Source organism: Anolis sagrei, chromosome 3 (assembly GCF_037176765.1).
Source record: "Anolis sagrei isolate rAnoSag1 chromosome 3, rAnoSag1.mat, whole genome shotgun sequence".
Lineage (NCBI taxonomy): Eukaryota > Metazoa > Chordata > Lepidosauria > Squamata > Dactyloidae > Anolis > Anolis sagrei.
The window spans coordinates 79,557,290-79,691,103 of record NC_090023.1 but is presented as its reverse complement, the minus strand read 5'-3'; the positions used below and the strand labels follow the sequence as shown (position 1 = coordinate 79,691,103).

The window sequence follows — 133,814 nt, the reverse complement described above, 5'->3', positions numbered from 1 at the left end:
ACAGACGTGGTGGACATGCAGAAAGCAGTGGCTGTTATATCTCCCTAGCTTATCCACATTATTTGTGAATACAGAAGCCCCTCCCCCTTCCAAATTATGACCATGCACTGCAAAACAGCAAAAGAAAAGAGGTCTAGCTAGGAACGTATCTTTTCCCAGCAGCTGTATGTGCGTTGGTACCACAGATTTAAACACTTAAAATTGCTGTTCTTGTGATGGCACAATCTTTTTTTAGTCTTTGTCTACTGACGTCATCCTCAATGTGATTCAGCAATCAAACATCTGAGTCATATAGACAGAGCAAGTTAATCACCAAAGGTCTTATGGAATAAAGTTGTGCAGAGAATTGCTGTCAAAGATGGCACTTCAATCACATGTGGCTGATTGCCTCCAAGGCTTTATGGTGTTGCATGAACTGGGCATCTGTTCCCAGTTCAAAGATGTCAGAAATGGAGGTTGCAACTAATAATGAGAAAATACCAAGTTGACATTGATTGCTGCTGCAGAGCAGTTCTATTTCTGTAGTCTGGATAAAAGATGTTTAAATAGCTTTGGGGTGTTCTGAAGAACTGCTATCAGCATTATAACTAAAAGGCATTTAAAATACTAAGCTGATCAACAGTGCAAATTGGTTGGTTTGGCAAGCTATTTTTTAAAAAATGTGAATGCAATGCTTTATCTTACACGAATAGCTCAGGGACATCTTTATTCATTCATGCAACTCAAACATTCTCATAGTGCCTGCAGCCAATACCACAACACCCAAAACACCAAAGGAATGCAAAGAGTACTCTGGACACATTGACTTTATCAAAGCACAGCATTATATTTTATACTGTGGCCTATGAGGTGGATTCCTTTGGCAGGGGTTAATTTTCTGGCAGCCTGGGGTAATCTGTTTGTGAAGTATAATTTACTTTTTGCTATGTGCTGGAAAAAACCATGACTACATCTATAAACCCTTTCTAATGCAATTTTATCCCAAGAGTTCAATGATTCTTTTAAAATATTTTCTTTATTTCTTTATCAATAAGTAAAACCTGACAACTTCATCTCATATCACAGGAATCAACAAATTATATTTCAGGAATAAGATTCCTTATAAGTATAATCGATAGCAGACATGGGCAAACTAAGGCCTGGGGCCAGATGCGGCCCCTGAATGCTTGTCTCGGGCCCTCCTCATTTTCTCTGCCCTCTTGGCAGAAGGACACAACAGCTCACCATGTCCTTATGCCAAAAAGATGTAGGAGGATGGTACATAGCAACTGAGAGCCCGCTGGAGCACTCCCAGACACCATGTGTCTCACCCTCCTCCTGGCATAAGGAGGTTTGAGTGGTCCCATCCTTATGCCAGGAGGATGGCTTGAGGAAGGCATGCAGCGGCCGAGAGCCCTCCTCATTTTCTCTGTCCTCTTGGCAGAAGGACACAACCGCTCATCATGTCCTTATGCCAAAAGGATGTAGGAGGATGGTTCATAGCAACTGAGAGCCCACTGGAGCACTCTCAGCCACCACCTGTCTCGTCCTCTTCCTGGCATAATGCCAAGAGGACAGCCCGAGGATTAGTGGAAGAGGATCGGGTGGAGGATTGGGACAGTCGCTGTGTGTCCCACCTTCCAGCATAAGGATGGGGCAAGTAGTCCTGTCATTATGCTAGGAGTACAACCTGAAGATGACCCGGGCCCTGCCCTGCCCCCTCTCCTGGGCCAAGGCCCTCCCCACCCAGCATGTCCCCTCTCCCACCTGTCCCAGCCCTCTTGGCCGGGCCGAAATCAGTCCCAGGGCACAAAAGTTTGCCCATGCCTGATTTATAATGTGCAATGGATTCTGCAAGTGTGCGCTCCTCCTGACCAGGACAAACCATTCTTTCTTTTTAGTTGTGTGACCTTACAGAGAAACTACTTTTCCAGGTAGCTGAAAATAGATCAGGTGCAATTTCTTCAGGTTGCGCATTCTACTTTCCACCAAGATAATCTCCACATAATCTCCTCTGTACTTTCTGTCTATTTAACTAGCAAATGTCACCCATTCCCCAATCTCATATATTCTTAAATGTTACTAGAAGTGCTCCAATTGCCAGTAAATTCTCAATGATAACACAAATATTACTGGTTTGTTTGGGAAAAAACAACAAAAGCTATAGTAACAACTATAGCAACCAAAAAGCAATCTCTTCTCTGCGTGTTGATTATGTAAAAAAATTTAACATAAAGAAAACACAACACAAATAGCATTTTCTTTAGCAAGGAACTCTGTGTGCATTTTATAGTTGGAGGGAGATCTGAGAGGTCTTTATAATGGATCATATAGTATGGGAAGAACTGTCTATTATTAAAAATTACATATCAGCTCTTTGTAAGATTGTAAGAACATTGTCTTCCAGAAAATCTGTATGGTGGATTTGCCCACTAAGACTTTTGTGAGGAACAAGCAGTGCAGTCCTCTGTTCATGACTTGTGAAAACCCATAAGATGATTCAGAGACAAAATACATTATTTTGCCTAAAATGGCAAGATAATGGCCCAAAAGACAAAAGAAAAACTCCTTTTGATATATGGGATTTTTGTTATTTGGTGCTGTGCTATTGAAAAGGTATTTCATAGAATCATAGTTTCATTGAGTTGGAAGAGACTTTGTGAGCCATCCAGTCCAACCCCCTGCCAGTGCCAAGAAGCAAGAAAATCACATTCAAAGCACCACCAATAGATGGCCAAAGTTCGGTTTCTCTTTCCCTCCTCAAGACCCGAACCACTTCTTACTGGAGAGACAAAAAAGAGATATAAAAAAGTAAGGTGGAGCCCCATAGGACTCTTTTATGTAATGTCACTTTACCATTCCGTAAACTAGCGGAACTTGTTTTACTAAGCTAATGTAAGTCTGCAAATCTTTAAGTCCTAAATAATGTATACAGTGAAATCTTAATCATATTTACTCAGAACTAAGGCCTACTGGGTGTTCAGTTATACTTTTATCTTGGTAAAAACTCATAGATTGAAGCTTTAATCAGAGAGAAAGGTTACAGTTGTTCAATGAGATCTTGCATATCCCTTGACAAAACTAGGCTGGCTCAATGAAGAATTTGCTGCTTTGCTCTGAACTTTCCCCTGCCTATTGGGATCAATGTGCTCTGTCTTCTATTTCATTTTCATTATTTTAAAAATTAGCTAATTGATAGATGACACAAACTACTCAGATAACACTGGTAACAGTTTAATAAAATTACAATGATTCTCATTCTCATAAAGCGCTTGGCTGATTCTCTGTCTATCAGTTTGGATGTCTCTGGTATGCAATTATATTCATTAAATGAAGGGAAATTAATTTTTTAAATCAAGCTTTGCCTACCAGTAGCTTCCTGAACTTGCAGTGTTAGGATTCAAGGAGCAAAATAGATTGAATCTACACTGCCATATAAAAACCAGATTATCTGCTTTGAACTGGATTATATGGCAGTGTAGACTCATATAATCCAGTTCAAAGCAAATAACGTGGATTATCTGCTTTGATAATTTGGATTATATGACAGTGTAGATCCAGTCATAGAGGTGGGTATAAGAGGGTAATGAAATTCCTCATTAATTTGCTTCTGCTTTTGTCCTCCAAGGCCATAGTTAGAACTGAATGACATCATCATTAATTCTGAATTTCTATGGGTATCCACAAACACAAGTTATATGTATAAAGATTTGTTCCTAGGTCTTATACTCCATGCATCTTGGGATGTAATTTTTTATCTCTCAAAGCCACTTGAGGATCCCTTTGCATACTGATATTCCAGACTAACCTGGCTATGTGTTGTCAAAGGCTTTCATGGCCGGAATCACTGCGTTACTGTGAGTTTTCCGGGCTGTATGGTCATGTTCCAGAAGCATTCTGTCCTGACATTTCACTCACATCTATGGCAAGCATCCTCGGAGGTTGAGAGGTCAATGTCTCAACCTCTGAGGAAGCCTGCCATAAATGTGCACGACACATCAGGAGAGAATGCTTCTGGAACATGGTCATACATCCCGGAAAACTCGTAGCAACCCACTAGCATGGATATGTCTTTTAATTGCTTCTCAAAGAAAACAATGAGTAATTTTACCAGTTATTTTTTTTAAAAACCATAGACTTCAAAACCCATTTGTGATTTAGGGCTGTGCACATTAAATAGTATTTTAGGAACAGAAAGCAAGAGTTCTGTTCAGAAAAAAGGTGTTTCTTGCTCAGAAAATACTTTTCACCATACAAAACACTATGTATGAATTTTATGCAGGATATGCTTCGAAAGCGAGGAGGAGCTGAGGAGCCTTCTAATCAAGGTGAAAGAAGAAAGCGCAAAAGCTGGGTTGCAGCTAAATGTCAAAAAAACCAAGATTATGGCAACAAGAATGATTGACAACTGGAAAATAGAGGGAGAAAATGTGGAGGCCGTGACAGACTTTGTATTTCTAGGGGCAAAGATTACGGCAGATGCAGACTGTGGCCAGGAAATCAGAAGACGCTTACTTCTTGGGAGGAGAGCAATGTCCAATCTCAATAAAATAGTAAAGAGCAAAGACATCACACTGGCAACAAAGATCCGCCTAGTCAAAGCCATGGTATTCCCTGTAGTAACCTACAGATGTGAGAGCTGGACCTTAGGGAAGACTGAGCGAAGGAAGATAGATGCTTTTGAACTGTGGTGTTGGAGGAAAGTTCTGAGAGTGCCTTGGATTGCGAGAAGATCCAACCAGTCCATCCTCCAGGAAATAAAGCCCGACTGCTCATTGGAGGGAAGGATACTAGAGACAAAGTTGAAGTACTTTGGCCACATCATGAGGAGACAGCAAAGCCTAGAGAAGACAATTATGCTGGGGAAAGTAGAAGGTAAAAGGAAGAGGGGCTGACCAAGGGCAAGATGGATGGATGGCATCCTTGAAGTGACTGGACTGACCTTGAAGGAGCTGGGGGTGGTGACGGCCGACAGGGAGCTCTGGCGTGGGCTGGTCCATGAGGTCACGAGGAGTCTGAGACGACTGAACGAATGAACAACAATAACATGCTTCAATCATTGGAGAATTTGAATCAAATCCAAGTCAAATGGACAGAATGGGCCCATTGTATTTGTATTTACTATGAAAATGTTTTCCCTCTACAATCAGCCCCCCCCCCCTCTATTTTTAAAGTGATTGCAAGTAGCAGGCACCCTCAACTTACTATCACCTTAGGGAGGGGAAACATGAATTGGAGCTATTGTGGAAGTTTGTAACATCTCTACAAAAGAACATATGGTTGTACAACAGCAATTGTTCTATAGCAGATAACTCTCTTATGCTCTACAAGTAGTCAACTAGTGCAAGTTGTTTCAAAAGTAAGTGACAAAATATAAGCAAATAAGGGAGTTTGTGACCATGACACATTGGAGTCATAGAGCATCTTCTCCTTGCTTTTCTGTGCTGGTGGGATGCTGCGAGCATGGAGTCCCCCAAAGCCCATCATATGATGCTGGGCTACTTCTGGAGCTCCGTGCCAGCCAGAAAGCCAGAGGAAGCAAAGAGGAAGAGGGGGGCAGCAGGGAAATGTTGTGGGAAGGGATACCATGACCCACAATGACCAACGACAGAGTTGTGACTGGGGTTGGCTTAATTCCCCCCGCTGTTACTCGGCTTTGTAAGGGCCATTTGGTGTGACTTATTTCTGAATCAGTTTGCAAAGGATTGTGCTGGAAAGCACTGAATGAGAGACATTTCTTTGGTCAAAACAAGCATTATTGCTTGTAGAGGAACTACATGAGGAAATCTGTTGTCAAGAGCAAACAGATTGCTGGACCTTTGAGTTCAAAGTCCACTTTAGTCCTGGGGTAACTGAATGTCCTTGGGCAGGTTTAATGTCAACTGTAATTCCTGTTTTGACCAAAGTTTTCTGAAGCATCCTTTAATATACAAAATGTTAACACAGTCTCACAATACACGGGTACTTACTTACTTACTTACTTACTTAGGTGATCCCTCGTTTTCTGAGGAAGATTGTCTTCCAGTATTCTTGTGGGTCCATATGTGGCTGTGGAGCCCTATTCTTGCTCTGCACCTTCTTCTGCAGTGAGGGCATTGGTTTCCAGGTGGAAGGCGGTCTTGGTCGGGGTTGGCTTGATGCGCCTTCCTCTTGGCACGCTTCTCCCTTTCACCCTCCATTCGTGCCTCTTCAAATTCTGCAGCACTGCTGGTCACAGCTGACCTCCAGCTGGAGCAGTCAAGGGCCAGGGCTTCCCAGTCCTCAGTGTCTTTACTGGAGTTTTTAAGGTTGGCTTTGAGCCCATCTTACATGGGTAAACACTATACCCATAGGTTAACTGAACGTCCTTGGGCAGGTTAATGTCACTTAACTGTAATTCCTGTTTTGACCAAACTTTTCTGAAGCACTCTTTAATATACAAACTATTCTACAGTCTCATGATACACGGGTAAAACATTTTGTATTGAAAGGGGTTATATCAAGCATGGGCAAACTGCGGCCCTCCAGGTATTTTGGACTTCAACTACCAGAAATCCCAGCCAGTTTACCAGGTGTTAGAAATCGTGGGAGTTGAAGCCCAAGAGACCTGAAGGGTCAAAGTTTGCCCACGCCTGGGTTATATAGATCAGGGCTTCTTAAACTTTATCCACTAAGGACACTTTTCTGTCCAATATTTTTTTATTTGACTTTTTTTACTTGATATCAGGCTTACTAAACAGGCTCTGATTTTCCTTTTTTGTGGAGTACAGCTGAAGCACCTTCTGCAGAGTCCACAGCAAATACTGCTGTTGTTGCTAACAGATTTGTGTAAATGGGTTGCGTTCAGAAACCTTTCATTATATTTTGTGACCCCAACATTGAGCTAAGGGTCAGGACCCCTTTGGAGTCAGGATCTACAGATTAAGAAGCAGTGATATAGATTGCATATAATGTGGGAGATTCCATTATTTAAATCAGGAGTGGACAACTGCAGTGAGGAAAGGAGCACAAAATTACATCATGAACAATAAAAATAATAACAACAATAGACGACATTTTTCCTCAGGATTGAGACCAAAAGTGCCTAAATTGACTAGACGTCACCTCAGTGTATATGTCCTTGGTTTTTCTGGGCAATCTTTGTTGAAGTTTGTCCCTTCAAGTCATTTCCAGCCAATAGTGACCCTAAGGCTAACCTATCACAGTGTTTTCTGAGGCTGAGAGTATGTGAATCCTCCCCTCTTTTGTTGCTCTTCTCTTTTGTTAACTTTGTAGTCAAGCTCAGGACATTTGGGGCCATGTTAGGTTTTGTAAGAACTCAATAATATTAGATCTTTTTACAGTGATTCAGAGGTTGGAGAGAGGCCTCTGCAAAACAAACAAACAAACAAACAAACAAACAAACAGCTAAACAGCATGTGAATCCACAGGCTGCACTTTCTCTACTCCTTCTTCACAGACTCCTTTGTTAGTCATATTCTTTCAAGACTATTGCAAACCCAAACTCTTGTGTCCACTTTCATTTTCTGTGAAAATTGAAAGAAACATTTTTAGACTTTCATTGCTGTGAGTTAAATCATAATATTGTAGGGCGGAGTGTTGGTTGGGGATGGAGACTGAGTCATTCTTTGACAGAAAAACAAACCCACCTTGCTGATGCTTCAAACAGCAGAACTGTATCCAGCAGCAACCTGATGGTATTCCTCACTGAAATCAAAATGCCCCAGTGGAAAAGATGCGTAGTATCACCATTCTGTTTGAAAAAAATGAGTTTATCTGGGTTGTATAAAAGTAGCAACAAAGCTTTCTCGTCTGAAAAAGAAAACCTGCAACACTTGGTTACTTCAGTGCTGTCATGCTATGCCACCTTTTCCCTGAAACAGATCAGAATTTCATTAAATCTCTGAAAATCATAAGGATTTTCTGTGGCAATTTTTAACCCATCCCTCAAATCATTGGAACAAATATTTCAGATTAGCACCACATGGAATATTTTCCCTTAGTTCTCTGTCACTATCCTCCTTGCCATCTACAAATAGTTTCCCAGATTATTCAGTATCTGAGATATCTTTAAAAGCAATTGTTCAGACAACAGTCACTATGTTTTAAAATAAACCTATATTTCATTACAATCTGTTTAAAAACTTGGAGAGCTCCTAAATAGGAGATAAATTACAGAACCATTACCTCTTTTTAAAATACATTATTTGTTTGTATCACTTGTTGAATCAGACTGGATGTAATTGTGGTTTCCCAAATCACATCAATCAGCTGCTGTTAGCTGGCTGCTTGAGGGATTTCCAGTTATAAGCTAGGCAATATTTTACTGCTACGTACAATGAAAGCACAAAGTATGCAGGAATTCAGACCCATTAAGTTCAAAGTGATGAAGAAGAATAGCTTTTAGAAGCTACCTATAATGTAATGTAGAGAAAGTCTTGATCTCTTCTGTCTTCATTTGTACAGTAGTAGTAAATCCTGTGGTAGGCTATTGCTTCTTCCTGTATGCTGTAAATTTATCAATTTGAGTTATGACTCCCCACCTAACTAGCATGACTAGTAAACAGCTTGCTGAAATTCAGTTGGTAGGAATGAAAAACACAGTTGAAAAAATGCATAGTTTAGGAGCGGTGCCTTCTCAGCAAGTGAGCAATACACTGGCCATACTTGAACAGGGTGCTCTTCTTAGGTCTCCACATTGGTGTGAATGAAGTTATTCAGATTTTGCATATGAAAATGTGCCTATGAACTGAAACTCTGGCTTTGCAGTGCATTGCCATAAGCAGTAATAATTTCACTGGAGATTGTCTAGTCACAGAGAAAGAGAAGGTGAAAGAATAATATAATCAGAAGAGGACAATTGTATAGCAGGAACCTAATACAGGAAGTCCCCGAGTTACAAACATCCAACTTGCAAATGGCTGATATTTAAGAACAGGGTGAGACAACAGGAAGCGAGAGAAATCTATCCCCAGGAAGGGAAATTCACTTCTGAAAAAGTTATCATGGGAAAAGGAGTGTCAACTGAGGCTTTAGCACCAATCCTTGTTTCCACAACAGGCTTTTTTTTTTCAAAATACATTTATCACAGAGAAAGGAAGTGAGGTGAAATATTCTAAACAGGGGCACAGACAACAAAACAAACACCATAGGAGTGTTACCCTTTCCTATGCTATCCAAAACTTTTGTAGTTATCATTTTGTTTGTTTCCTTAATCACCTTTTTCCAAAAAAAATCTTACAGGTCCACCAAACATGGAAGAAGGTGCCTTTCTGTGTCTTGCATCACCAGCATTTCCCTATCTGGGTTTTATCCATTTTAGCTGTCATCTCTGGTGTTATATAACATTGATAACATTCTGTTAGCAAACCCTACTTTAAGATCTTTCTTAAATTAATCAGGCAATTGATGGTAACAGTACAAGTTACTTAGCCTTATCTCAGCACTCTGTTTTATTTTTATTGGTCTTTTTCTTTAGTTAGATATTCCCTGTAAGTTCTTATGTCCTCAATGGATGTTGGCCTAAGTCAGTGGTTCTCATCCTGTGGGTCCCCAGATATTTTGGCCTTCAACTCCCAGAAATCCTAACAGTTGGTAAACTGGCTGGGATTTCTGGGAGTTGTAGGCCAAAGCACCTGGGTACCCACAGGTTGAGAATCTCTAGCCTAAGTACTACTTTCAATGGATGCAGCCATAGAGGGGACCCTGACCCTAAACAATCCAGTACTTACTATGTGTGTTCTCAAAGCTGCTGATGGTTGGAGGGGAGACAGTGAATAGGATGGACTATCATAGAAAAGGGTGAGATGGAAGGCTTCATGGCACCTTGAACAGGACACTCCACTCTACACCATAATATATTATTGTAGACCCCACTTAGGTCCTCCTCTTTCCTGCTCATCTGTCTACTGCTCATACTGTCTATAACATGCAGCTCCTCTGCCATGTTCTAAGAGCATTTAAGGAATCACATATGCTTCTCAGTGAGCTACTCATTCCTTTATTATCTTGTTTTCCTTTGATCCTTCTTGAGGTTGCTAAATACACAGTAAGTAAAAGATTTAGACCACCTTTTTAATTCCCCCTACCATACACATTAATCTCAGTCTAATAGGCTTTCATTTTCAACACTTCACTTCCCTCATGTTGTCTCTTCCCTTCCGATCTGCTTGCTGCTGATAGTCTTACCACTGTGAATCCTGAAAGTTAAATGTATGGCATCTTGTATGGAGGGTAGGATTTTTCTAGGAATCATAGATATTGGATAGAAGTCATATTTTGCAGCAAAGACCAAATGCTTCCATTGCCATGTATTGAAGTCTACCTTCTATTTTGACCCATCCCTGTAAATGAAAACAACTTTTAGAAGTTGTACTTGAAGTGTTATGGACCTCTCAGCCAAGAATACAATAAATGGATTATGTCAAATCTAAACTGAGGAAGTAGACACCTTGTTCACTATCAAAAAATCCTGTGCCTCCCACGATCAGATGTTATGACATAAGTTGATGTAGTGGTGTTTTAATGAATGAAATTATGAGATATAATTGCTCTTTCATGTCAGCACAATCTCATATTGAAGCATCTTTTTTATTACTGTCAACTATACTGTAATTTGTGTTTCATTGAACATCTAAATAAAATTGTCTGGAGCTGTTCCAAAACCACTGGTGAGTTCTTGGTACTGTTCCAAACAATATGCTGAGATTTTCCCCTAAACACTCAACAGTTCAATTTGAATTTGCTTTGTAAAATGTTTTTTGAGATTTTCAAATACAGTATAAAAGGTTTCAAAATCAATATCCAATTCTCTGCAGCATTATTTCCATCCCAATAACTCTATAACAGCTGTTAGCTTCACTGTCTACTGGTTTGTTTTCAGGGACAAGTTAACAACGGTGGTTGTGACTTGTATAAAGTCCTATATGGCTTAGGCCCAGCCTGTCTGAAAGGCTGTCTCTTAATATGCTCCAGCCTGAAATTTAAGATCGCAGAGAGGGTTTTATCTTGGTCCCACTACCAATACAGGTTTGGCTGGTGAGGCCGTAGGGGAGAGTCTTCTCAGTTGTTGCCCTCAGACTATGGAATACAAAGGGCTACATTGGCCCATCTTTGCTATTAGCAGGGAAAGCAATTTTTTTTACGTACTTAGGACTTTTACTGTTGACTGGCCATTGCATAAGATAGTTTAATTACCATAGATGTGCTGTATTTTTGTCCTTATTATGTTTAGATATCTTTTAAATGTTTTCAATTAATGCAGTTAATATGGTTGCTAATTCAATTGCTTTTTAACATTGTAGTATCCATAATTTTGATTGTGATTGGTGTTAACATATATTGTGAGTTGCCTTCAGTCGCCTACTGGGAGACAGACATAATGTAAAGTAAATAAATGAGAGAAATGAGGCTGAGAATTCATGGCTTGTCCAAGGACTCCTAATGAAATTTGTAGCTCATCAGCAACCGAACCTGGACTTCCCAGTCTATAGGATTCGGCTTTTATAACTTGTGTTATTTTTATCGTATTTAACCCCAAAGTGTTTACCTCCACCACTGTCACATTATAGAACACCCCATTTTCTGTTCTCCTACCAGAGATTGCATTCATATTAGAAAGTTGGTGATTTGAACCAGATTTTTGTCTAAATTTTAAATGTGCTGTCTGTGGTGCTGAACCTATCAACAAAATAGATTCACCATTTCAGTTAGTTCCTTTGGTTGTGCTACTTGAAAAACACAGAACAAACTCACCAATCCACTGAGAGCACTTCCAGACTACGCTTAAACCTGCTCCAGAGCAGGTTTAAATCCTCACCCCCCAAAACAGGCTTTGCCTGTTGCCTGTCCCCATGCCATCATGAAAACTCTCTGACCCCTAATGGCAACCTGGTAAGTTTTCTTTTATTTTTAAGGCTTGGGGAGGGGAGGTTGGGAGTAGGATGCCTTCCTCCATTCTCTGGGTTTTTGGAAGCCTGAAGAACCAAGGTGGGCTGTGGAGATGGACCCCTGGGTAGTTCCAGGGCTACCTAGGAGTGAGTTCCCACAGGCCCATACTGTATTAGAACCAAGCCTTTCAGGAAGGCCCGGATCTAATGGAGTATCTAAAAAATCCAGGACAAAGCAGGGGTTGCCTGTTTGTCTAGAATTACTTTGCTTTTACCTGAGGCATCGTTTGGATACCTCAGGTAAAAAATCCGACAGGGCCTGGAATATGGGCCCTGTCTAGAAGGTCCCTGACATGGCAGTCAAAAGCCCCCCTTGTTCAAACTACTCTTTTCCACCTTCTCTTTTGCCACAACATCTATTCTATTACTATCACAATTCTCTTGGAACTTTCCAGTTTGCTGATGGTTCATCTGAAGCTTTGTATACTTCAGTAATATGAATTATACAGGGTTAGTCAAAATGCATAGGCCAATAAGCCATGTACATTTCCTAGAGACTAATAGGATTCTTTCACATTTTCCAGTGACATTTTAGGAATCTTCTGTAGTTGAATTTCTCCTAGTTGTGGGGAATTGTATACATATACAGTTATCTCTAGCTTTTGACTTCTTGCTTTCCCTTCGATTTCTCAGTTGAACATATCACAGTAAATCTTCTCTAAGTACGCCTAAACTATTCATATACATTCTCCCATACTCCTCTTTTTGAATGTATTATTTGCCAGCAGAAAGGGTAGTATGTGTGATGGAGTAGGCATTGATTTTCTTTTTGGCAGATTCAAAGCTGGAAATTATCACAGACATGAATCTCATTTTCCAATAAGCATGAAACTAGAACCCTAACTCATCCCCTATTATCTCTATGTCATTCAAATTTCATTCTAGACTACATGTTTTCCATCTGAAAAAAACCCTCATTTTAACTAAGGGACAAGTGATACAAAAATATTTTTAAAACTATATATCTTCACTACTAATGTATATTTAGCTTCTTACAGCTTCCCATTGAATTCTGGTAAATGTAGCTGATAGGAGATGTTGACATTTCCATTCAAAATGTTGGTTCTTTTGTCCATCACAACATTTTCTAGAGTTCCTTGGGAAGAGGCTCCTAAGGCTTTGTGTTGATTTGGGTCATAGTTTGTGAAATATAAGAGTTATATATGTAAATGGTGTGTTTATAAAGCATAAAATGCAAAGCAGAAAGTATTAGGACAGTAATGTTTATCTATGTATACATGTATAGCAGGCCCGTAGCCAGGATTTCGTTTCGGGGGTGTGTGAATTTTGGGGGGGGGGGTTCGGGGGGGCTGAGTTTCGGGGGGGGGGCTGGGTCTGAGTGAAAGAGGGTCTAGCCTAGCAAACCTTTTGTATCATTACCCCAATACCCCCATGCATATGGGATATATTGAGTATGGTGATCAGATCATGATATGAATAAACATAACAGTTTAAATAATGCACCAGTAAGGCCTTTTCGCGAGCCACCATGAGAATTTCGGGGGGGGGGGGGCTGAAGCCCCCCGAGCCCCCCCCCCCCCCCCCCGGCTACATGCCTGATGTATAGAGAGAAACCTGCTAAGGAGATACAGAAGATATACAAGATTCAAACAAATACAGATTAGGACAAATGGTGGAAGTATTTGGAAATAATGAATATTATGTGGAGTTGGCTTTGAAGATGGCCCAGGAGCTTCAATTAGTCCAATGAGCAGCAGCCAGATTCCTAACTGGTGCAGTGTACAAAGAGAGGACAAGCTCCACTGGCTACTGATTTGCTACTGAGCCCAATTCAAAGTGCTGATCTTGGCCTATAAAGCCTTAAATCGTTCTGGTCCAACTTACCAGTCTGAACGCATCTCATCCTATGAGCCAACAAGAACTTTAAGATCAACTGGGAAAGCCCTGCTCTCAGTCCCACCACCTTCATAAGCACGATTGGTGGGGTTGAAAAACAGGGCCTTCTCAGTGGTGGCCCTCCGGCTGTGGAACTCCTTTCCCGGCAATATCAGACAGGCACCTTCTCTTCTGGTTTTCAGAAAAAAACTTTAATGACATGGCTCTGCACACAAGTGTTGAAGAATAAGCTATTACAGATTTCGACATGGTCTGAATAAAGATTATGAGCAAGGATTATGGATGAATGGTATCATGCACTTTAAATGTTTTTGATTGGTAATTATTCTATGTGTTTTATTTGTTCAACTGTTTTAATTATTTAATTGATGGGATATGTTTTGTAGTTGTGTTTTAAATGGCATTGAGTATTGCCGGAGTTGTAAGCCACCTTGAGTCCCCCTGCGAGAGTGAGAAAGGTGGGGCATAAATGAAGCAAATAAAATAATAAAGTGAGACATGAAGATTTATCCTAAATCTTTATTAATAAGCTGTTCAATAGTAGCTTCATACATGCCTCCTGCTCAAAGATTGCTACCAAAACATCTAGCCATTACTTTTGAGCATCTGGGTTTGCTGAGAATTGACACAAATTAAAGTCTTGCTACAGTTTATTTCCTCCCTAGTTACTCATAATTTTGTCCTTACAATTCATGTTGCGGGACAATCACACTGTTGAAAACAGAAGGGTTGAAAATTCCATTTTGTCATGCCTCTTGTGCCCTTAACTGACTGACCTACAGGGATTTTGCATGTAAAGTATTTCTCATCTGCATATGAAGACTTTAATCTGCTAAATGTATGCACATTAGATAGCAGTGAAAGACACAGATGACCTGCCAACAATCATATGTGCCTTAGAACTTTGAAAGAATGGAGGAATTCCATCTCAAAATACAAAAACCTCCAACAACAACAACAACAACAACACAGTTGCTCAGATGATCCATTGGAACTTGTGCCACAAATACCATCTGCCTGCGACAAAGAACTGGTGGGATCACAAGCCTGGAAAAGTTACAGAAAATGAACACATTAAACCAGGCCCGTAGCCAGGATTTCGTTTCGGGGGGGGCTAAAAAATTTTTCAGGGGGGGTTTCGGGGGGGGGCTGAGTTTCGGGGGGGGCTGAGTCTGAGTGAAAGAGGGTCTAGCCTAGCAAACCTTTTGTATCATTACCCCAATACCCCCATGCATATGGGATATATTGAGTATGGTGATCAGATCATGATATGAATAAACATAACAGTTTAAATAATGCACCAATAAGGCCTTTTCGCGAACCACCATGAAAATTTCGGGGGGGGCTGAAGCCCCCCGAGCCCCCCCCCCCCCCCCTGGCTACATGCCTGCATTAAACTACTCTGGGACTTCCGGATTCAGACTGACAGAGTTTTGGAACACAATACTCCTGACCTCACAATCGTGTTAAAAAACCAATGTTGCGATCCCAGGCAATAGCAGGATTGAAGAGAAACAACTGGAAAAGCTGACACGATACGAAGATTTAAATATCGAACTGCAAAGACTCCAGCACAAGCCAGTAAAGGTGGTACCAATGGGGATCGGCACACTGGGTGCAGTGCCTAAAGACCTTGGCCTGCACTTAAACACAATTGGCACTGACAAAATTACCACCTCTCAGCTGCAAAAGGCCACCCTACTGGGTTCTGCATGCATTATTTGCCAATACATCACACAGTCCTAGATACTTGGAAAGTGTCAGACATGTGATCCAATACAACAGCCAGCAGAGTGACCTTATTTGTGGTGTAGTAATCTTGTTATGTTTCTAATAATCATCATCATCATCATCATCATTATCATCATCATCATCTTTATTTATACTCCACTAGATGCACCCTCCCCATGTGGCCATTCAGTGCCAAGAGGAAGATGGAGGGATAAGGAGGAATAGCCATACAAACAGCCAGTTTCATTCCTGCAGCCGACAGCAGCAGGAAGAAATCATCTCCCTGGACTTCCAGATGATACAGAGGAGGTCGAGGGGTATGCTTTTCACTTCTTGCAGTAGTTTATATTTTATTTTTATTTATTTATTAAATGTCTATCTCATCTTTCTCCCAAGATGGGAGGAACAGAACTACAAGGATGTTTAGCTGACTCTCATCCTCCCCTTTTTTTCCCAACCACTTGGCTAACAGAAAAGGGGCACTCAAATAGAAAAACAAGGAAGGAATGATGCAGGGAGAGTTGCAGAACTCCATTTATTTATTTATTTATTTATTTGCAGTATTTAAATACTGTAAATATTCTCATCCCAAAGGGAACTCAGAGTGGATCACAGAACACATGTACGGCAAACATTCAATGCTGTAATACACTGACAAGATAGAGAACTGTACATAGATAGAGGTATATATAGCTTTCCCCATTTTTGGCATCTTGGAGGCTGTCCTCGGTTCTGGCCACGGGGGGGGGGGGGGTGCTGTCGCTCTATCTTCCCTGCCAAAGAGCATTGTTTGTAAACTTCTCCTTGATCGAATTGTCCATATTTTTCTGGCATTTCCTTATGGGTGCCTTAAATACCTCCCTGCCTTAAAGTGGTACCTATTTATCTACTCACATTTGGTGAGTAGGTAGGCAGAAGCTGGACTAAAGGCCAAGAGCTCATCCTGACCCGGGCTTTGAACTGTCAACCTTTCAATTAGCAAGATTTACTCAGCTGGTGGTTAACCCGCTGTGCTAAATCCCAGCCTCGTTATGTATGCATCTAGCCACAAACACTGTAGTGAAAAGTCTGCATTGCTGCTATAAGGATTCAGTAATACCACTTTTTATTTGACAATGCTGTACATTTGGTACTTCAAAATATTGTGAATGTCACTATAGGTTTGCCTGGATCCTCAGCTCAGTAGTTGGTGTCACCCAGTGTTAATGCATGGACCTCCTTCCAAAAGCAGCCGATGCAACCCTCTCGGCCAAATCCCTCCCATAGTCCAGCCCCTTCCTCTCCTAATTCACCCCATTGCACTCACCCAGATGGGTATGCATCATAGCCTCATACCATTGCTTTTGTAGCCACCTCACCTCCAACCCTTTTCACCCTTTTCTCTGCCAGCAGCACTTCGGTCACCACTGCATTGCCAAGGATCCCCTGGCAGCTGGAAGAGCCACAGCAATTGCCTCTATTTCTGGTCACCTCTGAGAGGAAGCTGAAGGACAAACATTTTATGCACAGTCATTTTGGTGTCACTTCCTCTGATGGTGTTATCTGATGTGCTTTGCACACACACAAACACTGCAGCCCCCTACTGATGCCACTGCCCCAGCTTTCCATATACTGTGCCTTTGCTACTGATGGGAACAATTTGATGAAACCTCCTTGGGTGTGCTTGCATACCCTGAGAAAATTCTGAATATTTATCATTTACAAACCCTTTCTTACCTAATTGTAAGAGCATGTGAGCACCCACTCCTTCAATCTACATTAGTGTAGCAACCTCCTAAATTTCCAAACTAACAGAAGAGACTTCAGGCCAAATCTGAAGAGGCTGGGTCAGCATAGTCATAGTAACTATGCTGACCCAGCATGATAAAGCAGAAATTAGGACCATCAGTAGCATGATCGAACTTTTCAGATAATCTTTCTCAAAAGAAGAATCCAAGTGTTCAGAGATTTGATGCTACCAGAATAATGCAAGGAGAGTTTAAAGTCTTACAATTGCTCATAAAAAGTAGGAATGTGAATGGGATAATTTACTAGAATTTACTATGTATGTGGGACAAAGTTTATAATAATACTGGTGCTATCAGAGGAGTATTGGATCTATATTGTTAATTAATTTACCCAGACTTTTGCACATTCTACAAGTCTAGGACACTTCCTATCGGAGACGTATGAGTGATAAGTAGCATTTATACCCATAGATTGTTTTTAGAAGATAACATTACAGCAATATTTGTTTTGTGATGAGAAAACACAGTAGTACCCAGCCACGGCAACTCAAACTTTTCTACAAGGGCTTTCCTCCATTTCCTATTTAATTATACTGTTGATAGAAAAAACAGCTATCAGTACATGGCCATTGTTGTTGTTATCAATACATGTTCATTGTTGCTGTTAAGTCAGCTTTGGCTCTTGGTCGCCCTATGAACAACCGAGCTCAATCAGTTCTGGACATCTACAGCCCTACAAACTCAGGGTCATGGCTTTCTTGATTGACTTAATCCATCTGTTATGAGGTTTTCTTCTTTGTGTGCTGCCTTCTACTTTTTACTATTGTGCATTGTAGTCTTTTTCAATGAGTCATCTCATGCGGGATCCTAAACATGATAGCTTCAATTTAGTCATTTTCAATTCTAGTAAGAGTTCAGGTTTGATTTGCTCTTGGACCTGATTCTTTTGGGCGGTCCATGGTAGCCATACAGCTTTCAAAGGAGTTCATTTTCTTTCTTTAAAATAAATTTTTATTGTTTATAATGTATAGGAATCAAAATAAATGAACAAAAGAAAAAATATATATGCAAAAGATTTATAAAAGGGGTATACATTCAGTGCTTGTTAAACATATGAAAAATCAGACTTGGCTGTACAGTTAATTATACCTTACCATTTCTTAACCCTCTATCCCCCCACCCATGACCCCCATGACCTCCGAAGCCCCTCAAAAAAGGATTACACAGCTAACCAACGACTACCCATATACTTTCTTTCACTGAATCTCCTTTATGGAAATCTTCAAGTTTACCTTTGTCTTCTTTTCCAGATACCCAAGTGCCAGCCTAAAGGAGTTCATTTTCTTCACTGTCCCACTAAAATAACCAAAGAATTTGGAAATACTATTTAATGATATATCTTTATACCTGAGCATCTTCTCTATTCTTTTTATTTCTTGACTGAGCCATGATACAGAATTTATTGAACTGTTTCAGTGTCTTATATACTTTAAAATTATGTAACTCCTCCGTAGCCATTACTTTTGTTTTCTTAATATTCAACTAAAACCCATTTTTGCACCATCTTCCTTAATTGCCATGCATAGTGCTCTTCAAAAATTCATTGTGAATATTAGGTACAAGGTATTTGTAAAACTCAAAACATGAAAAGGTTAAACACATTTTATATCACTCCATGAATTAGATTCAGACACTGTATCTTGTATTGGATTTTGCATTTTGATGTAATTCTCTTAATCATGTAATTTGGTTATGTTTTTCACACTTATTTCTTCTCAAATGCCCATCATGATGTATTCAGACTTATAAAATTTAAGGATCTATCTCCGCCCCCCCCCCCCCGCCCCCCGAAAGTAGACATCTCTGAGTTATGCCTGAACTGATGCAGAAGTGCACCTTTATCTAGAATAATGTTACAGTCTCCTTTATTTTTGCCCAAAGTAAAAGATTTTAGATTCCAGTTTTACTTTGATTTACATTTGCACTGGACCACAGTGACAGCAAGTAGTGAAATCATTAATTGATCCATGTGGTGATTAACTAGTTCATTAACCACCAATCAATAATGTTGATTTTAGCTAGGTTTTACCTGAACTTTGTAGTGATTTTCAGACTATTCATCTGGAATTGTCCTGCTGGGGTCAACTGACCTAAACTGAAATAAGTAGCTTGGAAAGTGCAGTTCAAATGCTTGGATTTGTTCTGAGCACATCCCAAATTCATTGTGGCATTTCACCAAATGCACATGTTTCTCTGGATTGCATTTTGTTTTTAAGACGGCGATATGATGGTAAGCCCATATTCTCTCTCTTATCACTACAGCATTCCCGTACATCTTAAGCTGTTTTTTTCACCAGGGCTAGCAAGTATCCCTTTCTCCTGTCATCTCCCTCACCCCTAAGCAACCACATTACACATTACACTCCACAGGAGAAGATAAAGGGTCACAGAAGGCGTGACTTGCAAGCAGACACAAGCCTTTTGCTCCTCATCCACCCAGTTTAGAACTGTAACCACTGTCATGGTTATTTTACCTCACCCTACCAGGCCCTAATCACACAGCTATTTCAACAAAAAGTAGATGGAGAAGTTGGTTGGTCCAAGTATCTTAAATGTTTCATAGCAACACCACATGCCCATGGGTTGTTTGAACAAGTCTTATATATTAATTAATGGATACCCAAGGACATGCTTATCATCCTGTGCCCTATTTGTCTTTTTTCCTGGATGGGTTCTGCTGCTTCTGCTAGAAAACAGCTATCATTCTCTCCTTGACAGGCACCAAATTGATTCCTCACACTATCTCAAGGGCTCCTCAGTAGCAGATTAAATGTCCATTATCTGAAATGCCCAGGAATAGAGTATTTTGAATTTTGTAATATCCATATTTGCATATACATATATAAAGAGATATGGATTGTTGTGAGTGTTTCGGACACTATGGCCATGTTACAGCAGTCCCCCTTGATGGACTGTCACCTTGTCGTGGTGAGGGGGCTTGCGTGTTCCAATGAACCTGCGGGCACAAACACTGGAGTTGTGCACTCTCAGGAGTGGCTGTGGGGGAGGTTCCAGACCAAGCACAGTCTGAAGACACAAAGACCTCAACGCCGGAGTAGGCGGAGGATAACATGCTACATGTTACAAGAGCTATGAAGGAGGAGGAAGGCTGCAGCGGATTGAGATGCCATGGTCATCTTGGTAAACTATGCCACCCGTGGACTGCGGAAACTATCGAGGTATCTCCCTTCTAACCTCCGCTGGGAAAATCCTCACAAGAATCCTTGCAAACCGCCTTCTACCCTGCTCAGAAGACACCCTACCAGAATCCCAGAACAGCTTCCGCCCCTCCAGAGGAACAGTGGACATGGTCTTCACTGCACGATAGCTCCCAGAAAAATGCACGGATCAAAATCAACCTCTGTACATGGCATTCATTGACCTTGCAAAGGCATTCGATACAGTGAATCACAGCACTCTCTGGACCATCCTCCAAAAAATCGGATGCCCTAACAAATTTGTGAACATCCTGCAGCTCCTCCATGATGACATGATGATAACAGTCCTGGACAGCAGTGGCTCCCAAAGTGACCCATTTAAGGTGGAATCAGGTGTCAAACAGGGATGTGTTACTGCCCCAACCTTATTTTCCATCTTCATCACTATGATACTTCACCTTGTTGATGAGAAGCTTCCAACCGGAGTGGAAATCATCTATCAGACAGATGGCAAGCTATTTAACCTCAGCAGACTGAAAGCCAAAACCAAGGTTACAACAACATCCGTTATAGAACTCCAGTATGCTGATGACAACGTCGTCCATGCTCATTCAGAAGAAGACCTACAATCCACTCTAAACACCTTTGCAGAAGCTCGGCCTGTCATTAAACATCAAAAAACCAAAGTGCTCTTCCAGCAGTCACCAGCCAATCCCTCTCCAATGCCAGAAAAATAACTTAATGGTGTAACATTAGAAACATTCGACCATTTCCACTACCTTGGCAGCCACCTCTCCACAAAAGTCAACATTGACACCGAAATACAACACTGCCTGAGCTCTTTGAGTGCAGCTTTTTCCCAAATGAAGCAGAGAGTGTTTGAGGACCAGGACATCCGTAGGGATATCAAGGTGCTTGTTTATAAAGCTATTGTCCTCCCAACCCTGCTATACACCTGCGAGACGTGGACAGTCTACAGACGTCACATGCAACTCCTGGAACGATTCCATCAGCACTGCCTCCGAAAAATCCTGCAAATCTCTTGGGAAGACAAGCAGACAAATATTAGCGTGCTGGAAGAAGCAAAGACCACCAGCATTGAAGCGATGGTCCTTCGCTATCAACTCAGCTGGACCTGGCCATGTTGTCCGGATGCGCGCCCACCATCTCCCAAAGCAGTTGCTCTACTCCGAACTCAAGAACGGAAAACAGAATGTTGGAGGACAGGAAAAGAGATTTAAAGATGGGCTCAAAGCCAACCTTAAAAACTCTGGCATAGACATGGAGAACTGGGAAGCCCTGGCCCTTGAGCACTCCAGCTGGAGGTCATCTGTGACCAGCAGTGCTGTAGAATTTGAAGAGGCACAAATGGAGGGTGAAAGAGAGAAATGTGCCAAGAGGAAGGCGTGTCAAGCCAACCCCGACCGGGACCGCCTTCCACCTGGTAACTGATGCCCTCACTGTGGGAGAAGATGCAGATCAAGAATAGGGCTCCACAGTCACCTACGAACCCATCGCCAGGACACTACACTTGGAGGACCAGCATCCTCGGACTATGAGGGATCGCCTAAGTAAGTAAGTATAAGTAAGTAAGTAAGTTCCAGCAGCATTCTCTCCTAACATTTTGCTGCATCTGTGTCTGGTATCTTCAGAGTTTTTGTTAGCAGTGAGGCAAGTGGAATGTCTAGGGTGGGAGAAAGAACCTGTGTCTATTTAAAGTAAGTGTGAATGTTGCAATTAGCAAACTTGAGTTATAAGAGGTATAAGTGAATGAAATAAATAATAAATAAATTGAATTAGCATTTGAGTAGCCATGAAGTTTGCCAAGTCAGTCAGTGAGGACATCTGCATAGAGGTAGCCTGGCCTTTGGTGCCTGGAGGCATCCTCCATTTGGGAGGTGTTAACTGGCCCTTGATTGCTTGTTGACTGGAGTTCTCCTGTTTCTGAGTCGTCTTCATTATTTAACAACTGCAGGAGTCAACTGTACACCGTGCAGCTGTGGACAAGTCTACCAAACCCAAACACAGCACCCAGACACAAACCAAAAAACACGAAAGGCACTGTAGACTAATTCAACCAAAGAAGTCAGCTATAACAGAGCACATGCTAAACTTGGACACAGAATTTTATCTGAGAACACAGAAATTATGGACCACTTTGACAACCATTATGTCAGACTACACAGAGAAGCCACTGAAATAAAAAAAGCACATGGACTATTTCAACAGAAAGGAGGAAACCATGAAAATGATTAAAATCTGGTTACCAGTTTAAAAAAAACACCAAAATCAAGACAGTAAATAAAGTTTATGTACACTGAACCACTAAAAAACAAAGATGCCACTATGTCAACCACCTATGTAAACTACCATATATACTCATGTATATAAGTTGAGGGTAGTTTTTTAACCAGCATTTGGATTTTGATATGATCTGTTGATAACTGAATGTTATTCTGTGGAGAAAGGAAGGCTGAGTGAAGGACGATAGATGCTTTTGAACTGTGGTGTTGGAGGAAAATTCTGAGAGTGCCTTGGGTCACAAGAAGATCCAACCAGTCCATACTTCAGGAAATAAAGCCCAACTGCTTATTGGAGGGAAGGATATTAGAGGCAAAGATGAAGTACTTTGGCCACATCGTGAGGAGACAGGAAAGCTTAGAGAAGACAATGATGCTGGGAAAATGGAAGGAAAAAGGAAGAGGGGCCAACCAAGGGCAAGATGGATGGATGGTATCCCTGAAGTGACTGGCTTGGCTCTGATGGAGCTGGGGGTGGTGACAGCTGGCAGGGAGCTCTGGCGTGGGCTGGTCCATGAGGTCACGAAGTCGGAAGCGACTGAACAAATAAACAACAGAAAACAACAAAACTTTCTGTGGAGAAGGGAAAGCACCAATGCTGCCTCAGAGGACTAGCTGACCCTGGCCCCCCATTTCCCCAGCTAGGCATTCAAAAGGGCCAGAAGCGGCACCATGGTGCAGAGCATGGAGGACTATCAGTGTTTCTTTTACGTTCTTTTAGGTTCTTTTAGAATGAAATAATAATAATAATAATAATAATAATAATAATAATAATAATAATAATGTTTATTTATATCCCACCTCCTCTCCCTGGGGGACTCTGGGTGGCTTACAATGTTGATACAATAGCTACTATACAATAAAATACATAAAATGGAATAAACAATTAATACACATTCAAATGATATAAAACACAAGCACTTGATTGTGCTAAACAAGTAACAAAAATTAACAATAATATTATAAAAATTAGATTAAAAACAGTAATTCCTATGAACTAAAAGAGAGCTTGCTACCTTAAATCCACATCCCAGAGACTGACTAAGCCTGTTTAAATAATCAGGTCTTCAAATCCCTCTTAAATGCCTTGACGGTGAACGCCTGTCTAATCTCCATGGGGAGGGTGTTCCAGAGTCGAGGGCCCACCACTGAGAAGGCCCTCTTGCCTTTCTCTATCTACCATAGAGCAGTGGTTCCCAACCTGTGGTCCATGGATCACCAGGGGTCTGCAAGAACTAAAATATGGTCCGTGGCCTCACCGCTACTGCACCGTTGCAACGAGAGCAACTGATCTCACAAAACCTTCTTATCGTGCCAAGGCTTATTAAATATGATTTATTTGTGGGTGAGCAGATGGTGACTACTGGATGGAATATGTTCTGTATCAGAAACTAGAGCTGGTGTAGTCTATCCAATACAATTTTCTGAATCAGCACCTCAAATAACCAAACTAAATCTAAAGTTGACCCTTTTGGTACTAATGTTGGAGAGTGGTCCCTGGTCAAAGTGGCCCCTGGTCAATAAAAGGTAGGGAACCACTGATTTACAGTATATAGCATTTAATAATCATCATCATCATCATAATCATCATAATCATTATCTTTATTTATACCCTGCCACCATCTCCCCAAAGGGGACTCGGAGCGGCTAACATGAGGCCAAGCCCAAAATTACAATACAACAAAACAAATACAAAGAAGCAAAATACCATCAAAATAAACACGTGAAATGACAAAATAAAATAAACAGTTTCAAAATAACATGATAGCTAGAACACAGGGCGGGCCAAATGTGCTAAAATAAAATTGATAAAATTGATAAAAACCCTGGATGAGATAAGTAGAATGTGTTTCTGAGGGAGGAGCTCAAAAGGGAAGAGTAATTTGGGGGGGGGGGGAGTCCGTCATGAGGACAGAATTGTAGTTGGGACAAACAAAGTATGGATATATATTCACTTGCCAAAGGCACATCAGAAGAGCCAAGCTTTTAGGTCTTTCTTAAAAGCTGCCAGGGTAGGGGCTTGCCTAATCTCACTAGGCAGCAAGTTCCAAAGCCAAGGGGTCACAGTGGAGAAGGCTCTCTCCCTCCTCCCCACAAGATGTACTTGTGATGGAGGGGTGTGTGAGAGGAGGGCCTCCCAAGAAGATCAAAGAGATTGTGCAGGTTTATGGAGGGAGATGTGGTCACGAAGGTAGGCAGGTCCCGAACTATTCAGGGCTTTATGATAACCTGTACCTTGAATTGGAACTGGAAAAGGAGCTCCTTGAACAGGGACCCTTTTGTGAATTTTGGGTCACCCTGTGCATAAGTGTATAGACTATTCTTCATATAGGAAATCAAGATTTTATTTATTTATTTATCGTGTCAGGAGCGAACCAAAACAATTGTATTGCATTAAAAACAAACAAACAAACAAAACACAAAGTTTTAAAACTTGGCATTCTATTAAATGTCCTTTGACCAGTATCTGGCCACTTGGAGTGCCTCTGGTGTTGCTGCAAGAAGGTCCTCCATTGTGCATGTGGCAGGGTTCAGGTTGCATTGCAGTAGGTGGTCTGTGGTTTGCTCTTCTCCACACTCGCATACAGTGGATTCCACTTTGTAGCCCCATTTCTTAAGGTTGGCTCTGCACTTCGTGGTGCCAGAGCGCAGTCTGTTCAGCGCCTTCCAAGTTGCTCAGTTTTCTGTGTGCCCAGGGGGAAGTCTCTCATTTGGTATCAGCCATTGATTGAGGTTCTGGGTTTGAGCCTGCCACTTTTGGACTCTCGCTTGCTGAGGTGTTCCAGCAAGTGTCTCTGTAGATCTTAGAAAACTATTTCTTGATTTAAGTCGTTGGTGTGCTGGCTGATTTTGCCATAGTCACTGCTGAATGTTTTTATGTTGAATGTTTTATGTTGAATGTTTTTATGTTGAATGTTTTTATATTGAATGTTTTTATATTGAATATTTTATATTGTGTATAAACTGTTTTAAATTTTAAGTCACTCGGAGCACCTTGGTGGAGAGTGACTAATTAAGAAATAAAGTGATGACGATGATGATGATGATACCCAAACAGGGGGTGGGCCAGAGATGTCACTGCCTTGGTCCTTTAGCTAGTATTGCAGGTGGTGCAATACTAGCTAAACAGTGTAATTTCTCCAGTGGTGCAGGGCGCAGACACCCCATGATAATGCTGCATGTCTCATTAAGAGCCACATCTACTGTTTTAGCGTGGTGAGATGTGTTCCACACTGGGCATGCATACCCAGCAGCACAAGGACAGGTGTCTTCACTGTATCTAGAGAAGGGCAGGATGCTCAACCTGTAGAGAAGAGATGCCATCATGGCCGGGCATTCTGCATTAGTGAATGCACCCCTCTCCCCATCCCTTCTCCTTCAGTGCCTTCCTGCCCCGCTTGCCCCTTTCTCCTGAAGGAGGTGGGGAAGGGGAAAGTGGGGAAGGTGTCTCCATTGCCTCGCCTTCTATGGCAGGCCAGGTAGCACCGTGGACGAAGGCGACCATCCCCTACCGCCTTCTTCTCTGCTGTTCCCACACAATGGGGTTGTCTTCATGGTGGGCTGGTAGCTTTCTATGAGCAGCCCGCCTTCCCAACCGTGGGCGACAGAGCCCAGGGAGCTGCGTGGAGGAGGCAAGGACCGAGCTCGGCTCCCTTCCTCCTCCTCCTCCTCCTCCTCCTCCTCCTCCTCCTTCCCTCCTCCTCCTCCTCCTCCTCCCCTCTTTTCTCCTCCCTCCCTCCCTCCCTCCCTCCTTTGCCCAGCGCCCGCAGCCGGGATTTCAGTATTATGGCATCGAGGAGAATGGAGACCAAACCCGTGATAACGTGTCTGAAAACCCTCCTCATCATCTACTCCTTCGTTTTTTGGGTGAGTGGCCCCAACCGGCCCTCGGAGCAAGGGCAAAGCTTGGGACCTGCCTGGGGATGTGTCTTGGTGTGTCTTTGTGGCATTTAATCCGGTGTTTTTAGGGCGCGCGTGGGCAAGGGGGGAGGAGGAGGAGGAGGAGGAGAAGCACGCCTTGCCAAGGGGGAATCTGCGGCAGCGGCGCCAAAGGCTGCGGGGATGGCTCGCATTCTCAGCCCCAGGATCTGGCAGCTCCTGCTCCTAGTTTATCATTCACTGGCTGGGGAATGGCGGTGTCTATGTGTGTGTGTGTGTGTGCCTGTGGTTTATGTGCCTGATTTGTGCCGCCTTCCTATTTAAAAATAGCCCTCCAAAGAGGCTATTAGAGGGAAGAAAGTTGCAGCCTTGGGCAAGCATTTGACACCCCCCTCTCCGTTTCTTTCTCCTCTTTTTAAAGGGGATTCACTAGCTACGCCACTTGCAGGGTTGCAATCGTCCTCCGTAATCAGATAGTCTCTTCTCAGAGGGGTGGGTTGGCTGGCACCGCCATGCCTTTGCGGTGGGGAATCATTTCTGTGGATGTTCTTCCTTGTGGATTTTCCAGAAGGGGGTTTGTGCATCTCCTGTACCCCTTGCCAAACGTTATCTGTGCATCTACATACATATCTGTTGTGAACCTAAAATTACATTGGAACCATAATCTCAAATAGATAGGCATTAGCAATACATGTACATATTTTTAATGAAGCTAAAATTACATTATAACCATACTCTCAAATAGACATTATCTATCTATCTATCTTGTATGAACCTAAAATTACATTGTAGCCTTCGTCGCAGATAGATGAGACTCTCTCTAAGGACTGGACCAATAAAGAGATCTGTCGTGTTTGGTGCATCATGCATGAACAGCACAGAATCCTGTACATTAAGCTCTTGCCCAGTTTTATGTCATCCCCGCATTCTCTCTCCCATCATTACTGGTAGGAAATGAGGCTGACAGCTCCCTAAATCCACTGAGAATAGCAAATAGAAATAGAAATCCTAAACAGCAGTCTAGAGATGCTTCTTTTCCAAAGATGCTCGTTCCCGCCATGGCTCCTGCTTTGTACTCGCTGCAGCCTGCTCTCCTCGCCCCCCAAGCACTGCCCACTCCCAGGATTATATTTGGATCAACGCCATCTGCATTTGGTGAGGTCAACTGTTATCGCCCTGCTGTTCAGCCACCGTACCTGCTGTTAGTGCAGTTGTTGGCATCAGAAGGTTATGCCACATCGAGAATGAATGTCATATGCTTTAGGAAGTGGGAGCTTTTCTCAGCAAAACGTGATGCTTGGGAGTGTCATATTTTTTCTCCCTGACTTGGATTTTATCCTCCCACTTTGAAACGTTGCTTCTAATTAACAGCACTGAAAATATACACTTTTTCATTGTTTACAGATCACAGTAATAAAAACAGACACTCCGATTCACAATACAGTGAAGCCGAAGCACAAGATGAATTCCAAGTAGGGGAACTTAAGGATTCAGTGCTCTTTGCTTCCATCTTACATATGGAAGCAGGTTCCTCTGAAGCCAGTAGGACTTGTTTGCAGTCGGATAAATGCATCAATTTGCTTTAAGTGGTTGAATATTTGACTCTACAGCATTGGCATTACTGAATACTGATTTCAAGAGCCTGTCTGGTCTCTGACTCTCCAAACCAAATGCTGCCTTTGTAAATGTAGTATCCATTTTATTATTTGGAGCACTGGTGATCCTGGTACCCTATTTTCCTCCCTTTCAAGCTGATGTCAAGCCTTGAATGGATAAGCAAAGGGGAGGCATCTTCCACTGTTTTTTGCTTGTGTATCCTCACAACTGTGACATGATTATGATTTGTGACCCAGATACATTTAAAAAAGGACTTGGTTAACATGAGCCCTGGTTCTCAAACGGCCCCAGGGGAGTGACATTTCTTTTGCAAACAGCCTCTTGTCAGATTACAAATATAAATAGCACATCATAGCTTGAGTGTCATTGGCTGGTCAAAGATCATTTGAATTACAATGCAATATAATCGTACCTCTGTGTTTCCTAGAGGCCTTATCTGAACATTAGCCATACAATATACTGAAACATACTAGGGGTTTCATGTGGAAATGGGCTGAGGGAAGCTTACTGAGCATTATCATGTTAATGATTCTGTCATGTGAAAGGAAGCGAGAAGCTCTGTCCAGTGAACAATTTTTCTAATGCAGCAATGTGATTTGACCTGGAGAATAGCAGCAAATGTGCATACATTGTTTTTTAATGCTCCTTTGTTTCTTTCATTTTTTAAAAAACTCAATTTTCTAGAATAGTTTTCTTAGCATTTTTATTTGTAAGTATGGCACAGCAGGTTAAACCACTGAGCTGCTGAACTTGCTGACCAAAAGTTTGGCAGTTCAAATCCAGGGAGTGAGGTGAGCTCTTGCTGTTAGGCCCAGATTCTGCCGACCTAGCAGTTCAAAAACATGCAAATGTGGGTAGATGAATAGGTACCGCTTGTGCAGGAAATTAACCGTGCTCCATGCAGTCATGCTGACCACATAACCTTGCAAGTGTCTATGGACAATGCCGCTCTTCACTTTAGAAATGGAGATGAGCACCATCCCCCAGAGTCAGGTATGAGTAGACTTCATGTCAGGGGAAACCTTTACCTATGCTTTAAGTAAGACTGTAAAGGAAGTTGGAAGTGTGTTCTATTGAATTCATTTACATAAGATTAGATATTATGTTCTTCTCATCCCTCCCTCCATGAACCTTTGTTTGTATTCCTTCTGGACTGCATTGCATGATAAACAAGGCATGATTATCCTCTTCTTATGCCTGCAAATGGTTTGTCTTGGGTCAGGCTGAGCAGAAGTGAGGGTCTTTGCACTGTTTGCCATGATTTGAATGCCAATAACCAACAAACTTCTGTTATGGTTTCTTACTTTAATATTGTTGGGGCATAGCATTATCTTTGCAAGTGTTGACTTCCTGTGAGTGATTGAAGAATCCTGTTTCCTGACTAAAAGGAAGATCTTCATCTGGAATTTTGTCTAACCAGTTCCTTTTTATTTTATTTATTTTATTAATAAATTAATAAATTGCATTAATTTTATTTATCGTGTCAGAAGCAAATTGGGAATATGGTTATAATTCATAAAACACACAAAGTTAAAAACTTGGCATTATGCTAAATTTCCTTTGACTAGAAGCTGGCCACTTGGAGTGCCTCTGGTGTCGCTATAAGAAGGTTCTCCATTGCATGTGGCAGAGCTCAGGCTGCACTGTAGTAAGTGGTCTGTGGTTTGCTCTTCTCCACACTCACATGTCGTGCACTCCACTTTGTAGCCCTGTTTTTTCAGATTGGCTCTGCATCTCATGGTGCCAGAGCACAGTCTGTTCAGTGCCTTCCAAGTTGCCCAGCCTTCTGAGTGCCCCAGAAAGTGTTTCTCATGCAGTATCACCCACTGATTGAGGTTCCAGTTTTTACCTGCCACTTCTGGACTCTCACTTGCTGGGGTGTTCCTGGGAGTATCTCTGTAGATATTAGAAAGCTATTTCATTATTTAAGTCATTGGCATGCAGACTGATAGCAGAGGATGGGATGGAGATGTCAAATCTAAAACAATTAAAATCAGTGCAAATCAGCCCATTAATCAGGATAATACTGATGTACTTTGCACAAGGCAAGCCCTGTGCTGCATTTCATATTTGATGATATATATGTTTTCTCCTTTACAGAAATATACATTACAAAGTAGTTTTGAATAACTGAAATTGGGAGGGATCTGGGCGGATCAGACAATAGAGTTAAGACAGTTTTCAATACTCTGTGCCCAGATTCTGGGCACGAAATTTGTTCATGAATCATAACTACTTTAGTATGGACTGATATATTACAGGTGTGGTGTAGTTACAGCTTCTCTATGTCTTGTGGTATAGTTTGATAGATGGGTGAATATGAAATGACCAGAACATCTGGAAAACATGTAAGCTCCACTGATTTACAGGATTCTTTATTTTAATTATTTCTCATGAGATAAAGCAGGGGTCCTCAAACTAAGGCCCAGGGGCTGGATACGGCCCTCCAAGGTCATTTACCCGGCCCTCGCTCAGGGTCAACCTAAGTCTGAAATGACTTGAAAGCACACAACAATTCTATCTCATCAGCCAAAAACAGGCCCACACTTCCCATTGAAATACTAATAAGCTATATTTATTAAAATTGTTCTTCATTTTAATTATTGTATTGTTTTAAAGTGTTGTTTGCACTAAAAATAAGATATGTGCAGTGTGCATAGGAATTCATTCATTTTTTTTTTTCAAATTATAATCCCGCCCTCCAACAGTTTGAGGGACTGTGACCTGGCCCTCTGTTTAAAAAGTTTGTGGACTCCTGAGATAAAGTGTCTACAAAGAAGTAACAATCATAACACTAATTCATAATCAGTGATTAGGTATATAGTATTACTTATCGAGGGACTTGACAAACACAGCTTCACTTATGCATGTCTCAAAAAATACCCTACCCCACCAGACGTGGACAACTCTACATCCTGTCGTGCTATTTTGCCTTATGGTATAGTCAAATTATAGAGCCCGTTTCAGATATGCACAGGTGTGTGTGTCTTGAAAAATATACCCAGGAGATAAGGGGGTTGTGTTGTAAAAACATTTGATTCAAATTTGAAATAACGTTTATCTATATAAATAAAAATGTAATGTTCATTTGTGGGATTAGCATAACTCAAAAACCACTGGACGAATTGACACCAAATTTGGACACAATACATGCATCAGGCCAACGAGTGACCATCACTCATAAAAACACTGAAAAACACAGCAAAAGAGACGTAAAAAGCCAAAAAATAAAAAATACATTACAACGCATGCACAAAACCACATATATGTATGCAAACACACACATATACACACATATATATATATACACAGACTGGGCCACGGCAACGCATGGCAGGGGATGGCTAGTTTGAAATAAAATAGATTTTATTTTTTTTTAAAAAGATCATGTCAGGATTGACTTGAGAAACTGCAAATGTCCCAAATTTTAAATGTCTCATTTTTTTCAGTTGCTGTAATGGTACTCGTAGTTGCATACAGTTTAACTCACACAGCCACCTGTTGTTCTTCCACTGTCCCCCTGATACTTGCTTTATTCAGTGGCAATAAAGATTGTACTATAGGTGAAGTGCCAGGTATGTTCGGTGCAGTGAAGAGTGATGAGAGCATAAGGGAAGACGTCTTTCCATCTTGAGGCCTGGATACTCTAGATTAGGAACATGGACGATTGTAAGAATAGAGACTACATAAACATTAGAATACGTGTGAATTGGGTGAATCAAGTGGTCTTTCCTGGCCAGTTGGCATTCAGCTAAGAATGGAAGATATTATTATACCCACCAATATGATTCTGGCATATTAGCATTTTGCAGTTGTATTGGGAGTGTTTTACAGTTGCACTGGAGTCAGTTGTATTGCCAATACTTGCTATGGGGAAGTGGTCTCCAGTCACTGGTGGTGTTCTAGATGCAATCACTGATACATCAGAACTGAACTGGATGCTCCAAGGTGATTGATTGGTCTTAGTCATTAAACAGTAATAACAATTAAAGGCAGGTGTATGGCATGGGGGATAATGTTTTGATTGAGGATATTGGAGTGTTTAGAGATCTTCTTTTTTTCTGCAGTTCTTCCGATTGCTGTTTACCCTGTTGGAAAAAATATTGCTGCCTTGGTCATGTTTCGGTTTTTGTGTGCGTATGTGTGTGTGTGCATGATGGGAGATGGTAATCTGAAACTCATATGTAGATAATCAGATCAGATCTTGGGTGTAATGTGTAGCATATATATGCATACTCACTGAAAATCACCCTGCAATGCTTTCATTACTACAGCTCTTTCAATGCGTACACAAACTGGAACATGAAAACAACAGTGTGTGGGGGGAGAAATATAAGTAAAGGTAAAGGTTTCCCCCGATATTAAGTCTAGTTGTGTCTGTAGATGCCTCCAAGGTCATATGGCCAGTATGACTGCATGGAGTGCCGTTACCTTAATGCAGAAGTGGTACCTATTAATCTACTCACATTTCCATGCTTTTGAACTGCTAGGTTAGCAGAAGCTGGGCCTAACAGCAGGAGCTCACCCCATTCCCCAGATATGAACAGACAACCTTTTGGTCAGCAAGTGCAGCAGCTCAGCGGTTTAATGCTCTGCACCACCAGGGGCCCCCTAGGAAGAAATATATAGTCTCTATTTATTAGCATATTCACTATTTCAACCGAAACAATGTGCTAGTTTTGCTTTGAAAATAGTTTTTAGTTGCCAACATGAATACCTCTCATCAGGAACCTCAGAACAGTGATTCCATGTGTTTGTATGTAGCTGATATTCCAACATCCTTCAAACAATGTCTAGATTAAAAAAAACCTGGGACCATTTTATTATATTACTTGCAAATACTGTGATCATTGTATTACACTGCTTGGAATTGTTGACCCCGTTATTTTCACAAAGGTGCAAGCTGTCTTGGAACAGTGATTTTACTCTGTTCTAATAATAGTGTCAGTCTTTGAATTATTGATATCGTTAATAGTTGCTGTAGCAAATGTCTAATTTGGTTATTGAAATCAACACTTTGCCCCACAAAACATATTTTCATTGGCTGACGTGGAGTTTATGGCTCACCAAGTCATCTCAGATTTTATGCTGTTAGCAGATTATTTTGAAGAGATCCGTTAGCTGTGCTATGCTGTTTTCTTTCTTAAAATAGGTTATTTTGCACCTTTTGACTCTACAGAATGAATTATCCTATACCACTCTTCAAAGCAAAATCTTGATGCAGGTTTTCTGGGTTGTACATATATGATCAATGTAATAGGTGTAATAAAAGACATATTGAAAGGCAAGAATGATGTTACTGTCCCTTCATTATTTTTATTTCTTTTATTTATATTTCCCCTTTCTTCCAATATAGGACCCAAGGTATTTTCCCTCATCATCTCTGTTCTTGTTCATAAAAAAGTCTACATTTTAGTTTGCACAATGTCAAAGCCAACTAATGACTAATTCCTTTTCATAGAGATACAACTACATTATAAAATTCTGACATAGGAATACGAATCTCAGGCATCCAAAAGGAAATTGCACCCAGTTTAGGATTGTACATGTTTCCATCCAGAATTGCTGATTCTGGGTTCATCACACTTTTATTTCCTGACACATGAGAGATTTCATGGATCATTTGTCATCTAATTTGCTATACAAATTGGCAGTCACTTAGCAAGTTAGCAGAGAATGGCTGGCCTGGGAATACATTAATAGTTGAGAATTTTTGTTCCTTGGGCCAAAAAGTAAAGTTCTCCAAAGTCCCAATCTCAATTTTTATAGATGACTTGTTTTATACTCAAATGACAAAAACAGAACAGTACCACTACAAAACATGGTGGTTTCCCCCTGGCTCCCCAAGTAGCTGTATAACTTAAACCCAGCAGCTTCCCTGTCTGAGCTAGCGGAGGTGGTCTCTAACTCGGCCTTGGTTTCCCAGCGCCTGGTGGTGCTGGGAGATTTTAACATCCACGCTGAGACCACCCTATCTGGTGCAGCTCAGGACTTTATGGCCACCATGACATCCATAGGACTGTCACAAATAATATCTGGTCCCACTCATCAAGCTGGACATACTCTTGACCTTGTTTTCGTGGCGGACAACGAAATGATTAGAGTGGAAGATCAAAACATCCTTCCGGTGTCATGGTCTGATCATTATCTGATCAGTTTTAGACTTGCTGCGACTCTTAACCTCCGCAGGGGTGGAGGACAGATTAAAATGGTCCGCCCTAGGAGACTGATGGATCCGGATGGATTCCTGAGGAATCTTGGGGTTCTTCCTGCCTTGGAGCCTGGCGATTCTATCGACGCCTTGGTGACTCTCTATAATGGGGAGATGTCCAGGGCGATAGATACGATCGCACCCGAACGCCCCATCTCGTTGCGTCGTGACAGGCCATCTCCCTGGTTCACCGGGGAGCTGACTGTGATGAAGCATATGAGAAGGGGGCTAGAGCGCAAATGGAGGAAATCTCAGGACGTGTCTGATCGAGCACGGGCTAAAGCCTCTTTTAAGGCATACTCCGTGGCTATACGGGTGGCCAGGAAATCATTCACGACCACCCGTATAGCGTCTGCAGCAAATAGATCATCGGAGCTGTTTCGGGTCGTGGGAGAACTCCTCCACCCATCTGTGGTGGAGGAGGTCACTGATGACCCAGCAGCTCGGTGTCGCGATTTCGCACACCATTTTGCAGGTTAAGTCGCCCAGATACGCCTTGAGCTCGACTCCAATTTCATCGCAGTGCCAGAAGAGGTGACAGAGGCATCTGCTTGTCCAACCTTGTGGGATTCTTTTAGGCTTGTTCTTCCTGAAACCGTGGAGGAGATTCTTGGGGCTGTGAGGGCGACCACCTCATCTCTAGACCCGTGCCCATCTTGGCTCATTAAATCAGCCAGGGAAGGGCTGGTTGATTGGTTTGTATTGATTATCAACGCATCGTTGGAGCAAGGGATTTTTCCATCTAATTTGAAACAGGCTGTGGTTCGTCCACTTCTCAAAAAGGCTTCCCTTGACTCCACGGTGCTGAGCAATTACAGGCCAATCTCCAACCTCCCTTTTTTGGGTAAGGTGCTGGAGCGGGTGGTCGCCTCCCAGCTCCAGAGCTTCTTAGATGATACCAACTACCTAGATCAGTCACAGTCTGGTTTCAGGCCTGGCTATGGCACCGAGACAGCCTTGGTCGCCTTGGTGGATGACCTCCGCAGAGAGCTGGACAGGGGGAGTGTGACCCTGTTGGTTCTCTTGGACATCTCAGCGGCCTTCGATACCATCGATCATGGTATCCTTCTGGGTCGTCTCTCTGGGATGGGCCTCGGGGGCGCGGTTCTGTCGTGGCTCCGGTCCTTCCTGGAGGGACGAACCCAGATGGTGAAGCTGGGGGACGCCTGCTCAGACTCCCCACAGGCCTTTGACCTGTGGGGTCCCGCAGGGCTCTATTTTGTCGCCCATGCTTTTCAACATCTACATGAAACCGCTGGGAGAGGTCATCCGGAGCTTTGGAGTTGGGTGCCATCTTTATGCGGATGACACACAACTCTACTACTCCTTTCCACCTAATTCCAAGGAGGCCTCTCGGGTGCTGGACGAGTGCCTGGCTGCTGTGTCGATCTGGATGAGGAGGAACAAGCTGAAGATCAATCCTGACAAGACAGAGGTCCTCCTGGTCGATCGTAAACTGGATCGGGGTATAGGGTGGCTACCTGTGTTGGACGGGGTTACACTCCCCCTGAAGCCACAGGTCCGCAGTTTGGGTGTCCTCTTGGATTCTTCGCTCACACTTGAGGCTCAGGTGTCGGCGGTATCCGGGAGGGCCTTTGCACAATTGAGACTTGTGCGCCAGCTGCGACCGTACCTCGCGAAGGCTGATCTGGCCGGGGTGGTCCATGCCTTGGTCACCTCTAGAATGGATTACTGCAATGCGCTCTACGTGGGGCTGCCCTCGAAGACGGCTCGGAAACTTCAATTGGTCCAGCGGGCAGCAGCCAGGATGCTAACCGGGGCTCATTATCAAGAGAGGTCTACCCCTCTGTTTAAGGAGCTCCACTGGCTGCCATTTATTTTCCGAGCCCAATTCAAGGTGCAGGTGCTCACCTACAAAGCCCTGAACGGTTTGGGACCACCCTACCTGCGTGACCGCATCTCCATCTACGAACCCACACGCTCGCTCCGGTCATCTGGGGAGGCCCTGCTCGTGATCCCACCCACGTCGCAAGCGCACTTGGTGGGGACACGGGACAGGGCCTTTTCTTTGGCGGCCCCCCGACTTTGGAATGCCCTTCCAAAAGATCTTCGACAGGCCCCTACTTTAGCAGCTTTCAGAAAGAACCTAAAAACTTGGCTGTTCCGATGTGCCTTCTCAGATTAGGAATCCCCCATCCCAAGTCCTAGAAGCACTTTAGTATAATTAATATTACTGCACACCGCACTATTTTAATCCTACGTTCCTCCTGCCATTCCAGCACTTTTAACCCTGTACCCCATTGCGCTGGCCGGCCCAGTTTTAAAGTGCCTTGATGTATTGTTACTGTTGTTGTTATTTTGCTTAACTATTTGATTTGCTTTGTTTACTGTTGTGTTATGTTTTTACTGTATTGTGTTCTGAGGCTTCGGCCTGTGTAAGCCGCATTGAATTCTCCGGGAGATGCTAGCGGGGTACAAATAAAGTTAATAATAATAATAATAATAATAATAATAATAATAATAATAATAATAAACCTCCTTTCTATTCACTGAAAGTTAGCTGAAATTGAAATCGGAAGTAGGATCACTTGACCTTGAAGGAGCTGGGGTTGGCCACAGGTGACAGGGAGCTCTGGCGTGGGCTGGTCCATGAAGTCACAAAGAGTCACAAAGAGTAGGAAATGACTGAATGAATGAACAACAAACAGTAGGATCTTCCAGTTACATCACTGCTGCAGATTTTGGAGGAGGGCCATTGGTTCCTACTCCCTTTGTAGCTGCCCATCCTGTCTCAGCAATTAGAACTATAGAAACATTAATACCTCATAGTTTTAGGGAAAACAAAACACAAGATGTGAATGGAAACTTAATGAAATGCCATGCAATTTTTTTTCTGTATTGTCATATTCCATATTCCATGTATCAGTTCTCTGTGTAAGGACCACAGATGTCTAATAGCCTGGTACTATAGTACCACTACATTTGTAGTTGTAGAACTAACACAATGTTTTGTCAGCTACAGTCCTAAACATATATACTGGGGAGTTAGAGAGATTAAACACAGTAGCACCTACCTTTGAATAGACATAGGTTTGTGTTGTTAGTATAGTGAAATTACAGAGCAAAATGCTTTGTGCTTAGGAGCAACTTTGTCAGTATAGGAGGAGTACCATTTATGACTGCTACGCCCTTTGTCCTGATGAGCTTTTTTTTTTACATGGGACTGGAGGTAAGGAGGCAAGACAGTATGCCAGCAAGTTGTGAAGAGCTGGATTGGATGCATCAGTGCTCATAAACAAAGTGTTTTTGCTTAATGGAGAGTGTCTGTATTTATCTGAGTATTTTTGTGTGACAAAACTATTCTAGCACTGAGTGTGATTTGTGAAGATCAAGTTGTAGAAAGAAATTTTTACTTAAAGAAGATTATGTATATTTGAATTCAGCCAATGTGTCTGGAACCATAGATTTCACTCCGTTTCAGTATGCTGCTTCTTTTATTGTTACTGACATGTCTCAAATGAATCTTTGAAATGTAAATCACTTTTGAGAGGTGCCACTCTAATTCCAAATACTTTTCAATGCACCAACAAGGGCTGTGTACACTTCGAATCCATTAACATTATTAAAAGGCTAGCAGAAGAGGAAATTGGACTTGGCAACCAGATTTTCTTATTACAGTATTGATCATCTTTTCAGCACAGGATCAATATGCTCTCAACCTTGAGAAGCAGCAGCAGAGTGCATTTTGCATTCTGAAAATACAATTGCTTTGGACTTTGACATATGTTTAGAAATATAGGTGAATAAGCTGACAACATGGAATATAACTCCTAAAAGGCTAAGTGTGCTTAGGCTTGAGAAATGAATCCTCATGTCTAAGACTCAAGTAGACATAGACACAGCTTTTCCCTCTTGACACCATGACAGGAGGTGCGAGACTTCTGTTCTGCACTGTAACTAAGAGACCATTTGAACAAAACACATTTTTAGAAGCAATAATAGCTGTTCTAATCTTGACATTTCATCTGTAACTGCCTCCAGTAATCATGAAGTATTTCCTTTAATTTTTCTAAACATATGTGTTCATCTGCAAGATTTATTCCTCCTTTCACAGGAGCAGCAAAAGACATTGTGGGATGAACTGAAGAGGTTAAATGCCTACCTCCTAATATCTTTTTCTTGAGACACCTCAATCTCCGTGATTAAGAAGGTCTTCAGGAAAACTAAACTTGTTGCCACGGTGGGAGAAGATTCTATGGAGGTTTGACCATTTCTAATGTCCTTCCAAGGGACTGGCCCGAGGGACCCACCTCACCACATTACTCACATAGCTATTTTTGGTGGATTAAAATAGCCCCAAGAGATTATCCAATTTATTTATTGAGGGCCATGTCCAATTCAGTAGATGTAAAGGGTTCATGAAGGTTGTTGTTCTCAATCTCTGGTTGTCTGGCTATTGGTTTCTTTTCTACTTTGGTGGCAAAGTTGGGTTTCCCATTCTTCAAGAGTTGGTGTGCTATCTGATCTGCCTTTATGTTGGCATGGGTATTAGTTTGTGAGGGGTCGTTGTTCAACCGTCTCAGCAGCCTCCACGCCTTCTGGCTGCTCCTGCCCATGTCGACCTCTGTGATCAGCTTGATCCACTGTTCTTTCTTGGCTTCAGAGATGGAGGACACAATGCTCTGCGCTGCCTGAAGGGTTTGCTCACTAAATGGGTCTTCATTGTGGAGCCTGTAATAGTTTTCCAACAAGGCAGCTGTTTCAGGGTAATGCCCTGAAGGTAGTTGATTCTGCAGCCTCCTCGGTATGGAGGCCCATGAGCAGGTTTTCACAATTTCAATAAAATGCTCGTATTCCTCAGGGATTGGCGCGGCCAAAGTGATCATGTCATCTAACATGTCTGAGAATTTAGTCCAATCTGCCTTTCTGAAGTTGAATCTTCGTTTAAATTAAACTTCCTGAGGCTTTATAGTTGGGAACAGTTGGCATACTATTGGTCAGTGCTGTGTGTTTGGGATTGGTGGTCCCACTGATTTGGTGCATTGCTGTACAATGCTGTCGCTCACAAATAGGAGATCTGGGTTATAACCTCGATGCCATCTCCCGCTGTTGTAGGATGGTGGGTGCTTGCTATCATGGATGAGTGATAGTTTGTGCAGTTCAGACCAGGAGAGGATGGCCTCTCCATTTTTATCCTCTTGAGCATATCCCCATACGTGGCTATGGCTGTTGAAGTCACCAATTACTACCGCCCTTTGGTGCCTATCAAAATTCTCAGGGGAGGAGAAGCATAACTTCATTTGGGGGCTTGTACACAGAGGTGATGGTGATGTTATTAAGCTCTACTATTATAACCTCGAAATTGTTTTCTTCAGTGTTGTGGGCACTGCTGACTTGGAGGCCTGGTTTGACAAAGAGCGCTTCCATACTGCGCATGTGGTCTTTCCGCTACTAAGACCATTCCTGGAACTTTGTGTTGTTTCTGTTGTTCATCCCTGTGTGTTTCTCGGACACACAACACATCGCATTTCTTATCTCGGCACAGTTCATAGAGCAGTTGCTCTTTGGCAGCTGACATGCCTTCGATGTTGATTGAGATTATTGTCAATAAATGTAAAAATGGCAAAGCAGCTGGCCTGGATGATCTACGGATGGAACAAATCAAGAACTTTGGTCCAAAAGCAAAGCGCTGGCTGCTGGAGCTGATGAACAACTGTACTGCATCCTGTCAGATCCCCAAAATCTGGAGGAAAGCAAGAGTCATTGCCATCTTGAAGCCAGGCAAAGACCGTAATGACCCAAAAAGCTACAGACCAATCTCCCTGTTGTGCCACCTCTACAAAGTTCTGGAGAGACTTATTTTGCATAGAATTACGAAAAAAATAGACCCATGTCTGATCCCACAGCAAGCTGACTTCAGGAAAGGCAAAAGCTGCACATCGCAAGTGTTGAACCTGACTCAGCACATAGAAGATGGCTTTGAAAGGCAGCAGATCACAGGAGCTGTCTTCATAGACCTGTCAGCAGCCTATGATACTGGGAACCCCCTACTCCTCCTGAGAAAAATGTATAATATCACAAAGGACTACCACCTCACCCGCCTCATAGGAAACCTGCTACAAAACAGGAGCTTTTTTGTTGAGTTTCAGGGCCAGAGAAGCAGATGGCGGAAAAAGAAGAATGGCCTGCCTCAGGGGAACGTGCTTGCTCCATCCATGTTCAACATCTACACAAATGACCAGCCACTGCCAGAAGGGACAGAGAGTTTCATCTATGCTGATGATCGTGCCATTACTGCTCAACAGGGAGCTTTGAGATGGTAGAACAGAAGCTTTCCAAAGCTCTAGGTGCTCTTACTGCCTATTACAGGGAAAACCAGCTGATCCCCAACCCATCCAAAACACAGACATGTACCTTTCATCTCAAGAACAGAGAAGCATCCCGAGCTCTGAATATCACCTGGGAAGAAATCCCACTGGAGCATTGCAGCGCACCCAAATACCTGGGAGTCACTCTGGACCGTGCTCTTACCTACAAGAAGCACTGCCTGAACATCAAGCAAAAAGTGGGTGCTAGAAACAATATCATACGAAAGCTGACTGGCACAACCTGGGGATCACAACCAGATACAGTAAAGACATCTGCCCTTGTGCTGTGCTACTCTGCTGCTGAGTATGCATGCCCAGTGTGGAACACATCTCACCACACGAAAACAGTGGATGTGGCTCTTAATGAGACATGCCGCATTATCACGGGGTGTTTGCACCCTACACCACTGGAGAAATTACACTGCTTAGCCGGTATTGCACCACCTGACATCCACCGGGAAGTAGCAGCCAATAGTGAAAGGACCAAGGCAGAGACATCTCCAGCTCATCCCCTGTTTGGGTATCAGCCAGCACGTCAACGACTTAAATCTAGAAATAGTTTTCTAAGATCTACAGAGACACTTGCTGGAACACCTCAGCAAGTGAGAGTCCAAAAGTGGCAGGCTCAAACCCAGAACCTCAACCAATGGCTGATACCAGATGAGAGATTCCCCCCTGGGCACACAGAGGACTAGGTGACTTGGAAGGCGCTGAACAGACTGCGCTCTGGCACCACGAGATGCAGAGCCAACCTTCAGAAATGGGGCTACAAAGTGGAATCCTCGACATGCGAGTGTGGAGAGGAGCAAACCACTGACCACCTGCTGCAATGCAACCTGAGCCCTGCCACATGCACAATGGAGGACCTTCTTGCAGCAACACCAGAGGCACTCCAAGTGGCCAGATACTGGTCAAAGGACATTTAATCAACTACCAAACTCACAAATTGTGTATTCTGTCTGTTTGTTTGCTTTGTTCTGTTAGAAATGTAGTATAATATGACTGGTTGTCCTGACACGACAAATAAAAATCCAATTCATGCAGATTTTTGGTGCAGTTTTGTGAGCTGCAGTTTGACTTGGTAATAGAGATCCAGGGTCCCTCAGTTGGGTTGGTCAGTTCTTACACTTTGTCTCCTAAATCATTTCCTCTTAAAAATAAATATTCTCAAAAAGCCAAGACGCAGTAAAGCAGAAATGACATCCTCTAGGTCTGGGTAGCTTGATAACCATTTAGAAGAATTATAGATTTTGACTTTAGTAGAAGGCGAGCTGGAATTCTATATGGAGTTAGGAAAGACTCTGTACTACAAGATTACATTGCATTCTAACCCTCACTCTCCCTATGTTGTGATTGTTAACGGGCATCAAGTTGGCTTTACCTTAATGGCAACCCTTTGAACTAGAGACTTTCAAAGGAGCCTGTGATCAATAGCACTAGTCAAGTCATGCAAATTCAAGCCCATGGCTTCCTTGATTTTGTCTGTCTACCTGTAATGAATTCTTCCTCTTTTTTTTTACTGCCTCCCACTTTACCATAATGAGTCATGCTGTCTCATGCTGGCCATATGTCGGGGGTGGTTTGATTGCGGTTTTCCTGCTTCTTGGCAGGGGGTTGGACTAGATGGCCCATGAGGTCTCTTCCAACTATGATTCTATGATTCTATTATCTATGATTTTATGATGTGGCCCAAGTTTAATACTTTTCACTTAGTCATTTTGAAGGGAGAGGTAAAGCTTGATTTTTTTTTTCTAGGATGCATTTGTTGGTGTCTATAGAATTGTCCTCCAGCACCACATTTCAGTTGAGTTGATTTTCTTCCTCTCAGCCTTTCTCACATTTTTGGGTTTGTGTGTGAGGTTTTGTGCCTTATAATTTCACAAATGTTAAAAAATCTTAGTCCAATTTCTGCTTGTGATCCCTTAATACAACTACTCATTCATCTGATCTGGGTTCTCAATTGCGAATGGCTTCCTGATAGAGAAATGTGTATGCTCACTCTGCTTTTGCCTACTTCCTGCCTTGCACTGGAATTATGATCCTGCAAAACAAATAAGGCTCTAAGAAACTTAAATAAAATAATTTCTCACTCAGATTCATAGTATTGCACATATAAGCATGAATTTAAGTTTTACTTAATTTGCATGGTTTACTTTTTTAATGAACCAGAGCTTTACCTTTAATTGCTTTATTGAATTTGTGTGAAGAGGACTAAAGCTAAGTTAGAGCTAAATTCCTTAAACATAAAAAGTAATCAAATTACACAAAATCAATGTTGTTTGGTTCTTCCTTTACTACATTTTGCAGACAAGACAGCAATAAAACCATTCATGCTGCATTTTCTCATAACTTTGCTATATAAGAACTCTTTCCTGACTATTAGCTAAAATTGTTTGGATAGGATTGATTCTCCCTGATTTGCTTATCAAATGAATCTCTACTTTTGCTAATAAAATGTTTGTTTTCCTAATAACCCTTATTTGCCAAAACAGATGAATGTGAAATTTGAATGGAACTGGAGATGTACAAATGACCTGCTCTTTGCCTATGTGTATTTTTATTTGCAGCTGTGCATTATTCACTTGAAACATTGTCTGAGAAGCATTAATCCTCCCATCTGTTTCTTCACACAAGGTCTAACATATTCAACATGACCTCTTTACCATCTTTGTTTTAAATACAGAAGACTTGTGTCCAGTTCAGCTGTTTTCTTAGCCACAAGATTGTTGCCCCAGATTTTCAGTATTTAGATTTCAATGCGGCTATGATCAAGATTACCTCCCTACAAAAGTTGAAGGGAAAGGACTCCCAGAAGTGTGTCTGGTCTCAAGAGAGGTGGTGTGCTTTCCATACATACTTTAACATTTATAAGGAAGAGGATTCAGAAATACTTATCTCTATTTAAACATTCTACAAAGAGATTTAGAGCAGCAACACACCAGTAACAGTATAATATATTTGTGATATAGGCTCCTCTTTATCCTCTTGGTTTTTTAATTTTAATTCTATCATGATGAACAATCATGGGCAATCTTTACTATATACTATATATAGAATCAAGATTTTTTTTTTTAAAAAAAAGCATATTCAGTTTCTTTTGAATACTTATTTTAGATTTGGAGTCATTTGATAGTGTTTATAAACAATAACTTATGGCACAAAGGTTGTGAGACCTCATGGCCATACAGCCCGGAAAACTCACAACAAACCAGTGATTCCAAGCCTTCAACAATGCAATGATTTTAGTAGTCTTAGAATATGTATGTCTCACTGTTACAGCTCGCTTGATGATGGAACAGTTTGGATGTAACTGTGGTTTAGCAGTCTAGGCTCAAAGAACTGAAAGATGCATTGAAGTTTCATTTAGTTCAACCTGATCCTGCTATTCCAGGTACATGTACAGCATCCTTGAGAAATATTTACCCGATCTCTGCTTCAGTACTTCCAGTGGTGAAGGAAACTCTGAGCCTCTTGAGGCTAGCAATTCAGTGCTGGATATTAAAGGTCTGTCACTGTTACTATCTTTCTCCTAAGGAATGGTTATAGAGCTCCAAAAAGTAGACTTGGCAAGAGACACTTTTCCTTTCCCCCTCACCCCCACATGCCTAACCACCCACTCATTCGCCCCTTGATTTTTCTCTTCTGCCCACTTCCCAAACTGCCATACTGCCTAAGGCAAGTGTGGAAGAAAGGTTTCCAAATGTATGCTGCTGTGGATGTTTAGCCCGAAGAAGCGAGGTTGGGGGGCGATATGACTGCTACCTTCAGATATCTGAATGGTTGCCATGTAGAAGATGAAGTAAGCTCTTCTTTTGGAGCTCCAAAGAATGGAAGCCAAACAATAGATTCAAGAAAGATAATTGAGGGGAACTGTATATAAAAGAGTTGCACAAAGGATTTCCAACCTTTACAATTTAATGATTTCGTGAGTAATAATAGCACTCAAACTTTTACTACTGATATTGCCAGACAATGCTTTTAGGTAGTAATTAAAATAATTAATAGTAGAGACATAACACTGGCAATGAAGTTCTGCATAGTTAAAGCAATGATATTCCCCATAGTAACCTATGGATGCAAGAACTGGACCATAAGGAAGGCTGAGCGAATGAAGATAGATGCTTTTGAACTGTGGTGTTGAAGGAAAATTCTGAGAGTGCCCTAGACCACAAGGATATCAACCCAGTCCATACTCCAGGAAATAAAACCTGACTGCTCATTGGAGGGAAGGATATTAGAGGCAAAGATGAAGTACTTTGGCTACATAAAGAGAAGACAGGAAAGCTTGGGGAAGATAACTGTGCTGGGGAAAATGGAAAGAGAAAGGAAGAGGAGCTGACTAAGGGCAAGATGGATGGATGTTATCCTTGAAGTGACTGGCTTGACCCTGAAGGAGCTGGGGGTGGCAACAGCCAACAGGAAGCTCTGGGGTGGGCTGGTCCATGAGGTCACAAAGAGTTAGAAACAACTAAATGAATAAACAACAAAACCAGCTCTGCGAAATACAATAATGCTAATGACAAAATTATTAATGTATATAATTTTGATGACAACATGCATGACCTATAAGAGAGCCATTCACTTTAGTAGACAAAATTTTCATATGGATTGGACCAGAAAAATATTTTTTGCTTATATTTGGTACCATGGGATGATTTAGAAGTGAAAGTTTAAAAGATTAGGTAGGAACATATTTTATGTTGCAAACATTTTATATTTCAGTGATATCAAGAACAACATTTGCAGTACAATATGTGCAGTATTACTGCTCTAAGCTGTTATTGCGAAACACTTAGATATACATTCTTAAACTCAAAGTCTCAACATATTGCTATCCAGTAAAATGATACTGATTGTACGTGTGGTTTATGTTAGCTTTAATAATGTTCAGATTATAGCCCCTTTGGTTAAAAGTGCTGAATCTGCTGCATTTTATCCTGTTTTCTCTATCCTTTAATCACAGTTGTATTTATGGCACACACTGCTTGGTGCAGCTCAGCCAAATCCTTCTTCCAATACCACAAAATAATCTTAAGAAAGTATAATAAATGGAAAGACTGGAAGGGGAGATGTGAATCCAACATTAAAAATATGGATCAGATTTTCCCATATGAATTAGCAATTGGAGACTTATGACTAATTTAATGTGGCATTAAATGTGTCATTGCATTTAATGTACAGGCTTTTAATAATGAAAATAGCAGCAGCCAGAGAGATTTCTATTCAGAGGATGGTTTTTCTGTGGACCACAGTATGGAGGACTAGAGTTAAATATCTTTTCTATCTCTCCCTTCCTCTCTCCCCTAATCTCTGCCCTTCAAAGTGCAAAAATAGAGAACGCAAAATAACAGAATTTGGAGAATAGATTTGAACAAGGAGGAGGTTTCTGCATATAAATGCAGTGGCTCCCGTTTTTTCATGAAATGGAAAATTAATTGGAAAACAATTATGAATAATTACTTGGTGTGTATCTAATTTCTAAGGAAACTTATCAGGATGCTTGAGTTCACATAAAGCCTTCTGATTGTATGTTGACATTGTTGGATGCCTCATGATCCCAATCCCTGACATGGGACTTTTACTCAGTTCCTGTATAAGGGAAAGCCCACTCCTAGGGGTTTTAGCTGTAGTTGAAGGTGTAGCCAACCAATGAGTTGATCTACTTCTGACTTGCTGTTCCCAAGGGACATACCTGTAATATGAAGCTCTGAAGATATGCAGTAACCTTTCTTGGGGGTAGTGAACATCATGAGCTCATTAGGCCTTGGTTTGGACAAAAATTCAGAGTTGTAAAAATCATACACAGTGGAGAAGTATTACAACTCTCCTCTCCTGCCTTCCCCTCATTTCAGCAGTAAATTCCTGCTTCCTAATAAACTGAAGTTCCCCAATGTTTCAAAAGTAGTGAAATCTGGCATAATGTCCCATAACAAATTAAGCAAACTAGGATGTGATCTGCAGACCTCTTCCTCTCTCATGATGCTACTCTGTTTCTTGAAAGTACTCAGAGAAAAAAAATATTTGATTACTGTTTTGACAAATGATTCAGATGAACTCTGGACAAAAGTCCTAGGCTGCATACAGAATTGGTAGCTGTCATATTTATAGTGGCGTGTTTCATTGTCTTTGTCTTTGATTGCATATGCTTGATGGTCTCCTCTTTGCTGAAAAAAGTATTACAACAACAACAACATCATCATCAACAACAACAGCTCTTTGGGGACTTCACTCTAGAGGACATGCAGATAAATAATAGAATTGCTTTAAATTCATGTAATTGGTACAAAACCTCTAATTGATATCTTTGATCTCCAATGTGCCTGGGCCTCTTTTCCTACTGCCAGAGATCCAACAGGCAACATCCACATCACTATTAGATAGAACATCTCTTTTTAAAATCAACCCTGTACAGGTGGATCATTTTTCAATCTTTCCCCCCATTATCTATATTAATGCTGCTCCCTAATGTTTGTCTTCTTCAGATGACTAACTACAATATTCGAGATTGTCGAGCATTTCCATGAAAGCTAGATAAAAACATGTACCTTTCTTGTCATGGCAACATTGTCTGTGATTCAAAGTGCCATTCAAAATCAATTCCACTGATTTTCTTTCTTAAAGAGCGGATTTGGGGGAACGATGCTGATTAATTTTTGCAGGTCCCTTTACATCCTTTTCACCCTTTCCCTTTCTCTTGGTTCCTATCTTTTTATTACATTCTGTTAACGGAACTGTAATATTGCTGCATTAACCACTTACTCATCCTTCTGCCACAGGAACAACCAAGATAGGCTTCCATTTCTGTTTTGCATTTTTCTTTGCCTCCTGGTGTCCTTTTGTTGTAAACATTTCTGATCAGGGACTGTGTTCTTCTCATTTTTGCACCATTTCACTAACATGATCGAGAAGCAAAGTCCAGTTTGTGTTTGTCAGGTTTAATATGTAACAATTTATTGCATTTGAAAATTATTATGTGTCAGGGAGACACATAAAAACAGCCCTGATTGGAAGTACTTAGATTGCCTTCTGGATGACTTGTTCAAAAGCCAATTATAGCAACATCTTCACTTGTCAGTCAAAAGGAAAACAGGTCACACTGCTGTTTACATAAACATTTAAAGCCCAACGCATACCGTGCTACTTACTAGGATGGAGTGTGGAGTGGACTGTTCCCTCAGCTGCTCGACAAGTTCAGAGAAAGTGGGGACTTTTTTGTAATATCAAAACTGGCAAAGCTAAACCTTCTAGTTCAATGAGGCTACTTTGATCTCAGTGATGTTGATTTTTTTTCTCACCTAAATCGGTTTTGTTATTTCTGGTGTTTCTTCTTCTTGAATTACAAATCGGAAGAGACAATCTTGTTATTTAAAAACATTTAATTATTTATTTATGGCCATCTGTCAGGGGTGCTTTGAATGTGATCTTCCTGATTCTTAACAGGGGGTTTGGACTGGATGGTATCTTCCAACTCTATGATTCTATGATTCTATTTACAAATTTATACTCTGCCTTTCTCAATCCTGAAGGGGACTCAAGGCAGCTTTACACATAGGCAACTATTCATATATTTACAACATATTCTTCCTAATGTCGGAAACGATGACCTTTTGATGTTTGTAAGTGGAAATCATTATGAATTTTTTTCTAGGTCTACATCAATTAATTCCTGAGTTTGGCTGGGGTGTGTGTGGATCTTGATTTTGAATATGACAACAATTGCAAGATCCCTATGTATCACAACATAGGTAGTTCTTCTAGGGCCTCATTGCTGCCTTTGTGTTTTGACTATTTAGTTCCCATCTTTATAGTTGTAGGCTTGCTCTCATCTTAGTTCCTTAAATAAAGAGGGACTGCTGGACAGTTTCCCATCAACATGGATGCTCATCTCTTTTTCCCCAGATAACGTTTCTATTTTTAAAATGTGTTAACTGTGTCACGTGAAGAGAAGAGAAATCGACTGCTGAGGAGTCATTGCTTTCCAATGCATTATTCAAAATCCCTTTTAGACTCTGGCATGTAAAGGGGGTTTCATTAATATTGCAGAAGAAGCTATGATTCTCACCAAAAGGAACTCCTTTCCTTTCATCATTTGATACCTCTGTGTTTCCGTGTAAAGCAAAGATATTTGGATTCTTAACTTTTGAAATAGCAAACTCATCACTTTCCAAATGAACTGATTGTTCAACTATATCCTGACCTTGAACCTGATTCCAAGTAGAGGTCTAGTAGGTCTGACATCTAATAATAGGGATTAAATGACATATTAAAAGGGTTGAGTTTTAGTACAGCTGGTCTTTGATTTAGAAGGGTTTTGTTTTGTTTTCTTAAGGCCAGTAGTTAAATTGATTGTTCATTGTAACATCCTCTAGATGGTGATTTAAAGTTGCTAGTTGTAGATTCATTTTAAATTCAAAATCAAGGTAATTAGAGAAAATATAGAATACAATATTGTCATTGAAATACTGCCTTTTAATGAAGTTGACATTATAATTTCAGTTCCAATTATTTATTTACTTATTTATTTTATTTCTAGCATTTCTGCCCTGTCCTTCTCAACCCCCAAAGGGGGACTCAAGGCAGCTTACACTTGGCAACAATTAGATGCCATTACATATAACAAGCACAATAAAACAACAATTAAAACAACAGAGCATTAATTAAAACTATAAAAATAGTAATGCCAGTCGTACCACCATTCCAGTCGAATTCCATGTCCAAAGTGCATCCATTTCTGCTGTCCAAAAGCCTGGTCCCAAAAGACAGGAGGGATGAGGCTGATCTTATCTTATCTCATTGGGAAGTGAGTTCCACAGATGGGGGGGCACAGCTGAGAAGGCCCTGTCTCTCGTCCCCGCCAGATGTAATTTCAATGCTGGCGGGAGCAAAAGCATGGCCTCCCCAGATGATCTTAAGTCCTGCGAGGCAGGACTTAGAGGGAGATGTGTTCGGACAAGTAAGCTGGTCTAGTCCAAATTGCAGATCTGAAAAATACATAATAGATTTGGGGGGGTTTGACCTGCCACATCAAGTGATAGATAAGGTACTCTGGTGTTAACTGAATGGAGGTTTAACAGAGGAAGTTCAAACCAAATATAGCAAGAGGTTTCCTGGACCAACAACTCCCAGCTGACATAATAACTTTGAATTTAATGACAGACAAATATCTTGGTGTCATGTAATCCACTCCTTTTCCTTTTTAAAAATAATTTTTATTGAGTGAAATGAATGGGATAGATAATATAAAAAGGAGAAACATCTGTAAACAAATACATCTAATACAGGTATGTGTTCTGTCAAACAAATACATTGCAATATTCTATCCAATCTTTCCCCTCCTACCCCCCCCCCCCCCATTAACCCACCGCCAATTACCTTTTCTCCCCCTTTTTAAGGATGCACATTGCAATGTTTGTATATGTGAACCATTATTTTGTAAACAGTTGTTACATTGTTTGACGCTAAACTAAAAGTGAATGTGTTTTCCCACATTGCTTCTAGTTCTTTATCAATTTGTGTCACAGCCTATTGATTCCTTCCTATCTTCTGTTGTCATCATGGAGTGAATAGAACATATAAAAAAATTATTTTTGCCTGTACACCCTAGATGCCCTAAAGCATCTTAAACAGCTGAGGGGGAAAAGGAAGGGGCTTGAGGCTGTTGGGAAAGATGGAAGTTGAAGTCCAAAACCCCTGGACGGCCCAAGTTTGCCCAGGCCTGCCCTAAAGGCACCAGACTTATCAGATCTTGGAAGTTAAGCAGGTCAACTCTGGTTCATATTTGACCAGTAGACCAGATGCTGTAGGCTACATTTCAGAGGAAGGAATTGGCAAAACCAACTCAGAGTATTCCTTGTCTTAGAATACTCTATGAAACACATAGAGTTGGTATATGATAGATAACTTGAAGGTACACACAATGACAACAAAAAAGCAGCCCTGCATTGTCTTATGCCTTGCTGAAACGTGGTGGTTCAGTTGCAGCTGTTCCATTGCCTTTTCTGTTGTACTTTTTATTTCTATCTCCCTATTTTGATGCCATGGATAAAGGCATAAGATGATAGCATGTCCTACTGGAAACCTTCATTATATTCCAATTCCTCTCTCCAGTTCCTAAGGATGCCCTTGGCTTTTGCTTGCTTAGAAAAGGAAAGATGTGTTAATGTTAGGTTAAAAAAATAGTGCCATGGGCTTCAGGAGTCAGTGTTTGCTGCAGTAGAATTTCCACTGAGCAAATGGAAACAGTGGTAAAACAGACACCAAGGAGAAAGAGATCTAAAGGGAATTAAATAATAAGCCAGCTGAGTATAAACAGAGCAATCACATTAGAAATGGAAAATGCACACCCTCTTCTTCCAGCAAGAGTACCCATATTGGAAGAGGCTAAGTGAATTTTTGTCTTTTGTGTTACTGCTACTTGGAAATGCTGTTTATACAGGCTTCCAAAGCACATAGAGCCAAGACTTTGAGTTTTCAATGAGTCGTTTTTGTGAATAGAGGTAGTTAGGATGAAAGGAAAGAAGGCAAGGAGGAATACTTTTACATACTCAATGGAAAATATCGTTCTTCCTGAGGTTTCTACATGTTATATGCTCATGAAATTCCAGATAGTTAATGGGATTTTCCTTTCATTGCTTGTGTGGCTTTCCTACTTCGTTGACATATTAGATGCTGGGACACTTAGCGGCAAGCATGTTTGTGTATTAGGACATTGTCCTTTTCACTTCTAGCATTTTATTGATATAGAGTGTATGGCTCATGGGGTTTGTGTTTTAAGACATTCTGTAGCTTCATTTTCTGAAAAGTGTGTTGGGAATTGGAGCTGTTAGGCTCAAAACAACCCTCCCTTGGGGTGATTCCACAAAAAATATAGCAAAGTGCCAGAAGCACAGTTCATAACCAGCAGAAACTTATGTGTGGTGGCATAGGATTAGCTTTCATTCAACAGAATGGATCAGGATTGCAGAGTCACTTCTTTAGGTTCAAAAATATATTTATTGAAGTAAAAAATAATCCATTCTAGATAGAAAAGGTATTGGAGCTGGCTAGCTTATTAAGCTATCTTCTAAGGAAGGTAAAAGGGTAAAATATCAAAAGTATACATGCAGCTACATTTTGTCTGGAGAATGACAAAATGCATCCTCACTGGAGAGAAGACAAAGGCAGAAGAGAAGGGCCAAAATAGAGAATGACCACATGGCAAATAAGCCAGGGCAATAAAAATACATTTAAAGAGGAAATTATCTCATCCCTCACAGAGATTACATTACAACATCTTCAAAGGGGGGAGGAGATAGTGGCAAACAGAGAAATGTAAAGACAGATAAGCATGCATAAGAATGTGGGGAAGGAATCCCTCACTCTAATCCTATCTAGTCTAGCTACTCATTGAGGACTGGAGACTTGTGCAGTTGGATGAAACCCAACAAAGTGACATAACTATAGTTTATGTCTCACAGCAACCCAATAACCAGAGTTGTCAATAATTGCTTTTCTGTCAGCTTTGACTTATGACCCTATGAATGAGAGATATTCAAGATACCCCATTATCAACAGCACTTTTAACATTTTAAACTGGAAAGCTCCTGGCCATCACCTGGCACTTTTCTTGACCTGGGGAAAGGAGTAAGTTCTCCTCCCTTTCCTTCATGCCACAGCCCTAGTGAAAAACAATAGCCCAGGTAAGAGTGACCGTCTAATGGGCCTGATCCAGATTTAGCACAACTGGGAGAGCTCTACTCAATTCCTGTTGCTACCACTGTTCGGGATTGGAGCATGTAAATAACCCCACTGAATCCTGGGCCAGCTTGAAACCGCAATACTCCAGCCTGGCCCTAGACTTAAATTACAGTGTAGATGAACCCTAAGAAGTTTTTCTGAATCTTCAAAGTCTGTATTGGAACTCATTTTGTGTCAGAAGAGAGAAAACTCTAGAGATTACTTAAAGATATTATCGCTCAATCTCTCTATCTCAACACTATATCCACCGGTTGTTTTTGAAAGTTTAAAGCCTACTTGAGAGTGTGTAAAGTTGGCTGTTTAATTAAATGCTCTATCATTTGGTTGTTAGTGCCAGCTGTCTGTTACTTTGTCACAGCTGCCATTCTTCAATCAACCCATACCTCTTATTTTGCAGCTGTCAGATAGATTCCCAACTCTTGTACACATCCATCATATTACACATACAGTGAGTGAGTGTAATATGAAATGCACCTAGTATCCACTCTTAGTGTTTCAAACTTTGTGTAATTTATCAATCACTTCAGTCTGGAGATATTATAGGCACATGTTCGTGATTTTGGGGGGTTAAATAAGAATCCCACACATAAATCTGCTTCACTTTCCCTATAATGAACATTACAAGGAATATAATAAAAGGCACACTAAGAAAGTATCAAACAAAAAGCCTTTTACTGAGCTAGAAGGTAGATGATCTTTAATTAAGGAGCTGCCAACCATCTTTTCTTACAGGATTGTGTAATACTATACAGAACTGCTTATTAAACTGTGGGTCTTGATCCCAAATGAGGTCCTCTTATCTCAACGTTGGAGTCACAAAAATTTGGCTACAGTTATAGGTTTTTGAATGCTACCCATTTACAAAAATGTGCTAACAACACATGCAGTGTTTACAGTGGATTCTGCAGAAAATGCTTCATATATATTGCACAAAAAGGGAAATCAGCCATTTTAGCAAGTCTTGCAAATGCTTGTTTACTTTATAAGTAGTGTTTGTTTTTTATACATATTTGTATACCTATATAGTTGGGCTCACATAAAAATTTATCAGATGGAAAGGGGTCATGAGTGAAAAAATTTAAGAAGCTCTGCTATATAGTACTTATGACTTGATCCTAAAGGGCTAGAAATGCTGCTTAAATTCTCCTGAACCAAGTTCAGAAATTGACTTCTGTACAAAGCTCCATATTCTCCTACATCTTGGCATTTGTAGAAATCAACAGAAATTCTGGAAACCCCACCTCTAATCTTCTATGTTGTACTTTTCCATTCCCCAGCACCATTCCTAACAGCTGTACCCTCTTTTAGCATAGTTCACTTCTATTCAGTAGCGGAATATTCTAATCCCTTCTATTCAGTAGTATGGACCCCCCCCCCCCCCCCACCAGTGGTGCAATGGGTTAAACCCTTGTTCCGGTAGGACTGAAGACCCACAAGTCTGAGGTTCGAATCTGGGGAGAGCAGTATGAGCTCCCTCTGTCAGTTCTAGCTCCCCTTGCGGGGACATTAGAATAATCTTCTACAAGGATGGTAAAACATCAAAACATTTGGGTGTCCCCCCTGGCAATATCCTTTCCGGCGGCCAATTCTCTCACACCAGAAGTGACTTGCAGTTTCTCAAGTCGCTCCTGACACGAAAAAAGTAGCTGATGAAGCAGCAGCAAAGGCATACAGGTCTCCACACCTCTTTCCCTTGTGATTGCTGACAGTGTGATAGGTCATACTGTGCCATGGAACACAGAGCTCTTCTAAAAGCTCCAGGTGGCAACCATGAAATGATCTCCTTACAGGAAAACATCACCAGCATCAGCCTTAAATGGCATTCTAGCAGCCAATGAAAAGCTTTAATTTTTTCTACATTTTTATACTGGACATGTTCAGGATAGTTAACTAGTGAAGCCACACAGTCATCTGATAGGTTCATGCATCATCCAACTTGTGTTGAGAATCTAAATATCACTTCATTTTCAGAACTGTATGGATTCTCCTCTCTCTTCTCCAAAGCAGGGCATTCATTTGTTGTTACCAGTACCAAGATGGCTGAGTTATCTTGGGAGTTGTGGTGCAAAAAGTAACCTTTTCTAGCTTTCTAATAATCTACAATAACGATGAACCCATCATTATTGTAGATTATTAGAAAGCTAGAAAAGGTTACTTTTCTGAGAGCACTTTTGCCCACCATTCTTTGCTTTTACTCACTCAGAGGCTTCCATTTTTATCAGTCCCTTCAGTCTCCAGAGATTTGCTCTCTTCCAAAATATAGAATTAACTATCACCATAATAACCCTCGAACCCTTTCTAATTTCCTACAATTGGCTATGCTGAGGCTGATGGGAGTTGAGGTCTAAACATCTGGAGACCAAAAGATTGTCCCTACCGATTCAGTAAAATGAGTCTTGAATGCTGCAGTTGTTTCCCCTTAAGGAAGGCTCTTAATTAGGAGCAGGAACAATTTTCAAGCAGTACCTTTTATTTATTTGCATATATAGGCTAGGTAGGATTTTGTTTAATGACTTAGTTCATTGGATGTTTTTTAAGTGCCCTGCAGCACAATTCTATTCTTGTGTACTTTAAAGGAATTCCCTCCTTATTCAGTATTGCAGCCTGCATGCACTTACTTGAGAGTGCGCCTCACTCAAAATAATGTTAAGCAAGCAAAGAATTGCACTAAGTTCTTGTGGGTTTTTTCGGGCTATATGGCCATGTTCTAGAGACATTTCTCCTGACGTTTCGCCTGCATCTATGGCAAGCATCCTCAGAGGTGAGGTCTGTTGGAACTGGGGATTGCACTGTTAGTTTTTCCTATTCATAGGAACTTTAGCTATTTTACATTAGCATATGGCTAAAAACCACGGATGGGTCTGAGAGGGGAAACATTGTCTTAACTAGAGGCTAAATCTCCCTCCAAGGTATGTTGTGTGCCTTCAAATAATTTCTGACCTATGCCCTTGCTTTCCTCTGAGGTTAAGAGAATGTGACTTGTCCAAGATGCATCTCCATGGCTAAGTGGGGATTCAAACTCTGGTCTCTGGAGTCCCAATCCAACATGAAAGCCTATACCACATTGACTCTCTTATTGGTGAATTGCAGTTATATATTGTATACTGTTTGGGGAATTTTATATTGAACTAATAATAATAATAATAATAATAATAATAATAATTCTTACCTGCCTCTCCTCGTGGCTCAAGTGATTTGCTTGCTTCTAGAACACAGTGTTAACTATCACCATAATAACTCCCCAACCCTTTCACAGTGTTACAGCATAGTTAAAACACACATATTAAATGTATTTCTATGAAATGCATATTATAATACATAGAATAGAGATGAAAACACAGGACATAGTGCTTACAATTTGTGGTTAAAACCAGCTGGGTTGTTTTATTGAAAGGCTTATCAAAACTTGTAAATAAAATGAAAAAAAATCCACAAATGTTAAATGAAGCAGCCTTGTCTGATACAGCAAGTGCTTTACAGAGAAATATTTATTCTGCATTTGGCTTTCCTGTCTCCTCAAAATCTGGGGAGAGATCTTTGACATTGATCTCTCAGCAGTGAGAGTTACACTGAACAATAGGGGAGAAAGAAGGGAATATATATTTAGTTATTTGCAGTAGTCAAGAATTGAGGGACAGCAGGCAGGATTTATTTATACTGTGAATCAAAATTCCTATCTCAAACCTGAAATATTTTGCATTTCAGGTTTAGTATCCAACCTCTGCTAGCATCTGGCAGAAGTAAGGATTAAGAACAGCCAGAAGCTTATAGTGTATACACCTGACATTGGCAGATGACAGGAGCGCTGGCCCAGGTCCAGGGGAGAAGAGATCCAGTGAGCTGTTCAGTTTTGCTTTGCATGAGCACAGGAACATGAGCAGGAGCAGCACCGGATATGGATGAACAGTGTTTTCTTAACTACCTTCAATGGAAACTTTTCCTACCTAGCATATAATCATTGTGACCACTTCAGCTGTCCTGACTTCCATCAGGAGAGAGCCGCCTGCCACACATAACTCTTTTACAAGGGCAATTTCTCAAATTACACCCTTGGACTGACTTGACTCTCACAATTTGACACTTCATGTATGTGTTTTCTCCGTTTCTTAAGGTTGAATGGTGTTAAGCTCCACTTGAAAGGTTGGGCAAGAAATGACCCGCTTTGAAGCAGAGTGTAATTTGCAATATTTTAAAATAGTGATTGTAGAATAATAGAAAAGGATAGAAGAAAAAAGTATCTGCTCAGTCTGCATCATCAGAAGTACACTGAGTTTTTATTTAGTGGGACTGGAAAAAATGTAGGAGGTGAATAAATATTCAGTCTTGGGCTTTAATGGATTCATAATTGTCCACCCACTCCTTGCCCCTGCCATTTCCAATGCAGGCATTCTTCTGTGAATCACCATCTCTATTGCTATAATTAAAGGTGAAGCTGGTCTGATCCAGAAATCTAGCATATATCCAGATATACACTGAACCTCGAAATTGACACATACATCAGCAAAGATGAATAATTCCAAATGTTTTGTTACTGCATAGGAAAAAAAACCTACCAGTCTATCATTTTGAATGATGAAACTAGAAAGTGTTAAGTACCTCATTCCTCTGTGTACCAAATTTCTGCTTCTTATTGCCCCTTCCATAACGGTGTTTTGGACAACACTTACATGTGATGCATTTGTATGCATGTTATATTTTGGTTCAAAGTTGGGAGTGTTGTTGAATGGCCAATATTCCACTCTTATTATTGGCCAAATGCAAAAAAGCATGTGAATGAGATTCTGTCGTCTAGAATTCGGCTATTGAATCATCCCATAATACAGTTAAGAGTGTGGCCGTGTTTCATTGGTGCTTCTACTCATTGAATTTCTAGGCTGTATGTTTCTTTATTTCAAACAATGGTGGTGCTGTGTATATGCTGCCAAGAAACTGGGTAATAATGAAAGGGAATGAACAGACTGAGTCACTGAGCTGGATTGAAAACAGCAATCCACATTTGTATGCACATCAGGTAATAAATTTTTTGTAGAAAAGCTGATGGCAGGCTATAATTTTGAGAAAACAACTTTTCCTACCTCTGCATTATCCGTGTGACCGGACTGTGTCAGAGGATAACTTAGTAATCCTGTTTTGTGACTTAATATGGCATGTCTATTTTGATTCTGGTGCAAAAAGATAGAATTCTGATATCTAGCTTCTGGTACCATCATAGATATAGATAACACACAGAAATAAGTGTGTGTATTAAAATATGAAGTTTTTGATTCTCTGTTACGCTATATAAATCTATATATCTGTTCACAGAGCTTTGTTCACAAACCAAGCTTCATTTGCTATGTAATGATAGAAAATAAAAGCCACTATAAACCTCAGCACCCAATCTGTCATTTATTTCTGGAGCTTCTGGGACAGCCTCAGTAGGTTTAATTGCTTGCTCTACAAAGCACAATTACGAACCAGTTTTAACCAGATTTAATGTATAGATGTATAGCTACTGATATCCTGAACATTTTAATTGGAGTCTGGGAAATGTTCACATTTGCATGTGGTACTTTGGTTTCATTTTGCATGGAGTTTTGAGTACAAATTATCACAAAAGTGCATGAAAGAATGTCCTTAATAGGCATCCTGTGGTTTGTGCCATAAACTTTTGGGCCTCAGACTCATTCCAGGATCTTGTATGTAATCACCTGTACAGCGAAACCACTTTCAGCTGGGCTGTAGCACAGCTGGTGAATCACCAGCAGCAATAGATCATTGCTGACCAAAAGGTTACCAGTTCAAAGCCCGGATCGGAGTGAGCACCCAACTGTCAGCTCAGCTCAGCTCACTGTTTACCTAAGCAGTTCAAAAACAACTTGAGATAAATTAGGTACAGCTTAAAGCAGGGGAAGTATTTTACAGCACCATAAAAAAAGGAAATACCAGAAATGCTGGTGACCAAAAGGAAGAAGGATGTCTGTGATGGCTTTTTTGTTTGTCCCTAAAAACATGACAGTAAATAAAGAGCAACAGGCAGAAAACAGGGGAATTCAAGACAAGAATCAAGCAGGGCCAGCTAACATCACAAAACAAAGGATTCCCCCAGGCAGCAACCAGCCAGGCTTTGAAGCTGCAAGGCCATTAAATGCTAATCAAGGTGGCCAGTTGCAACATTCACACTTGTTTCAAACAGGCAAGAGTTCTTTCTCTCATCTTGGACATTCCACAGATATATAAACCTCCCTTGCCTAGTTTCCAACAGACCTCACAACCTCTGAGGATGCCTGCCATAGATGTGGGTGAAACGTCAAGAGAGAATGCTTCTGGACCATGGCCATACCGGCCGGAAAACTCACAGCAACCCAGTGATTCTGGCCATGAAAGCCTTCAACAACACATTGTTACTGTACCTTCCTCCAATTTTCATACCTCCTTCCTCTAAATCTAGTGTTGCTTTATATGATATACTCAGTGTGCAAATTAGAGAAGATGATAAAATGAAGCCTTGCCTGATCCCTTGCCAATTGGAAACTGTTCAGTTTCTTCATATTCTGTCTTGATTGTAGCCTCTTCTCCGGAGTACAGGTTAAGACACACCCATTTCTTTAAGTATAATCCATCATTTTCCATGATATATAGGTAGTAAAATATATCCTGCATGATAGGAGGGAGCCAAGAGAGAAAGACTGGTGATATTGATCAATATGCCTTTAAACTGTTGATGACCATCTAGTGAAAAGCTTTTACTGAATTTTTGTTTTCCATGGGGAATTTAATAAAGAATAATTGTGGGAATGCCTATCTCCTATGTGCTTTGAATACAAATCATGTTAATACATAGTTTGTCTTGTATGACAGACAGGCCTGCATTAAGGAGTGCTTAGTGAGCGTTGCTAAAATGGGAAGTACTCCCATAGTTCATTTGGTAAAAGGAAGAATGCAGGTTTTTGAAGTCTAAGCAGATATTTGATGTCAATGGGTTGCTTAGAGATCTGGAAGATGACATCTACTCGTTTGCTGTATGCCCCTTAAGTATTTATACTTTGATAAAATGTAAGTAACATGCATTTGAAAGTAGAATGGGTTTATGCTAGAGACAGAATATTGAGTTTACATTTTTCTCTGTATGCATGTCTTTGTGGGAGAGAGAAATATACCTTTTAATATTGTTACTCCTTTTACCCCACACCCAAGAAAAAGTGAGAGAGAAAGAAGGAAGGAAGAGGAGGGATAAAATATCAAGTGCAAGTACTCAAGCAGAAGGTCACAATCTTGAAATGGATATCCGTGGCACATGAAGTTGGCTTTGCAGACACTGAATGCTCTAAACTTAACACTGAATAGCACTTGAGTATGTGATACACATGTTTATAGTAAATTAACTAAGATGCTTTAATTCTTGCAGGATCTCAAGCAGAAAGGCCTGGCAAATCTTTGAAGAGTAATTTGAGTAAAAGCTCATTTTTGATACATTATAAAGCAGGTTTTGATCCTAAGCAAGCTAATGTCAAAGTTGCCATGTATTATATGAGCCCAATGCATGGTAGATTGGGTTTAGTAAATAATTAAGGTTGCAGTGCCAAATACACTTACTGGGAAGACACACTGATGTTCTTAGTATTTATACCTGAGTAAGTACAGTTGTGTTCAGTTATAAGCACAATTGCATGCCCTTGTGTTCAGAAGGAGCTCTAATTGACTTCAATGATTCTCTGCCTTGAAGCTCTCTGTCTCGAAGTGTGATGGAAGCTCCTTCTTTGGAGACTTTTAAGTAGGGACTGAAGACCCCACTAAAAATGTGGGGCCTTTAGTGCTTTTACTGGAGGAGCCCAAATGATGCCTCTGGTGAAAGAAAATTAATTTGCTACCTGGTAAGAACCAGATCTTAGGTAAGATATGGGCCTTACCAGGTGTGGGCCCTGTGTGGATTGGGCCTGGGGACCTCAGTATGCAATCTCCATCCCAATACACACAGCCATACCAGTTTTCCACACTCCAGGAGCCTGAAAAACTGAGAGGGTACCCACCCCTCCTTCAAATCCCCAAAAGAAGCCCATAAAATTTAAAACGACTTACCCAGATGCCATTATTATTATTATATTACTATTAGTATTATTAGTATTATTATTTGGGGGGCCCTTCTGGGTGTCTGGGTGCCATCCCGGTAGTTACCAGCTTCACTGTGGGTTTTACCCCTGTCTGGAAGTACCCTTAATGGCAATCTGTTGGGCGTACTTTGATTATGCCTTTCCTGCATTATAAGGGATTGGCTTAATTGCCTATGTGGTGTCTTCTAACCCTATGATTCTATGACTCTTATTTCCAAGTAGGACTGTACAGAAAATAAGCTGAAATCAAATTAAAATTGTCAAATCAAATTAGATATGTCTAATCAACACCCGTTATTTCAGTGGGACTTGGTCAGGATGGATAAAGCCCTGGATGGATGCATTCATTTAGATTATGAACTGGTATACTTTGGGCATGTATATGCATTCCTTCCAGTATTTTGAGAAGCCCTTGTCTTTTCCTCTATAGCAGGGCTTCTTAAACAGCGCTCCTCCAGATGTTTTGGTCTTCAGCTCCCACAATTCCTAACAGCTGGTAAACTGGCTGGGATTTCTGGGAGCTGAAGTCCAAAACACCTGGAGGAGCACAGTTTAAGAAACAAGATTCCACTTAAACAATTGAAGAAACTGTTATGTATCTTCAAGTCAGCTCCAGATTATGGCAACTCTATGACAGAGTTTTCTTAACAGGATTTGTTCTGAGAAGGTTTATTCTTCTAAGGGCCCTTCTACACTTATCTAAAGCCTAGTAGAAAGTGGGATTTAGCTACACTCCCCCATGCACCATTTTTGTGCGACAGAAGTACTGTGCAGAGAGGCATGCACTGCCAGCAGGCCCCTCTTGTAAGTTTTTTTTTGGGGGGGGGATGGGGGACTGGAGAGGATTTGGTAGGTGCCCTCCTGCTCCTTTGGACTCCAGGAGCCCAAAGAACTGGGATGGCTATGGGGATTGACTGGACTACAAAAGCAGTCCTGTGAGTCAATCCCCACAGGGCTCACACCTGGAAAGATCTGAACCCTAGCTTAAGTTCTGGATCTTTCTAGGTATGTAATCAATGCGGAGTAAACTTGGAAAACTCAGTTTTAGCCACATTAATTCACTTTTACCTGAGGCATCAGTAGGATACTTCAGGTAAAAGCAGGACACATCCTGCATTTTGGGCCTATCTGGAAGGGATCTAAGAATTCTCTAAGACTCATAGAAAGGCATTTGCTCAAGGTCATCCAGTAGGTTTCCTTGGCTGAATAGGAATTCAAGTCCTGATTTCCTAGAGCTCCAGCCCAGTTCTTTAACCACTAATTAAATGGTGTTATCATCTGGTTAGTACTTCAATGCAATACCAATTAAAGAATCTTAGGGACAGTGCTTTGAATTTTGCAGTAGAAAAAAAAAGGTGGGATATGAGGAAAAATCCTTTTCTGAACCTTGTCACTTCATAGAACTTCAAAGAAGAAATAATTCCTATTAACTTTTTTTCTAGAAAATTTGATCTGGAAAAATTCATTGCTTTCTACACTAAATCAGGGAGCAGTTAAACTGTTTCTTTTGTCCCCTTGTTGCAAAAGGCAAATGCTGTGATAATCTTATATAAGATCAGTTTTGTCAGGAATGCTGAAGCTATTATTAGTTTGCCCTCTGTTTGCCATACGGAGAGAAATGAAGAAAAGATTTCAAGTGTATTTTTGCATGCTCCTTGTGTACGTATGAAGAACCACTAACAATTGCAATGTGACCCACATTTTCCTCCTTTTAAAAGAGTGCATTGCGAAATGATGCAACAGCAATTAGGACCAGGTGTGATTCACACACATTTCTCTAGGTATCAAATGGGGTGTATAGGCATTTCTCCTTTGGAGGTTAAATAACAGTGTGAAGGCACATCCACACAATGTGAAAAATGCACAACCTCCTGTGCTTTGCTTTGAGCTGTCCAAATGATGCCTCAGATAAAAGCAAATTGATTTGAGAGCAAGCAGGAAAACCCTGCTTTGTCCCCAATTAATTTAACACCTGGAAAAACCTGGGTCTTTCAGAAGGCCCAGTTCTTTCTAGCTGTGGGCCCTGTGAGGATTGGGCCTGGGGATCACACTTCATGACTTCCAGGCCCAATACACACAGCTGTCTCAGGATTTCTGGGCTCCCGGTGCCCGGAAAACCCAAGACAGCCCCCTACCAACCCCACTCTTTAAAAGGGCAAATAATTTACTTTCCTGGCCACCATTAAAGTGCTGCTGGCCCTCTCCTGGTGCAAAGAAATGATGCACCAGGAGAAATGGGGAGGAGGATAATTGCTCCTTGCCCCCTCCTTTCCTTGGCGCATCATTTCTATGTTCTAGGAAAAGGCCACCACTTTAATGGTGGTCATGTAAGTAATTTTCACTTTTTTGCCCTTTTTTGGAGGGGGGGGGATCTTTTGTGTCTGGGTGACCTGCTAGAAGGACTGATAAGGCATCTAGATATCTCCCTCCCCCCCAGATGCAGATTTGGGGGAGGTGTGTGGTCTTTAACCCTCACCCAATCTGGTTTCTTAAACCTGATTGTGTGCGGGTTAAAGGGCTGTGTGGAACTGGCCCGAGTCACACTCACCGATTCTCCCTTCCCTACAGCCCAAACACACTTTTGTTCTTTTGTGTGAAATTGACTTTAGTGCGCCATTATAAGTCCATTTTCTAAGACTTCTGAAGGTTCAATTCATTTGGAAAGCATCAGAAGGCAATGTACAAGCGCCCTGTTATTCCATCTATTCATTTCTTTTAAGAATGTTTTTTGGCTGTCTCCAGTATTAATATTTCCAGGTGAGTTAATACATTCAAATACAATACATATAGAGGACAATAAATCAGAAGAGTAGTGGAGAAAATCCATATAAAATGGAGGTCTGATTGAATGCCATATGCACATGGTGAATTTCAGGGAGCAGGCAAATCTAAAGAATATTTGGTTGGGAGCAGGCCTAAGTTAACCACAAACGTAGCAGTGAAAGAGCTTTGATGTCACCCTGAGAGGTGACTCAAGAGTTGTCAGCAGAAGATAATTTGGACAGAGAGTCTTATAGTAACAAGACAAGGTCATGGCACAGTATTTTTCCAATAGTGCATTCCAAGTCCAATTTTAAAAAGAAGACCATTGAGCTGCTGAAAGCAACCAAAATAACAGTATTGCTGCTTTGTTCTTTTCCTGCTCACCTTTTTTTGGGGCGGGGGTGGGGTGGGGTCTCCTAAACCATTGACTACTTTGACTTTACAGTAAGTCCATCCACAAATCTGAAACTTGTGATTTTGTCCATCCTGCTCTGTTGTTGTTGTTTGCCCATAAGTCATTGCTGACTCATGGAAATCCTGGAGTAAACCTATCATAAGGTTCTCTTGACAAATTTTTTTTAGAGGAGGTTTGCCACTGCTTTATTCTAAAGTTAAGTGTAGTTTGCTTGAGGTCATCTAGTGAATTTTCATGTCAGAGTGAGAATTTGAACTCTGAACTGCCAAACCGCTCAAACTACTTTGCCACATTGACTCTTTCTACCAATTTACAGGAAGCATTTTCATTCCCCCGGCCCACTAGTAGAATATGGGATAAATACCATACTTCTTTTCAAAGTTATACAAAAATATCTAATGAATAATAATCTCTTGTTTTTGGTAACGTTCATACTTTGGAGAATGTTCAAGAATTAGGCAGGAATTTTCACTCTCTGCCAGAATGCATTTAAAACATCATATAAATCATAGCTGTAGAATTCTTCCTCTTTTATGCCACGTGCTTCCATGCGGCAGTCTTTAGAATAATGAATATTTAAAACAAATGTAATAGAAATTGTTTTAAAAATAGAACAGAAAAGTAAGCATAAATAATAAAACAAAAATATGCTCATTCTGGAAAGCAGCAAATTTTAGAATAAACTGAAATATTAGCATTCAACATTGGTGAAGGCAAATCTATCAATCAACTTACATTGTGTGTTTTGCAAAGAGTCTAATGCCATACTAAAAAACAAGGAGCTAGTAATAGGCTCCTAAAACCCCCAGAAGTATCATTTAAAAAATAATCTTGGGGAACAAAAACCACAAAAATGACTGCTCATTCCCATTAGTTGTATGTTGAAGAAAGGAAATGGAGAATTAAAAGGAATGATAGGAAAGGAAAGTGAAGTGTTCTTTTTAGAGGAAATGTCTCCTGGAAGGCTGAAAATGAGCACTTATTTTAAAAGAGACAATATACTGCAAAATTTTGTTGTAGGCTCCACTTTTTAGTATTTATTTTGAAATTTAATATAGAAATTCTTTCCAAAGTCCAAATAGTGGGCCTGCCTAAAAATCTCAATGCAGTAAGACCTTTATTCCAAAGAGAAAAAAATAATGTATAATCTAGGCATTATTAACTCACTTCCACTTGGGTTTTAGCTAAGTGTAGAAAAGCTCATAGTCCCACTCTATTCTTCTTTAGCCAGATCTCATCTGGAATACTGTGTCCTGTCCTGTGCACCACAATTCAAGAAACATTTTGACAAGCTGGAATGTTTCCAGAGAAGGGCGACCAAAATAATGAATGGTTTGGAGCGGCTGAGGGAGCTGGGTGTATTTCACTTGGAGGAACATGGCTATCGATGGGACACAATAGCCATGTTTAAATATTTGAAAGACTGTCACATTGGGGAGGGGGTAGACTTCTTTTCTGCTGCTCTGAAGACCATGGAGCAATGGATTCAAATTGCAGGAAAAGAGATTCCACCTAAACATTAGGAAGAACTTTCTGATGGTAAGAACTGTTCAACAGTAGAATCTACTGCCTTGAAGCGTGGTGAAGTCTCCTTCTCTGGAGGTTTGTAAGCAGAGGCTGGATGACCATCTGTTGGGAATGCTTTGATTTTGAATTCCTGTATGGCAGGGGGTTAGACTGGATGACCCTGATGCTCTTTTCCAACCCTGTGATTTTATGTAATACAAAACTAATATTACAATATGCCCTTCTTAACGGTAAAGGTTTCCCCTGACATTAAGTCTAGTTGTATATGACTCTAGGGGGTGGTGCTCATCTCCCTTTCTAAGCTGAAGAGCCGCTGTTGTCCATAGATACCTCCAAGGTCATGTGGCTGGCATGATTGCATGGAGTACTGTTACCTTCCCACATAAGCGGTACCTATTGATCTACTTACATTTGCATGTTTTTGAACTGCTAGGTTGGCAGAAGCTGGGCCTAACAGAGGGATCTCATCCTGCTTCATTCGAACCACCAACCTTTCGGTCAGCAAGTTCAGCAGCTCAGCAGTTTAACCCACTGCATCACCAGGGATCCTTCTTACTCAGAGCTAAAATTCCCATCCTCCAATTTCCCAGAAAAGTCCTCTTTTTCAGTGCTAATTTTTTTTCCAGATGGATTTTCAAAATGTTCAGGTTCTCTTACAAGGTCTGGAATGGAAGAGATTGGAAACCATGTAGTTTGGGAGGAAGAAGGGAGTGACAGGCCAGGTTAATCCAGAGTGAAAGAATCAGCCTTAGCTGTTTAAAGGTTATTGCTGGTTACAGCTTGGTTGGAGTTCTGGCTGTCATTACTATTACTGAAACCACAATCCTCCTGAAAAAAGGGCCTGTCAGGGAGCAAGATGGCAGAGAGGAGAAAGACCCCCTGTCACTATTCCTGGGATGGTGCCTGGTAGCAAGGGCATTCTGCCTTTGTTTGTAGGACTCACTCAATACAGGGACAATGGCTCCTCTTACAGTTGCCCAGAACTTATAGGATTTTAAAAGTCATAACAATCAGTGGTTTAACATCAGCATGTAAATGTGTTGTTTTTTTTAACTTTCTAATATATAGTAACACTTTGCAAACCCCCTCATAAATTGTAAATACGTTATAAAAGAGTGCAGGGTGTAGACTCATACCAGTGAAATGAAACGGTCTGTAACATTCCATGCAAACGTCAAAGTCATTTGAATTTCCTGACATGTTCTTCAATATTTTTCCTTCTAGCAACAGAGCATAACACAAAATTAATTTAATATAAAGTGAGAACATCCATATCTTATTGGATTGGAACGTCTTTCAGACCTATCCAGGAGTCAACAACATCCGGAGGGCAGCAGTTTGCCCATATCTGATTTATGCTGTTTAATTCTAGATGTGTAACCAATATCAGTCTCTTGCAGCTAAGACTCTGATTCTGCAGATTATGACAGAATTTAGGTTAATTTAAACAGAGACTTCAGACCATATGCTATTAGCATACTGATAACTGAAACCATGAATATGGAACTGGTGATAATTTGTATGCTGAGTGTTGGCACTGAGATAGCTATTGTAATAAAATGGTACTTTGTACTTATCTCTTAAGATGACCCCAAAGCAAAATGCTAATTGAAGCTACATATTCAGAGTGCTATCCTTAAAGTGGTCTGTCAGTCCAAATCCAAATGATATGAGTGCAAGCTTATCCTACCAAAAAGCTGCTAAAATTTTGCCAAATTTGATAGAAAGCTGTTATGGCTGTATTTAAGGCTGGCATAACACTCTGAAAGGATTCCAGCCATGGGCTGAGTGTAAGGCTTACAAACCTTTTAAATGTTTTTTTAATTAAAAAAACCAAAACAGTCCTCAAGGTGACTCTACTAGATTTCATATTTATTTATTATTTATTTTATTTACAGTATTTCTATTTTGCCTATATCAGCCTGAAGATGACTCAAGGCGGCTTACAAAATGGCAGCAACTTGATGCCATAACAATCTAAAATATATACGATTACGAACATTTAAAACAATATTATAAAATCCATACACAAAACCATTAAAACCTATAATAGCCAATGTCTTCCTGTTAACCACATTTTCCAATAGCATTGTCTGAGCCGTTCCATGTTTCAGTCCTACATAATTCCATGTTTATCTATTGCACTGCATTCCTGAAGGCTTGTTCGAAGTGGCAGGTTTTTACTTTTTTCCGGAAAGTGAGGAGGGAGGGGGTCAATCTAATATACCTAGGGAGGGAGTTCCACAGCTGAGGGGCCACCACTGGGAAGGCCCTGTCTCTCGTTCCCGCCAATGGCGCCTGCAAAGAAGGCGGGATTGGGAACAGGGCCTTCCCAGATAATTATAAGTTCCTAGATGGTTCAGAAGGAGAGATACAGGTAAGCTGGGCAGGAACCGTTTAGGGCTTTATAGGCTAAAGCCAGTACTTTGAATTGTGCCCGGTAGCAAACTGGCAGCCAGTGGAGCTGGCACAAGGAGTTGTGTGCTCCCTGAGTGCTGCTCCTGTTAGCAACCTGGCTGCCGCCCGTTGGACCATTTAAAGCTTCTGCACAGTCTTCAAAGGCAACCCCACGTAGAGCGGGTTGCAGTAGTCATTGAATTGTGTTGTGAAATTGAGAATACACACAAACTTGTAAATGTTTGTCTTTAAATGTGTCTTTGACAATGTTAGACACTGCCATATCAGATTGTACAACAATGGGGCAAATGTTTCTGGAGGCTGTAGTATCTGTTTCTGTAGTTCATGAATTTCTTTACAAATGTGTAAATTGTATTTTTGCTTTCCTAGCATCAGCAGCAACATTGTATCCCCAACCTAAAGTGGATTCATCCTAATTCCAAGATATATTGGAACATAAACAATCCTTAACTCCTTTCTTGTTTCTCTTTTTAAAGAAGTGTGGTGCACCACTGCATCACTGAAACTGGATTTTTTCCACTATAACATTGCAAGTGTCAAAAGGTTTTGTTTAAAAATGTTGTGTAGAAAATTTCCTCTTCAGACTGTGTCTCAATTTTTTTTTAAAGTGTTGGAAGAGCCCTAGTACAGATGCAAGAAATCACTATAAACAAATTCCCAAAAGGATGGAAACAGTGGATGTAGGCCTAATAACTGTCAAAACCCAAGGAATTATGTCACAAGAAGTCATATATCTTTAGTCTAATCTAGAATTGCTCTATGGCTCTTAGAAGACACTCTGGGCATTTCCACTGGTTCAGAATCTTGTGGCTTTGCTTATCATGTTAGATGTTTGGTTGATATTCTTTACTTTCTTCATAACTGTTTCAGATTTAATGTAGATATGTTAGGATCAACATAGTAGCGAGAGAAAAGGATTTCCTTATCTGGAGATTTAATTTGGAGATAGTATTTTGCTCTGTCTACACAGACAAAAAAACATACCTCATATTGGTTGCTGTCTTGACACACATTTGTGATTATTCAGATCCCAAATAATTCCATGGCCCTTAAACAATTTGAAAAAGAATTGCCTTTCATCCCACATTCTGGCAAGAAATCTGAATGAGTAATTTTTTTCTTCATCAGGTGTCCCTAACAAGCATCTTTGCATTGAAGATGGTGGAAGAATTAGGAGTGTCTTGAACTGGTTGGTGGGAGGCGACTAGGGCCAGTCACTAACAGAATATCAATCAATCAATCAATCAGGAATGAGTATGTAGATCAGTGCAGATCATTATATTCATATGTCAGTATTAGCACACCCCCTACCTTAGGTGCTAAAGGCACCTAAGGTAGAAATTGATATATTTGCATGTATGTCGGAAGAAAAAAACAACAACCCCAAAGCATCCACTACCATGTGGCCACGAATAATACATATCAAGGAGGGTTTTGGGGGTTTTTTTTGCAAGTAAGCTCAGATCAAAGTGAGTTCACCCAGGCCACTTAAGACAAATTCATCACAGGTGCTAACCCAGCAAATTTTGGGCCTATGTGGAACTGTTAAATATATGGCAAATAGGGAGTTGTCTCCTCCCTGCCTGCCCCCCAGGTTTAGTTAGGCCTTTACTTTCTGGATAATTTACACCGATATCCATGGGATTTTCTTGTTGTTCCAGTTTTTCCCCAAACTAGAATGCATGCTGGCAAGGGCATATGAAACAGTCCTATTTCAAGGATAAACAACTTGTACAACAACTTGATTCTTCTGGGAAGAATGTGAAGATGTAGTATCAAATGTCTATTGACAGAGAAGCATTGGTTGCCACTTTAGAATTGCATGTTGTATATGGGAAAGGATATAGGTTGTCTCTTTGATTTATTTGCTCTGCAGCACTAAGTAATTAAGTGGCAGTTGTGAAATTGAAGCAGATAAAAGTCATTTGGTATTGGAAGCCTGTTGGTGAATGTGTGGTTTAGTTGTCTGTCTTCAGACAGGCCTTTTAAAAGTTTCAATTCAGGCTCTTTGTAATCAACTATTTGGAGCTTGATAGAATGGAGGACTGGCACTTTTAATGACATTGAAGCCAAGAATGTTCTCTAGGTTTTATACTGACCGTTAAAGGAGCTAACCAAGGTGCTGAACCAATTCCAGGCATAGGATTCTGTCCCTTGGAAAGCTCATTTAATTTTTAGACTAATACTGTTTATTTGCACTGTAAAAAACCATTTAAATGCAGAACCCAATGTTAAAAGCCCAATACTGTATTATGAGTATAGGATCACCCTGGAGGACTTAGGCCCTTCCACAGTGCCCATATCCCAGGATCTGATCCCAGATTATCTGCTTATCCCAGATTATCTGGCAGTAGAGACTCATATAATCCAGTTTAAATCAGATAATCTAGGATTATATTCTGGGATATAGAGGCAGTGTGGAAGGGGATTCCTAGAGATATCTTTTCAGGAAAAATAATGGGGTAGCATAATATAGAAACATTTTGTGAAAAGTATCTTAGCATAAAACCCTACCTTAAATCCAATTGTTGGTCCCACCTAGAATAAACTCATTGGATTAGCAGAACTCAAATAAGTATAGATTTACTAATTTCCCATTGATTCTAATGGTAAGTGTTAATTGAGACTAATGATGAAATGTTAGATTGTTGGTAAATATGTTGATAGTAGAGCTTGGAAAGGTTTATGGCAACTAATCATATCTTTGAATCAGGAAAGAGAACTTGGAAACACTGGAGGTTTATACTCTACGATACAGCTAGTACACATTTCTGGGCAGCTCAAAGAATACTGCATTTGTGGTTAATCTGGAGAATATGAATTGGCTGTCCGCTTTCTTTCTTAAAAGGAATTATTTGCCTTTGATATTAACAATGGTTTATCATCCATTCCAGCCCTCTTCTTGCCTATCTTATCCCTGTTTGAATAAAATGAGGGAACAGAAGACATAAAACAGTCATTGAAATCACCTGTTCTTGTCACAGCTGTACTATTGCAAGCAAGGCTGCCATTATAGCTTGAGGGGTCTGGCATTGTGTGCGGCTACAGCAGCTAGTAAAGAAAAAAGTCCTATTAATATTCAAGACAGCTTACTCGTTGCTCTGCTTCCCACAAACAAGTGTGTTCTGTCCTCTCTGAGCAATAACAGGAATAGATCTCTTCTAGGCTACTAAAGACAAGACCAATAAACCCTGAAGGTTGAATAATTTTCCTGTCCCTTAACATGGCATTGTTAATGGCAATGAAAAGCAGAATTAATTACATTTGACAGTGATTGTTTTGATACAATTATACAAAATACATTAACCATCCTTGTTTACTGCCTCATGAACAAATATGATTCAGCAGTTTTAAGTTCCTAGAACTGCCAGAGCAAATGGGAATATTGTAAAAACAATGTGTGAGTTACTTCCTTAGGCATAGGTAATGGAGTGAAATAATGTAACTTTCCCAACTTGGCAAACACCAGATGTTAGACTACAATGCCCAATATCGCCAGTTAGCACGTTTCACTGAGTGCTCCCTTGGCTAATGACTCACAGCTACAAGGGCTGACTTTATTGAATAATACTGTATTTTATGTAGGTATACATGGTATGAAATTTCATTATTTACCAAGGTCTGTGCTGTAATGGGGGTCCACTGCCAGTCCCTACAGCCCACTGGCCCTGCTCCTCTCTGCTGTGATCTAAGTAAGTGCGCAGTTGGTGCTATTAAGGAGATTTTTTCCTACATTATGATCACACATAAAGCTGGATTAGACCTCAAGAAAGAATACCTCAACAATTTAAGATATGCAGATGACACCATACTAATAGGAAATATAATAAAATAATAATAAAAGATGATGATGATGATGATGATGATGATGCCAGTCAGGCTATTCCATGCCATTTTATTTCCCATTCCTATGTATGGTTGTGAAAGCGGAACAGTGAAGAATGCTGATAGGAATTAAATGAATTAATTTGAAATATGGTGCTACAATCTCAGTTCATGAAATGACTAGTTGATTGAAACTCCATTCAAATAAGTTTCAAATAAGGCTGAGGCAACGGTCCTGGCCACTAGGTTCTATACCATAAACTGGGTGTGATAAACATGCACTCTGCATTGTATTCACATCAAGTTAGCCACATTGCCAATGATGCACAATAATGGCAGTCTCCGTTAAATGGCATCACACATCATTCCTTTTTTCAATATAGGGAGAGAGTAAATGCTGATGTAAGCATTGAGGCATGTAAAAAAACATTATACCATCTATGTATCCAGTGTCTCATTTTACTCAGTGTGTTTGTGAGTACAGTGTTAGTGCTTTTATTGCTTTTATTGTTTTTAGGGTTGTTTTTGCCATTTATAATCATTGTTTCCTGTTAATTGTTACTGCTAAAACTGTTGTTTGTTAATTGTTGTTATTGTCCTTTGCTGTTATGTAATGCGGGCATCGAATTGTGCCTTGCTTTTGTAAGCCGCCCTGAGTCCCCCCCCCCCCCCCCCCGGGGTGAGAAGGGCGGGGTAGAAGCAACCGAAATAAATAAATAAATAAATAGTGTGCCATGGATCTGTTGCCAAGAAAGGTCTTTCTCAGTCAAGATAATGCTGCACATGTGACAGCAGATTCCCTGAAAAGGACAGAATAGGAAGAGAACTGACAGCCAGGAGGGAAGAGAATACAACAGATTTGGACATGGGGAACATGGTCCCCTATATGCATATGCAAAGAACAGATAGAAAATGTGATCTAATTCTTGGGTCACACTAAGAATATATTATCTAGTGCCCCCAGGGATTCAAAAGAAAACTGTCCATAGAATCTGAAGTAGCTGGGGACTGGAAACAAGTGTGTCCACATATCCCCTCCCTCCCAAGATAGCAACAAAGGGAATAGCTGGAAACAAGTGAACTTGACCTGGTTTTTCTGGTGCTTCCTTTGTCATGGTGATAGTCCCACACACTAAACTGTAGCCTAAACTGAGCACATTATTTTCCATATGCACAAAGGCTTATGTCTGACATTTCATCTCCTGTTTAAATCCAGCAGTTTTGGTTTATATAGTTATGGGTTTAATACAGAACACTTTCTGTTCTTGGATCAGCATTTAGCCCACAATTCGACTTGATCTGGACCTATGGCCTCTTAAAATTACAAGATGCTATTGGTAACATAACATGTCCATTTGTTTGGAAGCATGATGCACCAATGAACAACCATGAAAAAAGAATGTGGTTTCCTTCAGTAAGCCAGTTCAAAGAAACCTCTGTGGCTGCAAACAATTACCAAATGCTGTCCTCGTCACACACCACAGTAGATTGATTAGAACATGACGCCCAGAATGAGAAAACAAGGTGCCCAAGCAAGATTCCAAAAATTATGTCCAAGCTCAACAGGAAAAAGCAAACCCAAATATCTGCCAAGAATTCATAAAAATGCTTCTGAACTCAAGGAGAGAGGTCTCTTAACCTAGTAAGATGAATTAATAGTGCAGATGCTGTTATCCCCCCTAATCCTGATTCTCTTGCCATCTCTTCCTGAGAATTAAACACTGTCCCACTTCCCTGACAGTATCGTGCATTAAGCCTCTGTTTTCCAAACCAGGGTTAAAAAGGTTAGTATGACCAAATGAACTAGGGCATTTGAGGTACCCAAGATGTGCAGAGGGAAAGTAGGGATATGGGTGCTACCCCACTCCACCCTTATCACTGTCACCTTCCATGAACTAAGGGGCATTTTTCTTCTGATAGTGTGATTTTTCTGCTTATCTGAACTTTCTATGCAATTAGAGCCTTGCCTTCCTATGTGTGTGTGTTAGTGTATGAGAGTATTGTGCATACACACACACACACACATTTTTGTTTCAGCTATTTTGATTTTGGTGTGTTAATGAAATAAAGAATATTTATTATTTATTTATTTATTATTTATTTGCCACACTTTTATCCTGCTCTTTTCAGCCCGAAGGCGACTCAGGGCAGCCAATAGGATAGAATATTTAAGATATAAATTGATAGTATTTGCACAGCAAATTTTGCTATCCTTCCTTCAGTGTCCCAAAATGATCTCTGTATATATATAGCACACATCCTGATGATCATGCCAAGGTTTGGGACAGGACTAGCAGGTTTGATCATGCTCTATTTTCTATGCATTCAATGAATCCACTTGCTTTATTGAATATGTACCCTACATCTGAGCCTATTTTCATTTTTAATGCATATATACCTGTATATACTGGAGTATAAGCCAGCCTGAATATAAGCCGAGGTATCTAATTTTACCACAAAAAAACTGGGGAAAACTTATTGATTCTAGTATAAGCCGAGGGTGGGAAATGCAGCAGATACTGGTAAATTTCAAAATAAAAACGGATACCAATAAAATTACATTAATTGAGGCATACAGCTTCTCTCCTCTTGGCACAGCAACCTAGCACCTTCCTCTCCTCTCTCGGCACAGAGATCCAGCTGGGTTGCTGTGCCAAAAGGAGAGGAGGCACGCAGCTGGTAGAAGCCCTGCAAAGGGCTTCTTTTAGCCCCATACCTTCCTGCCAGGACCCTCACTCAAGTATAAGCTTAGGGGGCCCTTTTCAGCATTAAAAATGTGCTGAAAAGCTCAAGTATATACAGTAAGTGTACTATCCCCTGATCTGGATTGAGATTACTTCTAATGGTTAGGTTTCACACGAAAGACTCTGGAAATATGGTACATTTTGTCTGTCACCCATAAAGCAGACATAGTCAAGAATAAATATTCATTTGCAGTGCACCTTAAAACATCAACTATAAATAATGTGTACAGTCTGAAAACTCAGTATTACATCGCAAATTTGTTTATCTTGAGCGCCGTGCTTTTTAAGGCATAGCTATTATCAGGTATAGGCTCAGCATATAGCAGCATTTCTAGCAAATGCAGTTAGAAAATAAATGATAAATACTGTAGGGGAAAGTATATAATGATCAGAGATATTCGTGTTAAGGATAAAAATGTTTTTAAAACATTTGGATGGGTTCCAGATTGTTAGGAGGACACATGGAGCTTTTACATCTGGACCTTGTTTTACTGCCATACTAAACAAGTAAACAAAAATGTAATAAATTGTGAACTGTATTTAAACTACACATAAATGTTATGGCCTTACAAAGTACATCCAGTAGCATTAAACATACATACATAATTGGCACTGTGTTCAGTCACCATTAACTAGAGCAGTTAAAATCAGCCATGCACAGGACTAATTGAAGAACTTATAGAAACTATACAGTGGGATCCGTGCTGGAAGGAACGATTGGCAGGAGAGATTAAAGCTTTCTGCAGGCAGTTAAGCTATCCAGGAAAGAGAGCTGTCTAATCTAATTAATTCAAAGCATAAATTACTTGAGTTTTCATTTTTGTGTAGGATTTGCTGCATTGCTTACAAATACCATCCAGTAACAGATCCATTTACATTTTATATTAATATGTAGAATACATTTATCTACTAAGTGAAATTTAACTTAACAGATCACATTAAATTAAAGGTGAATGATGAAACTAAGCACTGAGTAATAAAGGGATTTAAAAAATAAGGGCAGGGATGAAGGTAGTAAACAAAAGACAGTACAATATGAAGTATATTTTAAAAAATAAAATCAAAAGATGTTGTGAAGGTTTTTCAAAGAGAAAATGGTAATAAATACTGTTCCTTTTAAACTGCCACCTGCTGGTAATTGTTAGCTTAATGCACATGACAAACCGGAGTTATTCTCTTGATTGATTTTCACCGGGCATGGGCAAACTTCGGCCCTCCTGGTGTTTTGGACTTCAGGAGTTGTGGGAGTTGAAGTCCAAAACACCTGGAGGATCGAAGTTTGCCCGTGCCCAATTTACACCTTTAATAGGGCTTTGAATTAGATATTTGGGAATGAAGGAAAATGCAGTTGTTTTGTGCAAAGAAAACAATGTAAGTTTTTTAACATCACTTAACTAAAAATAAAGAAGCTGCTTGTATTTGGGCATTCTCTTTTTCCCCATCCCTCCAGTTTATTGACTGGGCCTATTTGGTTTTCATTGTGTGTAGTTAGCACTGTCTCTTGTAGCCTTCATCTGCACATTTTTGTTTCATGCACTTCTGCCACAAGAGCAGACCAGTGACTAAACAGTTAATGCTGTCAAACAGTTGTCATTGACACCCAAAAACGGCATGTCACTAACATGCCAATACCATTTTGCATGATTATATATGTCTTCAATCTCAACAGATACATTCAATTAAACTTGAAGGTAGGTCACTACCTTTCCACTGCCAAAGAGAAGATGCTTCAACCCATTTTTATCCTCTCCTGTGTGCTGCTCCATTTACCATTTGTTCATAGCTTCAATTCAGTCATTCATTGTGTTCATTGAATCCTGAAAGCTTTGAAGCTTCCTCGATTTGGTCACACAAGCACTCGCTATACTCTTTTCATCTCTTTTGGCAGCAAAACTTCAGTCTGTGGCTATGTATCAGATAATTATAGCAGAACAGGCCTCACATTTCTCCGGCATTACTCTCTGGGTTTGGAGCTGTTGTTAGACCCCTGCTGATATAATTCTAGAGAAGTAGGTCACTGAATTTGTGGTTATGGGAGGGATTAGCATTAAAGGAGCTGCAGCTACATCAGTGCAAATCTGCATTTGAGAAAGAGGTCAATGGATGTCTAATAGCTTGCTAAAATTATAAGGAACACACGGCTCATCTTTTGGCACCCGTTGATGAATGGAAACAATTCAGGTTAATGTGTCCTTTGTGGTAATATTACTTAATCAGGCCCGATTAGCTACTTATTGTCATGATGTCATCTCATCTTTTCATGTTTCCCAGTTGGCTGGGATCACCAATGTGACCATCTCCAGGGAGACAGGATGGTTATGTCAGGAGAAGGGAGACAGAATCAGCGACGGATCAAGGCTACAGATCGTAATGGGAAAATCTGTGCAAATGAGGAACACTTGAACACAGAATCAGGCTTGAGAGGAAAATATTTCTGTCCCACGTCTAAGAATTGCTTTCAGACTAAAACCCAAAAAACCTTACTGTGTCATGGCATATTGCATTTTTATAAACGTTTCTATACAAATTGTATAATTAAGCAGCTTGCATAAATGTGTATAATTTGCACTAACATCTTGAATTCCGTGCCAAAAACATAGATTGGCTGAGAGGAGGAAAACGTGTTTCCTACAAATATTTACATACACAATATTTTTACACAGGAACCAGTGCATTTGGCTCAAAGTATACTATCCCTCATAAGAAATATTGCTTACAGAAAGGTTTTTTCTTCATGAAAATATGGTTTCTACCCAGAAAAACCAATCATATTTTTTTTCCACACAGTCCAGAAGAAAAAAGAAAACATGGAAGTTGTGCAGATTCTTTGAATTCTCATGTAGTGAGGGAGGAAAATGTTGGATTTTTTTTTGTCTCTGCATGTAGAGAACCTAATAAACAGATCTACATCTCTAAGTTGAGCACATGTGGATTCACACAGAATTGTTTTCAGACCTAAACAATTCAAGCTGGCTAAAATTTGGGTTTAGAAAAGGCAGAGGAACGAGATACCAGATTGCCAATATCCTCTGGAAAATGGAGAAAGGCAGGGAGTTTCAGAAAAACGTCTATTTCTGCTTCATTGACTATTCTAAAGCCTTTGACGGTGTGGATCATAATAAATTGCGGCAAGTTCTTGGTGGGATGGGCATACCAAGCCACCTTGTCTCTCTCCTAAGGAATCTGTACAAGGACCAAGTAGCAACAGTCAGAACTGACCACGGAACAACAGACTGGTTCAAGATTGGGAAAGGCGTACGGCAAGGCTGCATCCTCTCACCCAACCTTTTTAACTTGTATGCAGAACACATAATGCGATGTGCGGGGCTTGATGAATGCAAGGCTGGGGTGAAAATTGCTGGAAGAAACATTAACAACCTCAGATATGCAGATGACACCACTTTGATGGCCGAAAGCGAGGAGGAGGAGCCGAAAAGTGAGGAGCCTTCTAATCAAGGTGAAAGAAGAAAGCGCAAAAGCTGTGTTGCAGCTAAACATAAAAAAAACCAAGATCATGGCAACAAGAACGATTGACAACTGGAAAATAGAGGGAGAAAATGTGGAGGCCGTGACAGACTTTGTATTTCTAGGTGCAAAGATTACTGCAGATGCAGACTGTGGCCAGGAAATCAGAAGACGCTTACTTCTTGGGAGGAGAGCAATGTCCAATCTCGATAAAATAGTAAAGAGTAGAGACATCACACTGGCAACAAAGATCCGCATAGTCAAAGCCATGGTATTCCCTGTAGTAACCTACGGATGTGAGAGCTCGACCTTAGGGAAGGCTGAGAGAAGGAAGATCGATGTTTTTGAGCTGTGGTGTTGGAGGAAAGTTCTGAGAGTGCCTTGGACTGCGAGAAGATCCAACCAGTCCATCCTCCAGGAAATAAAGCCCGACTGCTCATTGGAGGGAAGGATACTAGAGACAAAGTTGAAGTACTTTGGCCACATCATGAGGAGACAGCAAAGCCTAGAAAAAACAATTATGCTGGGGAAAGTAGAAGGTAAAAGGAAGAGGGGCCGACCAAGGGCAAGATGGATGGATGGCATCCTTGAAGTGACTGGACTGACCTTGAAGGAGCTGGGGGTGGTGACGGTCGACAGGGAGCTCTGGCGTGGGCTTGTCCATGAGGTCCCGAAGAGTCGGAGACGACTGAATGAATGAACAACAAACAAATTTGTTAAATTTTTTTTCTCTCTTATCATTTTATGTTTTTCTCCCAAACAATCTTTCTGTCACTCTTATGAAGAAACTGTCGAATTTTGGTAAGCTTATCCAATATTATTTCTTTTCTATCCCAAGGTACATTGTTGTTATGGACTGATTATAAAATATCATCATACCAATATCCCAACCACACTAAAAAAAACACAATTCAGAGAATAGGATAAATTCATGGGGCTTTCTCTTAAGGGAACATTCTGGTAGAAGGAAATACCTTTTCTTTATACAGAAAAGGACAAGTTTGCAGAAAATACCCTTTCCACCAAGGCAGCATACAGAAATCTGAGCACGTTTCTAATCCTTCTCTGCCTAGAATCCTAATAGGTACCCACCTTGGTACTCCTGATCCAGACACACAACAGCACCCAAGACAGAGCACCCCACACAAGTAAGTAATGGGAATTGTCAAGTGTGCTAAAAAGTTTGTGTGTGTGTGTGTGTGTATGTGCACGTAGACCTTCAAGTCACCTGTCAAATTATGGTGACCCCATGAATTTCAGGATTTCCTTCAGCAAGTTGTCCTCAAATGCAGTTCTGCAACTTCCTCCTGCAGAAGTACAAACTATGGTATTTATTGGTGGACCCTAACCCCTAATCAGTCGTTGTTAAGCTTCCAAGATCAGATGGGATCTGATGCCCTTAGAATAGTGGTTCTCAACCTGTAGGTCCCCAGGTATTTTGGCCTACAACTCCCAGAAACCCAGTTAGTTTACCAGCTGTTAACATTGGGAGTTGAAAGCCAAAACATCTGGGGACCCACTGGTTGAAAACCACTGCTATAGGATATTTAGGCTGCAGGGAATACCTGCTGAAAATGTCCCCTTTTTCTCAAATCCCCTTTGGCACTTATGGATATTGCCATAGGAAAATTTCCAAGCCACCTTTCCTATAAGAGCCTTGGCTTGTCACTGACTTGCAGGAGCCAGACATTGATAAAGCAGACTGTGGTATAATAGTGGTGTGATTGTAATGGCAGGGCATTTCATTTTGCTGAAACTCTAAGAAGTTGATCCTACATACAGGAGGCAGCTGAAACAGGCTGGTTAGTTAGTTATTACATTCCCTTTCTGCCTGTCCTTCAAGGTTGCCATACTGGTGTGTATGATTTTTACCCCCATCCCCATAATGTGTTCACAACATCCATGTGGGGTACATGGCTCTGAGAGATAGTTACAGACCCAGGCGCCATTCTTTTCTCTCGTCTACTCAAAAATCCCTAATACACACCCAAGACCAGGGATTGTGTGTTTGAGCTGCTGACTGTAACTAGTTGTCCTCTCTATTATCTTGTACTTTCCAGGCTGCACTTCTAAAGATACACAATCCAGCCTACAGACCAGGCGCATCACACATGTTGTTCCATGAAGTTGTTCACCTGCTGTATCCTGTGCAACAGCTGATGATGTCTTTTTACTGGAAGCTGATGCCATATGAAACACTGTAATTGCTATCCAGCTATCTGTTGAACTACTGTCCAAGGAACAGGAATCTTGTTTAAATATCTTGTTGGACACCCCACATATGTTGTTCCCCTTTGAGATCTCTTTTGCGGATTCAGATCAATAAAAGCTATGATTTTTGCTACGTGTGTTGTTTATTTTATTGCTGGCATGTAGTAAGTAAAGATGCCTTATCAACACAGTGATATGAAGTGGATTCAGCTGACCTAAAATGAAGCTCTGAAGGGAATGGACAATGGGCTCAGATCCAATGGGTTCCCCCTTTCTCTTCTTGCTCAGGTTATTCTCTGCTTGCAGTAAGGAGAAGGCTTCTAAGAGTGCATAGGTATTGTGGATACTGCTCCTAATAGAAGATATAAATTGGTGAGAGGAAGAAATAAGGAGCGCAGAGTTGATGAGGGGATTAGGGTTGGGATTCTACCCTCTAGGGCTGTCTTCTTGGTAAAAAAATAGATGGAGAAAAGCGGCAGAATGGATTGGCAGGCAAGGAAAGGGGGCAAGATGAATGACAGGATTGGAACTGCAAGACCACCCTGGAGAAGGATGTATCACAAAGAGAGATGAGCTAAATGGGCTGGTTGTTATGAATAAACCCAAGTTCTGTTCCTAATTGACATAGGAGTTGACTGGTTGTCTGTGGGGAAAGTGATAGTCTCTGTATTTGTAATGAGGTTAAAATTTTGGAGTCCTTTACATTCAACATAATGCTGTTCTGCCAAACATCTGTGGCAGAATCTTAAAGCAGGAGAAGGACAAATGCTGCACAATGTGTTTTGTTATGGAGCTTCTCTGTCGTGTTGACACCATGAATTCTAGGCTTGGGAATACTCCCCCTCTTGTCCCAACTTACGTTTTGCCAAGGCATGCAAAAGATACATGGGGAGATCCCCCCTCATTCTTCTCCTTTCTCTTGCTTCCCAAACTTCTGTTCTCTGTAGTGAGGCATTTTGAGGTTGTTGATCTTTCTGTTTTATGTTTCTTATTGGTTCTGCCCTCTTCTTTTTCCTTCTTGACAAAATTCTCCCCCTCCCTGCATGGACTCTCTGTAGGCCATCTTGCCTAAAGAATGATGTGCATGTGTGGTGGTGTGGGCTGCCCATCCTTCCTTTCAATGCTAAGTTTTTGAGTAACACAAGTAAAGGGATTGGACATGCTTTTGGTCATGTTAACACTGGAACTGTTTTTGGATGTGGCATTGAAGCCATCAAATTGGGAGTGCTGGGACTTGATGTGTTGTGATGGAAAGGAGGGGTTGGGAGAGAGTTCTTGTTTTGACTTCACTGGTTCTGTGTGGGAACTCTGACCCAATTCTATTGTTAGTGGGGTTCAGAATGCTCTTTGAATGTAGGTGAACTATAAATCCCAGCAACTACAACTCCCAAGTGTCAAGCTCTATTTTCCTCAAACTTCACCAGTGTTCACATTTGGGCATATTGAATATTCGTTCCAAGTTTGGTCCAGATCTATCATTGTTGGAGTTCACAGTGCTCTCTGGAGAAAGGTGAACTACAACTCAAAAACTCAAGGTAAATACCCACCAAACCCTTACAGTATTTTCTCTTGGTCATGGGAGTTCTGTGTGCCAATTTTAGTTCAATTCCATTGTTGGTGGAGTTCAGAATGCTCTTTGATTGTAGGTTAACTATAAATCCCAGCAACTACAACTCCCAAATGACAAAATCAATCCCCCCCCCCCACCCCATGAGTATTCAAATTTGGGCATATTGGGTATTTGTGGCAAATTTGATATACATCCTGCATATCGGATATTTACATTACAATTCATAACAGTAGCAAAATTATAGCTATGAAGTAGCAACAAAGATAATTTTATGATTGGGAATCACCACAACATAAGGAACTGTATTAAGGGGTCGTGGTGTTAGGAAGGCTGAGAAACACAGATCTATGCTATAGAATGAATTGGCTTCAACTGCCCTGGCTCAATGTTATGAAATAATGTAGTTTCACAGTCTTCAGCCTGTTTTGCCAAAGAATGCTGGTGGCTTACCACACTACAAATCCCAGGATTACATAACAATGAGCTGAGGCAATTTGTAGTAACCTCTCTGAAATAGGGGCTCCTAAGAAAAACTTACCCTTTTGCTTTGGTTTAGAACTAAGATTACCGTATGACGCAAATCTGATGCGCACCTTGATTTAGCCAAAAAAGGTGAGCATGAGGTTTGAGTAAATACGGTAGTTCCTGCTTTGAGGAAAAGGAATTTTGCTAATAGGAAGGTTGAAATGGTCACCTCAAGCTGCAGATGTTGGGTATCAAAAGGTCAGCAAATACATTTGTTTGGCTTTGAATATCTGCCAACATGGCTTGACTGCAGCTGGAGAACATAATTTGTTGCTCTGTCTCAGTCAGCAAAATGTTTTCAGTAAGTTCTGATGGAAAGGAATTATTGCATGGAAAGGAATGGGGGAAGTGGAAGAAACTTCTTCAGTTTAGAGCTCTAATAACATATACCTTTATGTTGGGAGTCCATTTCACAGGCACAGCCAGCCCTGAGAAAAACGATAAAGAAGAAATTGGTTGCCATTAAATTTCTCAAGATAAAATCTAGTCAATTTTGCCAAATGCAAGGTTTTTGTGTGTTTTCAGGTGGCATACCAAAATAACCAATAGCTTCAGTCTTACAGTTTATTGAATTCTGTGCAAGGTGCTCCTAATGATTTTCTCTATCGTGGTGTAACAAAAGTGATGTGATAATGCTTTATAATTCCTTTGGCAAATGCTCATCACACCAGGAAGCAAATAAAGAATACTTTGTACTTTGTAACCATGATAGAAGATTTGAATTAATCTTTCCAATGAATTTGGGGGGGGGGGGCAAAATAAGCTGCTGATGGGACTGGAGGACAGAAAGAAACAAAGAAGAGGTGGTTGTATTGCAGTGCATTCAGAAAAGTCAAAACAGTGACAAATGGAGGGTGGGAGAGAAGGAAGAAGGATTGCACCAGCAAGCTACTCTTGATCTCCATGCATTTGTCAGCTCATTTCCCTGGGACTATTAATGTTTGTTTTCCACCAGTTCCACATTTGCTTGTATAAACAGTTAGGACCATAGCACCATATTTTGAATGGTAGTGTAGAGGAGACACCTCCTGTGCAGATGCTCACGTTCTTGGGTGTTGGCACATGCTTAGCCTTCACACTTAATGTTGTCACAAATTTGATAGTATCCTAGCAGAGCTGCTGAGAGAAGATTTAGGGCCCAATGAAATTGAGTGGAGGTGTGGGGGGTGCTGCAATTCCCCCAGCTATTTGTAAATATCACATGTGCATGAGGGATGGAGGCCAGCAGGGGATATCTGGGAGTTGACCAGCTGGTGGATAACTACAGGTTGCTTGGGTGGGTAAGGATGGTGTCTTTAGCCAAGTAAGAAAGGAACTCCCTTCAATGAGAGAAATTGAGGAAGAGTCCCTTCTTCCACTTGGTTGTCTGATTGGACTTGTGGACTGGGAAGAGACTCCAGAGATTGGATGTGAAGGAAATCTTCTACTGTTCAGGCCTCACAGCATTCCTCAGTGTGAAGGAAGGTAGGGAGGGTATTATTTATTTATTATTTATTTATTTACTTTACTTGTATACCGCAGTTTCTCAGCCCAGCCGGCAACTCAACGCGGTTTACAACAAGGGTAAAAAGTCAATCAACGATATACAATTTAAAACCATAAAAACATAGTACAAATATTAACACCACAATAACAACACAATACATCTCATAACTAGAGTCGTGATCCAATTCGTCGTCCATATTTCCATTCCTGTAATCATCATATTCATTGCACTGTTAACCGAATGCCCGTTCAAACATCCAAGTTTTTAATCTTCTTCGAAACACCATTAGCGAGGGGGCTGATCTAACCTCCATGGGAAGGGCGTTCCACAGCCGAGGGGCCACCACAGAAAAGGCCCTGGGTATGAGTATGAGTGGAGAGTGTATGAGGTATGAGAGTGTAGCAGCCATATAGTGAGCTAGATGAAGAGAAAGAGGGTGAAGTCTTTAGTCCAGAAGGGTGGCTCAGTGGGAGGATTTTATTTTCCGCTTGTGTCACTCTGCTTCCCTTGGCAGATGAGGGAGAAACTGATGAAGAGTCATCTTCTTTTCCAGCTTTGCCCAAAAGCAGTCCTGACCCACTGGCTGAAAATCTTTACATGTGCTTACATACTTTGTATATCATTGCTCATTGGCCAACATATGTTGCATATGTTTCATTACTATGTTCAATAATCTCATTCAACCATATGCAATTGCATAGTTTTGATATACCTTGATGCTCGTTGTATTATGATTTAGGCTGCTGCAAAGTACATGCTGATGCTCAGAAACAGGTCTTGGACACACGTTACTGTCCCCAGTTTAGCCCAGTGCATGAGATTCCCCCCACCCTTTTTTTTCTTCTTCTTCCTGCACTCATTGAAGATGAGGCAGAACTTCTGCCTGCTTATTCACTGGTTCAGGGAATGATTTTTAACACATTCAGGATCGGTCCAATATGTTCTTCAAGTGGACTTGGTTTAAGCCCTAGTACAACCAAAAGTGGCACAGAAATCACATTTTGTTTGCTTCCTTATAAAATTCAGTCTTGAGCCTAAAGTACTCAAAGGCCTTCGATTTTGCAGTGAAAATGCACTCTGCCCAAAACTGAGCTATTTTTGTCAAATTGAAACAACAACAACAACAACAACAACAACAACAACAACATTTTTAAGCCTTGAGGGACCACAAAATGGTCACCAGAGCTGGAAGCAGCCCGTGGGTTTATTTAGAGTTGCTTACATTATTTTGGGAGCACTAGGGCATAAAGTTAATTGGCCATTCTACTGTGACTTTTTTTTTATTAAATGGCTTACTTTTAAAGTTATTTCTAAATGTATGTGGTGAGGAATGGAAGAAGACAAACAAGAATACATTATAGACCTTCTGCTGGAAAGAATGACCAGTATTTGCAGAAATTGTAGATCAATTCTATGTATATTTTCTTGTTTTCCTTGTCATCAATAAATATCTGAAAGGTTTGAGAAAACATAGATATTTCAGAAGCTGCCAGAAGAGGGCAGAAGCTGAATGCAACCTGTAGTTCAGCTAATGTATCATACCGCTTTAAAAAACAGACAAGGATTCAGAAGAACTCTGCAGACTTCCAAGCAGATCCCTGATTCAGTAATAAATCTTTTCTATCTTTTCCTATACGCTAACAGCTAAAGAGGCCCATGTTGAAGTGAAAATTTTCATGATATATTTTCAAAGGCTTTGTATTGTCGAAGGCTTTCATGGCCAAAATCACTGGGATGTTATAGGTTTTTTCGGGATACATGGTCATGTTCTAGATAGTTTTCATGATAGTTTGATTAAGAATGGTCTCATTTACTGTGATATTGCTAGTGCTATAATATTTGGGTTTTTTGTTTTGTTTTTTAGATTAATTTGATCAGAGAATGCTGGGTGATCCTTTATGTCCAACACAGAAGCATTGGCTGTTTGGGCTTCCTTATATTTCACAATGCACACCGCTTTCTGTCTTGAGGTTCTCAAGACACTTATTTCTATTGCCATCTTGTACGTGATTACCTATGCTGGCAAAAGTATGATAGCAGGGACCCTACGCTGGTTGCACAACACGGGTCTGAATTAATATGGGGAACATGTGCGCGGGACAACTCAGCGAGTGGGAGACGCAGCTGCGTCAGAGTCGTGGCAACATTATTCGCTAGAAAGGGGGAGAGGGAACATTTCTATCCCATTTACCGTCTTTGTAAGCGATTGTTTATCATTTAACATTAAATAAGTCTTACATTACTTTACCCTTATCCAGGCCTGTAGCGGGGGGGTTAGGGGTTCAACCCCCCAAAAAAATGTTTCAGATTTTTTTTAATAAACCTGGTTTACTCATGAATTTTAACTGGTTAACCAAATCCCCATGCTAAGTCTATGAGATGCAAAAAATTAAGAGTCCCTCCAGAACTGTAAGCACTATCTCAAGCAAATATTGACAATTTATTCACACTGTCATTACTTGCAGAAATAACCAATGTAGCTAAGCAACCAAGTTGGGTGTGTGTGTGTTGAATGCTCTCATTAAGGAGGTCAGACTTGTTGGAGGTGGTTGACAGGGGCAGAGCTGCAGGCTATTGAAGGCTGCTCTGCCCCCTGCTATGCTCTTTGCTTCAGCATGAGCTAGGAGGCAGGTTTCAACACACACACCCCGGGTGAAATTTTCACCCCCCCCCCCCCGAAAATGTCAACCTCTCCCAATTTTTTTCTGGCTACGGCCCTGCCTTATCCTCTCCCATCTGAATTAAATTATTTCACTGCTATCCTGTCGCAGCTGCGTCTTTCACTTACTCCGCTGTCTCGCGCACGTCTTCCCTTCATTAATTCTGAGCCGCATTGCGCAACTACTATAGCGTAGGGTCCCAGCTATCATACTTTTGCCCAATTGAGAAGGAGTACCTGGAATGTTATTATCTTGGCAAGCTTCTAGATATTACAAAGATAGAATGGATTTGTTTAAAATTATTGTTGAATTTTATGGGGGATATTTTGCCTTTTTGGAATTATTTGTATGAAAGGATATACAATTGTTAATCCTTTAAGCAGTAAACCACCTTCTATAAAATACCAACAAATCGCTTTTCTTTTTCAATTGGACAAATGCACATACACACACGTGTGTGTGTGTGTGTGTGTGCAGATATATATGATCCTCCCATACTCCTTACTTTACATTCCCAAGAGTTCCACAGTGGAGAGCATCAGAATGGTTTTATGCTAACAATGTCTTGGGTTTTGCTTCTCTTGTAATGGCTGGAAACAGCAGTTTCCATTTGGTGCAATGCACCCAGTCACTTTCCATCCCTCAGATGCACAAAGCACTCTGGCAAGAAAGAATTTGCCTTTCCTTGCTCATCTCTGTCCTCTCTAAGCTAAATCCTGGCACTCAATGTAGTATTTCCATATTTGAAAGTCTGTTTGGCAGTGTAGTTGATACAACTGGAATGTGAAGAGGTTTGAATGTTGGACCAGGAGATCAGGGTTTGAATCTCTCCTCACTGATGGAAATTACTGGGTCAACTTGGGTAAGGTCCCATCTACAATGACCATTTAATGTAGTTTCAAAAAGTTATTGAAGAAAGGGTTTTTTTCTGTGATGATTCCATAGGAAATCCTGGAACCAATTTGTGGCCCGGCGTTGGTGACACAAAGTATTGATGCACATTAAGGACATTCTTTCATGTGCTTTTGTATGAGTTTGTTGTCTGTCTGCTGCAGTTTGGAGCTAGCTTTAAACTCATTAAATGGTCATTGTAAATGGGGCCTTTCAGCCTTAGTAGTAGTTAAATGTAATTCTGCCAAGAAGACCATTTGATAAGTTCATTGTAGAGATGCCACAAGTCAGGAATGACGTGGCTTTCTGGTTCTGACTTTCTGGTTCTGCATTTAATAAATGATCTCCTACATCTGGTCATCTACATTGCTTTAATTTTATACCAAATTCATTTGTAACAATTCAAACTGATAAAATGTAGTGTGTTGCAAGAGGCATTTGAAATGCGGCAGCAGAATATGTTTGGAACAGAAAATCACATGTTAGAATGCCTCTCATTATGTTGTTAGAAACAAATTGCATACCATGAAATACCTGATTTTTTCAATTCAAACCCAAATAAACATCCTGAAACACTTTTTAAAGATATAATAATGGACTAACTATAATTACTTCAGTGCCCATTTACATAGTTGTTACCATTATTAATTACAAGAAAAGGCTATTGACATCACAGAGGTTTTAGAATTTAAAAGCATGATGTCAAGGTCAAATAGCTATAATCAGAAATAGAGATTAATTGATAAATGTAAATGCTTGTAGCATTTTGATTCATAAATATTCTGAATACCAACCTACCAACTGATGAACCAGCAAAATTCTTTGCAGTACTATGCAGTACCAGAAGAGGACAACTAAAATGATAAATGGTCTGGAGACCATTCCCTATGAGGAGCGTCTAAAAGAGCTGGGTATGTTTAGCCTTCAGAAGAGAAGGTTGTGAGGAGACATGATGGCCATGTATAAAATATGTGAAATAGTGTCATAAGACAGAGGAAGCAGGCTTGTTTTCTGCTGCTCTGGAAACTAGGACTCAGAGCAACAGTTTCAAATTACAGGAAAGGAGATTCCACCAGAACATTAGGAAGAACTTCCTGACCGTAAGGGCTGTTCAACAGTGAAACTCATTGTCTCTGGGTGTGGCAGAAGCGTTTACCTTGGAAGCTTTTAAAGAGAGACTGGATGGCTATCTCTCAGGGGTACTTTGTGCATTTCCTGCATGGTAGGGGGTTGGACTAGATGGCCCATGTAGTCTCTTCAAACTCTATTATTCTATGATTCTATGACTGTGCAAAGAAATGCGATTAAAATCGAAAAATTATGACAAAACCTCTTTAAACAGAGCAATTATGATGATGTTAAAATAAACTGTAGTGTGAACTCTTACTCTACTACAAGACCACATAAGGTTGAACCAGATTTATTTGGTTGCTTCTCAGCAGCAACCAGACAATCAGTCTGTTTTAACACAGTCATAACCCCTTTTTGATTTATGTCCTCTCTGTACATACTGGTGGAGATACTGGACAATAGTTAGCCCCACAGCTGCTCCTTTTTTGTAGCCAGCATGACATGACTGCCCAAGGCTGCTGTCTTTTCAGTCAGTGACTTCTTGTTGGTCTGATTCCACTCTCTTGATGCTGGGCCCAGTTGTTCAGTTACTTTGTTCTCATTCTCAGCTCTGTGCTTTCCTTTACCCGATGCAAGGGATCTGTGAGAAACCTCCTCCTGCCCGGACTATGCAAAGCCTCATTAAAATTCCTTCCAGCTCACTGACATACCATTAAAGCATATGCACACTGCATAAAATTTCATTTGAATCACATGGATTCTGCTTGAATAAGTGGAAAGATTTTATTGGTCCTTGTGAAGTCATTATCAATAATGCTGTTTTAACAGGAAGGTGATAGATGCTTCACTCCAGCCCAGTCCCAGGAAGACTGCTGCTGTATTGGCTATGCCGCCCTGTGTTGATCACACAGCAGCATTAAATCAACATGATTCATCTCTTGATTGCAGATGATCACGGCTTCATTCCAGAGCACTGAATTTTAAAAGACTAACTAGGCTTGGAAACGCTGGATACAGCCTACACTATATGCCTTGTTTGGAGGAACGTAGTTTCGTTTCTGTTCCTCTCCTTTGAATTTTTCATGATCATCAATAGTTAATACAAGTAGCTAAACAGAATGTTGGAATGTGAAGTGCTCCTATTCAGGGTTCTAGCCAGCCAATTATGCCCACCGAGGCATACTCTATTCCTCTCGTATTCCTCTCGTATTCCCCTTTCACATACACACACTGGACAACCATTATTCAATGACCACTGAGAATAATTAGTCTTTAATTAGTCTTCTTTGAGTTGTTCCCTCATTAGTAATCCTCCCTTTTATTCATCTGAGAGTTCCTCTGAGCCTACTGGTGCCTCCTCCTTCTGTATAGGTTCTGTTTGCCTGCATAAGAATCCATGGTTGGAGAATGGGACTTGCTGTTCGTATATATTATTTTAATTGGCAATTTCCATGTTTTTCTCTCCCCAGTGATGCATGTTATATATGTTTCAGAGCCAGAATAAACAGAGAACTGGGGAAAGTGCTGTCTGACTTAGAGCAGGTGGTAAAAGTGCATTGTACTAAGGAGACGTTGGGTATTTAGTTGCTCTATTTTGCTCTTGAAATTTGCACCCGGTATTAGTGATTATAGCAATGTTCTCTTGTAAACATCTTATACAGGATATAATTTTGTGCTTACATAAAGCAGAAACATTTTGCAAAATATGCTGTATATGTCAGATATGGTCAATTGTTTTCCACCTCTTATAGATGTGTTTCTTGTGCAACAGTGAATAATGTGTGGAGAACAGCTGAAAATAAAATTTAGTCACTTTCGGCAATGGTGGGTAGTTGGATTGGTCACATTCACCAACTATCTACTTCACCAGAGACTAGAACATAAATCAATGAATTCAAATGATATGAAAAGACATGTGACCTAAGCATTAGGAAGATGTCTTTTTTTTACCATTGTTTGAAAATAGAAGACATTTTCTTGGATGATGGTGGACCCTTATTATATGAAGGTCTTTAGACAGTTTAGATGGGCATCTCTCTCTCTCTCTCCCTCCCCAAGTAAACTAAATACAAAGGTGGTACATGAGAGAAGGAGAGAGAAACTATGGTATTTTAAAAGCTGAAAAAGTTGGACTATGTCTACTTATTTGGAACTATGCCTGTCAAACTAAGGATATATAATGGGCAGAACTCTGAAAAAGAAGAAAGGATAAGAAGATAGACATACAGTATTATTTTAAAAATGAAATGGTGTTTTTTTTTTAAGTAAAAGCTTGAACAATTTGTATTGTTGAAGGCTTTCATGGCCGGAATCACTGGGTTGTTGTAGGTTTTTCAGGCTGTATGACCATTTTCTAGAAGCATTCTCTCCTGACATTTGCCTACATCTATGGCAAGCATCCTCAGAGGTTGTGAGGTTTGTTGGAAACTAGGGAAATTAGGTTTATATATCTGTGGAAGGTCCAGGGCGGGAGAAAGAATTCTTGACTGCTGGAGCTAGGTGTGAATGTTTCAATTGGCGACCTTGATTAGTATTTGATGGCCTGACAGTTATTAGGTGTGACTTGTTACTGCCTGGGAGAATCCTTTAATGAGAGGTGATTGGGTGTTCTTGGTTGTTTCTTGTCTGGAGTTCCCCTGTGTTTGAGTTTTGTTCTTTATTTACTGTTATAATTTTAGATTTTTTAAATAATGGTAGCCAGATTTTTTTCATTTTCACTGTCTCTTCCTTTCTGTTGAAATTGTCCACATGCTTATGGATTTCAATGGCTTCTCTATGTAGTCTGACATGGTAGGTGTTAGAGTGGTCCAGCATTTCTGTGTTCTCAAATAATATGCTGTGTCCAGGTGGGTTCATCGGGTGCTCTGCTATGGCTGAAGTAGTCTGCAGTGCCTTTTATGTTCCTTGATTCTTGTTTGGGCAATGCTGCATTTGGTGGTCCCTATGTAGACTTGTCCACACTGCATGCTATACGGCAGACTCCTGCAGAGGTGAGAAGATCCCTCTTGTCCTTTGCTGAATGTAGCATTTGTTGGATTTCCTTAGTGGGTCTGCAGATAATTTGTAGGTTGTGTTTCCTCATAAGCTTCCCTATGCGGTCAGTGGTTCCCTTGATGTATGGCAAGAACACTTTTCCTCTGGGTAGATCTTTGTCTTTACTCTTGTGGCTTGTTTTCGGTCTTGCAGCTCTTCTGATGTCTGAGGTAGAGTCTTTATTGACCTGTAAAGCCTAGTTTAGGAGGAGGTGGGGTTTGCAGATTCTTGAACAATCTACTGATCCTTTATGTTCCATTGACCCATACAACCAAAACCCCTTTTTTCTGGTTTAGGAGCTACAGATTTTCCTCTTTCATATTCCAGAATCTCAAAACAGTTTGGCATCCACTGAATTTATGTGCACACTTATGTGCACACTTAGAATTTTTATGACTTTTAGGGAGTTGCTTGCCATTTCCAAACATTCCCATTTGCTTTGAAACAGGGTTTGTGTGGGTTTAAAGAACATATTATGGTTTAACTTGAGGTATGAGTGTTTGGGAAAAGCTTAGAAAGCCTGGGTGAACATATGAGCTTCTGGTGTTGGAGAGATGTGTTTTAAAGATTTAACTCAGGCATCCGGCTTGTTTTAGTTACTAGCTCAGTAAAAGGAGACCCTCAATTTCCCTCCCACTTATTTGTAAGGCCTGGGTTGTCAGTCAATCCTCTTGAGAATTTCCAAAGCACAAACAAAATTCAAATTAGGGAATGTTGTTTATTTAAAGATCAAATTGAACAGAGAACAGAACAGGGATCAAAGATTCAATATTCAAACCAGGAAAGAACAAAACATTTACAAGATGGAGTTAACAGAATACAGCTGTACATCAGTGATCTTCCTTCCAGAGTGAAAGAGGGAGTTCAAAACTGAAGACAAAACCGTAGGGCTTCCTGGCCCGTTACATTTAATATCTAACTCCACCTCTTATGACTTGACTTAATTATGACTTATTATGCTAAGGTCTATCTCATGACTGGCTGTTATTGCTGCGTATTCCAGTAAGAGGGGCAGTGGGGGAAGATTGTCTTCTTGTGGCTCAGGGTTTGTTCTGATGTACGTTCAGTTCCAAAAGTAACTCAAAATTTCCACTCCATTAGTGACATCTGTGGTTAAATATCCAAATAGAGACTATTTGAATCATCAGTTTTTATTCTTTTGTGGCCTCGCATGAGCATTAACCCCATTCTGCTGATCTGTGTAATATTTCAACTGGATAGCAAGCTTAGCCCATTTCTTGTCCTCTGCGTAAGGCATTTACTGGAGCTTGGTGGGTCATATAACCTGATTATGTCCTTGTCCTTATGCGCACTGAGCATTTCTATATTTGTGACTGTAGCTTAGCCTACACTCATAATCTTGAACACAAACCAAAATGGAAGTCCAAAAGTGTTTGACTTTCACTGTATCTTAGTATATAAGAGGTACTGAAGGAAAATGAGGGCCATTAGCATTAGTAATTTGAAACTACAATTATCAGTTTACTTTCTATTACTATGAGTTTCTATCTGTTATAGTGCTTTTCTCAATATATTGTACTTGTTGTTGTTGTTTGCCTTCACGTCACATCCATAATACCAATAATAACAGAATATCAAAAGTTTCTTTCTATCAATTTAAAAGCTGATATTGCTGGAATCAATGGACTTTATTCTATTAGGAATGAAGATCAGAATTATCCCAGTATAAAACAAACATGGTAGACCTAATAACATGGTAAAATAGAATTCCCACAGCATTATCTGAGCAGAATTGGATGAAAGGTTGCAATTAATGCTGCATTTAAAATGACATAAAGATTTGTCACATTAACTCTTGAGATGTGTGTATTGTTTTTTAACTAGGGCCCCTTCCACAGAGCTGAATAAGATCCAACTTTTTCTGCTTTGAACTGGACTATATGGCAGTGTGGACCCGGTTCAAAGCAGATTATCTGGGATTTTCTGTCTTGATATTCCGGGTTATATGGCTGTGTGGAAGGGCCCTTAATCCTGTACTTTCCTCATTGAATTTATGGTGATTTACTAATTCAAGTTCTCCTTTCTCAGAGTTTGAAAATGTCTAGTTCAAGTCTAAGTAAGTAAAGGTTTATTAACTAACTAGCTAACTAACAAGGTTGTTGGAAAAAGTATCTTGATTGTGGTGACCTCCAGTGTTGGCTAGTGTTATTTATTAGCTAGCATTACTGAGTCACCTCTGGGCTGAGAGGGGCGGTATATAAATATAGTAAATAAATAAATAATAAATACTTACTGCTTTAATATATTTATTCCTCCATTAAACCAAAGTAGCAATCAGATCATGCTTTATAAAACTGACAGTGATAATTGTAAGTAGTGCTACTTGAATGTAAAGCAACTCAGCATTTACCTATGAAATATATATTAATTATATTAATTAATTATTAATTTACTTTCTCCCTAAATTCATACTTACTGGAGGAGACATCAAAGGACCATAGTCCAAAAACTGCAGGCTTGGGATTCAGAATGCTTTCGTAGAATAGCCTGCATGGTTTTTTAAACGAAAACCTGCCTACATAAAATAAGTCATTTCCCACATCCTCTGCCTGTTTAAAAGTACCCTTAAATAAATGGGAAGGTATAGTCCAGGGGTCCTCAAACTAAGGCCTGAGGGCCAAATACGGCCCTCCAAGGTCATTACCCGGCCCTTGCTCAGGGTCAACCTAAATCTGAAACTATTTGAATACAACAACAACAATCCTATCTCATCAGCCAAAAGCAGGCCCACGCTTCCCATTTAAATACTAATAAGTTTATATTTGTTAAAATTGTTCTTCATTTTAATTGTTGTATTGTTTTATGTGTTTTTTGCACTACAAATGAAATATGTGCAGTGTGCATAGGAATTAATTCATGTATATATATTTTTCAAATTATAATCCGGCCCTCCAACAGTTTGAGGGACTGTGACCTGGCCCTCTGTTTAAAAAGTTTGAGGACCCCTGGTATAGTCTGTTTGCACTATGTACGTTGTTTAACCTACATATCCACTAGATGTCAGCAAAGAACACAAATGTGCTGCTTGATTTCCCCAGCTATCCCTATACCTAGTATTCCAGCCACATGATGTAATGGTTGACAGGAACAATGGAGTGTGTTCAGGCTGTTTGCTGACAGTGCTAGCTATAGAGGCAAATCTTTCTAGAATGAATTAACACTATAGATTCCCCCAAAGCTTGATGAATGAGCTTCTTATATTCAAGGTCAAGCAAGCAAAACATTTTTCACAATTCAACTAAACCAGCATTGTTTAATATTGGCTCCCACCGGAGATGTAAAACTTGCATTAAATAATGATGATGATGATGATGATTATTATTATTATTATTATTATTATTTATACCCCACTACTATCTCCTCAAAGGAGACTTGGTGGCTAACCTGAGGCCATGCCCAAAATTACAATACAACAAAATACAAAAAAGCAAAATATCATCAAAATAAACACATGCAATAATAAAATAAAATAAAATAAAATAAGCATTAGGTGGGAAGTCTCTTCTGAACTGATCTCAGTGAGATTTATGGAAAGGTGCCTCAGAAAGAATGAGGAAAGAGATGCCAATAGGAATGTTAGAACAATTTAGCATGTGCATATTAGACATGAGGTTTTCTAAAAGGGCCAGTTTGCTTTGCATGATCAGAGAACAGCAGAGGAGCTTGAGGACGACCACAAGACTGTACTGGAAGGTTTGAACCCCACTTCCCCACACCTCACAAATAACCAGGTAGATGAAACCACCCAAACATCTATAGCAGTGGTTCTTAACCTGTGAGTCCCCAGATGTTTTGGCCTTCAACTCCCAGAAATCCTAACAGCTGGTAAATTGGCTTGAATTTCTGGGAGTTGTAGGCCAAAACATTTGGGGACCCACAGGTTGAGAACCACTGCATAGATTCGATTATCCTTAGGATTAATGAGACCTGTACTAAACTATCAAGCACATATATATTCCCCCTCATTATGAAGATAGCGCTTGTAGCTAACTTACTTACTTAGGCGATCCCTCCTTGTCCGAGTAGGATAATCCTCCAGGGTGGATATGTAGGTGACTGTGGAGCCCTATTTTTGATCTGCATCTTCTCTCACAGTGAGGGCATTGCTTTCCAGGTGGAAGGCGGTTCCGATCGGGGTTGGCTTGATGCGCCTTCCTCTTGGTACGTTTCTCTCTTTCACCCTTCATTTATGCCTCTTCAAATTCTACAGCACTGCTGGTCACAGCTGACCTCCAGCTAGAGTGCTCAAGGGCCAGGGCTTCCCAGTTCTCATTGTCTATGCCAGAGTTTTTAAGGTTGGCTTTGAGCCCATCTTTAAATCTCTTTTCCTGTCCACCAACATTCTGTTTTCCATTGTTGAGTTCGGAGTAGAGCAACTGCTTTGGGATACAGTGGTCGGGTGCCCAGACAACGTGACCGGTCCAGCGGAGTTGATGGCGGAGGACCATTGCTTCAATGCTGGTGGTCTTTACTTCTTCCAGCACACTGACATTTGTCCGCTTGTCTTCCCAAGAGATTTGTAGGATTTTCTGGAGGCAGCGCTGATGGAATAATTCTTGTAGCTAAACCTCCCCATGAGTAACAGAGGCTGTATACAATGTATCCTATGCACACTTACTTGGGATTAAACTTCATTGAAGACATTGAGAGGATTTATACGTATGCCATGTTCATTTGTGAGCTTTTATATTTGAGGATGATTGAATAATAAGTAGGATCAGTATTTTTTCCTTTCAACTATTCCTGACATCTGATTTTCAACACGTGAAGCTTGTTAGTTACACATGTTTGGCATTTTCCCCATTTTGCTTGATAAATATTATTTTTAATTCAATAATCTTTCATTTCAATTCTTTTGCCTTTGCTTTCCTGGTATCCAAACTGCATCCAGCTTCGGCTGGTTGTATTTCTTAATTAAATGCAATGTGGCCAATGTTTTAATAGTTTAGTGAAGATACTCATGCTAGTAGACAAAATTAATAATGGCCTGCCTGCCAGTGCTGCTCTCATGGAGTTTCCTTGGCAAGGTTGGTTCAGAAGGCCTTTGTCACTTACGTCCTCTGAGGTTAAGAGAATCCTCATCTTAAAACCCTTCCAAGACTGCTGGTGGATTGCTGATTATTTACTATGAAGTACTCCAAAACATCAAAGTAGTATTTGTTCTGTTAACCAATCTTCGTTTTATTTTAAATTTTTTGGCACAGTGGCAATTTCAGTTTTTAAAGACTTTATATCACCATACGTTGACCTGTATATGCTTTCTGACCATGCCTTCACCTCCTATTTCTTCTTTTCCAGATAACCGGTGTTATCCTTCTGGCTGTTGGTGTCTGGGGGAAGCTGACCTTAGGCACATACATCTCTCTTATTGCTGAAAACTCCACTAATGCCCCTTATGTTCTCATTGGGACGGGCACCACGATTATTGTCTTCGGATTATTTGGATGTTTTGCCACATGTCGCGGGAGCCCATGGATGCTGAAACTGGTGAGTAGAATGCTGTGTAATAAGGCTGTCATTTTCTTCGTTAACCTTAAACAGATGTTAATTAGGTTTCATTTATATATATGGTCATACACCCAAACATCGAGTCAGAGAATGTAATTACCACCTTAATATTCACTAAGGAAAAGTTCATATGGGAAGAGTTTTGTACTTTCCCCAAGGTTCTGAGAGTGATTTGTAATATATATATATATATATATATATATATATATATATCCATAATCTAGGGTTGGGTTTATGTATCCAAACTCACTTGCACACATCAGTTCTTTGGGATTTCAGAATGCCAAAATAACCTATCTATAGAAAAGGGTTGTTTCAGAAACAAGTATTCTAATTTGTTTTTTCTAAAATTGTTTATAGGCAATGTGATATTTATTTTAATTTTGTATTATATTGAATGTATCGAAGTATCCATATTTCTGTTTTTCATAACACGTTTTCCTTCTGAATATATATATATGTATATAGATAGATGATAGATAGACAGATATAGGTATATTCAGAATATATTCTTAAAACATTTTTAAGAAGCACATGGTGCATTCCAAGATTTCCATATGTTTTAAATGTGGGAACTAGTTTCCTGCCACTATAACATGGAAGTATTTTATTTTATTTTCTTAGAAACAAGTTTTTTTAATCATGTCAGAATCAAATTGAGAATATACTGCAAGTCACTTCTGATGTGAGAGAATTGGCCATCTGCAAAGACATTGCCCAGGGGATGCCCTGACGTTGCCTAGGAGATGCCCTGATGTGTTACCATCATGTGGGAGTCTTCTCTCATGTGCCTGCATGGGAAGCTGGGGCTGACAGATGGGAATTCATCCCATCTGGCGGATTTGAACCGCTGACCTTCAAGTGGTGGTACAAGGATTTAACCCATTGTACCACTGTAGCTCCTCTAGAAACAAGTTAGAATTTGCCTTTGTACAACTGGAGAAGCAGAAAAAATGGGAAGAATTCCAAAGAACTGTAATGGCTCTTCAATTAGTAAAGTGTTTCAAAGTAATTATGAATTTTAAATTATAGAATTGAATGAATTTTAAATCATAAAGTTGTGAGCCACCCAGTCCAAACCCCTGCCAAGAAGAAGGAAAATCACATTCACATCACCCCCGACAGATGGCTATCCAGCCTCTGTTTAAAAGCCTCCAAAGAAGGAGACCCCACTACACTCCAGGGTAGAGAGTTCCACTGCTGAACAGCTCTCACAGTCAGGAAGTTCTTCCTAATGTTCAAGTGGAATCTCCTTTCCTGTAGTTTCTGTGTCCTAGTCTCCAGAACAGCAGAAAACACGCCTTCTACCTCTTCCTTATGACATGTATACTTTATTTATAAATTAATATTTATAAATTATCTATAAGTATGGGATGGGGCGAGAAACAACTGTATTGTACAAGCAACATAGGGGAGTAACTTGGAGTAAGCAATATTGAAGAAAATAGCATTTACTTCGGAATAAATAGGCATAGGATTTAACTGTAAATGGTTCTCAAACTTTAAAATAGTGATATTTGTTTAACTTCTAAATGAAGCTAGAGGAAATAGAAGGCGGATTTTGAAATCAAAGGTTGAGTTTTTCCTAAGTGTTGGGTTGCAAATTTTATAGGGATTTACTCTTATTCTTTTTGTGTGTGGTGTAGGAACCTACATCTATTTGTGTGTGTTGTGTGTAGTATAGGAACTGACAACTGTTCATGCCATATTATCTCTACCTTTGATACCAGCCTTTCTCTTCAAAGAAGGAAGATGGTGCCAGTGTCAATGGGTGGCTTTGTTCTCAGGAGAAGGGAGGAGGCACTGAGGGAGCACATGACAACTCTCAGTAGTCATTTGCAGTTGCAAACCAGCCTTCCTCTTCATTTTAAACCTTTTTGATGGATTTAAAACTGATATTTTTAGTACTGTTTGTGTTTAATTCCATTTTAATTTTTGCATATTGATATATTTTAAATTGTTTACTAATGCTTTTATGTCAAACGGTTTAAAGTCTGCTTTGGGGAGATAAAGTGGGGTAATAATAATAATAGTAATAATAATAATAATTCCCCAGATATAAGGCATGAAGTTCAGACTTTGGGATTGCCCCAAAATCCTGTCAAAGATAGCTGGGTTTTAATACCTGGCTCACATAAAGGATGTAGCCAGTCCAAGGGAAACTTCCTTCATGAACCAAATTAACTTCATTAACACATTTTCTTCATTAACTGAGGTATATCTTTATTTATACCTATAAACTCATAACATGCCATTTCCCAGAGCACAGAACCAACTGGCAGTAAAATAAATGTATCTAGCTTTCCTGAGATCGATCGTTGCAACCTCCAGGGCCACATGAAAGCAATCTATGCCCCACGCAGGGCTTTCAGCAGAGCTTTCTCTGCCAGCTGGCTCGCAGGTGCCTTGTTTGACTATCAGTGTGCCCAAGCAAGCTAGCTGGAAGTTGCTGCCAGGGAAAGTCTGCCAGGATGTGCATGCTGCTCTCTTCTTTTTGAATTTCAGGACTGAAGCCAAAATATTTTTGAATTAGGAAACTCCATTAAACCAAGGATACAAATTTAAGCATGAGCTAGCTTCCCATTTTCCCCATCACACTTATCCTACTGTCACCTTCACATGTAAGTGTATTTCAGCCTTTTGCTCCAATATCTGCAACAGGTTCCAGCAAATTTCAAAACTAACATTACACATTACATGTGAAATGAAGCAACCAGGCCTGGTAAGCCTTGCACAATGAAAAAAACAACAACACCACTTTGAATATTTTAGAAAGCACTTTACAGTTTCTTCTAAAGTATATCCCAATATTACTTTTTTTTCTTTCACCAGCCTCCATTTTTATTTTGATGAATGTAACGGATTGGCCTATCTTAAAGGGTTGGTGTACAATGAAGTAAACAGCCGTGGCTTGGAAGCTAAGGAGAGCAGGGGGGTTGGAGCATTAAGGCAGCTTCATAGCAGGAAGAGCAGTCTGATTGGTTGATGAAATTGGAGGGAAATGCTTATCAACTGGAGATGGGGAGCCAAAGGGAAAAGGAAGGTGATAAGGCAGCCATTATGATTAGTTGGGAGTTTAAAATTAGAAGAGTTGGTTAGGAGTTTTGAAGGAGACGGAATTAAGGAATAGTTTTGGGAACTGTTAAAATATATTTCTTTGAGGAAAATAGGCCTCTATAGTGATAGAAGGCTGGTGTGGAGGAAGGATTCAAAAGGTTCAGAATAACCTGTTTGTATTCCTGTGTGTGGAACATTGCTTTTAAGGAACTCAAGTTAAAAGGCCATTCTTTATATAATGAAAGTCTCTCAGATTATTGAAACCATCACCCATCTTTCCTGTTTAAGAACAAAATAAACAACATATTCTTGTTTCATTTCACCTGAAGAGTTGGTGTGTCTTCTTAAATATTCTGGCAAGGAGGTGGACTATGAAACAATAGAAGGTGGCAGCAAAAGAAAACCTTATTATATATTTGGTGGCAGCAAAGGAAAATATAACATACAGTGGTAGCATTTTACTGTCATGCCTTATGTGTGAGGGTGTGTGTGCCTCTTGTCTGTCACAGCCTCGCCAGGCTATTATCTGTTGCTACTAGTAGTTAGTAGTAGCAGTAAAGAAGTTACACTTTATTGCAATTGGTGGCAGCGCTGTCCTGTCATTGTTTATTTCAATTTCCATTTTGGGAGCAAAATATTTGATAGCTTTAGTATACTTGGGAATTGAAGTTTAGTTTCTTTTGTAGGAAGTTTACATTTTTTGTGCATTCTCTTATTTCCTTTTTTGGATAAACCACATTTTTCCAACCTGTCAAGGTAGTTAATTGAGGTAGGCTAATCTGCTTTCGTGTTGTTGGTTTTTTTCCCTTCAGCTTTGCTGTTTTAGTTTTCAGGGGTTGTTTCTTGAAGTTATACTAGGTCTGTTGGCACACTTCTGTTAAACAAAATACTCAGCCTATATAATGATGAGAGCAGTGCCTTTAACCAAATCGTACCCTGTTTAAATCCTTCTTGCTGCAAAAGAGAAATATGTAGACAATAACTGTGCTAGTGTGTTGATGGGCAGTGCATGAATTAATTCACATAGAATAGATATTTCAGCTGAGTAAGTCCACCTGCCGTGAAATCACCCTGTGGTTTTGATTTAGCGCTCTCTATATCTCAGATCATTTATTTATTTTATACTATTTGCATCCTGCCTTACAATGTCAGAGATATTTACAGGGTGGGTTCCCAAAAATCCCACCATAAAACGTAATCTAAAATCCAATAAAATACCAAATCAATAAAACAGGAAAACATGGCATAAGACAATAAAGTCTATAAAAATAACACAGCAATAAAATTTCATATCGGCAGTATGTCTGACGCTCAGAGCAACTGACTGTAATATTTTACTTTGTGTAAAGTTCATAGTAATATTAAGAAATATTAAGAACAGGTATTCTCTATTTCCTCTTTCTTCCAAATGGATCTGAACCTGTGTTTTCTACCTTTTGTTAGTGGTCGTTGTTCTGTGCCGTTAAGTAATTTCCAATTTATAGTGACCTTATGGTAAACCTATGATGGGGTTTTCCTGCCAAAATATGTTCAGAGCTTTTCACTGAGGCTGAGAGAGTGTGACTTGTCCAAAGTCACCCAATGGATTTCCATGGCTGAGCAGGAATGCAGACTCTCATCTCCAGAGTAATACTTCAACACTGAAACCACTACACCGATTAGGTCTCTACCTTTCAGAACTACTTTCATTAATTCCCAAGTGTGGTTGTATAACATTATAACTTGCTGGCACAGATTAAGATTTCCTTCAGACAACACTACCTTTGCTAGTGCTGACTAGGATAATAAAAATAAACACAAACTGTGGAGAACTGATTAAAATCCCAGAACATATTTGCCTGCCCAACGTATGGGTTTATTGTTGTGTGTCTTCAAGCTCAGACTTACAGTGATCCAAAGGTGAGCCTATCACAGGGTTTTCTGGGGCTAAGAGTGTGTGACTTGCCCAGGGTCATCCAATGGGTTTTCATGGCTGAGTGGGGCTTCAAACCCTGGTCTCCAGAGTTGTAGTTCAGCATTCAAACCTCTACGCCATGCTAGCTCTCATAGATCCTGTTCTATGGTGCCCAAATTTTAGCATGAAGAAACCCTACCCAGGTAAGGTTTTGTGCATAAAATCAGATATCTTCCTAGTGCAAATTTCTATTCAAATAAAAGTGGACATTATTTCGGTAGCTTATATAGCTAAAGGGACCCTAAGAATAAGAGTCACTATTAGACAGGAAGTCTACGTACTGACCATGTAGTTAGGACAGGGGTCCAGATACGGTGCTCATATCTGGAAGAGCACTTGCAGAAATCACTGGCTCTCTCATTTTCTCTGCATTTTCTAGATCATCCAGTATGATTCTCTGGTATGCTTTCACCAGTCACTGATCATAGATTTCTGCTGGAAGACCTAAAATGCTAGAGAGGAGCTCTTTGTAAACATTTAGAGAAGGCCAACTGAAATTATCATGGGTCTGGAGAATGAGCCCTATGAGGAGTGGCTTAAAGAGCTGGGCTTGTTCAGGTTGCAGAAGAGATGAGACATGATGGCCATGTATAAATATGTGAGGGGAAGTCTTAGGGAGGAGGGAGCAAGCTTGTTTTCTGTTGCCATGGAGACTAAAATGCAGAACAATGGCATCAAATTGCAGGTCAGGATATTCCACCTGAACATGAGGAAGAACTTCCTGTGAGAGCTGTTCAGCAGTGGAACTCTCTGCCCCAGAGTGTGGTGGTGGTTCCTTCTTTGGAGGCTTTTAAACAGAGGCTGGATGGCCATCTATCAGGTGTGCTTTCAATGCCATTTTCCTGCTTCTTAGCAGGGGTTGGACTGGATGGCCCACAAGGTTTCTTCCAACTCTATGATTCTATGATATCTTAGGTCCTTTCACTTGATTCCATGATATGCTTCTGCCAGACGTTGACCTTTGAGTTGTACTGGAGGACTAGAAATGTTACAGAGGCATTCTCTCTATGCATTTTCTAGATACTCAGTACGATTCTATTATATGCTTCTGATAGTAATTGTTCATTTCAATAGGGCTCACTATTATATGCACTTTTGCATTTCCACCTAGTCCAGAAACATATCCTTCCCAGATATGGGGTTTGTACTGTATTGTTTTATTTGTAGTTTGATAAATGACCAGAACTTGGAAAATGTAGTTTTTAGGAATGTGGCTTCCAGAGTACTCTACTCCAACTGTTCCAAGCTGTGAAAACAGTAGCCTGCAGTTCCTGTGAGTATGATGTTGGTCCCATTCCCATGCAGAGACCACTCAAATTATAATGTGAGATTCGAAATGAAGAATTGGAGCTTCTACTAGAGTCTTGATGGTGATAGTGGCTGTTATAAATGTAAAAACCCAGAGGGAGTGAACAGGAAAAATCTGTACTAAACCCCTGGACATCTCTCCTTTCCCACTTGTCTTTCAGTATGCCATGTTCTTGTCCCTGGTCTTCCTGGCTGAGTTAGTGGCTGGCATTTCGGGATTTGTGTTTCGCCATGAGGTGAGTGTAAATTACTTGTGGATAAAGGTGGTCACATTCTGGCTTTGAGCAGTTTTTGCTGAAGCCTCTTAGGGCACTGGGTATTATTATCTAGGTTGCCGAGTTCAGCAATTTCATATGCACTCTCGGTGATGCAGCTGTTTTATTTGGCAGCAAAATGTGCAGTCCCAAAACCTGTTATCATTCCAAATGAAAGGATTTAGCTAAAGCTCCAGGCTTTTGCTCTTCAGTATTTACTTTTGAGCCCAGTTTCTTTACATGTTCATCATGTAAGATCCTTTTTACCCAGTTATGTATGCTGAGGACTGCAATATAGCTTAAATTCTTTGCATAAATGATATTACCTCTACTGGACAAGCATCTGAGTGTATAATGCGGAGAGGATTTCCAAGAATGCAGAGCCAAACTAAACCAGTTGCTTTACTGTCCTGCAAATCGTATTTAGTCGTATGCTAAAAAGTGTCAGCAAAGCTAGAAGAAGCAAGGGAGAGTATGAATTGAGTTACGAAGACACAATAAAATAATAGAACAGCTTGTGTCTATAACGCAGGGGTCCTCGAACTTTTTAAACCGAGGGCCAGGTCACAGTCCCTCAAACTTTTGGAGGGCCGGATTATTATTTGAAAAAAACATGAATGAATTCCTATGCACACTGCACATATCTTATTTGTAGTGCAAAAAACACTTTAAAACAACACAATAATTAAAATGAAGAACAGTTTTAACAAATATAAAATTATTAGTATTTCAATGGAAAGTGTGGGCCTACTTTTGGCTGATGAGATAGGATTGTTGTTGTGCACTTTCAAATAGTTTCAGACTTAGGTTAACCCTGAGTGAGGGCCGGGTAAATGAGCTTGGAGGGCCGTATCCGGGCCCCGGGCTTTAGTTTGAGGACCCCTGCTATAACGCAAGTGTCTCTTGGCTCATTTCATACATATTGTGATTTTTTTTAATGTAAGAATAGCTGAAAATTGTCTGATAGAAACATTAACTGAAAATAAGCTGGGAGGGGGAAAAGCCCAGGTTTAAATATATCCATCAAAGTATGCATTTTATTAATTATTTTAAAAGCAGTCAGATGCTTCCTGCAAACTGCTATTGAAATATAGTTGAGTCTCGCTTATCCAACCTTCGCTCATCCAACGTTCTGTATTATCCAGTGCAGTCTGCCTCCCACCTGGATCCACAACTGTTTTGATACATTGCGATATTTTGGCGCTAAATTCATAAATACAGTAATTACTACATAACATTATTGTGTATTGAACTGCTTTTTCTGTTGATTTGTTGTAAAACATGATATTTTTGTGCTTAATTTGTAAAATTGTAATGTAATTTGACATTTAATAGGCTTAGGTAAAGGTAAAAGTAGTCCCCTGACATTAAGTCCAGTCATGTCTGATCTGGGATGGTGGTGCTCATCTCCATTTCTAAGCCGAAGAGCCAGCGTTGTCCGTAGATACCTCCAAGGTCATGTGGCCGGCATGACTGCATGGAGCGCCGTTACTAGGCTTAATCCCTCCTTATTATCCAACATTTCGCTTATCCAACATTCTGCCGGCCCATGTATGTTGGATAAGTGACACTCCACTGTACTCTTAAATGTTGTTTATTATGTGCCAAGGAAGAAGATGGGATTGAGGAACACAAAACTTCTACTGGGAGTTGTTGCTGTGTTTTTTTTGTTTTTTTTGTTTGTTTTTTTTTAAAAAAATTCTAACTAAAGAGATGTGCTGAAATTTCAAAGTTAATAGATTTCTCTTTGATTTGCATCCAAGGTGGAAGGAATGTGGTCTGTGAATCACATACAAAGGGATGTCATAGGACCTTTGAAACAAAGTTAGGAGCATAAACTTTTGTAATCTTAGGCTGTGTCTATACAACCCAAAATACTCTGCAATACTCTGCTCTGGAGCTGCCCCAGGTCCAACATCGACCCCCTCCCCCCCCCCCCCAAAAGCCATTCTGCTGTCCAGCTGGTTGACTGGGCAATTGACTCATCAGCACCACTTCCCTGTCCTTGGAGCAACTTTTTACTGGGTTAAACTTTCTTTTTGGGGGGAGAGGGGATTTGAATCTGGAAGAAGGATTTGGATTATCTCTAGAATTAGTATGTGTCAAGACACCTGGGCCGGGGACATGGGATGGCAATTCCCTACTGTCCCTTCTTCTTGTGTTGTAGCTGTTGCCAGCTGTGATACCCACACCTACTTCCTCTAGAGTGGTCTGGCAGTCATCTGCCAGACTGTGGCCTTGCTACAATGGTTGGACTGGGTCCGGGATGCTGGAACAAGCTCACTTCATTGGTCAACACAGAAGGGCCCTTTCTCTATGAAAACATACGCTACCAATTTCTTCCTCTCTGTCTCAAAAATGCTGCAAGATCCCTTTGCAGACCAACACAGCTATGTCATTGAGTTCTATGTATCGTATGTGATCCCAAAGTAGTTTTGTGGGCCATGGACCCTCCCAGTGCACCCCATCCCCAAATGTTGTTCTTTGCAAAAATGTGGTTTGTTCACCCTTGAGGTTTCCAGGAACACTGAGTTTGTCTTTGGGGCAGGCAGCCAAACCGAAATCCCCTAATTACCCTAAGATAAATGAAAACTGGAAGTAGACCAGAAGCCATTTATTGGGTTTATAGCTGTTGCATTTGGGGGTTCTCTGTCATTTGCAGGTGATCTCAAACATTCAAAATGAAGGCGTCCAAAAGTGCCACCTCTGTTTTTCATGGAAAGGCACAGATTTAAATATATATCTATTTTAGAATTTTAAAACGCTTTTGCTGCTAGTGTTTTTTAAAAATGATATCTGAGTGATGGAAATATGTGTAGGAATTTTCTGTAGATTGACATTTTGGGGCTTCACTTCTCAGAATCCTGTAGCTGGTATTGCTACTGGTCATGCTAACCAGGGGGAATTCAGAGAGCTGTAATCCAAAGTAAATGAATAAAAATACTCTACTAACCTCTAGCACTGACATCCTCAAACTGCTGCCCTCCAGCTGTTTGGGCCTCCAAATCTCAGAAGCCCAGCTTGTTCAAAGGTCAGGAATTCTAGGAGTTGGAGGCCCAAACAGCTGGAGGGCTGCAGTTAGAGGATGCCTGCACTAGCATTATAATTGTGTGATATTGTGGGACATGTATTTCATAACATTGCTTTTTTAAAGCCGCTTCCACAGCTTGGAAGCCCATTATTTCAGAGAATAAAACAAAAAGCTTCCATTGGGAAGGTTGAATAGCCAGTCCCGGATCTTCATTCCTTTATTCTGTTGCCATATTTTGCTTTTGTTTTTTTTTACCTGGTGCCTCTGATTTCTTGACACTTCCTTTGCATACTGAATGGAGGATTTAACACACAGGTTCACCACAGTAAGTGCTCACATAAAGGACTACAGAATTTTCTGTGATAACTTTTTTCATTGCTGAATGAACTTTTCAAGAGGAATGGCAGGGGCAACACACTTAGTGCTTTTGCACCTATTTTTGTCTAAAAGTATACATACCTTTTAAATCATTTCCCTGTGGTTGGTAGCGAGTATAATTCATGTGGAGAACTTGAGCCCTGGAAATGTTTGCATGCCAACTCAGTAAGAGCATACCACATTGTCTGAATTCCCCTTTTAGATCAAGGACACTTTCCTTAGGACATACACTGAAGCCATCCAGAATTACAATGGAAACGATGAGAAGAGCCGTGCAGTGGATGATGTACAACAGAGTGTAAGTTTTGGAGTACTCTACTAATCCAGTAATGTGGATTCAACACGATTGTCCATAATCCAAAATGTTGATTCTTGATTCAGTTTTGAACCAAATGACTGAAATCATGTGTGCTACTCAGTTTATTTCCCCACTTACCACTCAGCATTGAGAAATCTTGTATAGAGAAAATATTGTTTTCACTACAATGATTTTTATTGTCCCTAACCTTTGACTGGGATAGTCATCTGCTTTGGGCAATTGAATAATAAAAGAGAACTTCTAAATATCTATACTTTGAAGAACATTTACTTTCAATCAGTGTTGTGTGCTCTCAAGTCTTTGTTGACTTGTGAAGACCTAAGACAAATTAGTAGTGCTAAATAAATAAGTAGTAATAATAACAATAACAATGAGTATTCAACCACCATGAGATACTCTTTTCACCTTGGAAGTTTTTGCAAAAATGAATGTTGTGCTTAAAACCCCTGATTTTACACAAAATCTGTTTTGTGTGGAGAACAGTGTTTCGCTGAAAATGCATTGTTTTCTGTGCAAAAATTAAGTTTTTCCAAAGCTTTAGTACAAATAAAGAGAGGGGTTACATAAAACTACAAAGGAATTATAATCTTTATGGGATGTAAATGGGAGAACATGTTTGAAAATATTTGTTCTTACATGAGAAAGAAGTAAGCAAGATGGACTAAAAGATTGACTCAACACTGGGCAACTTCCTGTATTATTTTTGCCATATATATTTGATGAATAAAACTATATTTGCATAATCTGGCAGTCGTTACAACACCAGAAAATAGCTTTTAATGTACACAGCAGGAAGCCTGCAGAAAACAGAACTAAGGTAGATGAATGCCAGCGGCAGAAAAAAAAAGTACTCGGCCACCCCCCTTCTTTCTCTCCTTTAGGAAATACGCATGCAAATAACCATTCAGAGACAGAGTTAAAAATCAAAAGTATTTACTTACTTAGAAAAGCTTGCATGATGTAAATTCATACAGGTAAACAGATCTTGTGGTTACATTCACAGCAATGAGTAGAAAGGCCTTGAATGGATAGCAACAGGCCTCATCTTCCCAAAGCAGTTATATCCCAAAAAGTAGCAAAACAAAATAGATGAACTGGGCAAATGGGGAGAACAAAAGGATGCATCCCCCTTTTATACCCTTCCAAATATGTGGTCAGACATATGTGACCCAAACACCTTCAGAAATGGTGGACAACTCATTAGCTTACATGCATATTTAAATCAGGGGCAATAAACTTTGGAATTTCAGTAGATCGCATTACAGCATGGCACAAAACATAGGAATGTGTGTGAGATTGCATTTACCCATAAATATTTGCTTCCATATTTTTGCCTTTATTACTGCTTCTATTACTTAGAGGATATCATGAATCCAGAATTGCCTAGGATACCACTTAATTTCTTTAAAATTAGATATATGCCTGTTTCTTGTTCTGTCCTCCAGCCAGAGCTTAGTAAAGCTCCTTTTTTGAGTAGTGCTCTCACAAAGGATTCTGGGAGCTGAACTGTTGTAAAGGTAATTTCTTCAGGCTTTGCCTACAGCTCAGAGACTTTTGGAGGAAAAGGAATTCCTGGATCCACATTATTAAGAAGTGGTTGTTCCAGTGAAGTTTCTGCAGTTTTCTTGTAAAATTTAGTCTTTCATAATAGAATCATAGAACCAATAGCGGCAATCCTGATTCTGGGAGGCAGAATTCACACATTGAAGTTTAAAAGTGGGATACCCACATTTATAGGCTATTATTTATTATTTATTTACATCACTTATATCCCGCCCATATCAGCCCGCATGCGACTCAGGGCGGTCTACATATCGGCACAATTCGATGCCATCAATACAATACAAAAGCAAAAACAAGTGCATTTAGACAAAAAAGACAATTTAAAAAGAGCTATATCCTCTCAATCCAATCCTCATCCGTTTCATCGTCTTGGCCGTTCCTGGGTCATTCTCCATCTCAAGCTTGACTATTCAAGGGTTCCGAATGCCTGCTCGAAGAGCCAGGTTTTCACTCTCTTACGAAAGGTCAGGAGGGAGGGGGCTGATCTAATATCCCTAGGCAGGGAGTTCCACAGCCAAGGGGCCACCACAGAGAAGGCCCTGTCTCTCGTCCCCGCCAATCATGCTTGCGAAACAGACAGGATTGAGAGCAGGGCCTCCTCAGATGATCTTAACTTCCTGGAGGGTTCATAGAAAGAGATGCGTTCAGATAGGTAGGCTGGGCCAGAACTGTTTAGGGCTTTATAGGCTAAAGCCAGCACTTTGAATTGGGCCCGGTAGCAAACTGGCAGCCAGTGGAGCTGGTGCAGCAGAGGAGTTGTGTGCTCCCTGCTCTGTTTCCTGCTCTGTTATGTGTTGCACATATTAATAATGCTATAGTAATCATGACACTATATTCAGGGGGAAAAAAAGGTTTTTTCCTCTCCATTTGTGGTTGTTTTGATATTTTTTTAAAAAAATGTACTCAGTATTTTTTGAGTTGAAGTCTATCTCGATAGCAATGCCTTTTTAGCTTATAGGAATGACTATGTTTTAATCTATTGGTTATAATTTCATTGCTGATTTTGTTTTTTGATTATACTGTATTTCATGTGTTATGTTGATTTGATGTATTGTGAATTGTTTATTTCATTTTATGTATTTTATTTTACTGTGCTGAACTTTATTGTATTATCTATGTTGTAAGCCACCTCAAGTCCCCTGGAAAGAGGGGTGGGATAGAAATAAACCTTTATTACTATTATTAAGTGCATGGAACAGCTCTTACTTTTAACATTGTGATTTCTCCCTGTGATCCCTTTTCATTGTTTTTAGCTGAGTTGCTGTGGAGTCCAGAATTACACTAACTGGAACACTAGCCCATATTTCAATGAACATGGCATCCCACCAAGCTGTTGCATGAACTCCAGTGACTGTAATCCCGGGGACCTCCGTAACATGACCATTGCTCCTACTAAAATCAACCAGAAGGTATGAGCTGGGGATGGGTGCGTTTCTCATGCAGGTTGTGTTTTCATCTGAAATGTGCAATTGTTTTCATAAATACACATTTAAAATAAAACCAAACTAAAATATGAGGGTTGGGGGAAGCCACATTGGCAGGTTTTAAATTGTTTAATTGCTTTAAGTACTTTTCATAATTGCTGTTGTTTGGGCATGGAATAATGCCAATTATGTAAGCCACCCCGAGTCCCCTTTGGGGTGAGAAGGGAGACATATAAATGTCATAAATAAATAAATGATAAATAAATACCCAGGGACAGGTTTTGACAGCCTAGGTTTAAAAGTCAGAGTTTGAATCCCTCTGTAGTGGGATGCAATCAACCCTATTTTTGGAGCTGAATTAATGTTGTCATCTCCTTTTCTTCTAACAGTCTTCTGCTCTTTAGTAGTCATACTATCCACTGACATAACCTGGTTCTCATGATGGATGAATACATTTGCTTTTGAATTTAACCAGTGCAAAGGGTTGAAAATGTAGTTCCTTTTCTTTCTTTTTTTTAATAAGCATTTATCAAAACAATTCCCATAGGTCTTCATGACAGGGATAGAAATATTTTGTGATTAAGCTGTTTGAAAGTGGAATAAAGAAAAAAAACAGGTATATAAATCCACGGAAAGTGGAATAAAGAAAAAAAAACAGGTATATAAATCCACTTTGGGTACTCCTGTATGGTTTGTCTTTAAACAAAATGAGAAATGTATTGGAAAGTAGACATTGACAAAGGCTGCATTTACAAGTAACAAAACAATATGGAGTACTGCGTTTTGGAGCTGCCCCAGATACAGTGTCACCTCAGCCCTTTTGGTGTCCAGATGACTGGTCAGGTTAAGGTTGGGGTCACCACTGCTGCTGTGTCACCAGCTACATGCAGTTCCCAGGTAGGGTGTCCAGCCATGTGACCAGCAGAAGTGATGGCACCAACAAGGCTCTGCCAGGGAGCTGCATCTAGCTGATAACACAGGGGTATGTCTATGTGATTTGGGGTCACGGGACAGGCCTGGATCCAACCCAATCCAGCTTTCACAGCTCAAAAACACTGGGATCACTGTTGAGGTTCCTTTAAATAGTAGTTCCCCCTTGCACCAGATTAGTGTCTGGAAGCCGCACTTCAGTTGCAAAACCAGTTGTGTATCATGTGGGATTCTCAGCTGTTGTAAGATGAGTCCACTTTATTTGGCCTGTGTAGGCATGGCCAGAGTTGGCAGCAATCATTCCTTTTCAGTGTAGTTACTGGCACCATTTGAGAGATAACATTAACCCAGTATCATCACCAAAAAGTTGTTTCCTATAAGCCACAATTATCAGGCTCGGCCATTAATTTTTGAGGTATCTTCCTATACTTGTGATTCTCATTCTAATGGAAGATTTCTACCTGAGAGACAGATCTGACAAGGCAGCAAGTATATTCAGATTACCTCAGTATTTATGTCAGTCATCACATCTGTCCTCATCACCCTCCCCCCATTTCTATTTTTCAACTTGTCTTGCGAAAGATGTGTCATGTGCCGGATGTTAACAGCCTTCCTAGACTGGGAAAATAGGGGTGATTGACATAAGCACTATGCTTCATTAGGTATGTTTACTGCACCTGTTATAGCGTTACTGAAGCTGTAGTGCTGCAGGCAGAACACAGCAAAAATTGACCCTGAACCAAAAAGGGTTTGTGCTGCCATGGTGTTTTAGCGACTGTGAGTGAAAGCAAACCAGATGAATAAATGTGTGGAAAATATGATTTCATGGTTTTGTGCCACTTGTGGTTTATGCAATGTATGAGCCCACCTACCCCCTACTATGTCTTCCTTAAATGAACGAAAGTTCTTTTCTGTTTATTTGTCCTTGCCAAGGTTTGCAGGAGAAGAAATATTATCTCAGCAAGAACAGACTCTTGAGCATTTTGCAAGCCATCATCTAAGAGTGATGTGTTATGGCCAGTGCTACTTTTTGTCAGTTCATTTTGGTATACATGTTAGACTCAGGTGGGAACTGAATGGTGACCTATTCAATGTTAGTGAACTCTAATTTCTATCATTCCTTTGTTTTGGTGGTGCTAGCTAAAGCTGCTGGTACTTTCAGTCCCACAACATCCCTCACATTTTGCACCTTCTACAGATTATTGGTACAAATTTGAAAACTTGTTCTTTGGTTTAAAAGGGATCCTTTTTAACCAGAAGTAAATATATATATAATGGTATAAAGATATATGGGCAACATATTAAATAATATAAATTGAGCCAACTTTTTCAAACTGGATGAAGGCAGATCATTAGCAGGTGAGATGCCAAGACACAGAAGTTCCTTGGAAGTGATGCAGCATTATTACTTAAAAGTAATGGTTTAACCAGGGGAATCTGGTTAAAAGATCCATCTCTTTCACAATTTGCTGCCTGTCTCACCAACGAATAATCCTGGTGACTAATCCTAGAGGAAGCAGATATCCCTCTCATTTCAGAACTGAAACTCACTCTAGAGTTCTCCAAATGGTCACACCTTTTTCTGTTTGATGTTGTTATTTGGTGTGGTGGTATCCCAGCTAAAAGTTTAAAATGCTTTCCTAAATGCTTAGGTATTAATACTAAGAGATGTAAACTGAATCATTCTGATGTTTCGGGTCTCACACTTTTATTTTTGGCCCCAACCTCCACCCAAATATACTTCTCCCCAGTTTTCCAGAGCTTGGATTTGGCCCTCTGACTGTGAGTAGCTTCTCACCATTGCTGTATTGGTGATGACCATCACTCTTATGGATGTAGAACAGATCTATACAACCTGTTTTGGACTTCAGTTCCCATGATTCCTGAACATTGGATAAGCTGTCTAGGGCTTCTTTGTGTTGGAGGCCTAAACACCATGAGGACCCAGTTTGTGCAGGCCTGATGTGTAGAGCCTATGATGTTGTAGAAGTCCCTGTGGTTTTCATGAGAAAAAGCATTTAGTTCCTAAAGAAGTACAGTGTGACCTGGCCAGAGGCATTAGTCGGGAAATTAATGGCTAAAAACGGGAGGCAAGGTGCTGCTTCTCCCCTGGGAGAAATCAAGCAAGAAACCAAGCAGGATATCAGATGTACCAGATTAGCATTAACCTCTTAAAAACTCAGGATAGTGTGTAGAGCAGTGGTTCCCAACCCCCTTTTGACCAAGGACCACTTTGACCAGGGACCTCTCTCCAATATTAGCACCAAAAGGGCTAATGAATCAGTTTTTCATCAACTTTAGATTTGGTTTGGTTATTTGGGGTGCTGATTCAGAAAATTGCCTTGGATAGACCACATCAGCTCTACTTTCTGATACAGAACATATGCCATCCTGCAGTCGCCATTTGCTCGCCCACAAAAAACCATGTTTAATAATCTAGACTTGTTGTGGTCTATCAAATGCAATTTTCTGAATCAAAACCCCAAATAACCTCAGGGACAGGCCTAAACATGAAGACACCAAGGTGCTCCCCTTTCCAGGTACCACATGGAACAGCTCTGCTGAGCGGGGAGGGGGAGGGGGAGAAGCAGCAATTAGGAGGCTTGTTGTCTCACCTTTCACGGATAGCCAGCCTCTCCCCTTCCGACATCCACATTGCTTCAGCAGGGTTTTGCGAGACTAGTCGCCCTCGTTGCAATGGTGTAGTAATGGTGAGGTGACAGACCATATTTTAGTTTTTGGGGACCACTGGTGGTTCATGGAACAGAGGTTGGGAACCACTGGTATAGAGAGACAGATAGAGAAAATGAAAACAGGGCCAGTTACCATTCCTACTATAATCCATCAGGAAAAAATAAGATTAAATCATTGCACCATACCTTATTGCTTACGTTCAGGATTTGGGTATGAGTTAATCTAGAAAGCCTCAACTTCTCTTGTACTGAAAGCACTGCTAGAAACATAAGTCAGTTCCTATATCATGTATGACCAAAGTGCATAGGCCAAGTGCAGGCATGTAGCCGGGGGGGGGGGGGGGGCTTAGGGGCTTCACCCCCCCCCCCCCGAAATTCTCATGGTGGTTCGAGAAAAGGCCTTCCTGGTGCATTATTTAAACTGTTATGTCTATTCATATCATGATCTGATCACCATACTCAATATATCCCATATGCATGGGGGTATTGGGGTAATGATACAAAAGGTTTGCTAGGCTAGACCCTCTTTCACTCAGACTCAGCCCCCCCCCCGAAACTCAGCCCCCCCAAAAGCCCCCCTGAAAAAAAATTCAGCCCCCCCCCCCCCCGAAATGAAATCCTGGCTACGGGCCTGGCCAAGTGAATATCACTCATAATTGGATTTGGCCTCTAGACTGCTAGTTGTATAATACCAAGTTACAGCCTCTTTCAGAGACTGTCAGCTGTCCTAACTGGAGAATTTCTTTGGTTTCTCTATCCCCGCCTTTAACTCTTGTCAGATCCCTACATCTGTGATTATTTATATCAAACAAAAGCCTGAGGTTGTCGTCACAAGAAGTTGACCTCCTGTGCATATCTTGAAAATTAAACCAAAGACCACACAAGAACACTGATCCAAAAGAAGGAGGCTGATGTGTCAAGAGGGATAAAGATGGATTAAGTACATATAAAATGTGGGTCATGGATTGCCCAGGCAGATTTTTGCTGTCACTCAACTGTTGTTATAAATTTAGACACACATTTTACTACAAAACAAACAAGGAACATTACCTTATAAAGTATTGCGGCTCTCAATTTAAGAATACATGACAAGTGATAATAAAACAGCTTTCCTTTTTAAAATATTAATATTGGAACAATTACGTAGCATGAAGAAAAGTGTTAGTGCATTCTCGCTTATCCAACCTTTGCTCATCCAACATTTTGTATTATCCAACACAGTCTGCCTCCCGCCCCAATCCACAGCTGTTTCAATACATTGCAATGTTTTAGTGCTAAATTTGTAAATACAGTAATTACTACATATGTTACCATGTATTGAACTGCTTTTTTCTTTTGATTTGTTGTAAAACAGGATGTTTTAGTGCTTAATTTGTAACATCATAACATAATTTGATATTTAATAGGCTTTTTCTTAAACTCTCCTTATTATCCAACATTTTCGCTTATCCAACGTTCTGCCTGTCTATGTTGGATAACTGAGACTCGACTGTATGTATACACACAGAGAGAGAAACATACAATCTTCAAAATTCAACAATCAAAATACAAGTATTTTTCCCCAATCCCACCACCATAGATGACGTCTGGTGAAGATTTGTTCCAAACTGATACTGAAACTTCAACCTTTTGGCAGTCCCAAGGTAACCATTGGTTACAAGCATTGCTCCTGGCCTCATTCTGTCCATGATTGCTGTTGCTATGTGCCTTCAAATCATTTTAGTCCTAAGGTAACCATATTATTAGGTTGTCTTGGCAAGATTTGTTCACAGGAAGTTGGCCTGAGGCTGAGAGAGTGTGACTTGCCCAAAGTCACCCGATTGATTTAATAATAATAAATACTTTATACCCCACCACCATCTCCCTTAGGGACTTGGGGAGGCTTACAAAATAGCACACAAAGATGTCATAAATAATAAAATACATAATACATAAAATAAAATACATCAGCATGAAAACAATACTATATTACATAAACCAGGTATATAAATTGGATAAAACCACCTCTATTAAAAATAGAATCAGTTAAAAGATCCATGTAATCAATATAGCAGCCTAGCTGAATGCACAGAATGAAGAAATAAAGTGCTTAGTGATCGGCAATCAGTTCTGGTTACTGTCTAAACATTATAAAATACCTGCTGGAGAAAAAGTTTTTAAAACTCTTTCCTAAAGTGTTGTAGTGTAGGGGCTTGTCTAAGTTCATTTCCATGGTGGAGGGGAAATTAAAACCATACTTGTAGTCCATTACTCAACCCATTACTAAACTTTGTTGGCTCTCAGGTGTGATTATAGTACAATCTAAATACTCAACCATCGCTTTGCCTACTTCTGGGTACTTTATGCTTGCATTTTTTTTCTGTGCTTGGATACTTTCAGGTTTAAAATTGTAAACCAATCCCTAAAATGTAAACTTTTAAAATTATAAAGCTTTAAATGGTATCAAATTTACTTATTACAGCATCATTCTCTTACTTATTAGTTACTTTGTGTTGTTGAATATGAATGGTAAACCTAGCCGAATAAGTGTTAAGTCCCAGGCAAATGAATACACCTTCAAAGAGTAACTAGGTGCTTTTTTTCTCCCCAGGGCTGTTACGATCTAGTGACCAGTTTTATGGAGACAAATATGGGAATCATTGCTGGAGTGGCTTTTGGAATTGCATTCTCACAGGTATGCTGTTTTTGTACTTTTGAAGGCATGGTGTTTGCTTATTCTTCGCCTTTGGGGAATATTAAACTAAGGGACAGGTCTCAATCTGTGCATTGGTTCTTAGGTCATCTGTTCATTGATTTTTCTTTTTCCAACTTAAATGGAGTTTCTCTTTGGGAATATCAGTTACAACTCAACTAATGACTGCCTCCAGGAAAGAAAAGAAAACACCCGACCTTTGGGTCAAATAAAGGTTAACCTAATAAAACACTGGATTAAATGGACTGTAAACAACTCACATGCGAAATAGTTGATCCATGGTGTGCATAGGTTTTTCACGTCCCAGAGCTGTCTTTTGCTGAAAGGAAATATCGAATTGAGAGAAACATTAAAACAAAAGCATATGCCCGAGTGTGTCTCATTTGTAGGTTCATATGCTTGAAATCTTAAGAACTTAAATGCTTTAGGTGGAACCCAAATAATTAAAATTTACTCTAAATAAAAATGTGTTTTATTTAAAATCTGTGCCTAAATGTTAGCAGGAAAGGAATATGTTGCTGATGCCATTTTCCTTGAGAATTTTTACAAGAAAGTATTTCTGTTACTTAATTTAATTTCTCTAGTTATAAACAAAGAGGAATTAACTCCAGTTTGTTGCTATGATTAGGTCAGAAGCATGTGTGTAGCTCCAAATTATGTTAAATTGATACTGTCATCACTGTAACATAATGTGTAGAGCTGGAAGATTGAAAAGGCAGAGCTTGAGAGTGATTAGATACATGTAATAACATGTAATAAAAAGATGATGCTGTCAAGGTGATGCATGCCATTTGCCAGCAAATATGGAAAACACAAGAATGGCCATCAGACTGGAAAAAATCAACTTATATCCCCATACCAAAAAAGGGAAATGCGAAAGACTGCTCAAACTTCCGTACAGTGGCCCTTATTTCTCATGCCAGTAAGGTAATGCTCAAGATCCTGCAAGGAAGACTCCAGCAATACATGGAGAGAGAGTTGCCAGATGTTCAAGCTGGGTTTAGAAAAGGCAGAGGAACGAGAGACCAGATTGCCAATATCCGCTGGATAATGGAGAAAGGCAGGGAGTTTCAGAAAAGCATCTACTTCTGCTTCATTGACTATTCTAAAGCCTTTGACTGTGTGGATCATAATAAATTGTGGCAAGTTCTTGGTGGGATGGGCATACCAAGCCACCTTGTCTCTCTCCTGAGGAATCTGTACAAGGACCAAGTAGCAACAGTAAGAACTGACCAAGGAACAACAGACTGGTTCAAGATTGGGAAAGGCGTACGGCAAGGCTGCATCCTCTCACCCAACCTTTTTAACTTGTATGCAGAACACATCATGCGATGTGCGGGGCTGGATGAATGCAAAGCTGGGGTGAAAATTGCTGGAAGAAACCTTAACAACCTCAGATATGCAGATGACACCACTCTGATGGCCGAAAGCGAGGAGGAGCTGAGGAGCCTTCTAATCAAGGTGAAAGAAGAAAGCGCAAAAGCCGGGTTGCAGCTAAACGTCAAAAAAACCAAGATTATGGCAACAAGAATGATTGACAACTGGAAAATAGAGGGAGAAACCGTGGAGGCCGTGACAGACTTTGTATTTCTAGGTGCAAAGATTACTGCAGATGCAGACTGTAGCCAGGAAATCAGAAGACGCTTACTTCTTGGGAGGAGAGCAATGTCCAGTCTTGATAAAATAGTGAAGAGTAGAGACATCAGACTGGCAACAAAGATCCGCCTAGTCAAAGCCATGGTATTCCCTGTAGTAACTTACGGATGTGAGAGCTGGACCTTAGGGAAGGCTGAGCGAAGGAAGATCGATGCTTTTGAGCTGTGGTGTTGGAGGAAAGTGCTGAGAGTGCCTTGGACCGCGAGAAGATCCAACCAGTCCATCCTCCAGGAAATAAAGCCCGACTGCTCACTGGAGGGAAAGATACTAGAGACAAAGTTGAAGTACTTTGGCCACATCATGAGGAGACAGGAAAGCCTAGAGAAGACCATTATGCTGGGGAAAGTGGAAGGCAAAAGGAAGAGGGGCCGACCAAGGGCAAGATGGATGGATGGCATCCTTGAAGTGACTGGACTGACCTTGAGGGAGCTGGGGGTGGTAACGGCCGACAGGGAGCTCTGGCGTAGGCTGGTCCATGAGGTCACGAAGAGTCGGAGACGACTGAACGAATGAACAACAACAATAACAGGCATACCTCATCTGACATAGGTTGCATGTATACTGTAGATTTAATGCAGTTTGGCACTACTTTAATTGCCATGGCTCATTGCCATGGAATCATCAGGGCTGTAGTTTTAGAAGTCGTTTAGCCACTTCTGTCCAGTAATGCTGGTGTCTCACAAAACAACAACTCCCAGGAGTCTATCACATTATGCCATGGCAGTTAAATTGGAGTCAAACTACACTAATTCTATATATAGATGAACCCAGAGCCCATGACAAAGAAACTTCTTTTTACAAAGTCCTTTTACGCCCACCCATTACCCCACGGTCACAATGGGTTAAACCCTTGTGCCGGCAGCACTGCTGACTGAAAGATTGGCAGTTTGAATCTGAGAAGCAGGGAGAGCTCCCATATGTCAGTGCCAGCTTCTTATACGTGGACACTAGAGAAACCTCCCACAGAAATAAGTAACAGAAATACCTTCATGGTAAAACATCTGGGCATCCCCTGGGCAACATCCTTGCAGATCACCAATTATCTCACACCAGAAATGACTTGCAGTTTCTCAAGTCACTCCTGACACACACACACAATCCCTGCACACACACTCCCCCCCCCCCATTTTTCTAAGCAGCATGTGCAGTAGAAAGATTGCCAAGAAGGGCTGAAGATACGCAATTTCATAATGCAATAAATAATGCGATAAGGGTGAGAAAGAATAGGATTCCTATCTGACATCACCATAACTGACTTTTATGTAGTTGGGTGTACCTGCTTACAACATGCAAGCTCATCAGCAGCTGCCTCCAGAATCCCTTACTGAAAAGTATATGGACAGTAAAACAGAGAGCAAGCAAAATGGGAAAGCAGATAAACTTGCCTCACCTGCTAATTGTCAGTATGTTACAAAAGCATGGAAATCATAAGAAAGGGGGAGGGCTGTGAAAGAAAAAAAATCATCCTTGGATGCATTTTGCAGGAAGTTTTCAAGTGTTCTCCAGAAGGTTACTGTTTTTGTTTGCTTATATAAACCTAACCTGACCCTGACACGTGCCTAGTGTTGGATAAAAAGTTTGCTGACATTCTTTTTGTAGCACAAGAAACAGTCTTTATTATGTGTTCACAGGCAGATTTGCAGCATCCAGGTTTTAAAAAACTACACCAAAACTGTCTGTTTTAGTTGCTTGGAAGGAATAAAAGAGTTGGTTTTTAACAATTAAGGCCAGAATTACATGTTACAGTCAACCTAAAGTTACAAGTTCCTGACTGGTTTGTATTCATGATTCTGACATATTCCTTGGTTTATGGGACATATAGGGACTGTGAAAGTCTTCCAGTACTCACTTACTGCAGTCAATAGGGGCTATTCCTCTGTTGCTTGGAAAGTTGTTGACTGATTTTCCCACTTGTCTTCATGCTAGTGATCCCCAGTGCAAGGGGAACGGTGACAACTCCTGTCTGTCACTCTGGAGATCTGCCTACAGGAGGGTATGAGACCATCAGTCAGCTGCTTTCCCATCAACAAGGAAACAGATTGTCATCGACTGCAGCGGTTACTGCCTATTAAATGGAAATTGGAGGAGCCTGGCTAGGAAATAATATCTAGCTATATAACTATAGCAGTTATCCATTAATAACCCATTCTGGGAGAAAATTGTGTATAAATCCAATACATAAATACACAACTGTTTTAGTGAATTTCAGCCTATAATGGTAGCACTGGTTAACAGTTCTGGAGTCTTTGGAATTAGAACCTTAACTACTTATTAACTAGGAAGGGTAGCAGGTAAGTCAACCACCCACTTCTTTATATGTCGAATTAAGAGGGTCCTAGAAATATACAAATGTGAAGACTTATTTCAACCCCCCCCCTTTTTTTTAATGTGGCCATTTTAGCTTGTAATTGTACAGCCCAAATTATTCTGCTAGATTTAATAAAACTCTGAACTTGGGAGAATAGGATCTGAAGGCATATTTTCCCCCGATCATCCTCAGCCAGTAGGGATGTTATCCTGTAGTCCTGGTTTTGAGGGGAAAGCAGGGTAAAACTAATGATGATGGTGATAGCAACAACTAAATATATTAGGATAAATATGTAGACAGGACAAGTCTACAGTTGTACCACATGGCCGTAATGACAGGTTCAATGCCCCATGAAGATTTCTGCAACCTCTATCCGCCATGGACATCACTCCTCTATATTGAGCGTTGCTACCAGAGACACCTTGCTGGAATCCAAGCTCTCAAGCAGATACGGTTTCCAGAGGCCAAAACACAACATGATAGATTAATGTATTGCATTTAAAACACCAGACACACTTTCTTACACACTCCTTTCAAGCTAACTCTGATCCTTACCAACCACTCAACGCAACTTTGATTCTCTCACACTAACCTTGCTCTAACTCAAATCTAACTCAAATCCTCTCAGCTATCATTTGGAAGTCTAATGAAAATCTTCTCAAACATCCCACCAATCTACATTCACTCCATTATTCCATTCTCTTCCCACTCCCAAGACCTCTTTACCTTATACTCTAATATACAACCCATAAATCAAATAACATTTCCCCAGTACAAGTGCTTTGAATGCAATTTTTCTGCTTCTTGGCAGGGGGTTGGACTGGATGGCCCACGAGGTCTCTTCCAATTCTGTGATTCTATATGTGTATGGCTACACGTGGCCTCCATTGAACTGCTGACCAAATTTATATCTATTTATCTTTAGCAGTGGAACTACATCATGTGACTCCAGACCATGTCCTGTAAAAGGGCAGCCTCACTTCAATGAGCTGTATGCACTTCTTAGCACACTAACAATAGCTATTTCACGTTCTAGCCAGCTTTTCAGAGAGCATGGTTTGTTTTTCCAGAAACTGGGTTTTCTGTAGCATGTTGCTATGCATATGGGGAGTATCTTTAACCACTTTCTTCTCTGTTAAAGATGGTGCAGTGCAACAGTATATGCTGTGCTTATGACAACAGAGTACTTTTTTCTCTTATTTAATCTTTGTCTTTGCTCCAAGTAACATTGAGAGTATTTTCATAGCAATCAATAACACAGGGGACACATCAAACAGCGCCATGTCTTTTACTTTAGAGGCAGTTAATCTGCCATAAAGAAACCATCTTTGGTTTTTGCTCTTTCACAGCTGACTGTTTTCTGCTGCTCTTTGCAGGATTACTTAAAGAATGTTCTGCTTGTATAAATGCAGGCTTTTTGAAGTGGGGGAAAAAGGCAAGGAATGAAAGCATCCAATCCCTATGGCACAGTTTTTAAAAAATGCAGAATTGGGAAAGCTATCTTAGGCCTCAGAGTGTCTGCACAGATTGCATTCAGCATCTTTCTTGTTGAGCAGAACTCTGTGCAAACCCATTTGAGAGACATTTGTTTTGTTTTTAATCTGGTGCCAGTGCTATTAGCTTAAAGAACTTTATATTAGTAGTCATTTTTCATAGAAAAGAAGGATAAACTGCAGTATTTTGTTTCCAGATAAAGGTAACATCTTTAGTCATCTTTCATTAATCTTCTGCCCTCCATGTGTGTTTAACAAAAAATCCCATATTCTCCAGCTAGTTTGGCTGGATGGGGTTGGGATGGACTGATCTAAAATGCAGAAAGGCATATGTGTTTTGAGCAAAGTTGTGTGGATGGACATTTTCCCTGTTAATTCCAAAACTGCCCTTTAGGAAATTGGATTGTAAGGAAACAAAGAGTAGTTAGTTGCTTAAAAAGGTCATTAATACAAGCCCTGAGAGAAAGAATTACAGCCAGGTAATTTATAATAAAAGGCCAAATTATAGTACAATTTACAGCAATGTTGACCTGTTTTTATTTGAAGTAGGCAGAGTATTTGTAAATGAATTGGAAATCAATTTTACAATGTACAATACCCATGTATTTTTACTGAGTGGTAGTCTTGTATTTTGCATGCATCCTTTTATTGGTTTGCATTTTTATTGCCAATTTGTACATTGACTATGTGAGGTCAACAACAAACAAATTACTTGACATCGAGTATCTTATATCATATTGTTAACAACAGTAAGACCTGCATAAAATTGGAACCAGGGTCTCAGCTTGAAATCAGTCACGGAGGAAGGTTTAAGAAGGATGTTTCAACATTAATCTGCTCTATAGAAATAAAATAAAACAGCTGCCTACACATAGACACAGCTCCATTGCCAATTGTTTGTTTGTTTATTTATTTCATGTCAAAAAGCATTGCGTAAATAAGTATAAAACTGAACACAATCGGTTAAGTAATTTTTGACCAAAACAAGCAACAGCGACTGCATTGTCTGTAGCTTTAAACAGTTCTTCCTCACTACCTCTGAGGATGCTTGCGAAACGTCAGGAGAAATGCCTCTAGAACATGGCTCTATAGCCCGAAAAAACCCACAAGAACCTAGTTCTTCCTCTGTTTATGAGGCAGAGCATTGTGGACAAGCATACATATGCAGAGTTGTTTGTTCTGCTCCACAGTCTCACAAGGTGGAGGATTCTTTTAGGTAGTGCCATTTTGGCAGGTTGTCTTTTGATTTGCTCATTCAGCTTCTACGTCTGTTCAGGGACTTCCACATTGCCCATTCTTGGTTTGCTCCTGGAGGCAGACCCTTGTGGTGGGCCATCCATATGGGAGTTCCTGGTTTAGCTGCTCAGAGGGATACTCTTGCTGTTGCTGGGGAATGTTAAGAGGAATGGTGGTTCTCATGAAGCTTTTTCTTGATTTGTGTCTACTGGGAGGAGGCTGATAGCCACGCAGAGGATGGCTTTCACAGTGTTCAAACTTATTTCTCTCACAGTTAGCAGTAACTTCCTGCCACACATTGGGGGGGGGGGGCAATGCCAGCTAGCTTGTAGAGTTTATCAACAGGTGTAGGTTTAAGACATCCTGTGATTATTCTGCATGTTTCATTCGGTGCTATGTTCACCTGCTTCATATGGACAAACTTGTGCCAAACAGGGCAGGCATACTCAGCAGTTGAGTAAGACACGGCCAGAGCTGATATTCTTATTAATTTTGGGTCTGCTTCCCATGTTCTGCCAGTAAGTTTCCATGGAATGTTATTGCATGCAGCTACTTTGTGCTTGGTCTTCATGTAGTGTCTCCTAATTGTTAGTGTTCGATATAAGGTGACACCGAGATAGTTAGGATGAAAGAAATACTCTTTAAATTTTTCGGCCGACAAAGTAAGACTGCCACATTATTTCTTGATTATTTGTCTAGCATCGAATCTTGTTTTAAAAAACCCACTTCACCTAGGTGATTAATTCTTTTTTTCTAATAGGTTATTCCATGATGGGAGGGGGGAAGCTGGTATAAATTAGTAGGGTGCAGTTGTCCAAAAAGGATCCTGAGGCTCTGCTGTTATGGGTACATTTTTGTCTTTGGAACACAGAAATTTGAAATCCCATATTTCTTTGATTTGAGGAGGAGAGAAGAGTGGGTGCCAGTTGCACTCACGATAATTGGATCTCTTAGTAAGCAGCAAAATACTCTCCAATTATGTTCCAAATGCTGTGGAGATATGTTTGTTGTGAGCCAACAGATACCAGCTGTTCCATCCCTCAAGTCTGAATGTCCATATGGCTGAAGTGAGTCGCATGTGAGTCAATAGAAAAGTGCCTGGCCTTTTCTGTCTTCTAAACCCCAACTTTCAGCCACAGGAATCCCCACTCAATATAACTACTACCTTGCTGGGGGCATGGTCATGCACAAAATGCCCAGCTCATATGACAGAAATAGAGCAAGGTAACTTTCTGCATTCTACACTGAGAAGGGAATGATTGTGGCAGAATGTCAGAGTGTGGAACAGTGGTTCTAAACCTGGGGTCCCCAGATGTTTTTGGCCTACAACTCCCAGAAATCCCAGCCAGTTTACCAGCTGTTAGGATTTCTGGGAGTTAAAGGCCAAAACATCTGGAGACCCCAGGTTGAGAACCACTGGTGTGGAAGGTGATAGAGGATAAGTATCTTTCTCCCATTGTATGGAGGTTTACAGTACTTATAAGGACTGCTACAGGAACCCAATTTCTTGCCTGTTTAGAAGGATGGTAACCAGTGGGCTTCAAGGCCATTTATGAAATCAATTAAGGAATCACCCAAAGGAGCAGCATGAGGGATTTGTGATGTGCTAGACTAAAGGAAGGCAGCCCGCGTTGGGAACTGCGAAAGGCAATATGTCGTGGCAATCAAGAGTCTCCCATACTTTGAGGTGCCAGATTGGACAGATGGAGTGTAGGATGAAACACAGTACTGAGACACTTTGGAAAATTAATCTAATTGAGACTCACATGCATCCAAGTAAAATACAATGCATACAGCAACATTTTCCTGAACTCTTATAAATCCCACAACCAAGTTACACAATTGTGCCAAGCAATTTTCATGATCCCATAATTTCAGATATTCTAAGAATTGACTGAACAAATCAGAATATTTCATCTGGAGTGACTGTGGATGCTATAAACAAATGTCACCATCCTCCTTTGCTAAGAATGCTGACTTCCAGTGTTTGGCAATGGCAAGTGTTGGCAATGCAGGCAAAAGCCAAACCTTTAACCCAGTGGTTCTCAACCTGTGGGTCCCCAGATGTTTTGGCCTTCAACTCCCAGAAATCCCAACAGCTGGTAAACTGGCTGGGATTTCTGGAAATTGTAGACCAAAACCCCTGGGGACCCATATGTTTGGAGCCAATGCTTTAACCTGCACAGTGTGCTAAAAATACTTTTAAAAGAGCTGTTTCCAGTTAAAAGCAGAAATGATCGCATAGGTAGCTAGGGGTACCTACTTATAAATATCTGAAAACTGACTGAGTCTGGGTTTTGTTGCCACACCAAGATAGAGTGTTTTAAGTCGGGGCTCCTGTATGTTTAAGAGGGAACACATCCTATATCAATAAAATGTAGCATGAAGTTCTGCCAAGTCAAAGTATACTATGGCTTTGCCTTCACACAGACACACATACCTAACTTACCTTTCAGCTGGGGTCAGGGATAGGTTGGTACTGACACCTACAACTGGGTTTCTAAAGACAAACACACAGCACTGATAGCATCCATTAATGTTTCCATCTATAAGGATGTAACTTGATACTTTTCTGCCACACCCCCTGCTCTCCATTGGCGAGAAAGAAGCCTTGCAGGGGAGATGCAGTAGCTAAAAGGTGAGGATGAGCCAAGAGCAATCTCATCATTCCTTAAGTATATAATATTTGTGTTTTGGGGGTATTTCAATGAATTTAAACAATTCTAAAGGCTTCTCTGTGAAGTTAGTGTGGATTTCTAACTATTGCTGGATTATACCTTTGAATATTCTCTCTTTCCTTCTCACAGTTAATCGGAATGCTGTTGGCATGCTGTTTGTCACGATTTATTACCGCCAATCAGTATGAGATGGTGTAACAAGGTAGGTGTGTTTATGGCTATATCCAGGATGCTCTTCCCAAATGAACTGAAAGCCTTGTCTCCCTCTTTTTAGACTGAGTAAATAGAGTTTGCGCACAGACGAAATGCAAAATGTAGCTCAAAACATGGCTATTAGTGTGGTTCCTCTGCAAAAGAAAGTGCTGGAGGTGTGTATGTGTGTGTGATTTAAGTTTTAAAATCCAAGATATGTATCTTTTTGCACAATGAGACTGAGAGAACAAAGTTTTTGGCATCAGGTTTCGTAAACTATGTCTGCTTACTCAGATGCACTCAGCTATCATTGCTCAAGTGTTCTATGTATCTAAACTCTCCAGTAAATTGTAATAGCATTGAGTATTGGTCGTCTGGTTATTTATATGCCTGAAATTTTGTGTCTATTATATCCAGTGGAGAGATCTCTTTCTTTCTATTGGATGCAGCCACTAGAATTATCGCTGTAACTTTTTTTTCATACTTTTCCCTTCCCTGTTCTGTATTTTTCCAGGCGTGTGAACTACAGCCGCACCTGTTTTCAATCAGGAACTGGGTAATTCTTGGAAGACTTCTTAAGAATGTTAGAGCACACATACACAACTACACATACACTCACCTGAAAGCCGTCACCTTCTAAACTCTGTACCATGCGTAGTGTACCATTCCGTGAAGTACTGTCGTGCCACAGAAGTAGCCTGAACCATTCAGCATCCAGTACTGTACACTCCATCCTGAAGGCTTTGCATACGATGGCACTATATGTATGTTCTTGGTCAGACTGTAGTTGCATTGTAAAGTTAACAGAGGTAATCCATTAACAGCAATGACTGGGCTGTGCATGTAGTGACTGGAGGCGTAATTAGCCTTTCACAATGGTTAATAAATGTCGCACACATCCATATTAAACTTGTATACAAATATATATATATATAAATATAAAATATTATTTTGGTTTATTAAATTTTTAATTTCTTGATTTTCTTTACTGCGTTACTAAGGTGTTTTTTTTTCCCAGTCTGCCTACTTCTCTCCCACCCCACCTAAAATCTGCCCAAACAAGAAGAAATTTGTTACAGGATGAAATACTTGAAAAAAAATGTCCAAAATTTGCTTGAGGGAAATTGTTCTTTTGATGTTCTGCTGCATCTTGGATTTTTAATCAATGTTGTATATCCTGTGCGTTTACCAGTTGGCCTTTGTCTAGTGCATTTTGCCTCTGAACCTGAACCTGTGTAATATTGTTACTAAAGCTGTGTTGTTTGCTTACTGTGAAGCCTGTAGATCCACTTCCTTTTTATTAGTCCATTATGGATTAATCAAATTGTGCTGTGGTGCAACTTTCTACTGCTTTTCTCTCTCTTTTATTCTCCTTTTACATTGAAGTTGCCACCAAATACATTATCAAATCAACCAAACTTTAAATAAAAAAGAGAGTGTGGAATATCTGGGGTGGTTGGGGGGGAGGGGAGCAAAAGTTTAAGACCTTTTTAAAAAAATAGGAATTTTTTAATAAGGCCTCTGTCTAGCATGCCAGCAAGAATGCATCGATATTGTGAGTATTTGTGATATACATATTAATAAATGGAACCATTACGGATTTCTACTGGCCTTCCTCTTTATTTTTTAGTCCAACTTCTTTGAGATACATTTGTTTTCTCAGCATTGTAAAACAGTGCTGTTTACGCAAAATGGTGGAATCAAGATTTTGCTTTTTAGGATTGTTTCAATATTTTAAAACTGTGGATAGTAATCATGGGCCTGGTATTTGTGTCACTCATTTATTTTGTGTTTCCATTTCGTACCTCCCATTCAGATGGCATGAAACAGTACATCCCCTCTGTTATAGAAATATCAGTGAAACAAAGGGAAAGTGGGAACGGTAACCGTTTGCTTGCCTGATTTTCGTCCCATTGCCGGCAATGGGCAGCCTTCCCATGCTCTCCTTCCCCTCAGTTTTAGGGCTAGAGGATGTCACCATTTCAGTGATCCTCAAGCTCTCTCCAGCATTTATTTGAGTTATTAGAGTTGGTGGGATAAACCTCTGTCTCTGAATCTGGATAGGCAAAATGCAGTCTGTGGCTCATTGATGCTGCTTTTGCAGTCCTTGGCTTTTTTCAGGCTCCATTATATCTTTAAATGGATAGCAAGCTCATTTGAAAACCCCATACTTTTCAGCACACAGTAACTTGAAAAGAGACTCTTTTTAAGAGTGTGGATGCATGGCCTGCAGACTCAAAGCACCCATGACTTCCCGGGATTGCAGCTGAGTGCTGAGTGCCGGGTGGAGCACAGAGCACCTCTTACTAAGCACTTGGTGTTCGGCACTCAGCTGCACGCCCTAGCAGTCATGGGCTCTTTGGGCCTGCAGGCCACACATACACCTGTCAGTCAGCAATCCTGCCAGCACAAGGGTTTAACCCATTGCACCATAGATGTAATCAATCTATTCCATGGCCCACATGCTAGATCCCTTGACTGGTGAAGAGGGTCCCTAAACTGGAGTGTCCTCCTCCCAGAATGAGGTTAATGAGAATACTGACTCCCAAGGTATATGTTCTATTGAAAGCAGATTTAACTGCTCAGTGGTGTAAAATCTTACCTGATAGTGATGATGATGATGATGATGATTATCATTATTATCATTATATTTATTTATACCCTACCCCGGTGGTGCAGTGGGTTAAACTACTAACCTGCTGAACTTATTGACCGAAAGGTCACAGGTTCAAATCCAGGGAGCTTCTGCCAACCTAGAGGTTCGAAAACATGCAAATGTGAGAAGATCAATAGGTACCACTCCGGCGGAAAGCTAACGGCACTCCATGCAGTCATGCCGGCCACATGACCTTGAAGGTGTCTACAGACAATGCTGGCTCTTCGGCTTAGAAATGGAGATGAGCACCAACCCCCAGAGTTGGACATGACTGGACTTAATGTCAGGGGACAACCTTTACCCTTTACTTCCCCCGAAGGGGACTCAAAGTGGCTTAACATAAAGCACCATCATAAATGTTTAAAATATACAAATATGCAAATATTAAAACAGGATTAAATAAAAACACTATTAAAAATCCCAGTTAAAAACCATTAAAACAAAAAGCCATAGCATCCCCTGAACTCAGGCATGTAGCCAGGGAGGGGGGCTTGGGGGGGGCTTTAGCCCCCCCCCCCAAATTCTCGGGGTGTTCCGCAAGAAGGCCTTACTGGTACATTATTTAAACTGTTATATTTATTCATATCATGATCTGATCACCATGCTCAATATATCCCATATGCATGGGGGTATTGGGGTAATGATACAAAAGGTTTGTTAGGGTAGACCCTCTTTCACTCAGACTCAGCCCCCCCCCCCATATCAAAATCCTGGGTACGGGCCTTCCTGAACTGATATTTAAAACCTTCATCTCTAAAAGCCTGCCTAAATAAAAAGGTTTTTTAGGTTTTGGCACTGTGAAGAGTTTGATCAGGAAAATATTATCCTCTCACTCCAGCCAACCTCTTCCCAACCTCGAATTTTCAAGCTAAACTGAAACTCTGGTTGGGCTTGCTAGATACAACCTTTTTCTGTGCCATTAGACAGTTGTTGACATTTCGACAGAATGGTAGCAGAGACGTTACACACCACTGCTCTAGAAGGTTTTTTCTTCATAAACTGAAATTCACATAACCTTAACTCATTTTCCTTAATTTGTGCACATAAATAAGCAATTTAACTAATGTATGCATCTTTCCTTATTGACCGAGCGTGTTTTTGTGCATTCTGTGACTTACCTACCTGCCCAATTCTGCACATTTTAACCAAATATGTTTTCAATCAGGAACCTTTTAACCAGAAATACTCTGCAAGCCTTACTGTGTGTGACTCCGGTGCTTGAAATGAAGTATGCAGGTTCAAATATCAAGTCTGGAGAGGTGTAAAAATGCTACTTTGCTCAAGACTGCGAAGTCAGTGAAAGCTCTCAAAAATGAACTGTGCAATGCTGCCTCATTTGTTCACACTCCAACTGTATATCTGCACTCATGAATTTATGTATGGTGTTGATCTATTTCTCATGTGTCCATTTGGATATATACAAATTAAGGTTCCTTTACATGAAATGCAAGCAGTCAGTAGTACTTTGCAATGTAATGATGCATACAACCAGTGTACACCTAGATTTATTGCTGTTATGTGCTTTCAATATTTATTTATTATTTATTTAGAGTATTTATATTTATTATTTATTTATTTATTTACTGCGCTTATATACCGCAATTCTCAGCCCTTCAGGGCGACTCATTGCGGTGTACAACATGAAGAAAACAAGTGCAAGAAAACAAGACATAGTGCAAAACAGTGTACAATTCATCCTAATCATAAAAACATCTTATCAAACAACAACATCACTACAAAATCACTACTACATTCCGAGTCGTCTCATCGTCAAGCCACAATCCGATCTCTTTTCCAGTGTTCCATTCTTATGGTCAATTGCCAGTCATTGCACTTATTGGTCAAATGCCTTCTTAAATAGCCAGGCCTTTAACTTCCTGTGGAATATTAGCAGGGAGGGGGCTAGCCTGATGTCCACGGGAAGGGTGTTCCACAGCCGAGGAGCCACCACCGAGAAGGCCCTATCTCTCGTCCCCACCAGCCGTGCCTGTGAAGCAGGCGGGATCGAGAGCAGGGCCTCCCCGGAAGATCTCAAAGTCCTCGTGGGCTCATAGGCCGAGAGGCGGTCAGTAAGGTATTTTGGGCCGGAACCATTTAGGGCTTTATAGGCCAGTGCCAGCACCTTGAATTGAGCCCGGTAGCAGATCGGCAGCCAGTGGAGCTGGTACAGTAGGGGGTTGTATGCTCCCTACGTCCCGCTCCTGTTAGCATCATGGCTGCCACACGTTGGACTAGTTGGAGCTTCCGGGCCGTCTTCAAAGGCAACCCCACGTAGAGAGCGTTGCAGTAGTCTAAGCGGGATGTAACCAGAGCGTGGACTACCGTGTCTTCCTTCTCACCCCACAGGGGACTCAGGGTGGATCAAAATGCACATATACAAGGCAAACATTCAATGCCATAAACACACAACATATACAGACACACAGAGGCTATTTAATTTTCCAGCTTCATGACGGTATGCTTGAATTCTGGCCACTGGGGGAGCTATTGCTTCACCGTCCACCATCCACTTGTGACACCAATGGAGTACTACTTCATTCTTTTGCACGCTGCTGGAGATTTTTAGGGATTCAAATGCTGGTTTCTCAGACCTTCAACTCACACTCAGACCACACTAACCTAAATATCAAACATCAAACCAGTAGTGGAAAAGAACATAAATGACAAACTATGTGGCCAATGTTTTATTTTTAGCTTCAGCTTGCAAAGGAGCATGTGGAGCCTTCTCTGATAAAAGAGGCATCTTTGTGTGAGATTCATGATTACATCCCTCCTTCAAGCACTGGAGTTTTGACAAATATTGCTGCCAGAGTTCACTGCAGATCAAGGGTCTGTCTTCAGCCTCCTGCTGTCTACAGTGGTACCAGGCTATCTAATTATGATTAAGTAAACAATTTAGATTGGGTTTTGAGAGGTCTTCAGGGCAATTCTTCAGGCTCATTACTCTGCCTTCCTCCAGGATATGACTCAGAATCCCAGTCGTCCCATCAGGGGAGGCAAGGGTATACTGAAGATGCTGTGAAATGTATGCCCCAGATCTCTGGCAGCACATGTTGTTCAGCATGATCTGCCAAGTGAGCAGCACTGATGTTGATTAGGGGATAAACCCCTTTCTTTCTCAGCCAAATTCTGCTTGTATCTGAAGGAACTGGCTGGGAAAGTGTTCCGTATCCTAGCCTGTGAGCAGCAGCCGGGTTCTTCATGCTGCAGCAGAGAACTGAGGTGGAAGATGTAACAGCATTAGCAACTAAGGAATGATTGCTATGCAGACTGAACTTTGAGATTTGATTCAGTGCCTTCCTCCTTGAGCTGACATAGCTGAGCTGAATTTCAGCTTGCTAAAATAGTTCCACGCTTTTGCTCTGTCTCGCAGCAGACAGTACAGTGCTTCCAAACAAAAAGCTGGAATACATGTGTGTGCGGAGATTCAGAACACCACAGGGAGGAGGGAGCAAGCTTGTTTTCTGCTTCCTTGGAGACTAAAACGCGGAACAATGGCTTCAAACTACAAGAGAGGAGATTCCATCTGAACATTAGGAAGAACTTCCTGACTGTGAGAGCTGTTCAGCAGTGGAACTCTCTGCCCCGGAGTGTGGTGGAGGCTCCTTCTTTGGAAGCTTTTAAGCAGAGGCCGGATGGCCATCTGTCAGGGGTGATTTGAATGCAATATTCCTGCTTCTTGGCAGGGGGTTGGACTGGATGGCCCATGAGGTCTCTTCCAACTCTTTGATTCTATGATTCTATGATTCTATGAAATATACTAGGATGGGTTTTTCAGCCTTGCCTCTGTGCTTTCCACCGTAGTCAAGACTTTGAGATATTAATTGCAGTTGCTTTTGGAAGTTGTTTTTGCCAAGTACCCATCCCAAACCCCCACTTTCTTCATTGCTTTTTATAGAGTTTGGCAATGCTACATTTTGAACTACATCTCCCAGAATCCTTAAACTAGTTCAGCTATCAACTTCTGATCCTTATAGCCAAAGAATTCCAGGAGACATAGTTCAGAAAAAGAGAAATAATTCTGCAAACCATAGTCCAGAAAAAGTAATATTTTTCTAGGATACATTTTTTCCCTTTTTCTTGATATGGGTGAATGCCATTTAAACATACCAGGATGTTCTGGAGCAGTGAAGGAAATTAGAGTGGCAAAACCCAGGTCTACAAAACCCTGTTTCTATCCCCACTATATTAATTTCATCTAGACCAACAGTCAGGCTATCTAGTCCAATAGGATCCTTAAAATATGGGACAATCCTTTATTTTTACAATTACTCTCTCACGTCTTGTGTTTGGAGGGTGAGAAGGGGGAACAGCCTAACAGTTACATGTAACAGTTGTTAAAGGAATAGGAAACAGAGTCAAGTGGCATTGATGGGAGAAGAGAAAGGGTAGTGGGGAGGGGGGATCATAATTAACATAAAGTAAATGTTTCCCCTTGACTTTGTGTCTGACTCTGGGGGGTGGTGCTTATCTAAGTCAAAAACCTTGTGTTGTCCATAGATGCCTCCAAGGTCATGTGGCCAGCATGACTGCATGGAGCACCGTTGCCTTCCTGTTGAGGTGGTACCTATTGATCTACTCACATTTGCATGTTTTCAAACGGCTAAGTTGGGAGAAGCTGGGCCTAACAGCGGAAGCTCACCCCGCTCCCCAGATTCGAACCGCCAACCTTTCGGTCAGTACATTCAGGAGCTCAGTGGTTTAACCTGCTGCACTACTGGGGGCACTGGAATCCTAATTAAGAGTACCCTTTCTGAGAACAAACCGAGCTTTCAGTTCTCATTAGACCCTTCCTTTCTTGATCAAAACTGGTCAAGAGAGAGGCAGCAGAGGATTTGTTGAGGAGAGTAGCAAAATGAGAGCACTGCCCCCCAATAAGAATTCTGCCCCCAAAATGAAGTTTTCCCTTAATCCCCAAATTTCTATCATTGCAGTAATTTAAAAATTGAACAGAGCATTGATAATAGAGTTGTGATGTCTAAAGAAAGGGGGCAGGCACAATTAACCAAGGGAATGCAAACAAAACAAATGCAAGAGTTCTGAGAGTGAACTATTCCCAGTGTGTGTACTGAAGTTTCCAACAGAGCAAAGCTTAGGGGCCTTTAGTGCTACGGAAGTTCTAGGGCTCCATCCTATGATATCCAGGGAGGTTCATTTTAGAGGAAAATGTTAGAATTCTTGAAAAAGCCAGCATGGTGTGGTGGGTTGAGCATTAGAATAGAACTTTGGAGACCAGGATTTGATACTCCATGAAGGTC

The 133,814-nt window shown here is 40.5% G+C and overlaps 1 protein-coding gene across 1 annotated transcript; it reads left to right on the top strand.

Moving 5' to 3' along the window:
* Positions 1–26,473: 26,473 nt before the first annotated feature.
* On the top strand, positions 26,474–127,500 carry TSPAN7 (tetraspanin 7). Its single transcript, XM_060770174.2, has 8 exons — positions 26,474–26,606; positions 96,525–96,713; positions 103,215–103,289; positions 106,919–107,014; positions 109,852–110,007; positions 116,236–116,319; positions 125,838–125,910; positions 126,415–127,500. Exons 1-7 carry the CDS (start codon positions 26,526–26,528, stop codon positions 125,904–125,906), a joined length of 750 nt encoding a protein of 249 aa, XP_060626157.1. The 5' UTR covers positions 26,474–26,525; the 3' UTR covers positions 125,907–125,910; positions 126,415–127,500.
* Positions 127,501–133,814: the final 6,314 nt, after the last annotated feature.

What these genes read in the sequence shown, in the direction of transcription:
- TSPAN7 (XM_060770174.2), top strand. Translation starts at nt 26,526, where the DNA reads ATGGCATCGAGGAGAATGGAGACCAAACCCGTGATAACGTGTCTGAAA. An exon ending in GATTTGTGTTTCGCCATGAG is followed by an intron (nt 103,290 to 106,918) that starts GTGAGTGTAAAT and finishes TTCCCCTTTTAG; the next exon opens with ATCAAGGACACTTTCCTTAG. An exon ending in TGGATGATGTACAACAGAGT is followed by an intron (nt 107,015 to 109,851) that starts GTAAGTTTTGGA and finishes CATTGTTTTTAG; the next exon opens with CTGAGTTGCTGTGGAGTCCA.